The 142852-nt window shown below is 46.7% G+C and overlaps 6 protein-coding genes across 9 annotated transcripts in view; 5 read left to right on the forward strand and 1 right to left on the reverse strand.

Moving 5' to 3' along the window:
- Positions 1–3227, forward strand: part of LOC135885472 (homeobox protein NANOG-like) — a 3667-nt gene extending 440 nt beyond the window's left edge. The window contains exons 2-3 of the mRNA XM_065413230.1: positions 2003–2092; positions 2865–3227. Of these exons, the coding sequence (XP_065269302.1) occupies positions 2003–2092; positions 2865–3227 (453 nt within the window). The remainder of the gene's footprint in view (positions 1–2002; positions 2093–2864) is intronic.
- Positions 3228–8657: 5430 nt separating this feature from the next.
- LOC135873117 (homeobox protein NANOG-like) lies at positions 8658–12788 on the reverse strand. Its single transcript, XM_065397599.1, has 4 exons — positions 12608–12788; positions 10507–10775; positions 9591–9680; positions 8658–9062 (listed from the first exon to the last, which is right to left on the reverse strand). The coding sequence occupies exons 1-4, from the start codon at positions 12786–12788 to the stop codon at positions 8658–8660; spliced, it is 945 nt and encodes a 314-aa protein (XP_065253671.1).
- A 32080-nt stretch (positions 12789–44868) lies between these two features.
- Positions 44869–66621, forward strand: LOC135885546 (uncharacterized). The gene is given in 13 exon segments (XM_065413367.1): positions 44869–44897; positions 46400–46540; positions 46542–46592; positions 46716–47116; positions 48830–48951; positions 50722–50831; positions 51997–52007; positions 59778–59869; positions 60685–60761; positions 62241–62444; positions 62571–62971; positions 63459–63580; positions 65632–66621. Coding segments are annotated over 12 exon segments (1812 nt in total). The 5' UTR covers positions 44869–44897; positions 46400–46433; the 3' UTR covers positions 65746–66621.
- A 17409-nt stretch (positions 66622–84030) lies between these two features.
- LOC135875734 (C->U-editing enzyme APOBEC-1-like) lies at positions 84031–100854 on the forward strand. Of its 3 annotated transcripts, none has more exons than XM_065400736.1 (5): positions 84031–84112; positions 95244–95271; positions 95568–95968; positions 97176–97297; positions 100229–100854. In XM_065400736.1, exons 1-5 carry the CDS (start codon positions 84091–84093, stop codon positions 100334–100336), a joined length of 681 nt encoding a protein of 226 aa, XP_065256808.1. In that variant the 5' UTR covers positions 84031–84090; the 3' UTR covers positions 100337–100854. The 3 variants fall into 3 exon arrangements, with proteins under 3 accessions (XP_065256808.1, XP_065256798.1, XP_065256789.1); XM_065400726.1 differs by lacking the exon at positions 84031–84112 and adding an exon at positions 92228–92257; XM_065400717.1 differs by lacking the exons at positions 84031–84112; positions 95244–95271 and adding an exon at positions 95278–95441.
- Positions 100855–113449: 12595 nt separating this feature from the next.
- On the forward strand, positions 113450–124094 carry LOC135875749 (C->U-editing enzyme APOBEC-1-like). Of its 2 annotated transcripts, none has more exons than XM_065400748.1 (5): positions 113450–113531; positions 119935–120051; positions 120266–120666; positions 121686–121807; positions 123510–124094. In XM_065400748.1, the coding sequence occupies exons 2-5, from the start codon at positions 119969–119971 to the stop codon at positions 123618–123620; spliced, it is 717 nt and encodes a 238-aa protein (XP_065256820.1). In that variant the 5' UTR covers positions 113450–113531; positions 119935–119968; the 3' UTR covers positions 123621–124094. The 2 variants fall into 2 exon arrangements, with proteins under 2 accessions (XP_065256820.1, XP_065256828.1); XM_065400756.1 differs by having other exon boundaries at positions 119935–119962.
- A 17555-nt stretch (positions 124095–141649) lies between these two features.
- LOC135885805 (C->U-editing enzyme APOBEC-1-like) overlaps positions 141650–142852 on the forward strand; it is a 5386-nt gene continuing 4183 nt past the window's right edge. Inside the window, exon 1 of the mRNA XM_065413709.1 lies at positions 141650–141691. Within this exon, the coding sequence (XP_065269781.1) occupies positions 141670–141691 (22 nt within the window). The 5' untranslated portion in view covers positions 141650–141669. The remainder of the gene's footprint in view (positions 141692–142852) is intronic.

Genomic DNA, 142852 nt, shown 5'->3' on the forward strand with positions numbered 1-142852 from the left:
CGATACTTGTATTTATGTCCTATAGTTATCCTCAGAGTAAGTATAGGACATTGCTGTGACAGAGCAAGCTCCGTACACACCCATATAACTGTCCCCCTCCACCTCCCAAATGTGCCTCAGTCCTTCCCCAGAAAAACCCTTCTTGGAGGGGAGGGGAAATTTCAGCAGGGAGACAGTGTTGCCTAGTGGATAAAACACTGGACTCGGCCTCAAAGAGGCCTGGGTTCTATTTTCAGCTATGCCATTGGCCTGCTGGGTGACCTTAAGCAAGTCACGTCTCCCCGTGCCTCAGTTTCCCCATCTGTAAAATGGGGATAATGACACATCCATGGATGGAATGTGCTAAACCCCAGCTAGTCCTTGGCACCTCTGTTGAGACTCACGATGAGGGAGCCAGCTAATGCTGGTGTTGCCAACTCCTGAGATTTTACTGTGAATCTGCCAATGTTTGCTGATTCTCCTAAAGACCTTGAGTCATATGAAAACATGAGAAGCTTCGCTTTCATTTAAAAAAAAAAAGTTTCTGGCCCTCCTGGTTTCAGAGAAAAGCTTGAAAATAGCTAACATGAGGAGGCAAAGCGAGCGAGTGAGCGAGCGAAACCTTTTGTTAAAATCTGGCTTAAAAAAATCACAACTCTCATGATTTTCAGGGCCCGATTCGTGATTTTTGAATGCCAGGAGTTGGCAGCGCCGTGACGCCATGGTCTGTGGTGTGGTTGTGCAGTAAGTGGGTTACCATAGTTACCTGCACTTTGTGCTCTTCAGCAGTTCCCAGTCCTCTGCTGGAAGCAGTTCCAGGCACTGGTGAATTGCACCATAAGGCTCTGAGTGGCCTGGTATGGATTAATTCACAAATCATTTCCTCCCTACCCCCTCCCCAATACTCCCATGCAGCATCTGCAATAAACTGGGACGCTGCTGTGAGCTCTCCCCAGGGCTGAACTCCTCCCTCCGACCTGTCTGCCCGCACCAGTGCAATGATCTGCTGCTTGGAATAGCTTGACACAAGGCATCATGCAGGTGCTGCAAGCGCCACACACAACTGCCATCCCTGCAGATTTATGAGCATCACTTGTGCCACCGCTACAATGCCTGAGATGAACTCGCTAGCCCAGGCCCAGCTGAACTGGTGCTGTCTATAATGGTCTCTCCCTAGTGTGGATGAGAAACCGCAAGCATTGTAGCTGCCGTGGTTCAGCCATTCTTCCTAACCCTATCCCACAATGCAGTGCATTTGGATATTTATTATCCAAAAGAAAAAGTTGGGCACTCTGGGCTTGGTGTCTCAGGTATCCCAGGATACACTGGGACAACAAACACAAACACATGCCCCACCTACCCACCCCCAAACCGGTTTTGTCAGAAACAGGACAGGTGAGACAACCAGCTATTTGCTGCAATCAACATCCTTGCAGGGCTCCCTATTAGTGCAGACACAGCCCTAGGGGACTTCGCTTTGGAATTTGCCCCCATCAGGGATCTTGATTTTGGGGACTGATAGAATGCAGGGCAGGCCTTCTGCCCTCCCTACACCCCCACAAACACACATTTCCTTAATTTTGGTCCGTAATCAGGAGGGATTTAATCCATTCTATGGGTGGGACCATAAAGACTGTTGGGTTTGATTTGTGCCAGTTGCTGGCCACACTCATTCATTTTTCACAACTGTAATGTGCCTACATGTCACAATGATGGGCACAATGTGGACAATGTAGATTGGGCACAATGTGGACAATGTAGGCGCTGGGGACAGAGATCCACCAACACAATTTGCATAGGCCACTAAACAGGCATCTGATGTTGAACTGGGGCCAGATTGTAACCAGCAACCACTCAGATGCTTTATAATCCACTCCCTGATTCCCTGAGCCCTCCAGTCACCCCACCCCGACCCAAGAGGCTTATTGTAATCGGTGAGTCAGAGGTGAAAAATGTCTTAGCCCATTCCCTATTCCCCCCTGACTATCCATTCCCCCGGGAACCTTCTGACCCCTCACTGCAGGTTAAGACCTGGTTCCAGAACCGAAGGATGAAGTTGAAGAGATGCCAGAAGTACAACCTGTGGTCGGAGCGGGCTCAGTGCCTCACGCAGGTAAGGGCATTCCACAGAAAGGGGACCAAGACCATTGGTCTAGAAAGCCCAGTGTCCTGCCTTCTCCCATAGCCCAGTGGTATAATCCCTCTCAGGGCCGGCACTTCCACTAGGGCGGCAGGATTTGGAGGGCAGCATTTTGCCGTCCATGGCGGAAATTCCGCTCCGGGTCTTTGGCGGAAATTTGGCGGCGGGTCCTTCACTCACTCCAGGACCCGCCACCGAAGTGCCCCGAAGACACGGAGTGGAAGGACCCTCGCTGCCGAAGACCCCAGGCCCCCTGAGTGCTCAGGCGCCAATCCTGTTCCCCCTGCTACCCCATTTCCTGCTGTACTGGATCAGTACCATGGTCCCGCTAGTTTGGTAACCTGCCTCTGCCATACCCAGTCATGCCGAAGATCCATCCTGCCTGCCTTCTGCTGTTCTGGTCTATTTAGCCCACTGCTGTGCCTCCTGCCCTAAGGCACAAATGGTAGCTAGTTTGGTGTCCCCCAGCCAACCAGGGCAATGGTCCAGCTAGTGTTAGTAGCTCTCCTCCTGTTCTACCGGATCAGGCTAATGGTGAGTCTGGCCTCATGCCCCAGAGAATGGCCTCACATCTCCCATATCACCTCATATCAGACCTATGAAGTACATTTCTTCTTGTCCCTCCCCACCTCCTCCTGCCTCATGGATACGCCTGGAAGCAAAAGGATTGATAGCCCTTATACATTTTAGCCCAGTGAGTGCCAGTAGAGATGCAATTGGTTTTGATTCCTGTTCTCTCTTTCAGACTGGGTTCCAGCCCAGCGGGTACCTGGAAGTGCACCCCAAATTCCACCAGAGCTATCCGATCAGCGCAGCTGGAAACATCCAAGCTGTGGGCAACCCCCGTCAAAACTACTCAGCAGGGCAGAACCCATATGCATTCATAGCCAATGAGGAGGGGGGGGTCTTCGGCAAAGGTGGGACCACCTGTAGCGTCCAACAGACAGTGGGATTCATTGCCCAGCACAAAGTAGACTTTTATCATGGCTTCCCTGGGACCATGGAATACACTGGCGCAAAGACAGGAGATGGTTATAGCTTCCACCATGCCTCAGCAACTGTGGCACCTTTTCCGAGCACTGCTGGCCACCATCTGTACCACCCCTAAGCAGGGTTAATGCAGAGGGCCCAAAGCAATTGTTACTGAATCTCTTCCTTTCCCTGCATCTCTCACACTCTCTCCTACTTGGTAATTACACAACTCTGTCCCTATCTTACATTCAGACACATGGGCTCACTCACACTCACCCAAACTCTCATGCAGTCACTAACAAAACACACACACACATGTTGGTGTACCCACACATTTACCCTACAGTGAAACTGAGTATCTTTCTAAAAAATATGATCTGGCTCAATCACAAGATATGTGCTTGCTACAAGAATCACTAGGTGAAATTCTCGGGCCTGTAGTATGCAGGAGGTCAGATTAGCTGATCATATTAGTCCCTTCTAGCCTTTAAATCTATGACCCTATTTAGGCTGTTTATACTAAACCTTGCTGTGTCTACTGTTGATGAAGTCTAGAAATCCAAGGTGCTTTTATTATTGCAAATAAAATAAAAGGTGATTTTTTTTCTCCCATAAAATCTCTATTTCTCTTTATTTAACACATTGGACAAACTGCAGGACACTGCAACATGTGAAAACCCAGAAACACCATGTAAGAAATAGAAAAGCATGTCTAACATTGGATTCAGAGTAGCAGCCGTGTTAGTCTGTATCCGCAAAAAGAACAGGAGTACTTGTGGCACCTTAGAGACTAACAACTTTATTAGAGCATAAGCTTTCGTGGGCTACAGCCCACTTCTTCGGATGCTTTTGTGGGCTACAGCCCACTTCTTCGGATGCTATATACATCCGAAGAAGTGGGCTGTAGCCCACGAAAGCTTATGCTCTAATAAATTTGTTAGTCTCTAAGGTAACATTGGATTATTATTGATTTGTATTACCATGGTACCGTAAGAAGCTTCCCACCAATGCTAACACCGGTTCAGAAGTTTGCAATACTAGAAACCATGGTACAGGTGGCTGGCACCATTTTCGGGGCAGGCCTGCTCTGAGCAATATTAGATGACACTGGGGCCAGTTTAAGGAGCATGGTCACATGCCTAGAGTACCAGCTCCTGGTCATGTGACTTACATCAGACTCTCATGGAGGGAGGGGTGGTTTTGGCCTCTTTATTTAAAAAACACAAAGCAATAGCTCTGAGAGGTGTGACCTGCCCTGTTCATCTCAGTGGGGTGTTAACTCCATTGGTCTGGGAGTTAGCACTACCCCAACAGAGGACTATTGAGGGACAAAAGGTGTGTTGCTTAACTGTATTAGTTTATCATGATTGAAAAGCTCCATTAAGATGCAGATTAACATGTTTGAAGCTGGGTTACAAATTAAACTAACTCAATTGAGCTAACACCTTTAAAAAACAAACAAAAAAACCCCAACACCCTCTGCCATCTCTACTCCAAGCTGGGGATGGGGCTGCAAGCAAGGGTTGCCACCTGACCAGGTTTTCCAGCAATTGTCCTTTAAGTGAGGTAGCTGCCTCAGAAAATCCATAAGGGTACTCAGTTCACACTGCTCTCTAGTTTTATGTGCTCAGGCTTTGTTGTGGGCTCTAGAACACAACTACTGTGCAACCTCGATTAAGGATCTGTCTACACTAGAAATGCTGCAGCTGTGCCACTGTAGCATAGACACTACAGCGATAGGTGTTCTTCCAGTGCAATAGCAAATCCACCTCTGTGAGAGGTTGTAGCTAGGTCAACAGGAAAATTCCTCCATCAACCTAGTGCCTACATTGGGGCTTGAGCTGGTTTAACTGCATCACACAGGGCATGAAATTTTTTCCACAGCCCTGAGTGAGGTAGTTAAGCCAACCTAACTTCAGGTTAGTGTAGATCAGGCCTTTGTCATTTTACCCCTCCCATGCCTTGGTTCCCCGTTTGGTGAAATGGAGAGAATGATGCTTATTTACCACACATATATTCTGAGGTGCAATTCATCCATATTTGCAAAGCGCTTTGAGATCTTTGGCGAGAAAGGCAAAGCATGTAACCCTGCTAAACTCTTAATGGCTAACCCACAAAAATCACCAAGGCACTAGTTATAATTAGCCCATTATTATTGTTTGGTATTTATAGCACTCATCCCAACGGTGAGTCATGTCAGGGGTGAGGGCATGGGGATAGGGGAAGCAGAGGATTTCAGTTTTCCTGGGTTGTCACCTATCTGGTACCTTTATGGCCCAGCATTCAATTTGCGTAGGGAAATGAAAACACAAATTGCAGTTCTCTTGAAGGTTGCCAAGCAACTGATTCTACATTCCACTTCTAGAGCCCACACTTTACAGTCTAGCTACAAGGCCTCTGCGTCTGCAGACATCCACATGGAGACAATGATGGTACAGAGCAAGCAGGACAATTCCTGTAATGCTGCATGGCTAGTGTTGAGCCAGAGAAGAGAAACCAGAGAGACTGAAAGCACAGAACCTCCCTCCCATACCACCACAGTGCATGTCTGAACTGGGGAGCAGAGCACAGGGGGAGTGGGAAAGCAGGGGAGCACATGTAATGCATCAGCACGTTCACCTTGAACTGAATAATGGGCACTATTCCCAGTTCTTTGTAGTATATTCAAAACTATAACTGTGATTTGTAAAAAGGGCTTCCTGGTCCTGCTTGCAGGCAAGGGGTTTCTGTAGGGAAGCAACTGGACTTTCAGCAGCACCCTGCAGACAGTCGACAGTAAGGTGGGGTGGGTGAATGATGCCTGTTTTGGGGAACAGCCTGCTTTGTCTGTTTTTTGGGTTGTGTGTGTTAAAAGTCTGGATTTTAAGAATTAAAGTAGTGTGACTTTCCAACCTTCCTGAAAGATGTTATGTTCTTAATGATTTTTTTTATATCCCATGAACATAACATTCTTGTATTGAGCTGCATGAATCAAGAGATTACCCAGTTTTGTTTTTATAAGTTTCTAGCCCTCATGGTTGCAGAGAAAAATCTGGAAAACAGGAAGTGAATTCAACCTAAAGGCTCAGAAGCCAGCAAAGAAAAAGCACCCAAACATTTACTGTTTTTTAAATTCTCATGATATTTAAACTCTTGGGGTTGGCAAGACTCAATGCTTTTTCCTCATCTCTGTAGGTGAAGTTGTCCCCATAAAGCACTTTTCATCCTTCAGGATGAAAGAAAGTGAAGTTATGACATCACTGAATTGACACCCCATTAAAATAAATCCAGTTTATTTTTCCATTCAAATGTAAAACACGAGTTTATAAAAACATTAGGTAGAAACAAAAAAAAGTGATAAAACAGACGCAGAGTAACAAAACACAAGTTAAATTGCATTGCAAGTAAAAAGTCTTTTTTTAAAAACAAATGGGAAAAATTATATACCCAGCAATCCATGATAGTAAACATTTATCTGCTTTGCATTAAAAATGTAAGTAGGACAAAGTCCTTGTGCAGATGTTAAGATAGCATTGAGATAAAAATCATACATTAACAACAAAAACTACTACATCAACTACCAACAATACCTGCTATTCAAACTAAACAAATCTTTAACATGTCATTCATTTTTCACTATTGATGCTGTTTGTTTACTTTTTTGCACTTGGCTTGGGACAGTGGAACTAGTCTGTTTCACTTCCTTTTTTGAGTCAGTTTTACAAGCTGCAAGTTGTGCATGACCTTAAGTTCCACAGCACTGCAGGGGACAATTTAGTTTTTTAAAACCTGTTTTTATTGAAATTTAAAAGACATTTATGAACACAATTGTATTTATATCAAGTTGGGGTTTGGTTTTTTAATTCCCACCTCTCACTTTCTCCCTGCCTCTCATGCTTAAACATTGAGTCCAGGAGAAGCTGACAGTGTCCCACTTTAAACAAAAAAATAGATAAGTAATCTAATTAGCCTGTGGCAATGTCTCCCCAAGGAAAGTGAGGGAAGCCCCATTAACAGAGTCACTTAAAACTAGAATTGGAGAAGAACAGTAGGGAAGCAATCCTGCACTGGCCCTGGGAGAATGGGATAGATAGGATCTAATGGGCTTATCCACCATCTCTAATTTCTAGGTTAAGTGATCTAAGCATCAGGTTTGAAATAACTAGAATATTTTTGCCTGGCTGCCACCCTCTACCCGAGTGGCCTCATTCCAGGGGTGCTGTGTTTGTAATTTGTGAAGTGCTATGGGATCCTTCATGTACAGATACATGAGCTATTATTATTACTACTATAAGAGAATCAGATGGATACCTGAGGACATCAGTTGCTCTCACAGCGCTGATGACTTGCGATGCCACAGCCAGGGTCATGTTGGGCTGGGAGCCTGCCGGCAGAGTAGAGCAGGGGAGATGTGGAGGGAGAGCAGTTAGAATGAAATGGACTGACACGCATAAAGAAGTTAGCCACTTTGTAAACACTACAGGTAATTTTCTCGGATTAGGATATTAACCTAACCCACCACATTTGCTTACTTTGTACTTTCTCCATCTTTCTCCCTCTTCCATCCCTCCCCTTTTCCTTCCTCTACTCCTCTTTCTCAATCTCCTTTCTCTCTTTTCCTTAATTAGACAATGAATTGAAATTAAAATCTGAATTCCATTCACCCCTGTGGTGGTCCAGATGCTTAGCTGGTGCAAATGGTGATGTCAATGAAGCTATGCTGATTTGCACCAGCTGAGGATTGGGCAGTCTCTTGTCACTGTTTGGTAGATATTCAGGTCCTAATTAAAAAGGGATTGCAGTTATTTACAGATCATAGTAAATCTGAGATTTTTTTAAGATTATAGACGATCAATTCTAGCCCCTGGTCAGGGCTGGAGAGAGTCCCCTGTTGAAGGATGTATTAGATGTTTAAATGTTAGGGAAGTTGGCTGGTGGAGGGAGGGAACACAGAAAGGGGGGGAATTTCATGTTGCATAATCAGGAACATTTTCTAACAGTGAGGGGTCTGAAGAATCTTATCCAGAGAAAACCCCATGCTTGGTTTTGTTTATTTTTTTTACAGTGCAAATATTTGTAATTAAAAATATTATAAATTAAGCACTGTACACTTTGTATTCTGTGTTGTAATTGAAATCAGTTAATTTCAAACAAGGACTGGACCAAGCCCTGGAAAGGATCTACAGAGGGGATACTGCTGTACTGGGGACACTAGGGTAGGGAAAGGACTCACTGGTGTAGACTCTGTCGTCTCCAATTCCAACATTCACACACTTCCTTGCATGAACATGGCTTTCCACACACATACAGAGCCTATTCCTGGAGCCAGCCAGGGTCAATATGAGGAAAGCCAACTTCAGAGCCATGCAGCACACCTCTTGAGCAAGACACAGACAGGTGCCTCGTAAAGAAGAGAAGGAGAGAGAGACCCCAACCATCCTGCAAGGTGCCAAGCCCCTCCACTGGAGTCAATGGGAGCTGGGGGACGCCACACATCTCCAGAGTCAGGATCAGGGCCCTAAAGAACTGAGAGGCTGGATAACAGAAACGGAAGAAAGAGTGGGAGAGGGAAAGAAAAAGGATAGGCCTAAGAGTTATAGTTGCTTTGCGTCCCTTGAGGGTGCCATGCTGGCTGGTACTGCTGGCACCCAGCCGTGCCCGGGAAGGACGTCGCATTGACAGAGGCATTCTGGAAGTGGTAGCCATCTTCTGTCTCCACGCTGGCATAATCCATGTTCGCCGGGAAGCCATGATAAAAGTTCATCTTTTGCTGGCTGAAGAAGCCCATTGCCTGCTGGGCGCTGCAGGCTCCCCCGGCCTTCCCAAAGAACCCCTCCTCCTCGATAGCCACGAAGGGATACAGGCTCTGGCTACTCCCATAGGTCTGGCTGCTACCATAGCTCTGATGCACATTGGTCACAGTCTGGATGTTCCTGCTGGCACTAACTGGACAACCCTGGTGATAACTGGGGTTCAAATCCAGGTAACCTGCCTGATGAAATCCATTGAGAGAGAAGGCGGTTCAATACAGGTACAAGCAAACAGGACCGAGGCTCCAATAGCACAAACCAGGAGATTATAAACTCTTTGGGGCAGGGACTGCCTTTTCTTTATATACATCTCCAGTGCACAATGGGGCCCTAGGATCTATGCACTACCACAATACAAGTAACAATATCCTAGAGGTGAAAGACTCCCTACCCCATCCCCTGCTCCTCCTGGGTTGACTGGATTGCAACTGGTGTCCATATGCCATTCTCTAATCCAACCAGTCCCCCGACCTGAGATCCTAGAAGTGGAAAGTTCTGCTCCCCTTCCCCCAGATCCATTCAATCCTCAACGTAGGCTTAAATTACATGATACAGTAAACAGAGAATGAATGAATGCTGTACTGGAAACACTGAGCAAGGGCTGGTTACTAAGCCCATGAGCATCCCATATTAACTGGATAGCAAACACGTACATTAGATAGATATTATAGGTCCCCTTGGTAACTGCCCATAATGAAACCTCTTCTTACTTGGGATAGGCATGTCCCTTTTTCCATCCACTGAGTTTCCTTCTGGCATCGTTTAAACTTCATCCGTTGGTTTTGAAACCATGTTTTTACCTAGAGATGATAGGGGTAGGAGATAGGGCATAAAAATCCCTTTTTAGACAGAGCTCACAAAATATTTTTTAGACAATACATAAAGGGATTGCTTCACCCAGCATTGAAATGCAGCTACCTCTGGGCTGGAACATGGCAGGCCATAGCAATTATATACAACAATTTAGGAAGTGAAGAGCACCACTATATCCAGCTGAAAATGGGAGAATTTAGGGAGGTAAAATATAATTACAGTCACTGGGACAGACACCCCTACTGCAAATTACCACAGGTTCTTTCATGATCACAAATAGTCAGAACCTCCATTTTTGTATGAAAGATGGGTCAGTCCTAAATTAGAGTCACCCACATCACTTTCTGCAGCACAGCACCCAGCAGGATGACACTATAACACTAGTGTCAGTACTGAGAGTAGAGAGTACACCTAAGTCGCCCATACTTTCTCTGCAGTACAGCACAGCACCCCCTGCCTTCATGCTGGGGCAATAGGGTCAGCAGTGGCTCCAAGAGCCTAGTGAATGCTACTTATAGAACAAGAAGGAACTGACTCTTCATTGCCTGCCCCTTGTTTAATCTTGAACACCTGTGCAAAGTGGATGGATAATCCTAGGTGAGCAAGAGGAGAATTCTGACACGGGTAGCATTTCACAGCCTCCTTGCACAGATGTAAATTACAACAGAAGAGAGGAGACAGTGGGGAATCTGACCTTGCCTTGGAGATCCTCCCATTGAAAAACTGACCATGTTTGTAAGAACACCTCAAATCAGGGATGCAGCCCAGCCACTAGGATGCCAACACTCTACAGAACCAGATCTCAGTGTTCACCTGCTTGTAAGTGAGCCCCAGGGCTGAGCCCAGCTCCCGGATCTGCTGGGGGCTGAGGTATTTCTGGCTCTGGAATCGCTGGTGCAGGGTTTGCAGCTGCTCCTGGGAGAAGGCCGTGCGGCTCTTGGCCTTCTTCACCCCTCCCCCGCTTTCCACCCCACCCACCCGGATCGCAGGGTGTGGGGATGGGGGCTCCGTGTTGGGGCTGGTGGCTGAGTCCGGGGTGTACCGCATGCGTGTTCCCGAGCTGGAGGAAGCTGGAGAGAGCTCTAGGGAGGAAGAAAGGAAAGTGGCACGTTAAGGGTGCCTGCAGTGTGACAGGAGAAGTCAGTCCCTAAGGGATACCGATTTGCTTTTGGACGGTGCCTGATCTCAGTGCTCTGGAAACATGCCTATTGCATTTAACGGCAAAGGGTCACGCGACTTAGTGGGGTGTCTCAACCTAGCTGTGTGCCCACACCGCACAAACAGCAGCGAACGGGGAGCGAATGAACCAGGAAAACTGAAGCGCTCTCTGCCGACGCCTGGGGGGCTCCCGGCACTGCGGGCTCTAGGGTTAAACAAGCCACCACGGCGCCAGCTGCTAAAATTCATATTAGAAATAAATACTGGGGCTGGAGCCAGAGCACGACAGGGGAAAAACGTGCCCTAAGTAGTAACGCCACGGATCAGCCAGGAAAGCAAGATGCAGGGCAGCCGTGGGGAAGGCACCGTACAGAGCAATTCCCCATTGGCCCCGGGTGGTAAATTGTCTCCTGAGGACTGGGAACACCATGAATTCGCTCCTTTCTCCCCGGTGTTGTCCGTGGGACAGGCACGGGGGGGGGGGGGAGCGGTGTGATCCGAAGGAGCCCCGGGAGTCTGCATGCGCCTTGGGAATCCACAAGAGCCAGACACCAGCAGCATGAAAGACCCATCAGCACCTTCGCAGCCTGGCTCGGCGCAGGGAGCTCTGTGCCATCCCCGCTAGAGACACCACCAAGGAGCTACCTGTCCCCCACCCAGCCTTGGGAGCCGATCCCTGTGCAGAGATCGCACCCCTCATACTCCCTACGCGGGCCCTTTTGCCTCCTCCCAGGAAGGGAGCAAGGGCTGATTTGGTCCAGAAGTGGAGCCAGGACAATGGCTAGAGCCTTCCTCCCTTCCGGGTCGGGGTCACCGCGGTGCCCTGGCGCCTTGCCCGCGTCCCGAGACCTCGACCCCTGCCCCACCACCTGGAGGGGGGGTTATTGCTACTTCTCACTGTGCCCCCCCCCCACAGGGCTCTCCCGCCCGGTTAGTCACAGGCGGGGTCAGGGCGCCCCCGCTTCGCATGGCTGGGAGCTTGCAACGGGCACGCTGCGGCCTGGAATTGGTCCAAGCAGGACCGCCCGGTGCCCGTGCTGCAAATGGCCGGGACCAGGTGAGAGGGGCCGGGGGCGAGGAGAAGCGGAATGGCCGGGGCTGGTTTCCCTTCCCGGGCCAGACATGCACCAATCCCCATCGGAAAGCGGGTCCCTCCCAAGCCCCCGCAAACCCTCGCCCGGCTTCTCTGTGAACAGCCCCCCGCAACCCCACACAACTCGGATTTAAACATGTCTCGCTTCCCCCCCCACTGAAGGCAGCGGCAGCGTTGGCATTTAGCGTCCAGGAAGTAGGATCAGACCCTTAGCAAGAGCCTCCCAACCACGTGTCCAAACGGCCCTGGACACCGACCTCTTTCTAGTTCTGCTCTGGTTCTGTTCCGAGGGGCGTCCGTCCTCCCGCACCAACTTGCTGCCAGGCAGGACTGGTTATTGCACCTAGGAGTGGGTGCTTAAACCCCCCATGAAATATCCTCTAAGCTAGTTAGTCTTAAAGGTGCCACAGGACCTTCTGTTGCCTCTAAGCTAGTTTGGGTCGATCTTCCCCCAGATCAGACAGCGTTTAGGACTCCCTCTTACTCCCTAAAAATCAAGGTAGCAGCGTCTTTTGGGGAGAAGGGGAGGTCACTTGGCTATGGAGGAAAGCTACTGAGATGAGCTCTCCCACACCCACCCCTTGTTGAGTCATTTCAGACAGCAAGATTGATAATAATAATAATAATAATCACTTTTCTTCAGTCATCCCAAAGTTGGCCTACCTGGGTTATGGAGGGTCTTCTCCTCTGGCTCTGGGACCGGGACATCAGTATCTGCTGCCTCTTTGTGGGGGACATTGTCCATCTCCCCTGGGCAGTTCCAATAGTAGTCTCCATACCTTATTCCAGTTCCTACCCCGGCTGGGTAAGGCTGGTAGGGGGGCATTGCCAGGTGGGCACTCATGGATGTTTGTGTTTGGGGAATGTTACCCCAAAATAAAACCCTAATCTCAGAGAAGACAAGGTGGAGATGGAGAAGGGCAGACTCTATCAGACAAACACACAAACAGATGCCCATAGAGTGGGGGTAGATTTATGCCCTTCCTAACTTTGCCTTGATTAGAGAGAATTTTCAAGGCCATTGTCATGTTAAAAGTAAGTTGATTGGAGGGGAGTGGCTATGGATCGGGAGGAGGAAGAGTACAGAAGGGCGCCAAGGGGTTGGGGGGGGGGGGGAGTGAAAAAAATGAGAGCTCAATTTGGATAGTTTACAAACACCGTTTGCAAAACTTAATTGTAAAAACGGATACCCCAAAGTCTGTTCAGCCCTGCTGTGTCTGAGCTGTAATGTGTACAGTTGCTATGATTCAGAGATCTATGATCTATTGCATGGGCATGCTAGAGATACCTAGGTATGTTAATGATTATATCAACAGCAGATGAGTTACATGGATGGATAATTAAGACAGATAATCAATAAGAGATAGACAATTATTGATTCCCTTTCCTCTGATGTGTAATGTATTATTAAATAAAGGTGAGGTAGACAGGCCATTACATGGCCAGCACTCTGCAACAGACTTGCTCAGATTGGCAGAAAGCCAAATTTTAGGCACCTATCCTTTATGCAGAGTGGAACTATTTTAATATTCAAGGAAGGGTAACTACATAATTTTCTTCTCATTTTAGCAATGGGTACTAGGTCTGGCATTATTTCCACTAATAAGTCAATGATAACCCTCCCCCCACCCTTGACTTCAGTGTCAGGATCAGGTCCTTTTTGAGTATATGTTTTGGAAGCATAAGGAGGCACCCCCTGCTAGTGCATACAGCCTCCTCTTTTCCCAATGCAGAGTTAACGCAGACCCAGAGTTTCCCCCTGGGGCATGAGGAAAGCATGTTTGTCTGCACTGCAGATTTAAAAACAGGTCTATAATTGCAAACAGTTAAGCACTCAGCCTCCTTGCAAATTAATGCAATAATATTTTAGAGTTTTTTCCCTCTCTGCCAGTTTACCTAATATATGAATTGTGCGGAGGTGAGTTCAAAGCAGAGCAGATTTGCTCATTTGATGTACTTTTTGGTATTATCCAAATTCCCAGGATTGGATTTAGAGGGAGGCAATATGTGTAGATCCACCTTGCACTTCTTACTCCTTTTCATGCCTTTTGGTGGACTGTTTCAACTCATTTTTCAAACCTGTTTCCTAATTTTTGCTCTTTAAAAGAAACAAAACCTTGTTTATCATGTTCTCTCCTCTCTCCCTTTTTCTCCCCCCAACCCTAGTGCAAAAAAAAAAATCCCCTTAAAAATACATTTCCAAACACCTTCAAAGTGCAAACAAAATTGCATTAACGTATAAAAGTGTTAAATAAAGCTTAATTTGGGGGCCTTAGCTTTGAAGGTTAAGAATACTTATTTTATTTTGGAGTGGAGAGAAGGCAAAGTTGCTATTACATTTTCCTTAAAAAAAAAAAAATTAAAAATAAATACTGGGGAGATTATTCCTCTTCTGCAATCAGTGGATTCAAATATCTACAAATCTGATGGGGGAGGAGCATTGAGGAGTTTCTCTGCAGCACATTCACTGGGGGGAGGGGAGAGGAAGCCTGCAGGATGGATCTGAAAAATATCTAGTTTGAAAAGCACACCTGAAGAACATGTGCAGGAAAAAATAAAGTTGTTGCAGAACCCCAGGCTTGAGCTGCCTGATCCTGAATCACTGAAGTCAACAAACTTTGCCAAATTGCCTTTGATTTAAGTGGGGGCACGATGCCTTTGTTTGGTGGAATTTTTTCCATGCCCCTTCTCCCTGCAAAATAATCCAGAGAAAGAGGCAATAGCTTCCCCCACACGCAGACCAGACACCCCCCTCCCGCCAATGAAATCAGTCAAAGGAAGGGGGAATGAGGCACAGCAGGCACCAGACACCCCCTCCTAAAAGAATTCAAAGGTATCAGGAAGGGAATCCCTTCTGGCACCAGACATAAATACATACACATAAACCTCCAGCGAAAATACCAGTGCAAACCTATTGTGGAGTTGAGCCAGCATAGATCTGCAGCCCATTCACTTGCAAACAAAGGCACCTGGGAAGTGTGTTCGAATCCCCTACCCCAAAGGGCACTCGCTGAGGCTGCCTCCCAGAACTAGGTGCTAAGTGTATTAGATATGTCGCCATGGCTGGGAGAGAGTTCACAAGTCTTAAATGAGCTCTAGCAGGCTGGAGCCTTTGGTGTGCTGGCCGCAGCAACAGCCCACTTTGATGAACTCTTAATTAATTGGGATTTTGTTCCTAAATTAGATTGTTAAAGGAAAAACATGGGCAGTCGGGCAGTGAACTAGGAACCCAGGGAAAACCTAATCAGGCTAAAAGGATGCATGAAATAAAGAAACAGCACAAACCGTGACTGTCTCGTTCCCCTCCCCCATGCCGGGTCAGTAGCGTCAATTCCCCATCAGGCATTCTTCACATTCCTAATTTAAATAAATAAAACTATTAGTGGGGGTTGATCTTACTTTCTTTAATGACAGTGGCAAAACTCCTGTTGACTCCCACAACTCCAGCATAAGCACTGTGTATTGCAACATAGTCATGTCATCCTTAGTATATTTATTTTCACATATTTGCCATGGCCTTAAATAATAAATATTGCTATTGTGCTCTATTATCATTTTAAAGTATAATAAAATGGTAATGACAATTAATAATGCCAGCATTGCTTAAGTTACATTGCCACTCTGTGCCTCAGTTTCCCCAGCTGTCAAATGGGGATAATGGCCCAGATCCACAAAGGTATTGAAATCAATAGATCTGGGCCAATGATACTGACCTGCTTTGAGATTTACTGATGAGACGCCCTATAGTAGAGCTGGGTATTATTTATTATAAGTGTATCTCCTGAATCAAAAAATAAGGCCCTGCAAAGAAGTATACACAGCCTTAACTTTATGTATATGGGTAGTGCCATGAAATTATGATGTCAAATTGAAGCATGTGCCTTTTGGATTGGGACCTAAGAGTTTAATTAATAAACAAAGACAAATATTATTTATTGTCATTGTTACTTTAATTGGCAAAACTGATCTATTATGTCAATAAAAATTAGACATATATGGGTCCATATTGTTCATTCACCTGCACATTTGGCTTTGCAAAGTGCACCACTCAAAATGTTAATGTTAATACTATAATAATATTAATACCGAGCTCCGCAAATTGCTTTTCATGAGCAGACCTCCAAGTGTGGCCGAGACAAAGGGGAAAGAGATGTTTTCTAAAGAGATTGTAGAAAAGAGACAGAGGGCTAAATTCAGCCTGGGGGCAAACATTGTTTTCAGTGAGGGTAGTTCCTGCCTCTGCCAGGAGCAGAAACAGAGCCAGGTTTTGAGCAGTGGTAGAGCCAGGGGGTGATGGGTCATTGGCATGCCACCTTCAGTTATACCCATTGGCTTGAAAAGACACCACACATGCACCTAAAAGCCAGGGGGTGTGGGGTCGCCTCTCAGGGAGATGGATTTAAAAATGTTATTAAGATGATGTTTAAAAAAAGTAAATGGTACAGAGTTTAAGCGTAGAAGTTTCTGGTTATCAGGGAATAACGTACAGATTATCAAGGGGTGCAAAGTTCAGTTTAAGATTGGATGGCGTAAGGAATACATAATCTGCAATATCCCCGATTGGGGGTGAAAGATTAACAGGTCAAAGTACAGATATTGAGATATGAGGGCATGTTGTTCATATAATGGCTATGTTCCGGTGTGGAGTATAATGAGTGGATACAATGATGAGGATGGATTGACCCTCATTTGGTGAGATTTAACGTTCTATGAGTTTATGGTTCTAGTTCATATGGTCCAATGGAAAAAGTCTCTCGGTCCCTTTCTCATAGTTGATGCACAATGTCGCTCCAGCTCATGCCTCCTGGTACTGTCAGTGGCCGGTGATGTGTTCGATGTAGATGTCCCTGGACCATCGGATGGTGTCTGAGACCATGAGGCGCCGCATGAGCTGTGCGTAGCGTCAACTACAGCGATGGGAGAACCCCTCATGTCTACATCGATAGTGTCTACACAGAAGCGCTACAGCGGCAGAGTGGCAACTGTAATATTTCAAGTGCAGACAACCCTAAGCCATCACACACTGTTTGAGGTTCCCCAGTAAGGAATTGCATCTTGGCTATGGTAGGCCCTGGCATGTGAAAATTAGCACTGGGTGAATAATTGCATTTTTGGTTTGGTGACTGAATTGAAAAATTTGGGAAAAAAAATGTTTCAGATCAAACTGAAATAATGCTTTTTTAATTGCTCAGTGAAATGAAAGTTGAAAATTTCATTTAGGGTTGACTGAAATGTTTTTGTTGACGTGAAATGAAAGGGGTTTGTTTTGTCTTGTTTTTCATTTTCAGGGTTTTTTAAAAATGTTGTTACTGGTTTTTAAATAAAATGCAGGGAAACACCGAAACAAAAGGTATTTCTGAAATGAAAAGTCAAACCATTTCATTTTGGAAATGCTGAAATGAGCAGTTTAGACATTTAAAAAAAAATTCTTTGTCTGTTTTTTTTAAACCAAAACTATTTACTGACATCTACCCGAATCCACAAATAGTTTCAGTTGCCCTGAATCTGCATTTTTCTGTGAAAAAACTATTTGCATGACAAAATCATCCAGCTCTAGTGGAAATCCCTCCCTCCAGCCCTGGAAATCCATTTCAGTCCATCTGGCCTCCCTTTCAAAAAGCATCTTCAATATGTTTTTATTTCTCGAGCATGGTGTTTTCGGACAACCATTGTTTGGGCCCCAGGTCCATTACTAGAGATTGGCTCAAGCTGCAAAATATCACATCTGGACCTGGACCCTCTCCTACTCATGCACACAATTAATTAGCTCTGATAGAAAGGCTTGTCTACGTTACAAATATGTCCGAGTCAGGGGCTTGTGTACATTACAAATATACCCGAGCCATGAGTTAGGAGCTGTGTAAATAGGATCTAACCCTGCTTCAAAATCCACACACCTTGAGTGTCCAAGGCTTTAACTCAGTGAGCTTGTCTACATGAGGAAGTCCTCCTCCCCTATCTGAATGTGACTGGGAGCGTTCAAGTTAGCTGACATGATGCTGATCATGACTTTGCAGTCAGTGTAGGCCAGGGCAAATCATGTTCAACACTGTGTCAGTCCAGGTTTTACCCATGACGGGCTGATATGCTATTGACCATGTCAGCAAACTCAGGTGCTCCGAATGGTGTTCAAATACCACAAGCTTTTGTAATGGAGACAGTCCCCTGTGGGGACCTGGTTAGGTCTTAGCTACAATAGAACTTTTAACCAAGCGTAACGTGTTTCTCCTGGCTAAGTTGTAGTGTGCCCATGAACAAAGACTGAACTTTCAGAGTAGCAGCCGTGTTAGTCTGTATCCGCAAAAATAACAGGAGTACTTGTGGCACCTTAGAGACTAACAAATTTATTAGAGCATAAGAAGTGGGTTGTAGCCCACGAAAGCTTATGCTCTAATAAATTTGTTAGTCTCTAAGGTGCCACAAGTACTCCTGTTATTTTTGCAAAGACTGAACTGTGTTTTCTCGGGCAGGGGATACCATCTTGCAATAGGGGCTTTGCAGCATAGTGGGACCATACACAGCTCAGCAAGCAGTTGTCTGTAGCACAGGGTTTTATTTTTCTAACATGCATCTCGGACAAAAAATGGCCCTTTTCTACACTACTGTTGAACAACTGTTGTTGCTCCCAGGACTTCACCTGGAGTGTGAAGTGGACCCTATCAGTCAGAACAGAAGTTGTTTCTTTGATTTTGTTTTGATTTTTTCAAAGGTAGGAAGGAATTACCCCCCACACACACACACACCTTGCTGAGCGAGGATTGCCAACCCTCCAGGATTGCCCTGGAGTCTCCAGGAACGAAAGATTAATCTTTAATTAAAGATTATGTCATGTGAAGAAAGCTCCAGGAACACCTCCAACCAAAATTTGCAACCCTATGCTGAGCCCCCCGGGACAAAGAATGTTACAGCTTGGGTGTCGGGGAATGCGAACCAGTCCTAGCCTGGCCTGCCTGCCGAGTCTTAAAATGGGAGTTTGGCCTGAGTAAGGAGTGGGCTCCTCACAACATGTCACCTATTGTGCTTCTGTGGGAGCATAAAATCATGCTGCAAGGTGGGGGCATAAAATGATCTAAAATCAAATCAAATACATCTGGAAAGACAAACCATGCATCTCATAAGCTGTGGAGAGCCAACCAAACAGTAAAGGTTGAACCCTCTTAATTTAAATTTAGAAAAACATCTTAATCCTACTCTGCAGCATGACCCCCCATTATTCCAGTCCTGGTTTCTCCCCACACAGCTCTGCCAATGCCCCTCAGTCCTGTCCTGCAGCCCCCTGCTATTCCAGTGCTGGGCTCCCCACACATAACTGTACCCAGTGCTAACCCAATACTCCCCAGCATTCCAGTGCTTGATCCACCTCCCACTGTCTGGCTAGAACATCACAACCTGAGCAGCAGTGATTGTGGATGGAAGGCAGTCTTGAAAGAATAACAAAAATTAGCCTGTCATTCGTATTATAATCTCATTTTCCTTTCTCTGGATTCCTTGGGGAAGCAGGTCAGAGAAAGGACAAAGCTCTCCCCTCCCATTAACATCTCAGGCTCCTGATCACCTGAGAATTGCAGGATAATTGTAGCCCTTTGTTAACAGTGGAGATGCAGACTTAGGCCAAAGCAGTCACTGGCATGTACTGCTTCCCTGGGCAGAAAAGTAGAGTGTGAAAATATGCAGGCAGGAAGGCTAATGAACAAACCACAAGGTCAAGAGTTTGAGGGGTCTGTTCTTTCATTACCACCGGTTCCTGAGACACACACTGACATAGTGTTTTAATTCCACATATTCATATCAGGAACCATTTCCTAATGACAGGATTGATTAGGCTGTGGAATAGCCATCCCAAGGGAAGGCGTGGAAACAGCATTATTTGGAGCTAGGACTGGACAAAGCCCTGCAGAATAAAGTGTAGGCAACAATCCTCCACCAGCTGTGAGCAGAGGGGCAAGAAGTGACCTCGAGGGCCGTGGCTACACTGAGGATGTCCTGAATTCCCCCCACCTTCTCTCTAGCACCAGTACAGCTCCATCAGAGTTGCAAATGCTACAGCTTCCACCACTGGCAGCATGAGTGGAGCTGCACCAGTGGGCAATTATAGGTCCAAAATTTCCTAGCGTAGACAAAGCTCTGGAGGGGCTCCCTTTAAACCCAGGACACGATCCATTTCCCAAACCGCTTCCATGATGTTAGGCGTGCTGAGCTGCTGGAAGTACTTGGCCAATATACCCCAGACATGCTCCACTGAGTCCCTTTAAATATAGTCCTGCTAGGCATGCAGAATTAAACAGGAGTGTATTCTCTTGGAGGTACATTGCCCTCCATTGCCCAGTCTGAGTATTGCCCACAGTTTCTTAGCGCTCTCCCAGTGGGAATATCATCTGCACAACTAACAGCTGTAGCAAACCTTCAGCCAAAAAAAGTTATATTTAAGTTACCGCTGGATTGCTGCGTGTGCAAGGAAGGTATCCCCTGGCACCCACAACCTCCAATGTCTCTCCCCAGAAGCTTGGAAAAGAAGAGGTCTAATTAGGTGAGCAAAGTAGCTGATTTGTTACACAGATAACCGTTATATGGCACATTTCTCCTGTGATTTACAGCCTGAAGGATCCCAAGGTGCTGTACACACTGGGTCAAGATCATTCTCTCACCACTGCCCTCTCTGTGGTAGTTTAACAGCGCACAGAAGCACTAGACAAACAATTACGGGCAGACGATAAAGAATAGTTTATATATATCCTGTTGAAATACCAGGACATTCCTACTCTTGTGAAAAGTACCAGGAGGTTTCTCAAAACCTTGAGTCGCCAGAGCCTCAATTTCATATCTCATTCAAAAGATGGTACAATGAACCCTATGTCCACACTGGGGCATTCAGGCTAGTGGTTGTTCAGGGGAAAGAGCGCCCCCTACTGAGTAACCCTTGTACTCCCTGAAGCAAGGCATTTGTCTCAGTAGTGATTCAGAGGGAACCTGCTCCCTAAGGAGTCATCCACACTGTATTCTGCAGCACCCACATTTTCCCTACATCTCTACATCCAAGCACTGACCCAGGTTGATCTTATTTACCCTGTAGTGACTGATGCAGATCAGAAAAGAACTAATGAAGAGCATGTGCTAAGTGAATGGTTTTGGCTCCTGCTGTAGTGGGCATAAATGGACACGGAGTCTGCAGGTGATGTTGTGCCCATGTATGCTCAGCACAGCACAGAAGTCAAACCCATGTACTTAGCACGTGCTTTTTGGGTGAGTCAGTCTGTCCCTCCTGTGCCACTCTGGTGTTGGAAACCCCAACAGACACATATATTCCCCTTCCTGTTCTTTCTGAGCTCATCCTTGCTGAGGCTGTTGTCTGATTTTGTGGGGCTCTTCTTTCAAACCCAGCACCTCTGGGCTGAAGCAGGGTTCCCCATATTGCCCAGCCCTCACCCTCATTGTCCCTTCCCCTGGGGCTGGCTCCCACCTCGGCATTTATGGGTGATTAGCAAGTGCTAGAGCCTGGGGCTTCCTTGGTTCTCACCTGCTCTCCATCTGAATGGAGGCAGGGAGGATGGTAAAGCCCAAGGGCAGTGGAATGGATTCAGCAGGTGGATGTTGTCTGGGACTGAAGGAAGAAGGAGATTTACCTGCTTTTGTTTACAATATTTAGATGGATGACTGGGGAGAGGCAGAAAGATAAGAGAGAAAAAAACAGAGAGAGAGAGAGAGAGAGAGAGAGAGAGAGAGAGACAGAGGATGTAGTTTGGTACTTGATGTAGCTAGTGAAGGTCCACTCCAGGTGGGGGTATAATGTTGGCCTTGACCAGCGACATCAAATTAACAACTACGCGGGCCTTGTCTCCACTAGGATTTTATAGTGAGAGCTAGCTTGAGTTGTTGTTGTTGTTATTGTTATTATTATTATTGTTATTTCCATATACCATGGCACCTATGAGTCCCAGTCATGGACTAAAGACCCCATTATGCTAGGCCCGGTGCAAACACAGAACAAAAGATGGTCCCTGCCCCAGGGATCTAGCTATCTCGACAAGGCCAGATTGAGAGAGCGATTAGACATGACCACAGCCAGCGAGATTAGAATGTTGTCAAACATGCCTTTTCCTTGGCTGTGTGGACAGAAAAAGCCATAAAATGGCATAGCTAAAGCACTAGACTCCCCAAGTGTGGATGCAGTTATACCAGTATAGAAGTGCTTACGCCAGTGTTGATTAGTGTGGGAAGAGGAATAAGCTATACTGACTTAACACACTTTATACCGGTATAACTGTCCACATGTGGGGCTGTACCAGTCTGGCTATTTCAATAAAAAACTACAGCCCTAACCAAAATAGTTTTTATCAGAACAAAATCTGTGCGTAGACCAGGCCCCAGGGAGTCATGTTTCCACTCCAGTCGCACCTAGTTGCTACCATGGTTCTTTAACATGGCTGCACCCTATCCACAGAGCCAAAATAACCCAACATGTTATAACATGTTTTGGGCACAAATGTGTATAACCAGGGTTATTTCTGTTGCGTAGACAGGATCAGAGGGAGAATGAGAAACAGACATGACAAGATTCTGCTGACAGCTTCACCAGTGTAAATCCAGAGTAACTCCACTGACTGTAATGGGGTTAATCCAGATTCACATCAATGTGTTTATATTTACACTAGCTAGGGTGACCAGACAGCAAATGTGAAAAATCGGGACGGGGGTGGGGGGTAATGGAAGCCTATATAAGAACAAGACCCCAAAATCGGGTCTGTCCCTATAAAATCGGGACATCTGGTCACCCTAACACTAGCATTCCTCTTCAAATTTCCCTCTCTTGCCCAGTCACCACTGCAGCTTCACCAGCAGTAGCAAAGGCCATTATTGTAGACCACTGGTATTTTGATCACTGTGTCATCTAAACCTAATCAGAGCAGATCTACATGACTCAGTGGTTAAAATGCCAAAGGCAGTTGGCGGCCTGTCTACGTTAGCGCCTCCATTATTGCTACTGCAGCAGTAATAATGCAAAGGTGGGAGAGTTGAAAAATGTTAGCGTAAGCAAGGCCTGTGAGAGGTGAATCTGCCAAATTGTTTATAAAATACCATTCCTATTTTGAAATCCTGTCCTAGATACAGAGGCCCAAATTAATCCCTATGGGAACGCCCATTGAAAATGAATGGAGTTACACCAAAGATGAATCTGTCCTGTTGGGCCAGATTCTAATCTCCATTACTTGGGTGTAAATTGGAAGCAACTCCTCAGTGGAGATAGGGCCAAATCATAGACAAAGAGAGTTTTCCATTGACTTTGTGAGATCAGGATTTGGGTTTTACTTTGGGCTCACAGTGAGTGCAGCATCTGCCCTCAGATATTTGATGTATTCATTTTGGCAATACTTGCACATCCAGGGCACACAGCCACTCGAAGCATAGAAACATGCAAAGAGAAACAAGGCCACAGAAAGGAAAATGGAGAAAGATAAAGAGAAAAGACAGCAAAACTATTCTACTCTATTCTATTCTATTCTATTCTATTCTATTCTATTCTATTCGAGTTCTTATACTGGCTTAATCATCATAGTAGTAGCTGAGTGCCTTCCAGTGATGCATTAAATGACATGGCTAATATTTGCCACACACGGTTCATTCTCTCACTCATCCTCTCTGCAGGGGGAGAATTGTGCGTAGAGTGGAGTGTTGAGTTTTGGTAGGGCTTTGGATTCAGGTTTTTTTAAGTTGCACATATATTTCTCTCTGAGAAGGCAGGTTGAAGAAGCGTTCCTTGTACTTGGAGCAGAAGGGACAGGCAGGGAGCAAAGCAGAGCTAGATGAGCTTCTGCATTAGAAGGAGGAGCAAATCCCACTCCCACCCCTATTCATAGAGCATGCACGGAGAGGGTACAAAATGTATATCTGTGGATGTGGATATCCATGGATATAAAACGGATATACACGGAGCTGCAGGGCTTCACCAGGAACCGCAGCGGTGAAAGCAGCAGCATGTCAGGCCACTGGGGCTGGCACCAGGCTCACCGGCAGCTGTCCCTGGTCGCACTAGTGTGTGCAAGCAGCTCACACGCTCCTGGACAGGAAACGCACAGTAAGCAGAGAGAGCACCAGTGTCCTAGCCCACACCACTCTCTCTCTCTAGCTAAAAAACAGTCTCTATAGAACTATCTCCCAATGAAACCAGGCACTGAGCTGTATCCACCTTGTATTTAGTTGTGACAGTCTGAGTACAGCTCCCAGGTCTGAAGAGCTCTGTGTACCATGGGTGGTGGGTGAACCCCCCCTTTGGAGTGGCTAGCCCACCAGCCCCACCCCTTCCACTCAAGGCCCCACCCACCTGCATACTGGAGCCTTGACACACACACACACACACACACACACACACACACACCCCGGTAAAAGGAAAAGCTCTGAGGGCCCCCCTCCCGACCGGAGGAGCCACCCCCCGCCCACCCCAGCCACATTGGGCTAAGCCACTGCCGCTGGCCCCCCTGACCCATGCTCCCCCACCCCCAGCACCAGACTGAGCCGCTGTCCCACCCGAGTGCCGGGCTGAGCCACCGCCACCCCCTCCCCGAGCTCCGGGCCAACCCCACCCCTGATTGCCCCCCCCCAGCAGAGTCGGGCCGGGCCAAGCCACCGGCAGCCTCCCCGAGCGCCAGGTCCTCCCACCCCTGAAGGCCCCCCCCGGCTGAGCCACTGGCCCCATCAGCGGGGACCTTCGGGGCCGAGGGGTGGAGTGGAGGAGGTGGTGCAGGTCTCCGGAAAGGTGGGGGGACTGTGGCCCAATGTGGTGGGGGGACTGTGGCCTATTATACCTGCCGTCCATGCAGTGTACCTAAAAAGCTTCTCTCTTTCACCAACAAAATTTGGTCCAATAAAAGATGTTACCTCACCCACCTTGTCTCTCTAATAAGAGTGTCCACACAGCCTTCTGCACGAGCTGAACAAAATCAACTTCACATCACACCTTACATTTAAACCAATGCATCTCTGCATGTAGACAAGCCCCAAATCTTGGTGGGTATCTTGAACTCAGCACCTGTGGCCCTGAGATGAGAGAGGCCTGTCCATCTGAGGGCTTGTCTTCACTACCCGCCCGGATCGGCGGGTAGAAATCGATCTCTCGGGGATCGATTATCGCGTCCCAACGAGACGCGATAAATCGATCCCCGAATCGACGTGCGTACTCCACCAGCCCAGGTAGGAGTAAGCGCCATCGACGGGGGAGCCGCGGCGGTCGATTTGCCGCCGTCCTCACAGCGGGGTAAGTCGGATCAGATACGTCGAATTCAGCTACGCTATTCCCGTAGCTGAATTTGCATATTTGAAATCGATTCCCCCCCCCCCCCCCCGCCCTGTAGTGTAGACATAGCCTGAGAGTACAACTCCAGATGGGATTACTATGGGGTAGAGATCACTGACCCCAAGTTCTTTGTCTACTGGACACTTCTGCGAAGCCAGGGCACCTCCTGGGTAGCAACGAAAGATTTTTAAGTCCATTTAAAGAGAACTTTTCAGACAAACAAATGTGTGTGTGTGCACAAACACTTGCACAGACCACAGAGACACAATTTCTGAAGTAGCAGAGTTTGGAATCACATTCCTTAAAATGGCCACTAAGGGGCAGCAGACAGTCTTTAACGTGAGAGAGTAGGAAGAGGGTGGGAAGAGAGGGAAGAAGGCATAGAGAGAAAGAGGTAAAATACTTTGCCTCACCTCCTACTTCCATCCTTCCCCCTTTTCTCCCTCACTCTTCCCCTTTCTCCTTCACCTCTTCCTCTCTTGCTTCCCATCCTCCTCGTCTCCCTGTCTCTCTTTACCCCCTCCAGCTACCACACTGGGAGATTGGGAGGCTTTGCTAATTCATGATAGTAAATCACTTGAGATCCCCAGCCGAAGGAGCTGTGCTAATGCAAAGTGTTCCCATAAGATTTCCTTTAGTGCCCACATCAGCTGGGAATGAGACAGATGAAACAGAATGTTCCTTCTGCCCTGCTCACTCCCTGAGCCATATAACCCCTCTCTGCTGTCACCAGTCCCTGAACCTCTCCACCCAAAGCACCCTGGTTAACTCACTAGCTGTATGTGTCCTGGAAAGAGCTGAGGTGTATGTAGACATTCCCTAGTGCAGAGGGGTTAAACAGCTGGCCGGCAGGCCGACTCCAGCCCACAGGATGCGTGCATGTAGCCCAGGGGTCGGCAACCTTTCAGAAGTGGTGTGCTGAGGCTTCATTTATTCACTCTAATTTAAGGTTTTGCATGCCAGTAATATATTTTAACATTTTTAGAAGGTCTCTTTCTATAAGTCTGTAATATATAACTAAACTATTATTGTATGTAAAGTAAATAAGGTTTTTAAAATGTTTAAGAAGCTTCATTTAAAATTAAATTAAAATGCAGAGCCCCCCGGACTGGTGGCCAGGACCCGGGGAGTGTGAGTGCCACTGAAAATCAGCTCGCGTGCCGCCTTTGGCATGTGTGCCATAGGTTGCCTACCCCTGATGTAGCCCATGGGGTGTGGCCTGATTGTGTTAAAACTGGTTCCAAACACGGTTACCCCCATGGGGTGAGTTGCACAGGACCCTTTTTACACTGGTACAATGGCTTCCATACTGGGTGGTGGGTGGTGGTTGTACCCGCCTCAGATGCATCTGTGTAGGTACAGCCTTTAAATCCCCCCTCCCCCCAGTGTAATTGTGCCCTCAGGCTGCAGACAGGCTGAAGCAAGGATTCAGAGACGTGTGGGCTCCCTGAGTCCCACTCATCTCCCCAGGGCATTAATGCTAAAGCATGATGGGAACACTTTAAATGTGAGTATTAACTATTTCATTGCTGATCATTTGAGATGGACAGGGTTATGTGGTATTGTTTCAAGACATGGTAAACTGCACCAGTGCAAATTATGGTGCAGACATGGCCCCCGAGAGAATAAAAGGAGGCTGCCTCGCTCTCCTGACTTGCATGATATGCCACCCAGGAGAGAGAGACCCTTTCCCCTCACCTCCCTCTTGGCTATGGGACTTGTCCCCCAAGCCTTGCAGCATGAGCATCACATTTCTCAGCCCCAGAGAGCTCACCTCTATAACCTTTTTCCACTCATCACCTTCCCAACAGCAGCTGGTGTAGCAGGTGACTCACTGACCAGGAGACACAATCTTTCCACTGAACCTGGGATTCTTATCTGTAGGGGGGGTTGTCTCCAGAACGGGAGGTGGGAGGGCATCCATGAACAAGTAGAGGGAGTTAACAGGGATATGTTAAGGGTCAAGGGTGGGGGGAAAGGTATGTGCAGGAGGGCGCTCTGCACTCTACATTCGACATTTTGTATGTACAAACTAGTGAAGGGCCTGAATCCAAACCCTGGTTCTGAAACACCTCAATCTCTGAGAAAGTTCAGGGACACCCCGTCCCCATACCCTCCAACCCAGAAACCTCAGGGGCACAGAGACACCACCCCCATACACTCGATCACAGAAACACCTGGGCCAGTGAGAATAGACCCATGGACTACTGCCCTTTATCCATCCTATAAGCCCCTGGGGTGGGGACAACTCCCCCCCCCCCGATACTGCCCCTCCATCTCAGAAGCCCCTGAGGCAATGAAATGAGACCCTCCTCTTCCCTGGATACTGCCCCCAATCCTTCCCATAAGCCCCTGGGGTAGCAAGAGTAGACCCCTGGGATATTGCTCCATCTCATAAGTCCCAGGGGGAGGGATATGGGCCTTCAAGATACTAGCCCCCTCCTTCCCAGAAACCCCTGGATTCCAACTCTAAATCAAGACAGAGTTTGTCTTTAGTCCTCATCCCCCAGGCTCCAGTGGAAAATCCTCCATTTAAGAAATACTTTCCCTAAAATAGCCTGCATCTAAACTAAACTGGGGTGTTACCTCTGAAACAATCATGCCTGAAGGTGCTCTTCTCTTCCTTCCTTTTTAAATGGTCTCCCTCAGAGGGTGTGACTGGTATATAACTGGTATAACTGGTAGCATCAGAGGTACAAGAGAAATAGCACAAAAGTGGGAGATTTGGGGTCTGCTTCTGGAGTAGGAGAAGGAAATGTACTCAGGATATAAGTGATCTGAGGAGATTTCATCATTTTGATAGAGTCAAATCTCCCCCACCATGCGATATTTACAGGAGACCATTATAAAATACATTTAGCTCATCTAATAGTGCAGAGCTCATATCACCTGCTGATCTCATAGTGCTTTATAAAAGTTGTGGCATTAGCCCCAGCTTATAGATGGGGAAACTGAGTTACAGAGTCATGAGTGACCCACGATCTCACTGAGTGACAGTGTCAGAACCAGAATTCCTGATTCCCACACTCTTGCCTTAACCATAGTGCATCCTTCTCTTTAATTTCTTATGGGATTCCCATCAACTTTTTAAGTGTCATGCTCAGTCTACTCATTGGTTGCTTAATTCCACTGTATAGCGTGCAGACGAGCGCCCTCTGCTGGTGAATAGCACCATCTGAGCAGCTCCCATTGTACATTGCACACATTAGGCTCTTTCTTGAAGAAGAGGCCAAGGGAATGTAGGGTACTTGTCTCATTGGAGTAAAGCAAGCAACTCAGTTTCATGTGCCATTTAGGGGCATGCTGCCCCGTACTGGAGTTCCCTGGAAGCTACCGTCTGAGAAGTTTGATAAATCAAATTCCTAGGGATGAAATGTGCTCTTGGTGACCAAAACCAAGTGTCATACAGAGCCTTTTCCTCAGGGTTGAGATCAGGTGTATCCTTATTAAATGCGCCTAACTGCTGAGCAAATTCCAAAGCAAGTTATGATGTCACAAGCATAACTTTTCTCATTTATCTATTTTAATTGAAAAAGGGGTTACTCAAATCTATCCCTTAGCACATGTACAGTGATTAAACAGCAATAGGCAAGCTAGCTCAGGCACAGGAGGGAGGGAAGAATGACACAGGAATTAGTAAGAAATGAGATAAAGTCAGTAGGATCTATGGGGTTAGAAGTGAGGTGGTCTCTTAGACAGGGGGACTGGTGCAGACAAAGAGACAGTTGGGCTGGGAGGTGTCAGCATGTCATACATGGCTTTTACACCTGAAACCTGTTAACTGGCCACCCAGTCAGAGAGATGGTCTCTGAGCCAGAACCCAAATCTTGTAGAGCTTTATGGGTCAAAATTGCCAGCTGGAATTATACCCAGAAATGAATCAGAAGCCAGGGCAGATCACACAGAGCATGGGAATCATGTGTCCCCCCTGCAGGAAACCTCACTAAGCCAGCTGCATGCTGTACCAGCTGAAGTTTCCATGTGGTCTTCAGGCAGAGCTCATTGTAGTATTTCAAAGGAGAGGTGACAAAGGGCTGCACCTCTGTGAGGAAATTAACATGTGTGAGATGTGGGAAAAAAAAAAAAAAACAGCTGCTTATAGGTCTCCGGCTTCAGGGCTGTTTAATTGCAATGTAGACATTCATTCAGACTTTGCCGGCTGCTCAAAGCATTTGGCCACAGTTGCAATAGCTCCTGTGCTTGCTTATTCCCAGCCTTGCCCCTACCTTGTTCCAGTCCTGCTCCTGTTTTGGACTTAGCCCTGCTCCTGCCTTGCTTAGCTCCAGGGAACATGGCTCTGATCCTTGGCTCTGATTCCTGATTTCTGCCTTTAGCTCTGACCCTTGGCTATGGCATCTGGCTTCTGATTCCCATTCTGACCCTGGGCTCCTATTTCTGCCTACTAGCTCCTGCTCTAGCCACTAGGCCTGCCTCCTGCTCCAGCCGCTTCTTAAAGTTTCTCTTGGGTGCCCTCATTTTCTCACACTAGTTGGTTTCCACTTGACAGCTTCATGGGAGAGTCTGTATGTTGGCATCCAGAGTACATGCCCCATGTACATCGAACACTCCCTTCTTATTCTAGTGGAAACAAGCTGCTGTTCGGTGACTCTCAGATCTTTCTAACCGATGCCCAAAATCTTTCATAGACACTTGTTTTTGAAGGCAGCTAGTTTTCTGTCTAACATTTTGGTAGATCCCCAAGTCTCACAGCCGTATGTTAGTGCTGATATCATAGGCGCTGTCTTTATGAGTTGCCGGGGGTGCTTGACCCCCCGCTCTGCCTCAGGCGCCCCCCCCCACTCCTCCCCTTCCTCCATGTTCCCACCCTGCTCTGCCTCTTCCCACCCTGCCCTGTTCACCCCTTTCCCCGAGTGCTCCCTGCCCTCGCTCCTCCCCTCCTCCCCCAGTGCCTCCTGAATGCCACTGAACAGCTGATCGTGGTGGGCGGGAGGCGCTGGGAGGGAGGGGGAAGAGCTGATTGGTAGAGCCTGCCGGCGGTTGGGAAGTTGATGTGGGGGGGGGGGGGACTGCTGGTGAGTGCTGAGCACCCACTATTTTTTTTCTTGACGCCTATGGCTGATATTATGTTTGAATTAAAAATCCTGTTTTGTTGTAGTGCTGTATGTCTTTGATTTCCACGTGTTGCTGAGTTTAGTAAATGTGGTGGATGCTTTTCCTATCCTCGATGTCACTTCCTGCTCAAGGTCTCCAGCTGCCCAGGTAGTTGAACTGTTCTACTCTCTTCCTATTTTTGCTTTCTCATGTGATGTTACTGCTTGATGTCTGGGCATCAAGCATGTTTGTTTTAGCAGAACTAGTTCTGACACCTGATTCGCCAGCTATTTTTGCTAGGTTGTTTGTCTTTGCCTGTAACTTTTTTGGGGGCATCACACAGTAGCACAATATGATCAGCAAAGTGTAAGTCATCTAGGCATTTGGTATCTACCCATGCTATACCATTGTTTGTGTTGCTAATACACAGCTTCATTATCCAGTCTATGGAAATGCCAAACAACAGCAGAGATAAAATGTAGCCCTGTTTCCCACCTGTGTCCACATTGAACCACTCTGTTCAGATAAGTATAGGGAAGAATAAGAATGAGAATAAGAAAGTAGACAAAGCCGAGAAAAGCAACACAAGGAAAGATAAACAGAGATATATTGAAGACCTAACAGCTGAAGCTGAAGCTGCCGCGAAGACAGAAAATCACAGAACCATTTACCAAATGAAATTTGTGGACATTTCAAAACAGGAAATGGATCAATAAAAAGCAAAGATGGAAAATATTTACAATGGAGGTAGACCAGAAAAACAGATGGGCAGAGCATTTCAAAGACGTTGTCAACAGACTCAGACCCACTTCAGCACCAGATTTTGATGGAACATGAACTTGATCAACTTGACGTGAACATTGGTCCAATAGAGATGTCAGAAGTACAGGCTGTAGTAGGGAGACAGAGCCTACCTAGAACAGTGGGCCTGGTGCAAGACCTGAGGCCTGAACCACAGTCAGCAAAGCCAGGCCATGCTATGAGTCAAAGTCAGGCCCTGTCATAAAGCAGACACTTACTTACAAGTTCACATGAACTTGGCAAAGGTATGGCAAGCATTGCTAAAACAGAGATAGTCCTAAGTACTAGGTACTGGATATTCACGTAAACACATTCTTGGGAAATGGTACAGAAACACACTGACCTGGAGTAAGACAAGGATGGGAGGACAGGATAATGAATAGAGATGTTTTGTTCAAACCAACAGGTACGAGGTGTAGGGTTGGTAACTAACCACATCAGAAGTGTAATATGTAACTTGTTTGTATCAATGTGTAAAAGAGAAGTCAAAGGAGGGGCATCTTTGTCCAGCCTAGGGGGCAGCAGAAAGTCCCACTGCTGATTGAGCTGGTCCATTGTGGCGGGCATACATGTGTTAGTGTACCAGTAGCTTCTATGGGGCACTGGGATCTTGCTTCGTCAACAATAAACCTGGCCGGGCACCTTCGCCACTGAACTGAGCCTGTGGTCTTTCTGGCTAGTACTAGTGAGGTCTGCTGAATCAGCTATCTGCACAGGGCTGAGACAGCATACAGACAGGACACACACACGCCAACTGACAACACTGGTGACCCCAACTGCTGATTTGGTAAGTGGTGAGCTCTCCGCTGTAGGGGTCGCGAGCTAACATGGCAGAAAACTCTGAAGTAGGGAACACCCCTAATCCCCTCCCTAGATACCCTCATAGAGTTTGATAAGGTTTGGACATACTGTGTAATGAAAAAAGCAGTCCATATGAGTTTTAAAAACAAAGTGGGGAAGAAACAAGGACTGGAATCTGTAAGGCTAGGGCAGAGACTGTAGCCCTGAAAAATAATAATAAGAGTAAGACATGTACAATATTGCAAACTATGACCAGGGCTGTTAAATGGTTAAGACAACACACCACAAAATTGGTGGGACAAGTAACAGAAACAAAAAGTTAAAAGAAACAAGAAAAGCAATAGAGCCCTGGAAAGTTCCCGCTCTCCTAGCAGGGCAGCAAGCAGTCCAGGGACATGATACATTACAGCAAGCACAGGAACAGAATAGAAAATTGGAAACAGCTGTAGAGAATCTGCAAAAAAGAGAAGTGCCATTCCCTCTTATAAATCTTGTTGGGCAACAATGGGCTTCAGGTACTTATATAGTGCCTGAAGGCTGGGGACAGAAATGGAAAAAGGTAGCCCTAGCAAAATTAAAAAATGGAACACATAGGATGACTGGAATGGATGGTGCAATGGGAACATGTGGTATGACCCAGACCAAAAGCCACCAAGCAGTCCATGGGCAGGGCCACCACACTGCAATCATCACCATATGATGATAGCCAGGTTCCAGTAAAACCTAACCCAAGACCTAGATTGGTGCCTGTCAGAACAGGAGAAGTAAGTGCACAGGAAGGAGAAGTAGCACACAATACTTTCACTGGATTGGTGAATCAGATGAAGGAAACAATGGAACAGTTCACAGAGCACATTAGGAGACAGGAGCTGCGCCCTGCCCTGGCTGGGGAGTGGATAAAAAGAATTTCAAAGTGGAAAACCGAGAGTGAGCAGGTTAAGACCCAAAATTGATGCATTAATGCACGGAGTTGCCCAGAAACAGTTAACTGCAGCAGAAAAGGGCAATCCTGCAATCTATTTGGCAAGCAGACAAAAGCAACAGACACTGGTGGAAAAATTCAGATTTTGCAAGAGCAGGTAACAACCCCCACGCTCCTCTCAGAGCCAGGATAAAAAACAGGGATATGGGTTCCCAACTGTTTTAATCCATGGAGTCCCACTCGTCACTCAGATCTAATAATATAACCTTTATTCTCAAATATTTTTATATACCTGTTAAGTTTTCCTTATACATATAAAATGATGGGGTCTAAATTAGCTGTTACCACTCAAGGAAGAGATCTTGGAGTCATTGTGAATAGTTTTCTGAAAACATCCACTCAATGTGCAGCGGCAGTCAAAAAAACTAACAGAATGTTGGGAATCATTAAGAAAGGAATAGATAATAAGACGGAAAATATCATATTGCCTCTATATATATCCGTGGTACGCCTACATCTTGAATACTGTGTGCAGATCTGGTCACCCCATCTCAAAAAAGATATATTGGAATTGGAAAAGGTTCAGAGAATGGCAACAAAAATGATTAGGGGTATGGAACAGCTTCCATATGAGGAGAGATTAATAAGACTTGGATTTTTCAGCTTGGAAAAGAGATGACTAAGGGGGCATAAGATAGAGGTCTATAAAATCATGACTGGTGTGGAGAAAGTAAATAAGGAAGTGTTATTTACTCCTTCTCATAACATAAGAACTGGGGTCACCCAATGAAATTAATAGGCAGCAGGTTTAAAACAAACAAAAGGAAGTATTTCTTCAAACAAAACACAGTCAACCTGTGGAACTCCTTGCCAGAGGATGTTGTGAAGGCCAAGACTATAACAGGATTTTTAAAAAATCCACTAAAACTAGATAAGTTCACAGAGGATAGGTCCATCAGTGGCTATTAGCCAGGATGGGCAGGGATGGTGTCCCTAGCCTCGATTTGCCAGAAGCTGGAATGGGAGACAGGGGATTAATCACTTGATGATTACCAGTTCTGTTCATTCCCTCTGAAGCACGTGGCATTGGCCACTGTTAGAAGACAGGATACTGGGCTAGATGGACCTTTGGACTGACCCAGTATGACCATTCTTATGTTCTTATATCCTCTCTCAGTTTAAATTTGCCACTGCTGCCAGTACTTTAAGATAACTTGATAGAGATAATTAAGCTCTCTTTGCTCAGGTCTCCCTTCCTTCCTAGCTTGCTTTTTCCCTCCCCACCTCACTGCCTCTCCTTAAAAAATTAATCGCAATTAATTGCACAATTAATCACGCTGTTAAACAATAACAGAATACCCTTTATTTAAATATTTGGATGTTTTCTACATTTTCAAATATATTGATTTCAATTACAACACAGAATACAAAGTGTACAGTGCTCACTTTATATGTATTTATTATTACAAACATTTGCACTATGAAAAAGAAACTTCAATTCACCTCATACAAGTACTATAGTGCAACCTCTTTATCATGAAAGCTGAACTTACAAATGTAGAGTTATGTAAAAAAGAATAACTGCACTTAACAATAAAACAATGTAAAAGTTTAGAGCCTAAAAGTCCACTCAGTCCTACTTCTTGTTCAGCCAATCGCTCAGACAAACAAGCTTTCAGTGTTGGGGGAGGACAAGGGAGGGAGGAAGTAAGCAATGTCTTGTGCAGAAGGAGGGCCTGGGAGGACAGGGGGTGACAATGGGGAGGAGCAAGCAATAACTTGTGCAGGAGGCAGGTGAGGAAGGTGTCTTGCTGCTGCTTCCGGAAGGGTGGTTTCTGGTACTGGGCTCGCTAGGCTCGCCTCCTTTTACTGAGCTAGGTGGGACCCCCTCAGCTGAGTGAGCCCTTGTTTGCAAGGGAAGGTGGATTTTACCTCAGGGACTCATCATACTGCAGCAGAGGAGAGGCTGGTGCAGGGAGGCTGAGCTCAACAGGCCCATGTTCTCTATGGGGTACCCCCGGAGCGAGCGGCTGGCTAGGGTCAAGGGGACACAACGCAGAGGGGTTGGTCCCGGGAGTGAGGGGCTGGCCGGGAACAATAGGGCCCAGGCTGGCTAGGATGCCGATACGTCTGATTTTGGCCAGGGCAGTCCCCTTTTTCAGTCCTGTCCTGGCCGTCCCTACTTCTTTGCCAAAACTGGGCATTTGTCCTGGCTGCAAGGCAGAGCAGAGAGAGGCAGCTGAACCCCGGGGATCAGCTGAAGACAGCACTGCCCGCCAGCAGGAAAGTGGAGAAATTTGCTGCTAGCGGGCAATGCTGGCTTCACAGCTGACCCCGGGGTGGCACAGAGCTGGCCCGGGGGGTGGGGATCAGCCGCAGCCGGGGGAGGCACAAAGGTTGGGGGGAAAGGGGTGAGCCCCAGCCCTAGGCAGCATGGGGAAGAGGGTAGGGGTCAGCCCCAGCCTCGGGCAGCACAGGGCTCAGAGGGGGAGACACCACTGTGGGCATTGCGGAGCTTGGCGGGGGGCAGCCCCAGCTGCGGGCACCACGGGGTGGGGGTCAGCCCCAGGAGCCATGGGGAGGGCGGCTCGGGCGAGCCCTGCAAAGAGGGGAGGGAGAGGGCGGCTCCAGCTAGCCCCTGGCCATCCTGTTTTTACTTTTAAAACGCCGGGATGAGAACCAGGTTATTTTCTCTATCCTCGTCTCTTCCCGCCCTCTGGTGGTGGCTTGCGTTACTGCGCCTCTCCGGAGCAGCTCATGCTGCCCTCCCGCCCAGAGAGTCTGTGATTAACGTGTGTTAAAAAAATTAACGCCTTAATTGTGCTGTGTGTTAATCGCAGGGGTTAACCGCAGATAATTGACAGCCCTAATGCAGTGGTGATATTAACAAAATGTCAATTTCTTGTTTGGGTTTTTATAGACTTGTCTGCACCTTTAAATATAGTTATTAGAATGTTATAGCAAAAATGTCAAAAACTATAACTATATAACTATGCCTGGTTATGCTGCAAAATACAATTTATTAAACAGAAATTGTCAAATAATAAGGAAAAATGGGAAAGGTGAAAGGAAAACACGTCACCCCGCTCTGTGGTACGGGGACATCACAACCAGCGTGTCTGGGAGACAAGGAAAGTTCAGTTTGTTCCTCACACCTCCCAGACTTCCTTCCCAGGCCCTGGCTGCCCTGCGGTGATACCACGGGTCAGACACCTGCTCTGGCGGTGGCCACATGCCCTCAAGCTATAGGAAAGAGGACCCTTCTCAGTGTCAGCCCCCCCCGTCGGGGTCACAATCTCCCTCCAAGTCTGGCCTGCAAGGCCTCCTGTCTGGCAATGGCTCCCTGCGCTGGGCTCTCTGCCCAGGGTCCCCCTCACTCTCCCCAGCTGCTCACCGCACCCGGCTCCGGTGTCACTTGGGGCACAGCAGGCATCCGCTCCCCAGCTCTGGGCCTGCAGCTCCCCCCCGCTGTAACCACTCAGCTCGGGCTCAGGCCGGCCTGGCTGAGCAGGTCTTGGCTGCTCCAGCGCTTGCTCCCCAGCTGGTTCTGGCTGCTGCTGCCCGGTTCCAGCCCAGCTCTGCCTTCGGGCTCCTGCTTCTCCCGCCCCCGGTTCTGGCTGCTGCTCCCAGTGTAAGGGGACTGTTGCCCCCTTACTAACATTCAGTGGGGGTGTTTTGATTGGCTTGCTCCCAGCACTAAAAGGGGAAGGGTTGATGGCAAATCAGGAGCCTGAGACTGACAGTCCCCAGGAACAATGGGGAGAGGCCAATGCTCCAGATCAGCCTGATTGACAGGGCGGGCAGGCTAATCAGGGAGTCAAGAGGTCAGGGAGGGTCCCGTCCTCTGTGTGAACTGGAATGGCCTGAGTCAGACAGAGTGGGGCCGAGCTAAGGAGAGAGCCGGGGCCTGAACTAAGCTGCTGGGAGCAGAGCACAGCCCAGAGAGAGCAGACCTGCCCTGGGAGCAGAGCTGCAGTAACCAGAGGGGCCAGACAAGCAGCCAGGAAGCAGGTCAGAGCTGGGAGCAAAGTCACAGAAGCAGCCTGCAGAGCAGACCTGTCCTGGGGGCAGAGCTGTAGCAACCAAAGCCAGAGAGGCAGCCCAGGGAGCTGAAGGCAGAGCAGCAGCAGCAGCCGTGCTGAGGCAGAGTGGAGCTGGAGCTGGGGCTGGAGCCGTCCGGAGCTGGGTGCGGTGAGCAGCTGGGGAGAGTGAGGGGGGCCCTGGGCAGCAGGCCCAGCGCAGGGAGACGCCTCAGCCAAGAGGCTCTGCAGGCCAGACTTGGAGGGGGATCATAACCCCGACCGGGCAGGGGCGACGCTGGGAAAAAGGGTCCTGCCACCTAGAGCCTGAGAGCGTGTGGCCACCGCCAGAGCAAGTGTCCAACCCGCAGCGTCTCTGCAGCACAGCCAGGGCCTGAGAAGGAGGCCCGGGACCTACAAGGAGCAGACTGTGAACTGCCCTGACATTCCAGAGACACTGTTTGTAATGTTCCCTGCCACAGAGCAGGGTGATGGGTTTTCCTTTAACCTTTCCCATTTTTCCTTATTCTTTTTTAAAATTAATTGTTAATTAAACAACTTGTATTTGCTTTAAATTGTATGAAATGATCAGTGGGTCAGGGAGGTGCCCAGTGCAAAGAGAGTACCCCGGAATCCTGGGCCCAGCCTTGTCAGGGTTTACGAGGACTCTGCCAGACAGGAGAGTGGAAGGGGAGACCTCAAGGGCAGGGAGGCCTCTAGGTAAAGGAAGTGGGAGCGAGGACTCAGATCCTTTCGGTAGCTCACTTCACCGGGGTAGTGCAGAAGCCAGGAAAGTTCCCCACAATAGCGGGACCATTCCCCCGCTTACACCAGCTCACACCGAGGATAGGGCCCTGGGCTCCTGATCCCCTCATTGGCCTACCTGCCCTGTCAATCCGGCTGCTCTGGAGCGCTGGCCTCTCTCCATTGGCCCTGGGGACTGTCAGTCTCAGGAACATGATTTCTCATTGGCCCTTCCCCTTTGTTTTGGGACTGGGAGACGGCCAATCAAAAAACCCCACTGAGTTTCAGTAAGGGGCCAACAGTCCCCTTACATTCCCACTTGCTAAAATTCTGCCAGAGCCACAATGTTCACACCAGCACATCCAAGTCCCATATTAGGCTGTCAAGCGACTAAAAAAATTAGTTGCGATTAATCGCACAGTTAAACAATAACAGAATATCCAAAATATTTAAATAAATGGTGTTTTCTACATTTTCAAATATATTGATTTCAATTACAACACAATACAAAGTGTACAGTTCTCACTTGATATTTATTTTTGATTACAAGTATTTTGAGTGTAAAAAAACAAAAATAGTATTTTTCAATTCACCTAATACAAGTACTGTAGTGCAATCTCTTTATCATGAAAGTTGAACTTACAAATGTAGAATTATGTAAAAAAAACCCCTGCATTCAAAAATAAAACAATGTAAAATTTTAGAGCCTGCAAGTCCACTCAGTTCTACTTCTTGTTCAGCCAATCACTCAGACAAACAAGTTTGTTTACATTTGCAGGAGATAATGCTGCCTGCTTCTTATTTATAATGTCACCTGAAAATGGGAACAGGCGTTCACATGGCACTGTTGTAGCTGGCCTTGCAAGATATTTACGTGCCAGACGCGCTAAAGATTCATACGTCCCTTCATGCTTCAACCACCATTCTAAAGGATATGCGTCCATGCTGATGACGGTTTCTGCTCGATAACAGTCCAAAGCAGTGCGGACCGACGCATGTTCATTTTCATTATCTGAGTCAGATACCACCAGCAGAGGGTTGATTTTCTTTTTTGATGGTTCGGGTTCTGTAGTTTCTGCATCGGAGAGTTGCTCTTTTAAGACTTCTGAAAGCATGCTCCACACCTCATTCCTCTCAGATTTTGGAAGGCACTTGAGATTCTTAAACCTTGGGTCGAGTGCTGTAGCTATCTTTAGAAATTTCACATTGGTACTGTGGAAGAAAATTAGGCTGGCCCTGATGGTCTAGGCTTTTGCTTGCTTGGTTTAGGCCCGCCTTGCAGCTAACAGGCCCAAAGCCTGAGCAAAGCTAAAAATCGTGCTCCCTGGCAGCGGCAGTCAAAGGAGAAAGGAGGCTAAGACACCGGGGGGGGGGGGGGGGGGGGGAAAGAGGAGGAGTCAGAGGAAAGGCGGTGGAAAGCCCCTGAAACAAGAATAATTTGCAATATGTGCCTACTGCTTTTAAAATATTGCTTCACACAAGCAGTTATTGTAGAGTAACCTATAAGTGTGAAGCAATTATCTAAAATAAATGTAGATCGTGCCTTCCCCTACACCACTTGTGTAATTACCCCCCCCCCATTGTAATTGTTCCCCACGGAAGGCAGTTGTGTAACTGCACCCTGTAAAAGGCAGGTTGCGACAGAGTGCTAAAAAGCACCAAGAAGACTTTAACTCAATTACTCCCATACAAGGCAAGGTTGCAAAAGAGTGCTGGAAAGTACCAAAAAGACCCTAACTCTTGACCTGTGTTGAAGCCTAATATGGTCACTATTGCTTAAGTATGTGTAATTTGTTTGTGGTTTCAAGGTTTAAAAGTTACTGTATGCTTTGCTTCGGGGGAGCAGTTCCGATAAATTTTTCCACAACAGTACCTTCTTTACGTTTTGTCAGATCTGCAGTGAAAGTGTTCTTAAAATGAACAACATGTGCTCGGTCATTATCAGAGACTGCTATAACATGAAATATATGGCAGAGCAGGGGACATACAATTTCCCCCCAAGGAATTCAGTCACAAATATAATTCATGCATTATTTTTTTAACGAGTGTTATCAGCATGAAAGCATGTCCTCCGGAATGGTGGCCAAAGCATGAAGGGGCATACAAATGTTTAGCATATCTGGCACATAAATACCTTGCAATGCCAGCTACAAAAGTGCCATGCAAATGCCTGTTCTCACTTTCTGGTGACATTGTAAATAAGAAGAGGGCAGCATTATGTCCTGTAAAAGTAAACAAACTTGTTTGTCTTAGCGACTGGCTGAACAAGAAGTAGGACTGAGTGGACTTGCAGGCTCTGAAGTTTTACATTGTTTTGTTTTTGAGTGCAGTTATATAACAACAAAAAAATCTACATTTGTAAGTTGCACTTTAACGACAAAGAGATTGCACTATAGTACTTGTATGAGGTGAATTGAAAAATACTATTTCTTTTGTTTATCCTTTATACAGTGCAAATATTTGTAATAAAAAATAATATACACTTTGATTTCAATTACAATACAGAATACAATGTATATGAAAATGTAGAAAAACATCCAAAATATTTAATAAATTTCAATATTATTTAACAGTGCGATTAAAACTGCGATTAATGTTTTTGAGTTAATCACATGAGTTAACTGCAATTAATCAACAGCCTTAATATATATATTATATATTATTTAATATATATAGTTTCTATTCCCCTATCCCCAAGTAACACCAGGCCAATTTGAGGGATCTGGCCACTTTTATCAGGGTTTGGGTTTGCCCCTTGGTACTCAGTTTCTGGGACTAGAACCATACCCCACTTGGTTTCAGTCTCCTCAGGGCATGTCGGTCTATGCCTTCTACGGGCCCTGATCGGACTAAAAGTCCAACGTTTTATCTGGTCCCTATGTACTACTCAGGACCTCCTCATTCAGGCTGGATAGTGTAAACTGGCAGTTCGGGATTGTTGTGAATGACCACAATGTGAGGATTTGACTCCCACTTGTCCTGTATTTTATTACGTCCTTGGTGTCTTTGGTTATGAACGAGTACACAGTCATCAGGTCTGATGAGAGCCCCACTGGACTTGCGATCATAAGTCCTTTTCCTACTTTGGGCTGTGTATTTAGTTGTACTGAGAGCAACTTCACAGGCTGTCTTCAGCCTGTCATGGTGACCTTTGACCCAGTCATCCAAATTGAAAAGACGTTCTGATGCTTCTCTTGCAACGCCCTTAAGTTAGCTACCTGTGCAGGAATCAGCCCTTGGAGCACCGCTTGAACTGGAACTGGCAATTTCCCATCACATCTTTCTCAAGAAGAGATAACTTGTTCTCCCTTCTCCCTCCTTGTCACCTGCAGCTCATCTCCACTCTCTTCAAATGTCACCTTCACCTGAGGAACCACCTGCTCAGGCCGTTTTATCTCTGCAACTCTGTGTTGAGGATGCAACGCCACAGCCTTTGCACTTGAATTTAGAAGACACTCCCCGGATGGCCTTAGTCAATACTTTGGCTGGCTGGAGCCCATTAGGTAGGCTTGCCCCAGATGTAGGCTCTACAAGCACTCGATATCCATATTTCCTGGTACTCAGCAGCATTCATCAAGGATCTTCCTGCTCCAGGGAGGAATAACTGCCTTCTGTCTTCCAACCATTTTGACATTTTGGGATTATGGATTGAAGAATATTCCACAGTGTGTGTCCATGCAGGCTGTCAAATGCCTTTTGGAAATCAATGAACCTGATGAGGAGGGTGTTACCATGCCTAAGTGGGTCACAGCTGAGAATGCCAGAATCAGGACAGACTGTATGATATGGGTATCAGAGGAGTAGCCGTGTTAGTCTGTATCCACAAAAACAACGAGGAGTCCAGTGGCACCTTAAAGACCTACAGACTTACTTGGGCATAAGCTTTTGTGGGTAAAAAAACCCACTTCTTCAGATGCATGATGTATGATATGGGGCAGATACACCCCAAATTGGTGGTTTATTCTATCATTTGGCACTGACCTGGTGAAATCGAGGCCATTTATCTATGCCAAAGGTCACAAGCCTACAACTATACTTGACTGTACTTATACTAGCTTGCTTAAAGTACTGTCTTTCAGGATACAGGCCTGTAGGTTCCTTGCATTACAGCTGAAAATAATGAAGGCAAGCCAGCCGTATAAGCTACATGTTGAAATTGTTTTGCTTAGCTTTAACATTTTGCAACATAATCAGGCATAGTTATATAGTTATAGTTTTTGACATTTTTGCTATAACATTCTAATAACTGTATTTAAAGGTGCGGACAAGTCTATACAAACCCAAACAAGAAATTGACATTTTGTTAATATCACCATTGCATTAGGGCTGTCAATTAACTGCGGTTAACGCGTGCGATTAACACACAGCACAATTAACGCGTTAATTTTTTTAAACACATGTTAATCACAGACCCTCTGGGCGGGAGGGCAGCATGAGCTGCTCCGGAGAGGCGCCGCCCATGGCTCAAAGCAAATGGGGCCAGGCTGTCACTCAGGAAGGCTGGCGGCTTGGCCTGGTGCTTGGCGGGGGGAGGAGGACGGTGTGTTGCGGGGAGCTGGTGGTGGTGGCTCGGCCCAATGTGGCTGGGGCAGGTGGGCTGGGGCTCCTCTGGTCATGGGGGCCCCTCAGGGCTTCTCCTTTTATGGCTGTGTGTGTTTTTTCGGGGCTCTGGTGTGCGGGGGTGGACGCGCCTTGGGCGGAAGGGGTGGGGCTAGTCGGCTAGCCTCCCCAAAGCCCATGCTTTGAACTATATGTAATGATCAGTGGGTCAGGGAAGTGTCTGGTGTGAAGAGATTACTCTGGAGTGGGGACACCCTCGACCCTGTCGTAAGTGACCATTACAAGACAGGGGGTCAAGCCCCCCCAGGAATACTGGGCCCAGCCTCGTTGGGGTTACGAGGACTCTGCCACACAGGAGAGTGGAAGGGGAGTCCTTGAAGTCAGGCAGGCCTCTGGGTAAGGGGAGGTGGAGCAAGGACTCAGATCCTTTCGCTAGTCCATTTCAGCGGGGTAGTGTATAAGCCAGGAAAGTTTCTCACTGCGGGAGTATTCCCCCGCTTACACATGTACATCAGTCTCTCTCTCTCTCTCTCTGAGGCCTCTGAACTTAATTGGAAGTGTTCCATTTGGGAAGATCTTGAGCGCTGCAATGCAGCCTAGCAGATGACACCTCCCATGATGCCTGGGGGGGGAGAGAGAGAGAGCGCCTTCCACTTTCAGGGAATGCAAAGAGAGCATGCGATGGGCTCCATTTTGGAGAGGAGCTGAGATTGCTTGATGGAGCTCTGTCCAAACCAGACGCTTCCATTAGAAAGCCAGAAGCTGCTGCTGAGAGCCTGCTGGGGCTTCTATGAAGCAAGGAGCCTCAGAGGCTGTTGTGGGCTTCCTTGGAGCCCAGGCAGAGACTCACTGTTGTGGTGCCCAGAGCTGGCTTAGGTGGGGCCTGTAGCGAAGGCAGTGTGAGTAACCACCACCCTCATTTGGGAATAGGGTGACCAGCTGTCCCAATTTTATAGAGACAGTCCCAATATTTGGGGCTTTGTTTTATATAGGCTCCTATTACCCCCTACCCCCGTCCCAATTTTTCATACTTGCTGTCTGGTCACTCTATTTGGGAAGGTGCTTGCAAGGGGTGGGGATAGCAAAGAGACTTCAAGGGGTGGTCCTGAGAAGAGGTGGAGTGGTGTTGTCATCTAACAGAACCCAGAGTTGCTGACGTCTGGTTAAAACAACTCGTCTTCAGAGGAGTTGTGCAGCTTGGAATGATGCCAGATTAGAATGACTCTGCCTCTTGTTGCCTTGGCTGGTCAGATTTAGTGGAGCAACAGAGTGCTGTCCTCAGCTTCATGACCTTCAAGTGCACCCATGCCACCATTTACAACTCTGAAATCCAGAGGTCCGGAGTGGGGTAAATGGTGGCAGTGTAAATGCAGGTTAGATACCTTTCATTTACTGCTGTAAAGTATTTGTTAATTGATTTATCGAACTGCCCCCTGCTGATTTAAATTAGTTGTGACATTTACGCAGTCTGTTATAGCATGTTTCCTTAAATTGTTAAGTAAAGCTGTGTTAACTCTAATCTAAGTGCATATTGGGTGTATATTGTTTATAATTGGTATTTTTGAGTTAGACCCAATGCACAGATTAGCTCAGGTTTATTCCTGGAGGCTCCCAAGGCACGTCATTGTGTGTACAGGGCCCAGCCAGGTGGAGGCACAGCCAATTTTAGTCTCCTTTACAAGTAAACAGGGCCGGCTCCAGGCACCAGCCCACCAAGCTTGTGCTTGGGGCGGCACCTGGAGGGGGGTGGCGCAGCGCTCCGGCTCTGGCCGCCGGGGAGAGCGGAGCCCTGGCCGGTCACTCGGCCCTCCTCCCAGGGCTCCGGCCGCCCTCCCCCCCGGCGCCCTCCCCCCGGCTGCCGGGGAGAGCGGAGCCCCGGCCGGGGCTCGCCGCCGTCCCCCCGGCGCTCTGGCCGCCAGGGAGAGCGGAGCCTCGGCCGGGCACTCCGCCCTCCCCCAGGCGCTCGGGCCGCCGGGGAGAGCGGAGCCCCGGCCAGGCACTCCGCCCTCCTCCCAGGGCTCCGGCCGCCCTCCCCCCCGGCGCCCTCCCCCCGGCCGCCGGGGAGAGCGGAGCCCCGGCTGGGGCTTGCCGCCCTCCCCCCAGGGCTCCAGCTGCCCTCCCCCCCCCCCCCCCCGCGCCCTCCCCTGCCGCGCTGGGTGGGGGGGCGGCCGGAGGCTTTTTTGCCTGGGGCGGCAAAAAAGCCAGAGCCGGCCCTGCAAGTAAAAGTACTGCAGCAGAGGGGTAGGTAGAGGATTTCCTCCTATCCAACATCACCATTGGGATACTGCTTTACTGTCAACAGCATCAGGTGCCCGGGCATACAGGCAAGTGTTGCCAGCTGCCGACTAACCCAGGGAGGAAAGTGGGGGGAGGGAGGAAGAAGGAGTGAAGGAGGTCTACACAAGGAATGCAGTTTACATCTGCTCTACTTTTGCTTCTACTTCTGCCAATGGGAGTGCAGTTGGGGTGGGGTCAGCTGGCCCCAGTGGCCAATGGCAGGACAGGGATTAGATTTGAAGTGCTGCAGGGTTGGGTGGAGGCACAGAGCCCAGGCAGTGTTTGGTGAAGGCAGGTATAGGGCAGGGGAGGAATAGAACTGGGGCAGGATGCTCTCTAAAATTAACTAGAAACTGTTGGTCAGCATGCGGGGTTTTCTAATCTAATGTTTCTGTTATCAGGAATAGAAACGAAAGGGAGAAACACACACCAGTAAAACAGGACACAGCTGGGAGGCTGTAGTGAAAGCCATGGCCACTGGCTGGAACAGAGGTAAAGATGCAGAGAGAATGAACGTGTGTGTGTGTGTGTGTGTGTATATATATATATCCATACAGTACAAGTGTGCATTTATACGTGTTAAAGTCTATGACTATCGGCATATGTATGTGCATCTGTATGGCTGTTATGAATCTATGTATGTAATATATAGTAGATACCTCCAGTCTGTTTATCTCTGAGAGTTTATTTATACCCCAACTATATTTTTAGTTACTAACTTTTTAATAAAGATCAAGTAAGTGACAATAAAATGATTTTCTTGCTTAAATCCCAAAAGAGTGCTTCTTACAAAAACAAAAGGTGAGAGAATACAGCAGAGCTGAGGCAGTCTAGGTTACAAATTACAAGAGATACATGTACAATGTTATAGAAAAGATGTATATATTTTTAAATTAGTACATCCCATTGGACCCATCTTCCCTCAAACAGCCCAGATTTTTGTGTGTGTGTCTATATCTGTGTGTGTCTGTCTGTATGGGCTTATCTGTATTAGAAAACTTGCACCAGTGTAACTAACTAGTTACACTGGTGCAAGTTTCTCTATAGGTATGTGCATGTGTTCTTTCTGGGCCTGATCCAAAGTCCATTGAGGTCAAGGGGAGTCTTTTCACTGATTTCAATGGGTTTTGGATCAGGCCGTAGGTGAGTATGTGTCTGTGCATGTCTGGACATGTTTTGACTATGCCTATGTGTGGGCTCCCAGATTGAGTTGAAAATGGTAGAATCATGAAAATGGCAGACAAGAAAGTACTGATGAAGGAATTTTAAAGATACAGATTCTTTGTTACAACTATCTCCTGGTGCTGAGGAGGAAATGAGAAGTTTAAAAGTGTCCAGTGCAGTTTGCTCTCAGTGTTCACATGGCATGTCAATCCTGTTTTGTCTCATTGAGATTCTCAATACAAATAACAAGGGATGGTTATTCTGTTCCAAAACAGAACCAACCTGAGCATGTCACCTGGGAAATCTCCAATTTTAAAACACTATTAATTTTACTTTCAAACTTATTACTGGCAGCATTCACATTTTAAAATAAAATAAAAGTTTAAAAAAAGAAGAAAGGAAAACAGATATTTTGGGCATCGGTGGGATCTTACAGTTATAAAGGACATTTTGAGGGCCTGAGTCCCGTTGATTTCAATGAACTTTGGACCATGTCCTAGATATTATTATTAATGTTATTTTATTATTTATTAATAATGATGATTTTTCACTATTCCATAGTAAGTAATGGGCAGTCTCCCTCCCTCACTCATGATTAAATTAGTGGCCATATTGAGGGCCAGAATGATCCCTTATCCACCTCCACTATCCTCAGGATACTGCACATGAGCAGGGAGTTGCTTTCCTCAGGAGTTCTGATTAGAAATTGTCCATTGAGAACAATTGAGGGCCACATGGTCCCAGGGAGGATGCACTGGGAGGCCTCCCTTTTCCTGTCTTCCCCTGTGTTTTTCTCTGTGCACCAGGTGACTCTATTCTCTTTCCCACAGATCATGTATCCAGAGGCATCACACAGGGGTGAGAATGAAAGCTCCATACCCACATCGTCCACATGATTTACAGAGAAAGTGGGAGCTGAGAAGATTCAGATCTCACTCCCCTCTCATCAGTGTGATATTGGATTTAACTCTCCATCTCTTTCTTTTCTCCCATCACGATCTCTGAATCTCCCTCTATCCTTCTGTGAGTTCCCTTTCCATTTATCTGTGCCTCCTTCCCATCCCTCTCATTTTTAACTTTCTGTGACTGGCAAGCTCTTAGCGATAAAGCTGCAGTCAGTGACTCATGGGATCTCTCATGTTTCAGGGGGAAGATACTCCAGGAGACATTTATAGACAGTTATGACCCAAGTGTCCTTCGAAGGGTGCAATACATGCTCTATGAAATCAAGTGGAGCAATAGCAAAAGGTCCTGGCAGAGCTGTTGCCATAGCACTTACATGGAGCATGCTGAAATCCACTTCATAGAAGATGTCTTTCAGGAGCAAAGATCTGATCCTTCTGCCCACTGCTCCATCACCTGGTACATGTCCTGGAGTCCCTGTGGGTATTGCTGCAAGCAAATCAAGGATTTCCTGAAGGACCAGCCTAATGTGAATCTGGTTATTTATGTAGCACGGATCTACTGGCACAAAAGGGAAATCAATCGTCAGGGTCTACGGAGCCTGATGAACATTGGAGTGTCCATCCGAGTCATGGACCTCCCAGGTAATGACTCAGGGAGTTATGGGGACTACATGGGATAGAGATGAGACATGGGGCATTTTTCTTCTAAGTCTCTGGTTCCAATTCAGCCCTGGTCAGTGGCCATGGATGGCTCCACAGAAGTTGTAGAATGGATTATGGAATCTTATCACTTCTAGGTCAGTGGTTCCAGTCTGGCCCCAAGTCTTGGGGGATAGTGTAGTGGGATTCAGAGCTTTTCCCCTTTAGGTCTCTGGTTTCAAACCTTTCCCTGAGTGTCGGTGACCAAAAGCTAGTAGCTGACAGCCATTTTTTGACCTATTTGAAATGTGCTGGTGTTTGCAGTCCAGTTCCTAGCAGTACAGATAAAAATCACTAAAATCTCCATCCCTGCTGGCAGTTGCTGATCCCCTTGTCTCAGCAGAGAGGCTGAGGCATGAATGAGCCATGAAGAGTCATACTTTTTTACTGCTAGAGGCGGGAACTCGGAGCTGAGGCACACTGCTGAGCCATGTGCGTGGGTGAAGCTGGTATGGCACTGTCTCTCTCTCTAGTGGTCTATTCAGGGAATAAACAGAGAACACCAGCCTCCTTCCTGGCACAGTCCATCTGCCATCTTTCAATTTCATTTGAGAACATAGTATTGTATTGGGATGTGTAACAGGGTGATGACTCACTGGTACGGTGCCTCCTGCTGGTCGTCCTGGAAATTAGCTCTCCAGCTCCGGAGCGCCCTCTGCTGGCTGATGTCCCGCTTGCCTCAGGCCCCCATGTCCCTCCTGGACCCCGGTGCCCCTTACCTCAGGGTTCTGCCCTCTACAGTACCCCCACAGTCTGGGTCTCCCCTCCCAGGGGACCCCCCAAACTTCTATCCCCACCTTGCCTCAGTGGCTACTGCCAGTCATCATCTAGCCCCCGCTCACTGGGGCAGACTGCAGTCTGTGAACCACTCATCATGGGCAAGGGGGGTTTGGACCTGCTGCCTTTGCCTACTCCTGGGCTGCCCCTCTGCAACCCCAGTACCTGCTTTAGGCCTTCAACAAGGCCTGCAGTCTGGGGAATTGCTAGGCTAGAGCAAGAGCTCCCCAGCTCCTCTGGCATTCCCCCAGCCCTGCTCTACCTCAGGTACCTTGCTCAACTCCCAGACAGCCAAGTCCTTCTCTTTTCACTGCTAGAGGAAGACTCTTTCTCAGCCTTTGGCTCACAGCCTTTTATAGGGCCAGCTGTGGCCTGATTGGGGCATAGCCCCAGCTGTGGCTGCTTCCCCAATCAGCCTCCCTTATTGGCTTCCCGGAGCAGCCCTTTCCCAGGGCTGTTTTAACCCCTTTGGGGCCGGAGCGGGGTAACCACCCCGCTACAGGATGTCTTTGCAGCTTTTTTCTAATCTACCCCCAGAGTAAAATCAGCTCACCGACTGATAGTGTGCTGCTGCTGCTAATCATGAACAAATAGATGATATTTTACTCTCCCCTCAATACATAAATGACTTGTCCCAGGTGAATAAGTGAGTGAAATTTTGCAAGGCTGGTTTAATTAGACCTTCCCTGGACAGAAAGATGGACAAGGCCAGGAGAACATGAGGCCCAAATGCTGTAGTGTCCTCAGCTGGTCCTGCCTAGCAGAAGCATTTTGCATGGCTCAAATTAGTCTTGCTCCCCTGAGATTGACTGGCCTTTGTATATACTGAGTCCACTGATATCTCCTTCAGCACATGACTGATTTGCTCCATTTTCCCAGCTTATAGCTACTGTTGGAGAACATTTGTCAATGATGAGGATAAGTATGAAGATGATTATTGGCCCAGGCACTTTGCTCCATGGATAATGCTATATTCTCTCGAACTCCAGTCCATCCTTCAGGTCAGTGGAACTTTAGGGAGGGGGAAAGTGCATCCAGAAATGATACACAGTCGCATGCAGAACCCATTTTCTGAACTGGACATTTCCTTGACCTCCTTTGAAATCTCCCTGGTTCTGTGAGAGTTTTTCCTGCAGCTGAGTTATAACACATGGTGATTCCCAGATGAGCTCATGGGGATGCTAAAAGGACAGGAAAAGATTCTTCACATCTTTTGTGGCATTTAAACACCTCTGTGGTTTGCTTTATTGCAAAGCAGTATAAATGTAAAAAGAGTCCTGTCCTTTTAAGGGACAAACACAACAGGGGTTTTCCTCAGCCAACGTATAAAGAAAAGGTCTAGAGCAGGGGTGGCCAACTTGAGCCTGAGAAGGAGCCAGAATTTACGAATGTACATTGGCAAAGAGCCACAGTAATATGTCAGCAGCCCCCCATCAGCTGTCCAGTGCCTCCCGCCTACCCCCACCAATCAGCGCCTACTCCCCCCTCCCACTGCAATCAGCTGTTTCATGTGTGCAGGATGCTATGAGGGGGAAGGGAGAGGAGCGACGGCCTGGCAGGCTCAGGGAAAGGGGCCTTGGGGGAAGAGGTGGAGTGGGGGCAGGGCTTGGGGCAGAGCTGGGGGTTGAGCACCCTCCGGCACATTGTAAAGTTAGCATCTATAGCTCCAGCCCCGGAATCAGTGCCTAGGTAAGGAGCCGCATATTAACCTCTGAAGAGCCGCATGCAGCTCCGGAGCCACAGGTTGGCCACCCCTGGTCTAGAGCATAGCTAGGCAAGTTCCAGAGAGGGAAATCCCCCAGTTCTTCTCTCAGATCCCATCCTCGACCTAGAAACCTTTCTTCCTGACCCTCCCTTGCAGACTCGACTTCCAACGCTACACAGCACATCCTTCTCTCAGGGCCCGTCTACAATAGCTGTCGTCAGGCCTCCCATCCCCCAACCAGAGCTGGTTAACCCCTTTCCTTGCCAACGTCTGGATGGGGTTTATATTCCCTCCCAGTAACGGGACCATAGAATGTTTCATTGAGCTCCCCTAAAATCTCCTCCATTTCCAAATCACCAGTGTCAGCGGTTGATCTGTAATCCACAATCAGAGCATGATGAGTAGAGCTGGTCAAAGAATGGAATTTCTGTTCTGTGGGAAATTCCAAGATTTCCTTTCATTCTACATTGGAACAAACCCGAGACCTTTTGAATTTTTTTATAACCACTCCTAGGAAGTGAAAGCAAGCAAGCACACCCACTGCAAAAAGACAACAGCCTGGTGACTAGAGCATACATGTGGAAGACCTAGGTTCAAGTCCCCACTCTGAATTAGACAGAGTAGGGACTTGGACCTTAGTCTGCTATATCCCAGGTGAATGCCCAAACCACCAGGCTACTGGCTATTCTGGGAAGGGTATCCTCCCTCTGTCTTTCTCTCTTTAAATGCCATTCTGGCCTTGAGAAACCTTCCTGGCCAAAGCTTCATCATAATAGATATATTTCTGAAAGACATTTTGGTTTCGATGAATCTGCATGTTCTGATGAAAAATTGTTTAGTTGGAAAACTCCCAACCAGTTCTAATGATGACTCCCTGTGACCATTAAGCATGCCATGGCACTCCTTTGAACTCACCCTGGTTCTGAATGAGATTTGAAGCATGGTGATTGCATTTACTGTGAGTTCCTGCCATGCCCATTAAATCCCAAAGTGAGTCTAAAGTGCAAATGTTAAACTGCCAACCTCCCGAAAAGAAATTAACTTCAGCTCCCATTTTTCTCATCAGGACATTCCCTCTTGCTTAAAGATTTCATCAGTTAAGAACCAGACTCCAGTTTTCAGCCTATGTGTAGATGAGAAACAGAAAAGAGCACTCACATCAGCCAATCCCTATTAGCCGCCAGTATCCTGGCCTGAGCAGCCAACCAGTCTCTGGAAGCCATGAGTGTCTTGAACCAGACCATCAGCTGCTAAGCAACAGAAACCAGTTGACAGGAAACATCACCCACATTAAAACTCCAGAACTGTGGGAGGGGAAGAGGATGCAGCCAGAATGGGTGCAACAGAGTGACTGCTTTGCTATCACAGCATGTTTTCTCAGTTGGTGGGTTACTCTTGCATGAGCTGAAAGAACTTTAGAATGTTTAACTATTTCAATTTGATTTAGTTACTCTTAGCCATTTCCTTGCCATTGCTTCAGCTTGTAGCCTTTTGAAAAGTGAATCATGTTTAATGCTGTACAGTGACTGGGTCATGTTAGCACCTTTGTACGGGTTTATTCCATCACAGTTAACACAAGAGTATCTTGCTTATTCTGCAGCCAATGCTGTTTCACTAAATGAACATAAAACTATATGATTTGCTTTGTGTAAGCAGTTTATAAGGAACTAACTCATTATGTATTTACATATCTAGAGACCTTAGAGAGGATTTATTTTCTGAGGTTATTTCTTTGAATTATGTTTCTTTTGTAGATTTCTAGATTTTACTTTGTGTCATTTGTCAACATAACATTTGAATAAAATATCTATAAGGAAGCACTGCCTTTGTTTGTTTGTTTGTTTTTACATGTTCAAAATGTAAATCATATGGTACTCCTTAATAATCTCTGGTCAGTGCTAACATAAGAATGGTCCAATGTATGACATCACAGATTGTTCTAAGAGTTGATTAAGTGGTGGGGGCAGTTCTTAAAATGAATTGACATTCCAGAAATTGGCTTTACCAGTGTTTCATTTTCCTCTAGGCTTTCCCATGGTCCTCAAACTCCATATATTGTGTTCCTTTGTGAGATCATGGAAGGCTGATCGCATCCTACGAATAAGAACTTCATATATATTCAGACATTAGCATGCATTTACATAAAGAAGATATGGCAGTGTACAAGGACAGCAAATTGTTGCAGAGAATCTGCCCAGCTATTGTGACCCTAGCATCTCCCAGTAGACTGATGCTGGGGTTAGGGAGCTCCCAGTTATTCCATTCCTGGCCTCTCCCAGCAGAAGGTGATGTGGAGAAAAGAGCAGGAGACTCAGAGCAACTCTATTTCCTGCTCTTGCAGCTACAGGTGCTGTAGGGCCCAGTGTTTTGAAGTGGATTTGCCATGGAAGCTATGGCTGAAAAAACATACTACAAGTTTCAAGTGAAATTTCCCCCGTCTATATGTCTGTGTCTCTCTCCCCTCTCTGTCTCCTTTATCCCTCCTCCCTCTCTTTTCAATCCCTACAATATCTCTGTCTCTCACTCAGTTACACACACCCATGAGAATTTTGGGAGATTCCCCCATCCCTAACTAGAGATAATCAAGGCTCCACAGTTTTTTTAGCTCATAACCAGTATCCTCTGTGTGTCTAAGTTACCTCCTCAGGAGTCCGTATATAGAACTCTGATATATTTCTCATTTCACCTCCCTTACATTCCAAATGACACACTGGGCAGAAATGAGGCAGTTCCCTTTGACCCCTGAAGTTTTAGTGACCAGGAATAGAAACAGAAAGAATAACATTTAATAAAATCATCCCACTGTACCAAAGACTGGCGAGATAGTGAGAGGAATTCATGACTTCTAGGGCAAAGACAGACAACAATGATGTTTTTGTGTGTGTGTGAGAGAGACAGAGAATCACTCCCTTGGGAGTCAACTAAATTAAAAAGCATTTGCAGTGGCTTTTACTGACCAAGTGATGTTCAATTTTTAAGAGTTAATTTTCCAGTGCTAAATTTATCAGTGAACATGAATTAATATTCAGTGTGCCCATAACTGAGAATTTCCATACTGTTTCACATTTAATTATAATGCTATTTTATAGCTGTTTCTGTAAGCGGGGAATAACATGTATTAAATAGTAATGATATCTGAATTTCTTTCTGGTCATAACTAGGGCTGTCGATTAATCGCAGTTAACTCACACAATTAACTCAAAAAAATTAATTGCAATTAAAAAAATTAATCGCAGTTTTAATTGCACTTTTAAACAATTGAATACCTATTGAAATTTATTAAATATTTTGGATGTTTTTCTACATTTTCATATACATTGTATTCTGTGTTGTAATTGAAATCAAAGTGTATATTATTCTTTATTACAAATATTTGCACTGTAAAAATGATAAACAATAGTATTTTTCAATTCACCTCATACAAGTACTGTAGTGCAATTTCTTTGTCATGAAAGTGCAACTTACAAATGTAGATTTTTTTGTTGTTATATAACTGCACTCAAAAACAAAACAATGTAAAACTTCAGAGCCTACAAGTCCACTCAGTCCTACTTCTTGTTCAGCCAATCGCTAAGACAAACAAGTTTGTTTACATTTACAGGACATAATGCTGCCTTCTTCTTATTTACAATGTCACCAGAAAGAGAGAACAGGCATTTGCATGGCACTTTTGTAACCGGCATTTCAAGGTATTTATGTGCCAGATATGCTAAACAATTGTATGGCCCTTCATGCTTCGGCCACCATTCCAGAGGACATGCTTCCATGCTGATGACGCTCATTAAAAAAATAATGCGTTAATTAAATTTGGGACTGCACTCTTTGGGGGAGAATTGTATGTCCCTGTAGCGGGGTGGTCACCCGCTCCTGCCCTGAAGGGCTTGAAATCAGCCCTTAAAGAGGGCTGCAGGGCTTGAAATCAGCCCTGGAGAGGGCTGCAGCTCTGAATGCTGGGCTGATTGGGGAAGCAGCCGCAGCTGGGCCACGCCCCAATCAGGGCCCAGCTGGCCCTGTAAAGGCTGGGAGCCAGGAGCAAGGACTCAGTCTCTCTCTGCATTCAGAGAGAGAAGGGCCTGGCTGCAGGGAACTAGAGACAGAGTACCTGAGTGGAGCAGGGCTGGGGACAGGCTGGGGAGCTCCAGCCTGGAAAGCCCAAGGCTGCAGCCTAGCAGAAGGCCAAGGGGTACTGGGGGTTGCAGAGGGCAGCCCAGGGGTAGGCCAAGGCAGCAGGTCCAAACCCAACCTTACCAGTGATGAGTAGGCTGATACTGCAGTCCGCCCCAGGGCATGGGGCTAGACGATGACTGGCAGTAGCCTTATACTGAGGCGAGGTGGGAATAGTGGGTGGGGGTTCCCTGGGGAGGGGAGACCCTAAGACTGAGGGGTTACTGCCAGGGGGCAGCAACCCAGGTAAAAGGGCACCGGGGTCAAGGGAGGGACACGGGGGGCCAAGTGGCAGTGGGACACCAGCCTGCAGAGGGCGCTCCGGGCTGGAAATCGAGATAATTCCCGGAAGTAACCTGCAGGAGGCGCCGCAGGGGTGAGTCCACTCCCTTACAGTCCCCTACTCTGTTTTACCTGCGTTTTGCCATATATTTCAGATTATCACAGTCTCGGATGACTAACAGATTTATTTGGGCATAAGCCTTCGTGGGTAAAAAACCCACTTTTTATGCATCTGAAGAAGTGGGTTTTTTACCCACGAAAGCTTATGCCCAAATAAATCTGTTAGTCTTTAAGGTGCCACCGGACTCCTTGCTGTTTTTGTGGATACAGACTAACACGGTTACCCCATGATACTTGAGTCTCAGATGATGACCCAGCACATGTTCACTTTAAGAACACTTTCACTGTAGATTTCAGAAAACGCAAAGAAGGTACCAATGTGAGATTTTTAACTGATCCCAGGTTTAAGAATCTGAAGTACCTTCCAAAATCTGAGAACTCTTAAAAGACCAACAACTCCGATGCAGAAATGACAGAATCCGAACCACCAAAAAAGAAAATCAACCTTCTGCTGGTGGGATCTAACTCAGATGATGAAAATGAACATGCATTGGTCTGCACTGCTTTGGACTGTTATTGAGCAGAACCCATCATCAGCATGGATGCATGTCCACTGAAATGGTGGTTGAAGCATGAAGGGACATATGAATCTTTAGTGCATCTAGCACATAAATATCTTGTAACGCCGGCTACAACAGGGCCAGGCGAACACCTGTTCTCACTTTCAGGTGACACTATAAACAAAAAACGGGCAGCATTATCTCCTGCAAATGTAAAGAAACTTGTTTGTCTTAGCGACTGGCTGAATAAGAAGTAGGACTGAGTAGACTAGCAGGCTCTAAAATTTTACATTGTTTTATTTTTGAATGCAGGGTTTTTTGCACATACTTCTACATTTTAGTTCAACTTTCATGATAGATTGCACTGCAGTACTTGTATTAGGTGAATTGAAAAATACTATTTATTTTGTTTTTTTACAGTCAAAATACTTGTAATCAAAAATAAATATCAAGTGAGAACTGTACACTTTGTATTCTGTGTTGTAATTGAAATCAATATATTTGAAAATGTAGAAAACATCCAAAATATTTAAATAAATGGTATTCTGTTATTGTTTAACTGTGCGATTAATCGCAACTAATTTTTTTAATCGCTTGACAGCCCTAATATGGGACTTGGATGTGCTGGTGTGAACATTGTGGCTCTGGCAGAATTTTAGCAAGTGGGAATGTAAGGGGACTGTTAGCCCCTCACTGAAACTCAGTGGGGTTCTTTGATTGGCCCTCTCCCAGTCCCAAAACAAAGGGGAAGGGCCAATGAGAAATCAAGTTCCTGAGACTGACAGTCCCCAGGGCCAATGGAGAGAGGCCAGCACTCCAGAGCAGCCGGATTGACAGGGCAGGTAGGCCAATGAGGGGATCAGGAGCCCAGGGCCCTATCCTCGGTGTGAGCTGGGAGCAGCAGCCAGAACCGGGGGCGGGAGAAGCAGGAGCCCGAAGGCAGAGCTGGGCTGGAACCGGGCAGCAGCAGCCAGAACCAGCTGGGGAGCAAGCGCTGGAGCAGCCAAGACCTGCTCAGCCAGGCCGGCCTGAGCCCGAGCTGAGTGGTTACAGCGGGGGGGAGCTGCAGGCCCAGAGCTGGGGAGCGGATGCCTGCTGTGCCCCAAGTGACACCGGAGCCGGGTGCGGTGAGCAGCTGGGGAGAGTGAGGGGGACCCTGGGCAGAGAGCCCAGCGCAGGGAGCCATCGCCAGACAGGAGGCCTTGCAGGCCGGACTTGGAGGGAGATTGTGACCCCGACGGGGGGGCTGACGCTGAGGAGAAGGGTCCTGTTCCCTACAGCTTGAGGGCGTGTGGCCACCGCCAGAGCAGGTGTCTGACCCGCGGTATCCCCGCAGGGCAGCCAGGGCCTGGGAAGGAAGTCTGGGAGGCGTGAGGAACAGACTGTGAACTTTCCAGAGACGCTGGTTGTGGTGTCCCCGTGCCACAGAGCGGGGTGATATGTTTTCCTTTAACCCTTCCCATTTTTTTCCTTATTATTTGACAATTGCTGTTTAATAAATTGTATTTGCTTTGAGCCGTGGGCGGTGCCTTCCCTGGAGCTGCCGCTGACCCACCGCTGGACACCTTCCCTGAGCTCCCCACCACCTCCTCCACTCCACCCCACCCCCACCCCCGAGGTCCCCGCTGCTCGCCATGTCCCTCCTCCTTGGGATGGGGGAGTGAGGAGGGACGTGGAGAGCCAGGAGCCGGTGGACTGAGGAGGCTTGGCCGGGCACTGGGACTGGCGGTTTGGCGGCGGGGGGCAGGGTCTTCAGGTGTGGGAGGAGCTGGCGCTCAGGGGGCCAGCGTCTCGGCCCGGCCCAACTCTGGTCGGGGGAGGGAAAGGGGGTTGGCAGCTTGGCCTGGTGCTGGGGCTGGCCTGGCACTTGGGGAGGCTGGCGGCTTGGCCTGGTGCTCGGGGGAGGGGGGAGCGGAGGGTTGTGGGGAGCTGGTGGTGGTGGCTCGGCCCAACGTGGCTGGGGCGGGTGGGCTGGGGCTCCTCCGGTCATGGGGGCCTCTCAGGGCTTCTTCTTTTATGGGTGTGTGTGTTTTTTCCGGGTTCTGGTGTGTGGGAGAGGGGGGCCTTGGGCGGAAGGGGTGGGGCCGGTGGACTAGCCTCCCCAAAGCGGAGGTTCACTCGCTGCCCATGCTTTGAACTATATGTAATGATCAGTGGATCAGGGAAGCGTCTAGTGTGAAGAGATTAACCTGGAGTGAGGACACCCTCGACCCTGTCCTAAGTGACCATGACAAGACAGGAGGTTAAGCCTCCCAGGAATACTGGGCACAGCTTCGTTGGGGTTACGAGGACTCTGCCACACAGGAGAGTGGAAGGGGAGTCCTTGAAGTCAGGCAGATCTCTGGGTAAGGGGGGTTGGAGCAAGGACTCAGATCCTTTTGCTAGTCCATTTCAGCGGGGTAGTGTATAAGCCAGGAAAGTTTCTCACTGCGGGAGTATTCCCCCGTTTACACATGTACATCAGTCTCTCTCTCTCTGAGGCCTCTGAACTTAATTGGAAGTTTTCCATTTGGGAAGATCTTGAGCGCTGCAGTCCAGCCTAGGAGACGACACCTCTCATGATGCCTTGGGGAAGGGGGGAGAGAGAGAGCAAGCGAGCCAGAGCCTTCCACTTTCAGGGAATGCAAAGAGAGCGTGCAATGGGCTCCATTTTGGAAAGGAGCTGAGATTGCTTGATGGCGCTCTGTCCAAACCACAGGCTGCCATTAGAAAGCCAGAAGCTGCTGCTGAGAGCCTGTTGGGGCTTTGATGAAGCATGGAGCCTCAGAGGCTGTTGTGGGCTTCCTTGGAGCCCAGGCAGAGACTCACTGTTGTTGTGCCCAGAGCTGGCTTACGTGGGGCCTGTAGTGAAGGTGTACCGATGCTGGTTCTGGCGGGACCCAACTGAGAGAGTCAATTCAGGACAAATTGCTTAAAGCAGGGCAGTTACAGCCCAAGGCTGGGGTTTCTATGCACACCAAGGCAAACCAAACCAGCCAAACAGAGAAGACTTTGGTTTTACCCCACTGGCTAAGCACAAGTCACACAAACAATTCCTTAGACACTCCAGTTTCCCAGTATCGCCACCAGTGCCACTCATTATGGGGACAAATAGTTATGAAAACCAATGCCCCAGTAAAAGAAAAGAGGTTCTCTCGATCCCAAAGGATCAAGCCCCAGACCCAGGTCAATATACAAATCCGATCTTACCCATAAATCACGCTGTTGCCAATCCTTTAGAATCTAAAGTCTAAAGGTTTATTCATAAAAGGAAAAAGATAGAGATGAGAGCCAGAATTGGTTAAATGGAATCAATTACATACAGTAATGGCAAAGTTCTTGTTTCAGGCTTGTAGCAATGATGGAATAAGCTGCAGGTTCAAATCAAGTCTCTGGAGTACATCCCCAGCTGGGATGGGTCATCAGTCCTTTGTGTAGAGCAGGGGTCTCAAACACGCGACCTGCGGGGCTATTTCCTGCGGCCCGCCAAGCGGCCCGTGCCCGCCCCCCCCGGCCTACCTCCAGGCCAGGGGTGGGCAAACTACAGCCGCAGGATTGCCCCCCTCGAGTCCTGCGCCGCTCCATGAAGCGGCTGGCATCACGTCCCTGTGGCCAGGGGGGGAGGGAAGAAGCAGAGGACTCCCTCTGTGTGTTGCTCTGGCTTCCAGGCAGGCACCGCCCCCCCCATGCACCTCCCATTGGCCGGGAACGGGGAACTGCGGCCAATGGGAGCTTCAGGGGAGTACCTGGAGGAGCGGCAAGCAGCCCCTCCCCCAGGGGCTGCAGGGACATGGTTCCAGCTACTTCCCGGAGCGGGGTGGGGCTGGGCCGGGGCCGGCAGCCTGCCCTGGCCCCGTTGTGCGCCGCTGCCACCCCGGAGCCCGAAGCCCTCCTGCACCCTTCTCCCCAACTCCCTGCCCTGAGCCCCCTGCCTGCACCTCAATCCCCTGCCCTGAGCCCCCTTCTGCACCCCAACCCCCTGCCCTGAGCCCCCTGCTGCATCCCACACCCCTTCTGTACCGAGCCCCCGCCTGCACCTCAACTCCCTGCTGCACCGCAACTCCCTGCCCTGAGCCCCTGCCACACCCCTCATGCACCCTCTGGGGTCAGGGAGGGGGAGGAGTTGGGGTGGGGACTTCAGGGAAGGGGTTGGAATGGGGGCAGGGAAGGGGTGGGAAGAGGCGGGGCCTCATGGAAGGGCTGGAGTGTGGGCAGGGCCAGGGGCAGCGAGGGGTGTGTGTGTCAGTGATGTGGCCCTCGGGCCAATGAACTAGCCCTCATGTGGCCCTCGTGGTCATTTGAGTTTGAGACCCCTGGTGTAGAGCTTCCGTTTGTAGCAAAGACCCTCCAGAGATAAGAAGCAGGATTGAAGACAAGATGGAGGAGCTGCAGCAGCTTTTTATAGTCTCTTGCCATGTGGTCTCTGCTTTCTTTGTCCCAAAGACAAGCTATCCAGCACATGGCATGGAAAAACCTCAGAGTTCTGTCCATAGGCATCTCCCTGCATACTTTGTTGAGTCACAAGGTGTGTCTGCCTTCTCTCAGTGGGTCAATTGTATAGCTGATGGTCCTTAATGGGCCATCAAGCAGGCTAGGCAGAGCTGACACCAACTTGTCTGGGGTGTCACCCAGAAGCATAGCATAAATTTGAAATACAGACAGTATAGAGCCAATATTCATAACTTCAGTTACAAAATTGATACACACATATAGACAGCATAATCATAACCAGCAAACCATAACTTCTCCATAGAACCCTTACACAACAACCTTTATACAATATTTGCTGTAAATATATAACAGTGGTCGCAACAGTGATCTAAGTTACAGATTATGTCAATAACGTCACAGAAGGCAGTGTGAGTAACCATCACCCTCATTTGGGAAGGTGCAAGGGAAGGGGGATAGCAAAGAGACTTCAAGGGGTGGTCCTGAGAAGAGGTGGAGTGGTGTTGTCATCTAACAGAACCCAGAGTTGCTGACGTCTGGTTAAAACAACTCGTCTTCAGAGGAATTGTGCAGCTTGGAATGATGCCAGATTAGAATGACTCTGCCTCTTGTTGCCTTGGCTGGTCAGATTTAGTGGAGCAACAGAGTGCTGTCCTCAGCTTCATGACCTTCAAGTGCACCCATGCCACCATTTACAACTCTGAAATCCAGAGGTCCGGGGTGGGGTAAATGGTGGCAGTGTAAATGCAGGTTAGATACCTTTCATTTACTGCTGTAAAGTATTTGTTAATTGATTTATCGAACTGCCCCCTGCTGATTTAAATTAGTTGTGACATTTAATCGCAGTCTGTTATAGCATGTTTCCTTAAATTGTTAAGTAAAGCTGTGTTAACTCTAATCTCAGTGTATATTGGGTGTATATTTTTTATAATTGGTATTTTTGAGTTAGACCCAATGCACAGAGTAGCTCAGGGTTATTCCTGGAGGCTCCCAAGGCACGTCATTGTGTGTACAGGGCCCAGCCAGGTGGAGGCACAGCCAATTTTAGTTTCCTTTACAAGTAAAAGGACTGCAGCGGAGGGATGGGTAGAGGATTCCCTCCTATCCAACATCACCATTGGGATACTTCTTTACTGTCAACAGCATCAGGTGCCCGGGCATACAGGCAAGTGTTGCCAGCTGCCGACTAACCCAGGGAGGAAAGCGGGGGGGGGGGGGGGGGAGGAGGTTTACACAAGTAATGCAGTTTACATCTGCTCTACTTTTGTTTCTGCTTCTGCCAATGGGAGTGCAGGAGGGGTGGGGTCGGCTGGGCCTGGTAGCCAGTGGCAGGACAGGGAGTAGATTTGAAGTGCTGCAGGGTTGGGTGGTGGCACAGGCACAGAGCCCAGGCAGTGTTTGGTGAAGGCAGGTATAGGGCAGGGGAGGAATAGAACTGGGGCAGGATGCTCTCTAAAATTAACTAGAAACTGTTGGTCAGCATGCTGGGTTCTCTAATCTCTAATGTTTCTGTTATCAGGAATAGAAAGTGAAAGGGAGAAACACACACCAGTAAAACAGGACACAGCCTGGTAGGCTGTAGTGAAAGCCATGGCCACTGGCTGGAACAGAGGTAAAGATGCAGAGAGAGAGTGTGTGTGTGTGTGTAAATATATACATAGATGCTTGTGTGTCTATATCCATACAGTATAAGTGTGCATTTATATGTATTAAAGCCTATATGAATATATGGGCATATATATGTGTGTGCATCTGTATGGCTGTTGTGAATCTATGTATATAATATATAGTAGATACCTCCAGTCTGTTTATCTCTGTGAGTTTATTTATACCCCAACTGTATTTTAGTTACTTTATCTTAATTAAAAAGTTAGTAAGTTACAATAAAATGATTTTCTTGCTTAAATCCCAAAAGAGTGATTCTTACAAAAACAAAATATACATGTATATATAGAGAATACAGCAGAGCTGAGGCAGTCTAGGTTACAAATTACAAGAGGTACATGTACAAAGTTATAGAAAATATATATTTTTTAAAATTAGTACATCCCATTGGACCCATCTTCCCTCAAACAGCTCAGATTTGTGTGTGTGTCTATATCTGTGTGTCTGTCTGTATGGGCTTATCTGTATTAGAAAACTTGCACCCGTATTCTTTATAGGTATGTGCATGTGTTCTTTCTGGGCCTGATCCAAAGTCCATTGAAGTCAAGGGGAGTCTTTTCACTGATTTCTATGGGCTTTGGATCAGGCCATAGCTGAGTATGTGTCTGTGCATGTCTGGACATGTTTTGACTATCCCTGCATGCTTGTGTGTGGGCTCCCAGATTGAGTTGAAAATGGTAGAATCATGGAAATGGCAGACAAAGTGCTGATGAAGGAATTTTAAAGATACAGACTCTTTGTTACGACTATCTCCTGGTGCTGAGGAGAAAATGAGAAGTTTAAAAGTTTGCTCTCAGTGTTCCCATGGCATGTCAATCCTGTTTTGTCTCATTGAGAATCTCAATACAAATAACAAGGGATGGTTATTCTGTTTCAAAACAGAACCAACCTGAGCATGTCACCTGGGAAATCTCCATTTAAAAAACACAATTATTAATTTTATTTTCAAACGTATTACTTTGGCATCATCCACATTTTAAAATAAAATAGAGGTTTAAAAAAGAAGAAAGGAAAGAACAGATATTTGGGCATCGGTGGGATCTTACAGTTATAAATGACATTTTGAGGGCCTGAGTCCCGTTGATTTCAGTGTCCTAGATATTATTATTGTTATTTTATTATTTATTAATTATGATTTTTCACCGTTCCATAGCAAGTAATGGGCATTCTCCCTTCCCCACTCATGATTAAATTAATGGCCATATTGGGGGCCAGAATGATCCCTTATCCACCTCCACTATCCTCAGGATACTGCACATTAGCAGGGAGTTGCTTTCCTCAGGAGTACTGATTAGAAATTGTCCATTGAGAACGAACAATTGTAGGCCACATGGTCCCAGAGAGGATGCATTGGGAGGCCTCCCTTTTTCTGTCTTCCCCCATGATTCTCTCTGTACAGCAGGTGACTCTTTTGTCTTCCCCCCAGGTCATGTATCCAGAGACATCACGCAAGGGTGAGAATGAAAGCACCATACCCACGTCCTCCACAAGGTTTACAGAGAAAGTGGGAGCTGGGAAGATTCAGATCTCACTCCCCTCTCATCAGTGTGACACTAGATTTAACTCTCCTTCTTCCCTGCCTCTCTCTCTTTTCTTCCATCACTATCTCTGAGTCTCCCTCTATCCTTCTGTGAGTTCCCTTTTCATTTATCTGTGCCTCCTTCCCATCCCTCTCATTTTTAACTTGCTGTGACTGGCAAGGTCTCAGCGATAAAGCTGCAATCAGTGACTCCTTGGGATCTCTCTCATGTTTCAGGTGGAAGATATGCCAGGAGGATTTTGTGGAGAATTATGACCCAAGTGTCCTTCCAAGTGTGACTTACCTTCTCTATGAAATCACGTGGAACTCTCGCAGAAGGCCCTGGCAAAGATGGATCTGTAGTGCTGGCGGTGAGCATGCTGAAACGTACTTCCTGGAAGATGTCTATAGAAAGCTAAGATCTAATCCTTTTGTCCACTGCTCCATCACCTGTTACATATCCTGGAGTCCCTGTGGGTACTGCTGCCAGGAGATCATGGATTTTCTGGAGAAAATGCCTAATTTGAGTCTAGTCATTTATGTAGCACGGCTCTACTGGCACAAAGAGGAAAACAATCGTGAGGGTCTGTGGAACCTGGAGAATATCGGAGTGTCCATCCAAGTCATGGATCTCCCAGGTAATGACTAAACCTCCCAGGTAATAACTCATAGGGTTACAGGGTCTGGATGGTTCAGAGGGGATTAGGGATGGGACTGGGGGCATTTTGCCTTTAGGTCACTGGTTCCAATTCATCCCTGGTCAGTGACCAGCTGAAGTTGTATATTAATTATGGAACCTCTCACTGCTGAGTCAGCAATTCCAATCTGTCTCAAGTCTTGGGAGGATTGTGCAATGGGATGCAGAGCTTTGCCTCTTTAGGTCTGTGACTGAAAGACACTATCCGACAGCCATTTTGTGGCTTATGTGAAATGAGCTGGTGGTTGCAGGCAACCAAATGCTAGTGTATCCTTGGCTTCCGACAGCTGGTTCTTCCTAAGGGTGATGTGTCTCCATGTCAGAAGCCCAATGCATGACCTTGCTCCCTTGAGCCTGACTGATCTCTGAGTGGGCTGAGTCCACTGATATCTCCTTCAGCTCATAAGTGAATACTTCCATTTCCCCAGATTATAACTACTGTTGGAGAACATTTGTCTATGATGAGGACAAGGATGAAGATGATTATTGGCCCAGTCACTTTGCTCCATGGATAATGCTATATTCTCTCGAACTCCAGTCCATCCTTCAGGTCAGTGGAACTTTAGGGAGAGGGAAAGTGCATCCAGAAATGATCCACAGTCGCATGCAGAACCCATTTTCTGAACTGGACATTTCCTTGACCTCCTTTGAAATCTCCCTGGTTCTGTGAGAGTTTTTCCTGCAGCTGAGTTATAACACATGGTGATTTCCAGATGAGCTCATGGGGATGCTAAAAGGACAGGAAAAGGTTCTTCACATCTTTTGTGGTGTTTAAACACCTCTGCGGTTTGCTTTATTGCAAAACAGTATAAATGTAAAAAGGGTCCTGTCCTTTTTAAGGGACAAACACAACAGGGTTTTCCTCAGCCAAAGTATAAAGCAAAGGTTTAGAGCAGGGGGGCCAACCTGAACCTGAGAAGGAGCCAGAATTTACCAATGTACATTGCCAAAGAGCCACAGTAATACGTCAGCAGTCCCACATCCGCTCCCCAGCCCTCAGTGCCTCCTGCCTGCCCTCACCAATCAGTGCCTACTCCCCCTCCCAGCACAATTAGCTGTTTCACTGCGCAGGAGGCTATGGGGGGAGGGGAGAGGAGCGAGGGCATGGCAGGCTTTGGGATAGGGGTGGAATGGGGGCAGGGCTTGGGGCAGAGCAGGGGGTTGAGCAGTGAGCACCCCCCTGCACATTGTAAAGTTAGCATCTATAGCTCCAGCCCCGGAATCAGTGCCTAGGTAAGGAGCCACATATTAACCTCTGAAGAGCCGCGTGCGGCTCCGGAGCCACAGGTTGGCCACCCCTGGTCTAGAGCATGGCTAGGCAAGTTCCAGAGAGGGAACCCCCCCCCCGAGTCCTTCTCTCAGATCCCATCCTCGACCTAGAGACCTTTCTTCCTGACCCTCCCTTGCAGACTCGACTTCCAACTCTACACAGCACATCCTTCTCTCAGGGCCTGTCTATAATAGCAAAACTGTTGTCAGGCCTCCCATCCCCCAATCAGAGCAGGTTAACCCCTTTCCTTGCCAACGTCTGGATGGGGTTTATATTCCCTCCCAGTAATGGGGCCATAGAATGTTTCATTGAACTCCCCTAAAATCTCCTCCATTTCCAAATCACCAGTGTCAGCGGTTGATCTGTAATCCACAATCAGAGCATGATGAGTAGAGCTGGTCAAAGAATGGAATTTCTGTTCTGTGGGAAATTCCAAGATTTTCTTTCATTCTACATTGGAACAAACCCAAGATCTTTTGAATTTTTTTGTAACCACTATCTGGAGGTGAAAGCAAGCAAGCACACCCACTGCAAAAAGACAACAGCCTGCTGACAAGAGCAGTGCTTCTCAAAGTCGGGCTGCCGCTTGTTCAGGGAAAGCTCCTGGCGGTCAGGGCCGGTTTGTTTACCTGCCGCGTCCACAGGTTTGGCTGATCACGGCTCCCACTGCCCATGGTTCGCCGTCCCAGGCCAATGGGGGCTGCGAGAAGCGGTGCGGGCCGAGGGATGTGCTGGCCGCCCTTCCCGCAGCCCCCATTGGCCTGGAGTGGTGAACCGCGGCCGGGGGCTTTCCCTGAACAAGCGGTGGCCTGAATTTGAGAAGCACTGGACTAGAGCACACATGTGGAAGACCTAGGTTCAAGTCCCCACTCTGAATTAGACAGAGTAGGGACTTGGACCTCTGTCTGCTATTTCCCAGGTGAATGCCCAAACCAACAGGCTATTGGCTATTCTGGGAGGAGCATCCTCCCTCTGTCTTTCTCTCTTTAAATGCCATTCTGGCCTTGAGAAACCTTCCTGGCCAAAGCTTCATCATAATAGATATATTTCTGAAAGACATTTTGGTTTCGATGAATCTGCATGTTCTGATGAAAAACTGTTTAGTTGGAAAACTCCCAACCAGTTCTAATGATGACTCCCTGTGACCATTAAGCATGCCATGGCACTCCTTTGAACTCACCCTGGTTCTGAATGAGATTTGAAGCATGGTGATTGCATTTACTGTGAGTTCCTGCCATGCCCATTAAATCCCAAAGTGAGTCTAAAGTGCAAATGTTAAATTGCCAACCTCCAGAAAAGAAATTAACTTCAGCTCCCATTTTTCTCACCAGAACATTCCCTCTTGCTTAAAGATTTCATCAGATGAGAATTCTACTCCAGTTTTCAGCCTATGTGTAGAAGATGAGGAACAGAAAAGAGCACTCACATCATACAATACCTATTAGCGCCAGTATCCTGGCCTGGGCAGCCAACTAGTCTCTGGAAGCCATGAGTGTCTTGAACCAGGCCATCAGCTGCTAAGCAACAGAAACGAGTTGATAGGAAACATCACCCACATTAAAACTCCGCAATTTGGGGCGGGGAAGAGTATGCAGCCAAAATGGGTGCAACACAGTGACTGCTTTGCTAACACAGCATGTTTTCTCAGTTGGTGGGTTACTCTTGCATGAGCTGATAGAACAATGGTTCTCAAACTTTTATACGGGTGACCCCTTTCACATAGCAAGCCTCTGAGTGTGACCCCCCCTTATAAATTAAAAACACTTGTTTATATATTTAACACCATTATAAATGCTGGAGGCAAAGCGGGGTTTGGGGTGGAGGCTGACAGCTCACGATCCCCCCATGTAATAAACTCACGACCCCCTGAGGGGTCCCAACCCCCAGTTTGAGAACCCCTGTGATAGAACATTAGAATGTTTAATCATTTCAATTTGATTTAGTTACTCTTAGCCATTTCCTTGCCATTGCTTCAGCTTGTAGCCTTTTGAAAAGTGAATCATGTTTAATGCTGTACAGTGACTGGGTTGTGTTAGCACCTGTGACTCAGTTTACGGGTTTATTCCATCACAGTTAACACAAGAGTATCTTGCTTATTCTGCAGCCAATGCTGTTTCACCAAATGAACATAAAACTATATGATTTGCTTTGTGTAAGCAGTTTATAAGGAACTAACTCATTATGTATTTACATATCTAGAGACCTTAGAGAGGATTTATTTTCTGAGGTTATTTCTTTGAATTATGTTTCTCTTGTAGATTTCTAGATTTTACTTTGTGTCATTTGTCAACATAACATTTGAATAAAATATCTATAAGGAAGCACTGCCTTTGTTTGTTTGTTTTTTACATGTTCAAAATGTAAATCATATGGTACTCCTTAATAATCTCTGGTCAGTGCTAACATAAGAATGGTCCAATGTATGACATCACAGATTGTTCTAAGAGTTGATTAAGTGGTGGGGGCAGTTCTTAAAATGAATTGACATTCCAGAAATTGGCTTTACCAGTGTTTAATTTTCCTCTAGGCTTTCCCATGGTCCTCAAACTCCATATATTGTGTTCCTTTGTGAGATCATGGAAGGCTGATCGCATCCTACGAATAAGAACTTCATATATATTCAGACATTAGCATGCATTTACATAAAGAAGATATGGCAGTGTACAAGGACAGCAAATTGTTGCAGAGAATCTCCCCAGCTATTGTAACCCTAGCATCTCCCAGCAGACTGATGCTAGGGTTAGGGAGCTCCCAGTTATTCCATTCCTGGCCTCTCCCAGCTACTGGAAAAGTCTATTAACGTGTATGGGGATGGAGCGGAAATCCTCCACGGACATCAGTGAAGCTCTCCTGGATGTACTCCCAGTGTCACCTGGTTGAAATAGGGGAATTTTATTAAGGGGACATTCAGAGGTGGCTGTTCCTGCTGGGCTGTTTGTCTCACTTGGATCACAGCAGCCCCCACAGTGGATTTGCCCACTCCAAATTGATGCCCGACTGACCGGTAGCTGTCTGGCGTTGCAAGCTTCCAGAGGGCTATCGCCACTCACTTCTCAGCTGTGAGGGCTGCTCTCATCTTGGTATTCTTGCGCTTCAGGGCGGGGGAAAGCAAGTCACAAAGTTCCATGAAAGTGCCCTTACGTATGCGAACGTTTCGCAGCCACTGGGAATCATCCCAGACCTGCAACACTCTGCGGTCCCACCAGTCTGTGCTTGTATCCCGGGCCCAGAATCGGCGTTCCATGGCATGAACCTGCCCCATTAGCACCATGATGTCCAAATTGCCAGAGCCCATGCTTTTGAGAGAACTCTGTGTCCATGTCCTCATCACTCTCGTCACCGCGCTGCCGTCGCCTCCTTGCCTGCTTTTGAAGATTCTGGTGCTGTATATACTGCAGGATAATACACGTAGTGTTTACAGTGCTCATAACTGCTGCGGTGATCTGAGCGGGCTCCATGCTTGCCGTGGTATGTCGTCTGGAAAAAAGGCGCTAAACAATTGTTTGCCATTGCTCTCACGGCAGGAGGGGCGACTCACGACATGGCTTACAGGGAATTAAAATCAACAAAGGGGGTGGGTTTGCATCAAGGAGAAACACACACAACTGTCACACCGAAGCCTGGCTAGTCATGAAACTGGTTTTCAAAGCCTCTGTGAATGTGATGCACAGCACGCCTTGCTGTGCTCTTCTAATCTAATCGCAAACAGCCTAGTCAGCAAACAGCACCAGTGAGCTTTTAAACGTCCAGAGGCACGTTCTACCACCATTCTGCACTTGTTCAGCCTCTAGTTGAACTGCTCCTTACTACTGTCCAGGCTTCATGAGCCATGGGAGCAAGGGGTAGGTGCGACCACACGGTGCTGCCGGCTGGGAGAGCAGCCTGAGGCAGAAGCCTCCAGCTGGCATGATATTCCAGGCAGGACTCAATCTCCATTAGATGAAACTTAAAGAAGAGAATGACCTGGAGTCATTCCCATTTTTGTCCAGGCGCCCCCGACCAACATTACCGAGGTCAGCCAGGAGCAACCAGGAGACGGCAACAGACGGTGCAGTACGACTGCTAACCGTCTTTGCTAACTTGCAAAGGCAAGGAGCTGCTGCTGCTGCTGTGTGGCAATGCAGTACCGTGTCTGTCAGCAGCACCCAGGAGACATACGGTGATGGTGAGCTGAGCGGGCTCCATGCTTGCCGTGGTATGTCGTCTGCACGGGTAACCCAGGAAAAAAAGCGAGAAATGATTTTTTGCCGTTTCTTTCACGGAGGGAGGGAGGGAGGGGGCCTGACGACATGTACCCAGAACCACCTGCGACAATGTTTTTGCCCCATCAGGCATTGGGAGCTCAACCCAGAATTCCAATGGGCGGTGAAGACTGCGAGAACTGTTGGATAGCTACCCACAGTGCAATGCTCTGAAAGTCAACGCTAGCCTCGGTACTGTGGACGCACTCCGCCGACTTAATGTGCTTAGTGGGGACACACACAATCGACTGTATAAAATTGATTTCTAAAAAATCGACTTCTATAAAATCAACCTAATTTCGTAGTGTAGACATACCCTTAGGGAAAAGTGTATTTCCAACATAGGGCAGCTTGAGCTCCTTAAACAAGGTGAGAGTTTTGTACATTTAAGGAAATAAGACTGAATAAAAAGCCCTCTGCAATGCTTTGCTCTCCATTCCCTGCAATTAAATTACCAAGGGATTTATGAGTAGTAGGGAACAATCTAGCACTGGCTGCAGGAGATGAAGTGGATGAGTTAATAGAACTTTCCCCTCTCTCACTGCAGGGATCCTATGACATATTTTATTGTGATCATATTAAGAAGATGCTTTTATTCATGTTTCTATGCAAGGAGGTTAAAAAGTCAACTGCACAAACCCTATGATCAACTTTGTTGACACGTAAAGATAGGCCAAGAAAGGTTCTAAGGCTTGCCTGGGAGCTGCCTATAAGGCTTCCTAGGTAAACTTAAGCTGATTTTGAAGACTGGAATTTTACTGTGCAGTAATCTGTAGCAGATTTGGAAAGCTGTTGTAAAAGATATTTTAGTAATGTACCAAATGCAAAACGTGTGCAAGAAATATAATGAATACAAATGACCAAAACAAGGGTGTAAATAACAACTAACACTCCGGTGGTGAGACATTTGGAAAATTACAAGGCGTTTGGGAAATAACCTAAGATAATGGCTGGAATGATGAAGAAAGAAAGGTAACGAGTATAAGTATCCCCTGAAATTATGAGGAAAGGAGACCATCAGCAGACTGGACACAGGTTGTCAGAAATGATAGGGAGGGTCTTCCACAGCTGTTGGTAAAGGTATGCCACTCTGTGTATGTGCTGTTTTACTGACTGATTAATAAATCCAATCAAAGCTGATTTATCTGAGGGCTGTTCTTATTAAACAAATTTTAACTCGCGGAAACTGAATGTAGAATTGTAATTTAAAATTACTACCAATTATTAGCTATTGATTTGGTTATTGATGATTGACAAATCATTGATTATTATCAACAACTGTGGCAAAATTTCTAAAGGAAAAAAATAAAATAAAAATCAAGCAATCAAAAAGGAGAACATAGTGCAGTAACTTAAAACAATTCAAGTCATGTCTAACAGACAGAGTTCCAGGTGTGGGAGGTCCTCACTTCCCTCCATCAGATCGAGGGCACTAAACTGCCCCCTTTGTCAGTTGGGCTTCCTCAGTGTTAGAGGGATAGAGCCCTGGCAACCACCTGGATATGGATCACAGCTCATGGCTGTCAGAGCTAATAATTAATTACGTAATTAATTTTCAGGCGTCTCTGACAAAAGCCACTCGTCTGGGATTAAAGTAAAAATAACAACAGACAGTTCTTTGGACACCAAGGCCCAAATTCTCAAAGGTATCTAGGTACCTCACTTCCACAGATCTCCATGGGAGTGAAGTGCCTGAATACTTTGAGGATCTGGGCCTAACTGTATCTTGGGTAATAAAGAGGATGTTTTGATGCTATATGGAATCTCGGGGACACGTTAGGATAGTATGAATACCAATATTGTAAAATTGCAATGAGTTGTGTCAGATATGCCATGTAAGATATCAGCAAAAATGTTATGATTTGCCAAATATGATGATCTTGTGTATATATATTTTTTATCACCTTTGTACTATGAGTTATAGATATGTATGTATGTATATCTGTCTGTATTTCAAACTTGTGCTATGCTTCTGGGTGACACCCCCAGACAGTTTGGCATCAGCTCTGCCTAGCCCGCTTGATGGCCCATTAAGCACCATCAGCTATACAACTGACCCATTGAGAGAAGGCAGATACACCTTATGACTCAGCAATGCATGCAGGGGCACACCCATGGACAGAAAAGGCTTCCAAGCCATGTGCTGGGCAGCTTGTGTTTGAAAGAAAGGAAGCACAAGCTGCATGGCAAAAGACTATAAAGGCAGCTGCATCTTCTCCATTTTGTCTTCAATCCTGCTTCTTACCTCTGGAGGAACTTTGCTACAAACTGAACTCTGAAAAAAGACTGAATGGCTCATCCAAGCTGTGGATGGGTTCCAGAGGGACTTTCAAGCCAGCAAACTCATCAATACTGCTAGGAACCTGATATATGGACTTTATTATTATTTGTATGTATGTGACTGTTTTACCATTTAACATCTCACTTCTGTTCTTTCTTTTTTCTTTATAATAAACCTTTAGTTTTAGACAGTAAAGGATTGGCAGGTAGTGTGGTATTTTGGGTAAGATCCAAACCTATACTGACCTGGTAATGTGGCTGACCCTTTGGGGTCAGAAGAACATTCGGTATATGTGAGCAGAGTTTAAAATAACTTCCCTCTGTACTGGACCTAGGTGTTGATTGGGAGCCAGAGAACTGGAATGCAATAAGGAGGCTGTGTGATTTCTTTCTTCTTGATAACCTGTGTTGGGGATTAGAAGCACAGTTTGTGACTGGTTGGAGAGTTTAACTTCCTGGTTACCCACCAGTCTTGGGAGTATCTGCTCTCCTTTTTGCAGCCTGCTCTGACCTTGGCATTTCCAGTGAGGGCTTCCCTGGGCACCCTGGGTCACAAATGTGATGCTTCTTTAGTGGTTTAATATCCAGGGTTAAACTGATCACCGGAATTGGGGTTAAGGAGCATTTCCCCTTACCTAAGGAGTATATCAGATGGGATGTCAGAGGTGCAACCTATTTAGCAGCACTGAATGTGGGTCATCTGTTAGGACCAGGTGGTTATGAGACCCATGCAATTGATTTCTATGATCACAAAAAGGCAGAGTTGCCAGATCTTGCTTCTTCCTCTCTTCTTCTGTGTTTCTGCCACAAAATGATAACTGACTTTCTAATTATCTTTTCTAATAGGTCACTTGGCAGAAGGCACCATCCAGAGGTGAAAATGACAATTCTATATCCCCAAACCTGACCAATCCCATCAATGGTACCAGAAGGAGTGGGGAATGAAGGACACCAGATAATCTTCCTCATTCACTTTTATTCCAAATCTCTCTTTTCTCTGTCTCGGTCTCCCTCCATCTGTGTCTCTGTGGCTCTGCATTTCTCTCTTTGGCCCCTAGATTTAGCTATGTGGGAACATTACTCACTGGACTGTTTCTCATATTTCAGGTGGAAGATACAACCAAAGGTGTATCAAGGAGGTTTATGACCCAAGTGCACTTCCCAAGGTGACACATCTGCTCCATGAAATCAGGTGTGGCAGCAGCACCGAAATAGGGAGAAACACCAGCACCCAGCATGCTGGAATCAACTTCCTGGAAAATGCCTTCAAGGAAAAATCTCTCAATATGTTGACCCACTGCTCCATCACTTGGTTCCTCTCCTGGAGTCCTTGCTGGGAATGCTCCCAGTCTGGGATATTGTTCCTGAAGACATACCTGAAATGTATGTAACACAGTTCTTTAGGCATGAATTTGAATGCAACCATTAAGGCTTCCATGACCTGGTGATGAATGGAGTCAGCAGTAGAGTCATGGACCTCTTGGGTAACCATTTATTTTGTTTCAAAAGAGACTGGAAGAATCTCAAGGCTTGGGGGCCTGGGCTATGGAGCCTTTCACTTCTGAGACATTGTTTATAACAAGGACACAGGTTTGTAGTGAACAAAAGTCATTTTCATCGCAGAGACAAGCACTGGACATAAATTGTCCATGGGATGAGACCGGCGCCTTAGTCTGTGATCCACAAAACCCAGTACGCCAGGTAGGGGAGCCCCCTAAACTAGCCAATCTGAGGTGCTGATGAGAATAGCTGATGTGCTAAGCCCCGCCCTTCTCTCAGAGATAAGTGACTAAATCTAACCTGCAGATAGGTGCCTATTTCTGTTAGCGATCCGCAGCTTTTAACCCTCTCTTGGTGTTACGCACCTAAGACGTTTTTTGCAAGAAGCCAGAGGTGGAAATCAAGCAGGAGGAAGCTCCCTCATAACTTTTAGCCCCGTGGTAATGAATTACAACATCTCCTCTATGGTACCTAGATCTTGTCACCTGCAGATCTCATGGTGCTTTACAAAAGTAAGTGTCTTTACTCTCATTTTACAGCGAGGGAAACTGAGTGACGGAGGTGAAGTGACCCACAGTCTCACTGAATGATAGTGGCAGAACCAGGATTTCTGATTGTCAGGATCCTATTTTAACTACAGTATGTCCTTCTCTTATGGGATTCTCATCAGACTTCCAAGAGTAATGCTCAATACTTTCAGACTTAAGTGGTTGCTTATTTCCACTGTATACTATGGAGAGAAGTGCCCCTGCTGGCGAATAGTGCCAGCTGAGGGGTTCCGCTATGTACATTACACATTAGGGCCATCCAGATCCCAGTCTCAGCTAGACACTGAGAGAATCAAGCTACCTCACTGGTCAGATTAAAAAGAGATGTCATATTGAGTGCTATCCACATATCGATGGCATCACCATACAAACTATTTCACCGTCTCATCTCACGGCCTCATTGGACAAAAGGAGCAACAGGACAGAGCCTTGTGGCTGCCCACACAGAGCTTCCACAGGCCAGAGGCAACCAACACAACCCTGTCTCCACTTAAAAACAAAAGGATGAAGTCACCCCATCTGTTTCCACTAGGGGGACACAGACTTTGTGGTCTGTGGGAGCAAAGGCTTCTGAGGGTATGTCTACACTACGAGAGTAGTTCGATTTTAGTTAAATCCAATATGTGGAATCGATATTACAAAGTCGAACGTGTGTGTCCACACTAAGGACAGTAATTCGACTTTGTGAGACTTTGTGAGTCCACACTAACGGGGCAAGCGTCGACATTGGAAGCGGTGCACTGTGGGCAGCTATCCCACAGTTCCCGCAGTCCCCGCTGCCCATTGGAATTCTGGGTCGAGCCCCAAATGCCTTCTGGGTAAAAAAATGTGTCGAGGGTGCTTTTGGGTACCTGTCGTCATCCGTCCGTCACTCCCGCCCTCCCTCCCTCCCTGAAAGCGCCGGCGGGAAATCAGTTTGCGCACTTTTCTGATCAGTGACAGCGTGGACGCCACAGCAGTGCGAGCATGGATCCCGCTGCGACCATCGCTGCAGTTGTGGCAGTTCTCAACGCCTCGCAGCTTCTCATCCACCTTTACCAGAGGCAGCTGCAGAGAAATCAGGAGAGGAGGCTACGACACCACCGTGAGGGCATGAAGTCGGAGAGTAGCTCAGAGCTCTCAGAAAACACGAGACCCTGCGCCCAGGACATCACGGTGGCAATGGGTCTTGTGGATATTGTGGAACGGCGATTCTGGGCCCTGGAAACAAGCACGGACTGGTGGGACCGCATAGTGCTGCAGGTCTGGGATGAATCCCAGTGGCTGCGAAACTTTCGCATGCGGAAGGGGACTTTCCTCGAACTTTGTGAGTTGCTGTCCCCTGCCCTGAAGCGCAAGGACACCCGGATGCGAGCAGCCCTGACTGTCCAGAAGCGAGTGGCCATAGCCCTCTGGAAGCTTGCAACACCAGACAGCTACCGGTCAGTCGCGAACCACTTTGGTGTGGGCAAGTCTACCGTGGGGGTTGTTGTCATGCAAGTAGCCAAGGCAATCGTCAAGGTACTGCTATCAAAGGTAGTGACCCTGGGAAACGTGGAGCTCATCATAGATGGCTTTGCCGAGATGGGATTCCCAAACTGCGGTGGGGCTATAGATGGAACTCACATCCCTATCCTGGGACCGGACCACCAGGCCAGCCAGTACATTAACAGAAAGGGCTACTTTTCAATGGTGCTGCAAGCACTGGTGGACCACAGGGGACGTTTTACAAACATCAACGTCGGATGGCCGGGCAAGGTTCATGACGCTCGCGTGTTCAGGAACTCTGGTCTGTTTAGACGGCTGCAGGAAGGTCTTTACTTCCCGGAGCACAAAATAAGTCTTGGGGATGTGGAGATGCCTACAGTGATCCTCGGGGACCCTGCATACCCGCTAATGCCCTGGCTCATGAAGCCCTATACTGGCGCCCTGGACTCTGAAAAAGAACTGTTCAACTACCGTTTGAGCAAGTGCAGAATGGTGGTGGAGTGTGCCTTTGGCCGTCTCAAGGGGAGATGGAGAAGCTTACTCACTCGCTGTGATCTCAGCGAAACCAATATCCCCATTGTGATAGCTGCTTGCTGTGTGCTCCACAATCTGTGTGAGAGCAAGGGGGAGACCTTTATGGCGGGGTGGGAGGTTGAGGCAAATAGCCTGGCTGCTGATTACGCCCAGCCAGACAGCCGGGCGATTAGAAGATCCCAGCGGGACGCGCTGTGCATCAGGGAGGCTTTGAAAGCTAGGTTCCTGACTGAGCAGGGTCTCCAGTGACCGTTTAGTTTGTGGACACAGATGCTGAACCTGCCCCCGTTTCTTTACCCAGTTACTGTTGACTATCCTTCCAAGTTACATACCCCCTTCCCCACCTTCCCAACAAATAAAATCTGTTCCGTTTTGTTAATGAACAACGTTCTCTTTCTTACTGTTTTCGCGGGAATGTTTTAAACCGGGGACGCAGACTGTGGCGGGGGGCGGGTTTAGTGTTCTGATGCAAATGATGCTTCTAAACTCCGGGAATGACAGGCTCCGCAGTGGTGGATTGGTTGTTTCAACGGAGCCTGCCAGCAGTCCTGGGCGGGACTGCGTGTATGTGTCGGCCAAGTGACTTTGTGGCAGGGGGAGGACGGTTACAGATCCCCTGCTGCGTGGCTCTGTGATCCAGGATAAGGACCGCCGCATAAGATCTGTAACTGCCCTCCCCCGCCACAAAGTCACAGAGCACCCCACACCCACCACAGAACACTAAAACCACCTCCCAGACTGACCAGGGTAACTAGTGACGGCAATGTGTGTGTGCCCTGCTGCTGAACCTGCCCCCGCCTCTGTACCCTGCTAAAGGTGACTGTCCTGTCCAATTACCAACCCCCTTCCCCTCCTTCAGACAGACTCTCCTCTAAAGAACATGATGGAAACAGTAATTAACAGAAACATATTTTTTATTATCAACTACACATGAAACTGGGGGGTGAAACTGGGACGGGGGCTTGGGTGAGGCGGGAAGGAAAGGACTTGTCAAATTTTGGGGAATGAGAGCCTTCTAGTAGTAGAGCAGTCTGCAGGGGTGGAGTGAGAGTTTTCACGGACTCTGCCGCCCCTCCTTCTTTGGACTTTGGGTGAGGGGGGTATGGGACTTGGTGGCGGGGGAGGGCGGTTAGAGATAGACTGCAGCGGGGCTCTGTCCTCCTGCCTCCGGTCCTGCAGAACATCCACAAGGCGCCGGAGCGTGTCCGTTTGCTCCCTCATTAGTCCAAGCAGCGTTTGAGTCGCCTGCTGGTCTTCCTGCCGCCACCTCTCCTCCTGTTCCATGTGTGAACGGTGCATTTGGGACAAGTTCTCCCTCCACTGGGTCTGCTGTGCTGCCTGGGCTCGGGAGCAGCCCATAAGTTCCGAGAACATGTCCTCCCGTGTCCTCTTCTTCCTACGCCTAATCTGCGCTAGCCTCTGGGAGTGTGATGCCAGGCTGGGTTGGGAGACAGTCGCAGCTGTGGGAATGGGAAAAAGGGAGTGAATTCCTCAGAAAGATAAATTTAGTTGTGAACAAAGAACATAGTCTTTCTCTGTAAAGAAGACCATGCACTGCACCTATCACATGCGCACTCAGGACAAGGTCGAATTTTCGGCCTTCGCATTCAGTGCCTGGGGTCTTGCAGTGCAGATCAGAGAAGCGGGGCAGGACACCGGAATTTGTATAGCAGGCCGACATGGTAAGCCGTAGACTTATGGCTGCTTAAAACTTTAATAGTTGCACTGGCCTCCTTTCACATTGAAAGCAATGCCAGTCCCTGCTGCCAGCAATCCGGCAAGCATGAGCTCTGCCCCTGTCCCACCCCCTCGCGGCTGTCCCAGGGAAAGATCCCTGTATGCTGCCCCTCTCCCGCCTCCACCGCGTGGCTGTAAACCGCCGGTTACAGTTCTGTAAAGGAACGGGCAAGCAGTCCCAATACTAACATTCCCCTACCTAATTCAAAGCAGGTCACCATGAGCGACATCACCCTGATGAGGATCTCAGACACGGAAAAACAAAGAATGCTTCGGGAAAGCATGCAAAGACCAGGGCCGTATGCCGCCATGCTCTGCAGGGCAATGATCCCGGAGTACTTGCTTGTCTCCTGGCACGGAAATGTCTGCTATTACGGAGGACCCAATAAGGCCGCTCTCCCCAGGAACCTGATGCAAAGGCTTTCCAATTACCTCCAGGAGAGCTTCGTGGAGATGTCCATTGAGGATTTCAGCTCTATCCCCGGACATATAGACCGCATTTTACTGTAGCTGCACTGGCAGGGACTAAACAGTAGAGCGGCTTGGGCAGAAAAATCATGCAAAACCGGACATTGTTAGATTTTTTTTCAATAGTTGCACTGCCCAGGACTGAAACGTTAAGCACCTAGGGCACACTAATCATGAGAAACCCATTGTTGTTATTGTTAATATTCCTGTTCTGTTAAAAATAAATGTTTAGATGTTTAAAACACTTACTGGATGATCCTTCCCCTGATTCTGTGTCCGGGTTAACGGCTGGGGACGGTTGGTAGGGGATCTCTGTAAGGGTGATGAAGAGATCCTGGCTGTCGGGGAAATCAGCGTTGTAAGCGCTGTCGACTGCCTCGTCCTCCTCATCTCCTTCCTCATCTTCCCCGTCCGCTAACATGTCCGAGGAACCGGCCGTTGACAATATCCCATCCTCAGAGTCCACGGTCAGTGGTGGGGTAGTGGTGGCGGCCGCACCTAGGATGGAATGCAGTGCCTCGTAGAAACGGGATGTGTGGGGCTGGGATCCGGAGCGTCCGTTTGCCACTTTGGTCTTCTGGTAGCCTTGTCTCAGCTCCTTGATTTTCACGCGGCACTGTGTTGCATCCTGGCTGTATCCTCTCTCTGCCATGGCTTTAGAGATCTTCTCGTAGATCTTTGCATTCCGTCTTTTGGAGCGCAGCTCGGAAAGCACGGACTCATCGCCCCACACAGCGATGAGATCCAAGACTTCCCGATCAGTCCATGCTGGGGCCCTCTTTCTATTCTGAGATTGCGCGGCCATCTCTGCTGGAGAGCTCTGCATCGTTGCCAGTGCTGCTGAGCTCGCCACGATGTCCAAACAGGAAATGAGATTCAAACTGGCCAGACAGGAAAAGGAATTCAAATTTTCCCGGGGCTTTTCCTGTCTGGCTGGTCAGAGCATCCGAGCTCGGACTGCTGTCCAGAGCGTCAACAGAGTGGTGCACTGTGGGATAGCTCCCGGAGCTATTAGCGTCTATTTCCATCCACACCTAGCTTAATTCGACATGGCCATGTCGAATTTAGCGCTACTCCCCTCGTTGGGGAGGAGTACAGAAGTCGAATTTCAGAGACCTCTATGTCGACCTAAATAGCTTCGTGGTGTGGATGGGTGCAGGGTTAATTCGATGTAACGGCGCTAAATTCGACATAAACGCCTAGTGTAGACCAGGCCTAAGTTATAGTAGATATACATACTGGTTTTATCAGAGTTAAAGCAATGGTTTTTCTTTGTAATTAGTACATCCTATTGGGTCCATCTTTCCTCAAACAGTTCTGATTTTTTTGTCTGTCTATACGTATGTGTTTGTGTCTGTCTGTATGGGTTTACCTATATTCAAAAAACTTGCACCAGTGTCACTAAATAGTGATATTGTGCAAAACCCCCACTCCTGTCTCTGTTCATATGTGTACCTTATGGGCCTGATCCAAACCCACTGATGTCAAGGAGAGTCTTTTCACAGTTTCAGTGGGCTTTGGATCAGGCCCTAGCTGAGTATGTGTTTGTGTGTGGCTGAGCATGTTTTGAAATTCTCTGTGGGCCCCTGTGTGGGCTCTCAGATTTGAGTTGAAAATGTAAAGTGTCATGAAACCAGCGCACAAAGAAACTGCTGATCAAGGAATTTTAATGACATGAGGGTTTCTTTATTAAATGTTAGCTCCCAATGATTAGGAGGAAATTAACATTTTCAATGTCTCCTACATTTTTAAATGTTTGTTCTCAATGTTCCTGAGCCATGTTTATCTAGTTTTGCTTTCCAGGTTCTCAGTGCAAATAACAAGAGACTCTTATTTTCTTCCAGAATAGAAATAACCTAAATATAAATCTTGAAAAATCTCAATTTAAAAAAATTAAATTAATAATGATTATTAATTTTATATTCGAATACATATATGGGACAATCCACATTTAAAATAAAAAGAAAGGAAATAGCAGTTCATTAAATATTGGTAGGATCTTACACTTGTAAATGGGAACAGACGGCCTGAGTCTGATTGATTTTAATGAGCTATGCACATGTATTAGATATAATAATAATTAATAATAATTATAATTATTATTTCACTGTTCCATAGCAAGTAATGGGCATTCCACACACACGGTTACATTAATGGCCATATTTGGGGCCAGGATGAACCTTTCTCATCCCCATTCTCCTCGGGACACTGCACTTTACTTGGAAATACTGGGATAGGGATTGTGATAGTGTGTCCCACAGTGCTATGTATATGAGAAGAAAAACAGAAATTTGGAGTAGTGACACTACCACTGAGGCCTTTATATGTAAATATATTGTAATTAGTTACTACACCGTACTGTCCATTCATGTTATAGGTTACCCTTATGGCTGGTTGTCACCCTCTGGTAAGCTTCACTGCGCAGGAAATAGAAGTGGCTAGCTTCTCTGTTCCATTGGTTACACGGCTCTGCGATACACCAGTAGTTGACATAGATCCAGTTGTTTCTTATGGATGCTGTCTTCCAGATAACCTACCGAATGGACAGTAACCAATTTATCAAATAGTGCTGTGTCAGGATTTAGTATTGGTACCCAGACACTGAACAAGATTGTTTTGAATAACGTGTGCCTTAGTTAGGATGCAGTGTCACTGACCCAAATTATGACTGGTACTAACAGGCAATGTGTTTACCCAATTTGTAGTTACTATGTAACTTTTTGTTTGTTTACCACTTTTTTTTCCCTTGCCTTTACGTTGTTTGCTGCCATTTGTTTGTTAATTTTTACCTATGTGTTGGTTAAACAGTTTAGCAAGATTATGCACATTGTAAATGTTGTACAGCAATAAGACAACAGTACAACAATAATACAGTAGCACAGCAATAATACAGTTGTTTTTACATAGTAACCAAGTTGAAATTAATTGATGGCTTATCCTGGTCCAGCTAGTGTTTTTTAGCTGATTGTTAACTTAATTGTCCATATATGGTAAATAGAGGTGTATTTAACCAGTCTCTTATTTATAAAGCCCTTCATTTTTCTTTTCTTGATGCTTGGGGGTTTCTTCGCTATATACTGATATTTTCTGGTGTCTTCAGGGTGTGATATTTTCTGGTGTCTTTGGTCTGTGGGATGCAACTTAAACAGCTAGTTAGTTAACATAAGAAAGGGTTTTTGTTTGTTTGTTTTTTGTTTTTGTTTTCAGTAACCCAAACTTAATACACAGTTTAACTTTGTTTGTTTACAATGTAATAAGAACAATGTAATAGGGACCAAGCCTTTTATAACACAAGCTATACTTTTACAATTGTTGTATAGACATTAATTTTCATTTGAAGTGCATTACTAATATTTTTATATGAAACGTAATGCTTAACGGCTAAAATAAATGCTTACAATCTTCCATGAGAAGGTGTATTGCTTTCCCTTGCTGAACAATTTGTTTCAGCAAAGGAGTTAACAGAATTTTTACCAAGCTTTTTAGAGTTAATTTCCTTGTGATACCAATTTCACTCTTGTTAACTGTTTAGAAGCACAGCTTTAACAACCACTGCTTCCCATTAACATAACAAAAGAAAAGCATAAAAAATTAAACCAACTATAAAATTAAACCAAAATAAATTTTAAATACAGTACTTTGAGGGTATTTGAGGGTACACTTTCATGATGCTTTGCTATGTTTGGGAGCCAAAGGTGGAAACCTGTTCAAATTGTTTGGTTAGCTTTATGCATAAATTGTTATTTTAAAACATTTTGGTTATGATATTCTTATAACTATATTTAAAAGTGCAAACAAGTTTATAAAAAGCCCAAACAAGAAATTAACATTTTGTTAATATTACTTTTACCTTAATGTTGAGGTTTCCCCTTACATTTTTTTTTGAATAACAAATAATTTTTTTTTAAAAAAACAAAACAAAACTGTGATTGATAAGAGAATATTTTTTGTTTGCAATTGCATTATTTGTTGAGGCAGAAATATATGTACATATATTTGTAACTGAAACCTTTTTGAACTTTGCACAAAAAATTGGTGCTAATAATACTATGATTATACCCCAACCATGATTTTAAAATAGTGTGGTACCACATATACATAAATTTTTAAAAGGGTATAAAATTGACTTTTGTTGCAACAAAATAAAAATAATAAAAAATAGTTACGTGACACACACAACGTACAACACAAGACAACACACATGACAAACTTACAATTAACAACAAATGGCGCCAGAATTTTATTCATAACTATACAAAATAAGGCAAACAAAAATAAAAAATAAAAAGGGTTATATTTGAATAAACAAATTATTACCTTATTTAAAACTTGTAACATAAATTGTTAAAAATATATTAATATTTGCCAAATGTATTGTATTAATTTGGTAACAAGGAATTTTGCATTACTTTATATTTAACATTATTTTAAAACTCTGCTATATGGAAATAAGAAAAGCCCATGTTTCAAATATTAGGGAGTGGTTAGGATTAGAAGCAGAGTGTGCATTTCTCTTGCTTGGCAACCATATCTTCAAGAAAGTTAGGAATAATTTCAGCTGTTGCGTTCCTGAAGGGTTAAAATACTTAATTTACTGGATTTATTTAAAGTAAAGTTTTTACCTTGTTTTCTTTTTGTTTCTTGTTTTAGTCTGTTTTTAATTGCTTTATTTTTTGGAGGTTTCTGTAAAAACTATAACTTTTAACTTTTAAAACAAAGAGAGAGAGCAGAATTGAGGAGAGGCGGGGGAAAGGGGGGGGGGTGAAGAGCAACCTAGGAAGGGAGCGAGACCTGAGCTAAGAGAGCTTAAAAAGAAATATCATGATGAGTTCCAGACACATACTTATGCTGTCATCCAAACTATTTCACCGTCTCTTTTCACAGCCTCACGCTGGACAGAAGGAGTGACAGGATGGAGCCTTGTGGCAGACCACAGAGAGCTTCTAGAGAGCAGAGGCAACCAACACAAACCTGTGCTGTCTTAGGCTATGTCTACACTGGCACTTTCGTCGTTAAAACTAGGGGCAACTAAAGTGCTATGATGATGATATTAGTAATAATTAATAATGTAATAACAATTAATAATTAACGAATCATTATAATAATTTCTCATTAATCTTCCCCCAAAATAAGATGGTGAGAGAGATGGTGATAACCGATGCAATGATCAGCGTAAAGAGCAAGGGCCTAAATATTTCTTTTAAAGAGACCTACAGATACAATGGTGATGATAGATTAGATAGATAGATACTGTCATCTTGCCCTCCGCCAGAGGGGCATTGACAGTTTCTATCAGTAAAGAACACAGCATCTGTGTTTCATTTTCAGAAACTGCACATGAAAACTATAGTATAGTACAGTAGGTGTTGGTTACATATTTTTCAGCACTTAACCGCACTATTCAAGTATATCTCCAATGGACAATGCCTGTTTCTTCTAGCTCAGCCATGGACCTGAGTCACTCAGAACTCAGGGACAATTTAGGGGAGAGACTCCATGAAATGTTCAACCATGTCATGAACTCATCAGGCACAGACTGTATTATAGATCAGCTGCGGAAACAGATCACTCAGACCCAGGTGGGGCTGTTGGGAAACGTGTTTTTAATGTTTCCCTCTGGTAGCCCAGTGACCAGGAATCAGTGACCAGTGACTCTACTGGCATCAGGGACAAGGAACTGAGTTTTCTCCTATATATTGCTCCCATACCCATTGTCATCCTACATTATCCGCAGAGAAGAGTGTCAAAGGAAAGAAGGCTGTGCCTGAAAAAACAAACCACAGGTTTCAAGTAAATTCTTTCTATTCTCCCACCCATGAGTATCCTGTCACTCAAAGAAACCTCCCTAGAGGCTGCTGGAGGATCCCTGTCCCAATTATAGATGACAGAGTCTCTGCCCATTTGCCTGGGCCAACTGACAAGTGCCCTCTGCAGGGTGCTGTCTACACAAGTGCCCTCCATGATGCCTCCTCTCTGTGTGTTCTGGGGGGTGGGGGAGAATTTCAAGGGCAGTTCTGGGCCTACACTGCCTTACCACGCAGGGAGCAATGCCAGTATTGTGGCAAAGGATGTATTTCTTCCCCTGCACTAAATATTGCCCATCTCCCTTCCATTTCTGCCACACCTCTGGGTGTCTGTGGTAACTCCAATTTGTCACTACGAGCTGAAAGGGCTGTTTCAAGTTAGTGAGCAACAAGTACATGTATTTCCAAAATTACTACATTTTATAGTCTAGAGAAATGGAGGGGCCACATCTTAATAACTGTGTCTCTTGATGCCCATTCAGGAACGTGACTTCCACTGTTTTAGTCACATAGCTTCTTAATGACACGAAGACTTCAGAGTGTTTAACCATTAGGGTGACCAGATGTCCCAATTTTATAGGAACAGTCCCGATTTTTGGGTCTTTTTCTTATACAGGCTCCTATTATCCTCCACCCCATGTCCTGATTTTTCACATTTGCTGTCTGGTCACCCTATTAACCATGTAATCGGTTTTTGATAGGAATACTGCTGGAATTCCTTGTATGAGCTTAAAACTGACGTTTTGCTCTAGAAAGGGAGAAGGGTTAAAAGAAGATGCTCCTGGCTCAGCCCAGAAAAAGAATTTCTGCACATTCCTTTACGAGGGGAGACAACCCCTTCCAGCTTTTTGTGCCTGTGTCTTACTGGGAGAAAGCAAGAATTTCCTAGGAGTTTCTTGGATTATCCTGAACACTTCTTTTAATAGAACAACAGAGAAGCTATTATTCTCCAAGTCCCATGTACCATCCAAGTTTGTAACAACCTAACACAACAAGAATACATTAAAATAATTTCATTAAGCACAATTTTGCATCAGTGCTGAGGTCCATCCCCGACATGACTCAGAGCCGAACCTCCCAGAGCTGAATCACCAATCACTGGCTGGGTACAGCTGGTTTCTCTAATCTCTTAGGTTTCTGTTCTCAGGAATAGAAACTCAAAGTGCACCAGTAACACAAGATAGTCTCAGCGGCTATAGTGAGAGAAAGCCATGGCTGCTGGCTGGAATGGAGGTAAAGATGGTGCAGCAATGCATATGTCTGTGTACATGTTTGCAAGTATATACATATATCTGGGCATTCGTGTTTCTATGTCTATACAGTATATGTGTACATTTATGTGTGTTCATGCCTATATGAAATTAGGGGCATATATATGTACATGCATCTGTATGGCTGTTGTTGATCTATGTATATAAGATATGTATATTTAATAGATACTTCTGGTTTGTTTAGCTCTCTGAGTGTATTTATAAACATATTGTGTTTTTAGTTACTAACCTGTCAGTAAAGACAGCCAAAAATCACTGACAGTAAAATGGTTTTCTTACATCAGTACTAAACAGGTATTTCTTACAGAGACAAAAAGGTGAGAGAATACAGCAGAGCGGAGGCAGTCTAGATTCTAAGGGTATATCTACACTACGAGAGTAGTTTGATTTTACTTAAATCGAATATGTGGAATCGATATTGCAAAGTCGAACGTGTGTGTCCACACTAAGGACAGTAATTCGACTTTGTGAGTCCACACTAACGGGGCAAGCGTCGACATTGGAAGCGGTGCACTGTGGGCAGCTATCCCACAGTTCCCGCAGTCCCCGCTGCCCATTGGAATTCTGGGTCGAGCCCCCAATGCCTTCTGGGGGAAAAAATGTGTCGAGGGTGGTTTTGGGTAACTGTCGTCATCCAACCGTCACTCCCGCCCTCCCTCCCTGAAAGCGCCGGCGGGAAATCAGTTCGCGCACTTTTCTGGTCAGTGACAGCGCGGACGCCACAGCACTGCGAGCATGGATCCCGCTGCGACCATCGCTGCAGTTGTGGCCGTTGTCAACGCCTCGCAGCTTATCATCCACCTTTCCCAGAGGCAGATGCAGATAAATCAGGCGAGGAGGCTACGGCACCGCGGTGAGGGCCTGAAGTCTGAGAGTAGCACAGACCTGTCAGAAAGCACGGGACCCAGCGCCGAGGACATCATGGTGGCAATGGGTCATGTGGATGTTGTGGAACGGTGATTCTGGGCCCGGGAAACAAGCATGGACTGGTGGGACCGCATAGTGCTGCAGGTCTGGGATGAATCACAGTGGCTGCGAAACTTTCGCATGCGGAAGGGGACTTTCATGGAACTTTGTGAGTTGCTGTCCCCTGCCCTGAGGCGCAAGGACACCCGGATGCGAGCAGCCCTGACTGTCCAGAAGCGAGTGGCCATAGCCCTCTGGAAGCTTGCAACGCCAGACAGCTACCGGTCAGTCGCGAACCACTTTGGCGTGGGCAAATCTACCGTGGGGGTTGTTGTGATGCAAGTGGCCAACGCAATCGTTGAGGTACTGCTCTCAAAGGTAGTGACCCTGGGAAACGCGCAGGCCATCATAGATGGCTTCGCCGCGATGGGATTCCCAAACTGCGGTGGGGCTATAGATGGAACTCACATCCCTATCCTGGGACCGGACCACCAGGCCAGCCAGTACATCAACCGAAAGGGCTACTTTTCAATGGTGCTGCAAGCACTGGTGGACCATAGGGGACGTTTTACAAACATCAACGTCGGATGGCCGGGCAAGGTTCATGACGCTCGTGTTTTCAGGAACTCAGGTCTGTTTAGACGGCTGCAGGAAGGTATTTACTTCCCGGACCACAAAATAACTCTTGGGGATGTGGAGATGCCTACAGTCATCCTCGGGGACCCAGCCTACCCGCTAATGCCCTGGCTCATGAAGCCCTATACTGGTGCCCTGGACACTGAAAAAGAACTCTTCAACTACCGGCTGAGCAAGTGCAGAATGGTGGTGGAGTGTGCTTTTGGCCGTCTCAAGGGGAGATGGAGAAGCTTACTGACTCGCTGTGATCTCAGCGAAACCAATATCCCCGTTGTTATTGCAGCTTGCTGTGTGCTCCACAATCTCTGTGAGAGCAAGGGGGAGATCTTTATGGCGGGGTGGGAGGTTGAGGCAAGTAGCCTGGCTTCTGATTACGCCCAGCCAGACAGCCAGGCGATTAGAAGAGCCCAGCGGGACGCGCTGTGCATCCGGGAGGCTTTGAAAGCTAGGTTCCTGAGTGAGCAGGGTAACCAGTGACTTTTCAGTTTGTGTACAGAGAAGCTGAACCTGCCCCCGTTTCTTTACCCACTAAATGTTCAGTATCCTCTCCAGTTACATACCCCGTTCCCCCCCTTCCAACACACGTTTAAAAATAAAATCACTTGAATTTTGTTAATGAACACCGTTTTCTTTATTACTGTTTTCGTGGGAAAGTGTTGAACCTGGGACGCAGACTGTGGTGGGGAGCGGGTGTAGTGTAGTGATGCAAATGACGCTTCCAAACTCCAGGAATGATAGGCTCCGCGGTGGTGGACTGGTGGTTTCAACGGAGCCTGCCAGTGTGTGTGGGGGCTATGTGACTTTGTGGCAGGGGGAGGACGGTTACAGATCCCCTGCTGCGTGGCTCTGTGATCCAGGATAAGGACCGCCGCATAAGATCTGTAACTGCCCTCCCCCGCCACAAAGTCACAGATCAACCCCCCCGCCCCCCAGAACACTAAAACCACCTCCCAGACTGACCAGGGTAACTGGTGACTGCACTGTGTATGTGTCCTGATGCTGGACCTGCCCCCGCCTCTGTAGCCTGCTAAAGGTGACTGTCCTGTCCAATTACCAAACCCCTTCCCCCCCTTCAGACAGAATCTCCTCTAAAAGAAAATCTTGGAAACAGTACTTAACAGAAACAAATATTTTATTATGAACCGCACATGAAAAGGGGGGGGAGGAAACTTGGACGGGGGCTTGTGTGAGATGGGTAGGAAAGGACTTTTCAAACTTTGTGGAACGAGAGCCTTCTAGTGCTACAGCAGTCTGCAGGGGTTGACTGAAAGTTTTAACGGCCCTTGCCGCCCCTCCTTCTTTGGACTTTGGGTGAGGGGGGTGTGGGACTTTGTGGCGGGGGAGGGCGGTTAGAGATAGACTGCAGCGGGGCTCTGTCCTCCTGCCTCCGGTCTTGCAGAACATCCACAAGGTGCCGGAGCGTCTCCGTTTGCTCCCTCATTAGTCCAAGCAGGGTTTGAGTAGCCTGCTGGTCTTCCTGACGCCACCTCTCCTCCCGTTCCATGACTGCTCGGTGCATTTGTGACAAGTTCTCCCTCCACTGTGTCTGCTGGGCTGCCTGCGCTCGTGAGCAGTCCATTAGTTCATAGAACATGTCCTCACGCGTCTTCTTCTTCCTCCTCCTAATCTGCGCTAGCCTCTGGGAGTGTGATGCCAGGCTGGGTTGGGAGACAGTCGCAGATGTGTCTGTGGGAATGGGAAAAAGGGAGTGAATTCCTGAGACAGATAAATGAAGTTGCTAACAAAGAACATAGTCTTTCTCTGTGAACAACACCATGCACTGCACCTTTCACATGCGCACTCAGGACAAGGTCGAATTTTCGGCCCTCGCCTTCAGTGCCTGGGGTCTTGCAGTTGCGATCTGAGAAGCATGGCAGGACACCTCTACTTTTGTAGCAGGAAAACATGGTAAGCCGTAGACTTGTGGCAGCTTAAAACTTTAATAGTAGCACTGGGCTCCTTTCGCATTGAAAGCAATGCCACTCTCTGCTGGCAGCAATCAGGGAAGCATGAGCTCTGCCCCTGTCCCACCACCTCGCGGCTGTCCCAGGGAAAGATCCCTGTATGCTGCCCCTCTGCCGCCTCCACCGCGTGGTTGTAAAGCAGTCCCAATACTAACATTCCCCTCCCTAATTCAAAGCAGGGCGTCATGTGCGACATCACGCTGATGAGGATCTCGGAGAGCGACAGGGGACGGATGCTTCGGGAGAGCATGCAGAAACCAGGGCCGTATGCCGCCATGCTCTGCCGTGCTATGATCCCGGACTACTTGATAGAGTCATGGCGTGGGAACGTGTCCTACCACGGTGGACCTAACAAGATCGCCCTGCCAAGGAACCTGATGCACAGGCTTGAGCAGTACCTCCAGGAGAGCTATGCTGAGCTCTCCCATGAGGACTTTGTGTCAATTCCCGGACATATAGACCGTATTTTGGTGTAACTGTACTGGAAGGGACTACAGAGTGGAGCGTCCTGTGGTTGCCTAATCATGAAAATCCGGACATTATTTGATTTTTTTTACATAGTTGGGACTAAATAGTTGCCTAAGGCAAAGAAACCATGAACACCCAATTGCTGATATTATTAATATTCCTGTTGTCTTATAAATAAAAGTTTCTATGTTTAAATGAGTGAATGAAAACCCCATTGTTTACAATATAAATATTCCAGTTATGTTAAAAATAAATGTTTAGATGTTTAAAGCACTCACTGCTTGATCCTTCCCCTGATTCGGTGTCCGGGGTAACGGATGGGGACGGTTGGTAGGGGATCTCGGTAAGGGTGATGAAGAGCTCCTGGCTGTCGGGGAAATCAGCGGTGCAAGCGCTGTCGACTGCCTCGTCCTCCTCATCTCCTTCCTCATCTTCCCCGTCCGCTAACATTTCCGACGAGGAACCGGCCGTGGACAATATCCCATCCTCAGAGTCCATGGTCACTGGTGGGGTAGTGGTGGCGGCCGCACCTAGGATGGAATGCAGTGCCTCGTAGAAACGTGATGTGTGGGGCTGGGATCCGGAGCGTCGGTTTGCCTCTTTGGTTTTTTGGTAGCCTTGTCTCAGCTCCTTGATTTTCACGCGGCACTGCGTTGCATCCCGGCTGTATCCTCTCTCTGCCATGGCTTTAGAGATCTTCTCGTAGATCTTTGCATTCCTTCTTTTGGAGCGCAGCTCGGAAAGCACGGACTCATCGCCCCACACAGCGATGAGATCCAAGACTTCCCGATCAGTCCATGCTGGGGCCCTCTTTCTATTAGATTGCACGGCCATCTCTGCTGGAGAGCTCTGCATCGTTGCCAGTGCTGCTGAGCTCGCCACGATGTCCAAACAGGAAATGAGATTCAAACTGCCCAGACAGGAAAAGGAATTCAAATTTTCCCGGGGCTTTTCCTGTGTGGCTGGTCAGAGCATCCGAGCTCGAACTGCTGTCCAGAGCGTCAACAGAGTGGTGCACTGTTGGATAGCTCCCGGAGCTATTACCGTCGATTTCCATCCACACCTAGCCTAATTCGATATTGCCATTTCGAATTTAGCGCTACTCCTCTCGTTTTGGAGGAGTACAGAAGTCGAATTTAAGAGACCTCTATGTCGAACTAAATAGCTTCGTGGTGTGGACGGGTGCAGGGTTAATTTGATGTAACGGCGCTAAATTCGACATAAACTCCTAGTGTAGACCAGGCCTGAAAGAATAAAGAAAATCATCCTGGATGGACACTTTGGGTCCCTTTGAGTTCAATGAGACCAGGATGTCACCCTTGATCTTTGTCCTTTACCAGGAGCAGGTCATCATCCAAGGAGACCAGAGCTGTCTCTGTGCCAAGAGCCAGCCTGCCAGTGGTTCAGAAAAACAGAGGATTCCAGAAAATCCTACAGTTATTTCCCCACATATTAAAGTGCAGAACTGGGAGTCAGTAGATATGAGTTGCATCCTTGGCTTTGCTACAGACTCTCTGTGTGGCCTTGGGCAAGTCATTAAACCTTTTTATGCCTTATTTTCCATATCTGTAAAACAGGGATAATACTCCCCTACATTCTATTTTATACAGGTTCTCCTACTGCGCTCATCACTGCAATATCTGAGTGACTCCTAGTAGTGCATTAAGCAATTTAACTAACATCGGTCATGTGTTTGTTCTCTCATTCTCTCCCCAGCAGAAAATGGAGTGTCCAGAGGAGTGTCTTGTATGGAATTTTTTTTTAGCATATATATGTGTGTGTGTGTATGTGCCTATATATGTGTGTGTGTGTGCGCAACCATATTGTTATTTCTCTCTCTCTCACACACACACACGCACATTGCGATATGTTTATGTTCAGGTCAAAGAATAGAATTGCACCTTGCACTTAAAGTGGAAGGTGATGAGGTGTGAGACGGTCCTTAGTTCCTGGGATCCTTCATTTCAGTCACAAACCAGCCCCTGAGAAAGTTCTGTCTCCTGCAGCTCCTCCAGGGGTTTCTGAGGTTAGCTGTATTCTTGTAAGTGAGGTACTCAGGTACTATAGTGATGGGGGGCCATAGAAATTCCTATGAATACAGCACCCAGCACAATCAGGTCCTAGTCCATAACTGGAGCTCCTAGGCACTATGACTATTATAAATAAGAAAGAACAATCAAAATGAATTCTCATTAATCTCCCCAAAATGGGCTGTTAGAAAGAGGGTGATAACTGAGGTGAAGATCAGCTGTACAACCAAGGACCAACAATTGGTCTTTTAAGAGATACACAAAACTATGGTGATGAGGGTCAGAAAGGAAAGCTGGTGGCATCCTGCCTCCCCCTATAACTGACAGTTTCCACCAATAATCAAGCTTCCTCCTGTTAAATTTTCAGAACTATATGAAAACTGCAGGTAACAATTATTATGTAATCCAGTAAGTGTTATTTACACATTTTTACCAGTTATCCCTGCTATTCAAATATAACCCCAGTGGACACTGCCAGTTTGATATAGCTCAGCCATGGAACAGACTCACTCAGAATGAGGGGAGACCCATGAGAAGTTAAATGGCATCATGAACCCACCAGACCCAGAATGCATTATAGATCAGCTATGGAACCTCGGGGGTGGCGGGGTGGCTGTTGGGAAATGTGTTTCTCTGAGGATGGCTCTGAAATATTCTCTTTGGCAGCCAAGGATGGAATCAGTGACCAGTGACTGTGCTGCTGTCAGGGACAAGGAACTGGGTTCTGCTCCTGGCTACTGCTCCTACGCCCATTGCCATCCTCCGTGACCCACAGAGAGGAGTGACAAGGGAAACAAGGCTGTGACTGAAAAAACAAACCACAAGTTTCAAGTGAAATTCTCTCTCTTCTCCCACCCATAACGCAAATATCATAATAAGAAACCTCCCTAGAGGTTGCTGGAGGATCCCAGCCCCAGTTATAAATCATAGAGTCTCTACACAGTTGCTTTCTGAGGCCAGCTGACAAGTGCCCTATGCAGGTTGCTCTCTACACAAGTGCCCTCTATGATGCCTCCTCACTGTGTGTTCTGGGGAGTGGGGGAAATTTCAAGGGCAGTTTTGGGCTTAGGCTGCCTTACCACGCAGGGAGCAATGCCCAGTATTGTGGCAAAGGATGTATTTCTTCCCCTGCACTAAATATTGGTAATCTCCCCTCCATTCCCGCCACACATCTGGGTGCCCGTGATAAGTCCAATTTGTCACAGTGGGGTAAAAGGGCTGTTTCAAGTTGGTGAGCAACAAGTACATTTATTCCCAAAGTGACTAAATTTCATAATCTAAAGAAACAAGAAATGGAGGGGCCACATCTTAATAACTGTCTCTCTTGATGTCTCTTAATAACTCTCTTCCCCATTCAGGGACATGACTCCCACTTTTTAAATCATGGGTTTCCTTAAAATTATATGAAGACTTCAGAGAGTTTAACCACGGAATCAATTTTTGATAAGAATACTGCTGGAATTCTTTGTGTGAGCTTAAAACTGACGTTTTGCTCCAGAAGGCGAGAAGGGTTAAAAGAAGAGGCTCCTGGCTCAGCTTTTGTGGTCAGATGCTTTGTACACCACTTCTCTTTGAGTCTAGAGAAAGAATATCTTCCCATTCCTTAACAAGGGAGAGACGTCCCCTTCCAGCTTTTCATGCCTGTGTCTTACTGACAGAAAGCACAAATTTCCTAGGAGTTTCTTTAATTAACTGGAATACTTCATTTAATAAAACAAGCGGCTAAAATATCAATATAGAAGCTATTATTCTCCAAGCCCCATGTATATCAAAGTACTTATAAGTAGTTCTTTAAATTTAATAAAGGTACAGGCAAATCTGTAATGACCAAACATAAGAATACATTATAATTTATTTAGAACTATTTTGCATCAGTATTGAGGTCTAGCCCCTACAATACTGTAATCCTAACCTCACTGACTGCGTACACCTGGCTTCCACACTATCCATGTCTCCCAGCATGTCAGGGAGTCTCCCGTTTCCAAAATGCTCTTAGGTTTCTCATCAGAGGAATAGAAACTGAAAGGGAGAAAATGCACCAGTAAAACAAACAGCCTCGGAAGCTGTAGTGAGAGAAAGCCATGGCTGCTGGTTGGAACAGAGGTAAAGCTGCAGCATTAGTGCGTATGTGTTTGCAAGTAAATGTGTGTGTGTTTGTATACAGTATTTTAGTGCATTTATGTGTGCAAATGCCTATATCAATTTATGGGTGAATATATGTATATGCAGCTGTATGGGCGTATATATGTATGCCTAGCTGTATGGCTATTGTGGCTCTATGTATATAAGATGGAGCTGTCTATCTCTGTGTTTTACATCTAAAATGTGTTTTTAGTTTCTAACTTAGCAAAGATAAACAAAATCACTGACAGTAAAATGATTTTCCTACATGTAAGGGGACTGTTGCCCCCTTACTAACATTCAGTGGGGGTGTTTTGGTTGGCTAGCTCCCAGCACTAAAAGGGGAAGGGTTGATGGCAAATCAGGAGCCTGAGACTGACAGTCCCCAGGAACAATGGGGAGAGGCCAATGCTCCAGATCAGCCTGATTGACAGGGCGGGCAGGCTAATCAGGGAGTCAGGAGGCCAGGGGGGTCCTGTCCTCCGTGTGAACTGGAATGGCCTGAGTCAGACAGAGCGGGGCCGAGCTAAGGAGAGAGCAGGGGCCTGAGCTAAGCTGCTGGGAGCAGAGCACAGCCCAGAGAGAGCAGACCTGCCCTGGGAGCAGAGCTGCAGTAACCAGAGGGGCCAGACAAGCAGCCAGGAAGCAGGTCAGAGCTGGGAGCAGAGTCACAGAAGCAGCCTGCAGAGCAGACCTGCCCTGGGAGCAGAGCTGTAGCAACCAAAGCCAGATGGGCCAGAGAAGCAGCCCAAGGAGCTGAAGGCAGAGCAGCAGCAGCAGCAGCCGTGCTGAGGCAGAGTGGAGCTGGAGCTGGGGCTGGAGCAGTCCGGAGCTGGGTGCGGTGAGCAGCTGGGGAGAGTGAGGGGGACCCTGGGCAGCAGGCCCAGCGCAGGGAGACGCCTCAGCCAAGAGGCTCTGCAGGCCAGACTTGGAGGGGGATCGTAACCCCGACCGGGCAGGGGCGACGCTGGGAAAAAGGGTCCTGCCACCTAGAGCCTGAGAGCGTGTGGCCACCGCCAGAGCAAGTGTCCAACCCGCAGCGTCTCTGCAGCACAGCCAGGGCCTGAGAAGGAGCCTGGGACCTACAAGGAACAGACTGTGAACTGCCCTGACGTTCCAGAGACACTGTTTGTAATGTTCCCTGCCACAGAGCAGGGTGATGTGTTTCCTTTAACCTTTCCCATTTTTCCTTATTCTTTTTAAAATTAATTGTTAATTAAACAACTTGTATTTGCTTTAAATTGTATGAAATGATCAGTGGGTCAGGGAGTTGCCCAGTGCAGAGAGAGTACCCCAGAGTGGGGACACCCTAGCCCCTGTCCTGGGTGACCACAGCAGGGTTGGGGGTCGAGCCCCCCACGAATCCTGGGCCCAGCCTTGTCGGGGTTTACGAGGACTCTGCCAGACAGGAGAGTGGAAGGGGAGTCCTCAAGGGCAGGGAGGCCTCTGGGTAAAGGAAGTGGGAGCGAGGACTCAGATCCTTTCGCTAGCCCACTTCACCGGGGTAGTGCAGAAGTCAGGAAAGTTCCCCACAATAGCGGGACCATTCCCCCGCTTACATACATAAGTACTAAAAGAATACTTCTTACAAAGACAAACGGTGAGCTAAAGCTGTGGTAGATTGTACTACGTTGTCGTGGATATATATACTGGCTTTTTCAAAGTTATAACAATGATTTGTTTTTTACTAGTACATCCCATTGGCCCCCTCTTTCTATAAACAGTTCAGATTTTTCTGTGTATCTATGCATATGTTTGTATGTGTCTGTATAGGCTTGTCTATATTTGAAAACTTGCCTCAGTGTAACTAAGTAGTATAAATATGTGTATAATGTATATGTGTTCTTTATGGGACTGAACCAGTGCCTAATGTGTACTGGGGCTTAGCCCTGGCACCTCTAGGCATGGCAGTTCATAGCCCTGGCACCTCTGGACTCCTGGCCAGCAACCGCTGCTCTCTGGCCACCCAGCCAGGGCTTAATTTGTGCCGGGGCTTGTGGGGTTGAGCCCCAGCGCCTCATTCATTACAAATTAAGCCCTGGATTGAACCAAATTCCCTGGAAGTCAAGGGGAGTCTTTTCACTGATTTCAATAGACTTTGGTCCGGGCTCTAGTTGAGTACGTGTTTGTGCATGTCTCAGCATGTTTTTGAACTTCCCTGCGTGCCACTGTCTTGGCTTTCAGGTTTGAGTTGAAAGTGATTGGGGCATGAAAATGGTGGCAGAAAAAAGGGCTGATGGAGGAATTTCAAAGACACGGGGATTTTGTTATTAAATCCTGGCGCTTAGGTTGTAATGAAAATTTTAAATGTGTCCTACATTTGAAAAAGTTTGTTCTCAGTGTTCCTGAGCCATGTTTCCCTCGTTTTGTTTTCTAAGGTTCTTAAAGAAAATAAGAATGTTATTTTCTTCCAAAACAGAACTAACATAACTATAGCTCCTGGGACATATCAACTTAAAAAATTAAATTAATAATGATTATTAAGTTTATTTTAAAATATTAATGGGAAAATCCACATTTAAAGTAAAATAAAATAAAAATAAATGAAAGAACAGTTCTTTGGATATTGGTAGTATCTTACAGTTATACATAGAATTGAGAGCCTGAGACTGATTTTAATGAGCTTTGGATAATGTCCTAGATATTTATTATTAATTATTATTATTTTATTTATTTATTTCACTGTTACTTAACAAGTAATGGGCATTCTGCCGCATGTGCACATGGTAAAATTAATGGCCATATTTGGGACCAGGATGATCCCTTATCACCTTCACTATCCTCAGGACACTGCACATTAGCAAGGAACTTCTTCAATATTCAGCAGTACTGAATAGGAATTGTCCATTGAGAATGAACAATTATAGGTCACATGGTCCCAGGGAGGATGCGTTGGGAGGCCTCCCTTTTTCTGTTTTCCCCTATGTTGCTCTCTGTGCACAAGGTGACTCTATTCTTTTTCCCACAGATCATGTATCCAGAGGCATCACACAGGGGTGAGAATGAAAGCACCACATCCTCCACAAGATTTACAGGCAAAGTGGGAGCTGGGAAGATTCAGATCTCACTCCCCTCTCATCAGTGTGATACTAGATTTAACTCTCCTTCTTCCCCATCTCGCTTTCCTTTCTCCAGTCACTATCTCTGAGTCTCCCTCTATCCTTCTGTGAGTTCTGTTTCCATTTATCTGTGCCTCTTTCCCATCCCTCTCATTTTTAACTTTCTGTGTCTGGCAAGCTCTTAGCGATAAAGCTGCAGTCAGTGACTCTTTGGAATCTCTCTCATGTTTCAGGGGGAAGATACTCCAGGAGACATTTATAGACGGTTATGACCCAAGTGTCCTTCGAAGGGTGCAATACATGTTCTATGAAATCAAGTGGAGCAATAGCAAAAGGTCCTGGCAGAGCTGTTGCCATAGCACTCGAACAGAGCATGCTGAAATCCACTTCATAGAAGATGTCTTTCAGGAGCAAAGATCTGATCCTTCTGTCCACTGCTCCATCACCTGGTACATGTCCTGGAGTCCCTGTGGGGACTGCTGCAAGGAAATCAGGGATTTCCTGAAAGAACAGCCTAATGTGAACCTAGTTATCTATGTAGCACGGCTCTACTGGCACAAAGAGGAAACCAATCGTCAGGGTCTACGGAGCCTGGTGAACATTGGAGTGTCCATCCGAGTCATGGACCTCCCAGGTAATGAGTTATGGGGACTGGATGGAATAGAGATGGGACATGGGGCAGTTTGCCTCTAGATCACTAGTTCCAATTCAGCCATGGTCACGGATGGCTCCACTGATGTTGTAGAATGGACTCTGGAATCTTTTCACTTCTAGGTCCGTGGCTTCAGTCTGGCCCCAAAGTCTTGGGGGATAGTGCAGTGGGATTCAGAGCTTTTCCCCTTTAGGTCTTTGGTTTCAAACTTTCCCCTGAGTGTCAGTGACCAAAAGCCAGTAGCTGACAGCCATTTTTTGACCTATTTGAAATGTGCTGGTGTTTGCAGTCCAGTTCTTAGCAGTACAGATAAAAATCACTAAAATCTCCATCCCTGCTGGCACTTGCTGATCCCCTTGTCTCAGCAGAGAGGCTGGGGCATAAATGAGCCATGAAGAGCCAAGGCCCCTTTTACCACTAGAGGCGGGAACTGAGAGCTGAGGCACACTGCTGAGCCGTCTGCGTGGGTGAAGCTGGTATGACACTGCCGCTGTCTCTAGTGGTCTATTCAGGGAATAAACAGAACACCAGCCTCCTTCCTGGCGCAGTCTGTCTGCCATCTTTCAATTTCATATGAGAATATAGTATTGTATTTAAATGCAAGGGGATGGCTTTGCAGTTTTTTTCTAATCTACCCCCAGAGTAAAATCAGCTCACCCACTGATGGTGTGCTGCTGCTGGTAATCATGAAGAAATAGATGATATTTTATTCTCCCCTCAATACATAAATGACTTGTCCCAGGTGACAAGTATCAGGGGGTAGCCATGTTAGTCTGTTTCCACAAAAACAACAAGGAATCCGGTGGCACCTTAAAGACTAACAGATTTATTTGGGCATAAACTTGCGTGGGTAAAAAACTTCACTAGTGAGGTTTTTTACCCACGAAAGCTTATGCCCAAATAAATCTGTTAGTCTTTAAGGTGCCACCGGACTCCTTGTTGTCCCAGGTGAATAAGTGAGTGAAATTTTGCAAGGCTGGTTTAATGAGACCTTCCCTGGACAGAAAGATGGAAAAGGCCAGGAGAATATGAGGACCAAGTGCTGTAGTGTCCTCAGCTGGTCCTGCCTAGCTGAAGCATTCTGCATGGCTCAAATTAGTCTTGCTCCCTTGAGATTGACCGACCTTTGTGTATACTTAGTCCACTGATACCTCCTTCAGCCCATGACTGATTTGCTCCATTTTCCCAGCTTATAGCTACTGTTGGAGAACATTTGTTGATGAGGCGGACAAGGATGAAGATGATTATTGGCCCAGGCACTTTGCTCCATGGATAATGCTATATTCTCTCGAACTCCAGTCCATCCTTCAGGTCAGTAGAACTTTACGGAGGGGGATATTGCTTGCAGAAATGATCCACAGTCGCATGCAGAACCAGAGGCGGATTAAGATTTATTGGGGCCCTCCCCCTCACCATAGGGCCCCACCCCCTGCTCCTCCTCTTCCCTCAAGGCCCTGGCCTGGATAGAAGCTGGGCCCTGGTAAGAGCTGCCATGGGAGCCTGGACTGCTGTGGGGAGCCCCAGACCCTCCACCTGCTCTGGATGGTGCACCTTGTGGGGGCAGGGACATGGGATGGGGGCTGCTTTCAGGCACACCCCCGCCTGCTCCGGACAAGTGGAGGGCCCAGGGCTCCCCACAGCTGCCCAGGCTCCCTGGGAGGCTCTTGCCACAGCTTAGGGCAGTGGTCCCCTAAGGGGGACACGGAGGAACACTCGGAGATGTGGTGGGGCCTAGGTCAGCCCCCACAGGGGGTGGGCAGGGAGCGCCACCCAGCCCTGCTGTGCCCCCGGTCCACTCTAGCCCCCCACAGCCCTGCCCCCAGCCCCAGCTGTTGCTCTGCTCCCATCCATGGCTCTGCTCCTGGCTGCGGCCCCAGCTGTGCCTTTGGCCCCGCTCCCAACTATAGCCCCCGGTCGTACCGTGGTCCCCGGCTCCTGCTCCCTTCTCTGGCTCTGCTCCTGGCCCCGGCTCCCAGGGGGTCACAGACTGGGGAAAGAGGGGCTGACTGAAAAAGTTTGGGGACAGCTGGCCTAGGGTGACCGTACGTCGCCTTTTGGCCCCAGACATCCCGACTTTTTTGGCAAAACTGGACATTTGTCCCGTTTGCTCTTGTCAAGTGACCAACATGGCAAGAGAAAACAGGACAAATGACCAGTTTTGCCAAAGGTGGGGGGGCGGGCGTGAGTGGCAGGTCTCAGGCCAGCCCTGCACAGGGGAGGAGGGAGCTTAGGTGAGTGGCTTGGGTCAGCTCCGCGCAGGGTGAGGGAGAGGTTCGAGCCTGCTCCATGAGGGGCGGAGGACAGGGCTTGGGCCGGCTCTGCACAGGGAGGCGGCGGGGGGAAGGGAGAGGGGCTCAGGTGAGCAGCTTGCCTACCTCCGCACGGAGGACCGTGCGGGGAATACCCTCTCCCTACCCCAGGCTCAGTCTTCTGGCCTGGCCAAGGGCAGGGGCTCAGGGAGAAGAAGAGCGGGGAGGGAAGGAGCAGCAGGGAGTGGAACCAGAGTTCCAGTGCTCCTGCGGGGGCCCCCAAATTGGCCGGGGCTTCTGGGCACGGGCCCCGTTGGCTTGTGCGGTAATCCGCCAGTGTGCAGAACCCAGTGTCTGAGCGGGACAGTTCCTTGACCTCCTTGGAAATCTCAGTGATTCTGAGAGTCTCTCTCCTGCAGTTGAGCTGTAACACACGGTGACTTCCAAATGAGCTCACGGGGACACGAACACTGTATTGGAAATCTCTCAGTGCCTGAGGAGATCAAAGGGCTGGTTGGTTGGAGGAGAAAAAGGCTCTTCACATCTTGGTGGAGTTTAAACACCTCTGTGGTTTGCTTTATTGCAAAACAGCATAAATGTAAAAAGTCCTGTCCCTTTCAGGGACAAAAACAACAGGGTTTTTCCTCAGCCCAAGTACAAAGCAAGTTCTAGAGCATGGCTAGACAAATTCCAGACAGAGAAACCCCGCAGTTCTTCTCTTCCCTTACATCCCATCCTCAACCTAGAGACCCTTCTTCCTGACCCTCCCTTGCAGACACAGCTTCCAACGCTACACCGCACATCCTTCTCTCAGAGTCCATCTACACTAGCAAAACTGTTGTCAGGCCTCCCATCCCCCAACCAGAGCTGGTTAACCCCTTTCCTTGCCAACATCTGGATGGGTTTATATTCCCTCCTAGTAACGGGGCCATTGAATGTTTCATTGAACTCCCCTGAAGTCTCTCCCCTTTCCAAATCACCCCATGTCACAGGGTGATCTGTAATACACAGTCAGGGCGTGAAGGGAAGAGCCGGCCAATAAATGATATTTCCATCCCATGGGAAATTCCAAGCTGTGTTTTCACTCTGCATTAGAACAAACCTGAGACCTTTTCAGTTTTTGTGTGAAAACCACAAGGAGGTGGAAGAGAGTGAGCGAGAGCACCCTCCCGAGAGTAGCCACCAGCCTCGTGTGTAGGGCCCTCACACACTCCTCTGGGATACCCAGGCTGTGTCTACACTACAAGCAATGCAGCGGCACAGAGGCAGCTCTGCAGATACATCGCTGTAGCTCTGTAGCATAGACACTACAGTGACGGAAAGGGGGTTTCTGTTGCTGTGGTAAATCCACCTCCTCAAGAGGCAGCAGCTATGTCGACAGAATTGTTTAATTCACCGCGCTGCATCTACAGTGGGGGATAGGTTGACCTAAGTACGTCACGCATGTTATGACATTTTTCACAGTTTTAGGTGTAGTCTAGGTCCTAGGTTCAAATCTCTGCTCCTGATTGAGACGTAGCAGGGACTTGAACCTGAGTCTCTCATATCCCAGGGGAATGGCCAAAGCAACAGGCTATTGGCTATTTTGGGGTGGGGTTGCTCTCTCTCTCTCTCTCTCTATCTCCCTCTCCTTTTTCCACCCCCTCATGGTGGACATGAGAGATGTTCCCAGCAAAAGTTTCTTCACAACCGCTATATTTCCACAAGATATTTTGGATTTGACGAATCAGCATTTTCCGATGAATAACCGTTTAGTTGGAATACTCCCAACCAGATCTAATGATGAGTCCCTGTGACCATTAAACATGCCTGGGAACCCTTTGTAATTTGCTCTGGTTTTGAATGAGATTTGAAGCAATTAATATTTTAGGTGATTGCAGTTACAGTGAGTTCCTCCCATGTCCATTAAATCCCAGAGTGAGTCTAGAGTGCAAATGTTAAGCTGCCAACCTCCAGAAAAGAAATTAACTTCAGTTGTTGCTTTTTTCACCAGAACATTCCGTCGTGCTTAGAGATTTCAACAGATGAGAACCAGACTCCAGTTTTCAGCCTATGTGTAGATGATCAACAGAAAAGAGCACTCACATCCGCCAATCCCTGATAGCTGCCAGTATCCTGGCCTGGGCAGCCAACCAGTCTGGATGCCATGAGTGTATTGAACCAGGCCATCCTGGGGGAGGGATGTTGATAGGATACTAGAATGTTTAATCATTCCAATTTGATTTAGTTACTCTTAGCCATTTCCTTCCCATTGGTTCAGCTTGTAGCCTTTTGAAAAGTGAATCATGTTTAAATGTTTAATGTTGTACAGTGACTGGGTCATGTTAACACTGTGACTCAGTGTACGGGTTTATTCCATCACAGTTAACACAAGAGTATCTTGCTTATTCTGCAGCCAATGCTGTTTCACCAAATGAACGTAACACTATATGGTTTGCTTTGTGTAAGCAGTTTATAAGGAACTAATTCATTATTCAATAACATATATAAAGACCTTAGAGAGGATTTATTCTCCAGGATTATTTTTCTGAATGATTTTTCTCTTGATAGATTTCTAGGTTTTACTTTCTCTTTCTTTTGTCAACATAACATTTGAATAAAATATCTATAATCTAAGGAAGCACTGCCTTTGTTTGTTTGTCTGTTCATTTTCAAAATGTAATTCATGTGGTACTGCTTAATAAACCCTACTCGTTACTAACATAAGAATGGTCCAATGTATGACATCACAAACTGTTCTAGGAGTTCATTAAGTGGGAGGAGGAAGAGTCTGGTGATCACTCTTAAAATGAACTGACCTTCCAAAATTTAGCTTTTCAAGCCCATAATTTTCCTCTAGGCCCACACCTGGTCCTCATACTCCCTATATTGCCTTTCTTTGTGAGATCATAGAAGGCTGGTCTCATCCCACACACATCACATATATGCAGACTTTAACATGCATTTATACAGAGAAGACACAGCACTGGGCAAGGACTGCAAATCCTTGCAGAGAATCTTCCCTGCTATTGTAACCCTAGACTCTCTGAGCAGACAGATGCTGGGGTTAGGGAGCTCCCAGTTATTCCATTCCTGCCCCCGCTGAGCAGAACGTCATGTGGAGAAAAGAGCAGGAGGCTCAGAGCAACTTCATTTCCAGCTTTTGCAGCTACCGACACTATAGGGCAGGGGTGGCCAACCTGAGCCTGAGAAGGAGCCAGAATTTACCAATGTACATTGCCAAAGAGCCACAGTAATACATCAGCAGCCCCCCCATCAGCTCCTTCCCCCTCCCCCCCAGCTCCCAGCGCCTCCTGCCCACCAGCAGCGCAGCCGATCAGCACCTCCCCCCTCCCTCCCCGCACCTCCCAATCAGCTGGTCCCTCCCTCCCCGCACCTCCCAATCAGCTGGTTCCTGGCATGCAGGAGGCGGGGGAGGAGCGAGGGCACAGCAGGCTCAGGAAAGGGGGTGGGAAGGGGTGGAGTGGGGGCAAGGCCTGTGGCAGAGCCAGGGATTGAGCAGTGAGCACCCCCGGCCCATTGGAAAGTTGGCGCCTGTAGCTCCAGCCCCAGAGTTGGTGCCTATACAAGGAGCCGCATATTAACTTCTGAAGAGCCGCATGTGGCTCCCGAGCCACAGGTTGGCCACCCCTGCTATAGGGCCAAGTGTTTTGAAGTGGATTTACCAAGGAAGCTATGGCTGAAAAACAAACTACAAGATCCAAGTGAAACTTCCTTTCTCTATATGTCTGTGTGTTCCTCTTCCCCTGTCTCTCTTACCACCACCACACACACTTTTCTCTCTTCAGCTATCCCTCAATGTGAGGATAATGTCTGCCAAGGGGGTTCACTGGTGGGATTTTAAGTAGCTGAGAAGCCCAGTTTGTGCCTTGGAGATTTCCCCACAGAAGTGACAGATGTAATCTTGAAGAAGACATAGTTAGTTGTTGGCTGGAGTGTTGTGCCCTTTCTCTTTTCCTTTGTCACTTCTCTGTCTCATGAGCACATCTTTTCTCAAAGTGAGCTGTGGCTGGGTGTATGGTGTGGTGCAACTATGTTCTGTTCCTTTGCTAAGTCCTCCCAGTTTGTTGGGTTGATGCCTCCCTTTTTAAGATGTACTTTCAGTATGTCTTTGAATCTCTTCCGTTGCCCTCTGTGAGCCCTTCTTCCCTGACTTAACTGAGAGAAGAGTACTTGCTTCGGGAGGTGTGTCAGTGTGACAGTGCTGGGACTCACCACCTGGCGCCTCCTGCTGGTCGTCCTTGGGAATTAGCTCAGTCCAGTGGAGTGCCCTTTCCTGGTGGTGTCCCGCTCGCTGTCTCGCCCTTGGTTGGCGCCTAAGCCCGCGTCGCTCTCCAGCTCGTGGCGTCCTTTTCCGGACCACTGCCCTCCAGCAGTGCCCCTCAGTCCATCCACACCCCCTTCCGGGGGGGTTGATCACCAGTCTCTCTACGCCCCAGCCACCATGTCCAACCACACCCCCCCAAAGTCTAATCCCTCTTGTAAGGGATCTGGCGTAATCTATAATGGCCGCTCCCTACAGCCAATGGCTGGGTGTACTGCAAGGGGGGGACCCAGGCCTGCCCTCTACTCTGGGTCCTGGCCCAAGGACCCTCTGGCAGCAGCCTCATCTGTCCACTTCCCTGGGCCGCTTCCCCTACGGCCCCTCGCACCGGCTAGGCCCTTCCCCTCAGGGCCTGCAGTCTGGCAGACACTGGGCTAGAGCTCCCTTCTGCTCCCCGAGCCTGGCCAGCACTGCGCTGTCCCAGGTGCTAGTCTCCCACCTCTGGAGACAGACCTTCCCCCACAAAGGTCTGGGACAGACTGACTGCTCCCTTCCTGAGCAGCCATTTTATAGGGCTGAGCCTGGCCCTGATTGGCTACCTCCAATCTTGGCTCTGATTGGCTCCCAATAAGCCCTCCTCTTATTGGCTACCCGTCTGCGCAGGCTTTCTGGTCTACTACAGCCCACACTCTCAGGGAGTGGGGCAGGCAGCCCCACTACAGTCAGACATACATACACAATGGCCAGTCCAGCGGAGTTGGTGTTTCATGACCTGCACTTCTATACTACTGATGTTGGCTGTAGAGAGAATGCTGATGTTAGTGTGTTGGTCTTCCCAGCTGATCTGAGAATCCTCCTGAGGCAGCGCTGTTGGAACCACTCTAACCACTTGAGATGTCATCTGTAGGTTACCCAGGTCTCACACCCGTAGAGAAGGGTGGGGATGACAACTGCCTTGTAAACCAAGATCTTGGTGCCTGTTTGCAGATCCCTATAATTGAAGACTCGTTTGAGTAGTCTTCCAAAGGATGTGCTGGCATAGCGGATCCTGTATTCAATTTCTGTGTCAATGCTGGCTGTTTGGGAGAAGTGGCTGCCAAGGTATGGAGAATTTTCCAGGGGTTCTCTGCTGATGGTGATTTGTGGTGTATGAAGGGTAGTTTGTGCAGGTGAGGGCTGGTAGAATACCTTGGTTTTCCTGATGTTGAGAGAGAGACCCAGGCTGTTATAGGCATCTGCAAAAAGATTTAGGGTACTTTGCAGGTTGGCCTCTGTATGTGCTAGAATGACGCAGTCATCTGCATACTGAAGGTCAGAGTGATGCCAATTCTTGTGATCTTAGATTTTGTTTGGAGATGTCAGAGATTGAGGAGTTGACCATCCATACGATACTCAATCACGATTCCATCAGGAAGGTGGTCACAGATGAGAATCAGCATCAAGGTAAGGTAAATGGAGAAGAGTGTTGGAGCAATGTCACAGCCCTGCTTGACACCGGTGCGAATTGTGAATGGTTTGGTCTCTGAGCCGTTGCACAGAATAGTGGCAGTCATCCCATCATGGAGCAGTCTGATGATGGAAATGAATTTATGTGGACAGCCAAACATACACAGCACCTTCCATAGGGCATCATGATTGATAGAGTCAAAGGCCTTGGTTAGATCGATGAATGCCATGAGCAGTTCCTGGTGTTGCTCTCTGCACTTCTCCTGAATCTGTCGTGCCACAAAGATCATGTCAGTTGTGCCTTGGGATGGCCTGAAGACACACTGTGATTCGGGGAGGAGTTCCTTGGCAAGGGGGAGAAGGTGGTTTAGTAGGATCCAGGCAAGGATCTTCCCTGCGATGGAGAGGAGAGCAATACCTCTGTAGTTCCCGCACAAAGATTTGTCCCCTTTCTTGAATATTGTAACCATGTTGGTGTTGTTAAAGTCAGGTGGAATTTCTTCGCAGGTCCAGATTTTGTTGAGGAGTTGGCAAAGTTTGTGCTGGAGCATTGTTCCACCAGCTTTAAAAACCTTAGCTGGGATGCCATCTGGGCCTGGTGCCTTGTGATTTTTTTGTCTGGGTGATGGCATGCCGGACTGCCTCAGAAGATGGGGGATCAGCAAGGTGTTCCATTGCTGAGCGTTGTGGAATAGACTCAATGGTGTCTTCAGAGACCGTGGATTCACAATTTAGTAGAGTCTCAAAGTGCTCCTTCCAGCATTGTTTAATGGCCCCATTGTCTTTGAAGAGGGTGGCGCCACCCTGGCAACGTAAGGGGGTTGGGCCTTTGGAGCTTAGCCCATATATAGCTTTTGTTGCTTGAAAGAAGCTTCTCATGTCATCCTGATCTACGAAACCCTGGATCTCAGAGGCCTTCTCTTGCCACCACTTATTTCTGATGTCACATAGCCTCCTCTGGACTTCAGCTTTGAGCAGGTGATAAGCCTCATGTTTTCATTGGTTAGAGGAATCATTTTGCCAGTTACAGAATGCAGTTCTTTTCTGTTGAAGATTTCCTTGTTGTTTTTGTCAAACCAGTCTTGGTGCCAATGAGTGGAATATCCTATAGTTTCAGCACATACACTGTGAATGGTATTTTCGCTCTCTCTCTCTCTCTCTCTCTCTCTCTCTCTCTCTCACACACACACACACACACACACACACACACACACACACACACACACACACACACACACAAAACCTGCCTAAAGATTTCTGGGAGAGTCCCTCATCCCTAACTACAGATCATTAAAGCTCCATGCAGTTTGTAGAGCAGTTGACCAGTGCCCTTTGTGCATCCAAGGTGTCTCCTAAGGCTTCCCTGTATCGAAGTCTGATGTATTTCTCATTTCTCCTCCCTTACATCCCAGATAACACGCTGGGCAGAAAGGAGCCAGTGCCCTTTGAGCCCTGACATTTCAGTGACCAGGAATAGGAACTGAAAAAACAACATTTAATAAACAGTCCAAGATAGCCAAAGGAATTCATGGCTTCTGACACAAGGACAGATAACAATGCACTCGTGCGCGTGCATGTGCATGAGAGAGACAGAGGGAGAGAGAGATGTGTGATACTGTATTGGTGTGTTTCTGTGTGTGTCACTGGTCCTTGATGTGGTCTTTCAAGGGTTCCCTACTGCCCCCGACTGGCTTTTTTTGTTTGGCCCCTGGCCTTTCTTTAGGCCAGTTGGTCTGCTTCAGCCTCTTTGAGCTGTGTGTCTAGAGACACTGATAATCACTAGCAGAGAGAGGCACTTCCCTGCAGCCCAGACTTAGACACCTATCTCCGAGAGAGGGGCAGGGCATAGCACCGTGACCCCCCTCTTTGGCATCCCCCATTGGCTAGCTTAGACATCTCTCCCCGTAACATGCTGGTTTTGGGAATCACAGACTAAGGTGCCTGTCTCTCCTCTTCATTGTATGGGGAACCTAGGTGCCTAACTCAGGCTTGGTGAATCACAGTGTGTTCCTGTGATTTTCTAGGAACCTAAAAGTTAGGCGTTGTGACGCTCAGAGTATCTTTGTGAATCTAGGCTGACACAGGGGACCATTAATGCCAGTGCAGTGCTGGTTTCTGTGAGGAAAATTACGTTTGCTCATTACAAAGACATGTCCTTGTTATAACCAATGACATAGAAGTGAAAGGCTCCATAGTGCAGTCCCCCAAACCACTTCATTCTTCCTGACTCCTTGGAAACTAAATGAACAGTTACCTGTCTGCGAGAGCTGGGGGAGGTGGAAGCCCACTCAGAACTTTGAGCCCAGTGGTAATACATTATACAATACAGTAACTTTCTCCAGAGGGCCTAGCTCTGACCCAGGTATCTCGTGCTGCCAACTGGCAGAGGGCACAGGGGGGCATAAGGGTGCAAGGAATCCTCTGGGTCTGGTATTTACATATCAGTTCACCAAAGAATATCATGTAAGGGTCTCTACTGAGTCACACTGCTCATCATAATCCTTGTGAAATGTATGTGCGAATAATATGGAAGGAGCTATGTACAGATATAGGAAGTTATGTTCTTAAAGACTTGAAGTTAAAGGCAGGTCACCCAGAAGAAGGGAAGGCCTTTGGCTTGGCTGTACCTTACTAGACAAGAGGGTACCCTTGTTAAATAAGTTTAGGCTCTTGAATGTGTGTTATGATTTTATTTTATCTGTAACCCTTTGGTTCCAATATTTCTGCTTCCTCTCACTGCAATCTCTGTGCTTTGTTAAATACATGTATACTTGCTTTCTCTATAACCAAAGCAAAGTGTTGTGTCTAAGTGGAACTGTAGTGGCCTATGGGGTAGCTGGTAAGCTGTGTAGCACTGTTCCTTTGGGAATGGCAGATCTGGGAATTCTGTGAGTGTCCAGTGGATCAAGGGCGGGGCACTGCAGGGAGATGCTCGGAGGACTCAGTGGTTGGTGTGTACCAATTGCTGACCTGCAGAGGGACAGTGGAGCCCGGGTGAGCTGAGCTGGTAGCTGACCCCTGGCAGCCACAGACTGGGCTTCCTTATGGAAGGGATGGTGGTGGTGAGGTGCCTCACAAACCTGGGTACCTCCGGGCAGCATCACACTAGCTCATGTCACCTGCAGATCTCGTGGTGCTTTACAAAGGTAAGTGTCATTATTCTTATTTTACAGATGGGTAAACTGAGTCACAGAGTCGTGAGTGACCCACAGTCTCACTCAGTTATAGTGGCACAACAGGGATTTCTGATTCCCAGACTCATATCTTAACCACAACACTGACTTCACTTATAGGCTTTCTATCAACCTTGAAAGAGTTATGCTCAAGTGGTTGCTTAAATCCACTGTAACCTCTGCAGGTGTATAGAGCCTCTGAAGGGTTCCTAAATGTACATTACACAGGTTAGGATCTTTTTGGATGAAAGAGTTGAGAAATGTACAGTAGTTGTTGTTGTCAGATGCTACCGGTGTGGTGCTCTGCTTTCTCCTATGTTGATATCACTCGGCTGCGTGTGTGTGTTCCCTCTGTGTGCTGCCCCAGCTCTGCGCAGATAGCTGACACAGCAGACCCGAAGAGAACCCCCAATAACCACAGAGTCTAGTAAGATGCAAAGTCATGTCGACTAGGTTTATTGCGACCTTGGACACAATTGCAGTTCCCTGTAGGTTTCTTAGCCTAATTCAGGGCATACTACGAGAAAGTGCCTCTTGGCAATGGACCCAGCTCAGTGGCGGGACTTTCCACTGCCCCCTCGGTCGGACAAAGATATCCACTCAGGGTTGCATTCTTATACACAGATACAAACAAGTTACACATCACTCCTGACGTATTGAGGTGCAACCCCTCTACGCAGCAAGGTACAACCCCTCTACGTAGTAAGGTGCCGCCTCTCACCTTGTACATGTTGGTTCGAACAAAACAACACTATCCATCATATTCCCCTTTTGGCCCTGTCATTGGGATGGGTCAGCCTGTTCCTTGTTGTGTGTGGAATGTACAAGTATGCGAATGTTCTGATATCTGGTGTCCAGTACTTTTTAGGTATGTCTCTTTTTGCAGCATCAGCCCTTTCCTTGCCAGCTTCTGTGAGCAGGGCCTGCCTCTGGCTCACAGCTTAACTTTGCTTTATGTTAGCAAAGTCTTGACCATTACTTTAGTTCAGGCCTTAGGCCTCATACCAGGCCTCTGATACCAAGGTTTATATCTCAGGGGCTCCTCTTACTACATTCCCCCACTTTTTGTCTTTTTACGGGGAGGATGTTTACCCATCATCCCGGAAAAGCATAATGCATGGACTGAGGATAACCCAGTGGGCTAAACACTGTTATGTGGTTACCTTCTTTTACCATCCATACACTCAGGCCCCATCCGTCTGTTTAGTTTGCACATTCCCTTGTACGACTGGCAGACAGATTTTATTATCCAATTATTTTTTAGTCCCTTATGGTGGGCCTGGGAATGTTAGACCCGGGACCATGACTGAGGAATGTAGTATTATGATTGAGCCTTAGAGGCACTCCCACATAATTAATATATATGAATTATATGGATATGGCATATATATTTGTAGTGTGTATGGGCATATATGTATAGTATGTATGTGTACATATGACACCACCTTATATCCAAGCATAACCATGTTTTTCCAGTCTGGTGTTGTACTTTGGCCCTTTTACTTTGTTGACACAGATAGAAACACACTCCTATTAGGGCAATTTCAGTTATCACCTGTTTCATTATTAGTAGTAGGCTGAGTGTTTTGAAATACTGGGATAGGGATTGTGATAGTGTGTCCCACAGTGCTATGTATATGAGAAGAAAAACAGAAATTTGGAGTAGTGACACTACCACTGAGGCCTTTATATATAAATATATTGTAATTAGTTACTACACAGTACTGTCCATTCATGTTATAGGTTACCCTTATGGCTGGTTGTCACCCTCTGGTAAGCTTCACTGCGCAGGAAATAGAAGTGGCTAGCTTCTCTGTTCCATTGGTTACACGGCTCTGCGATACACCAGTAGTTGACATAGATCCAGTTGTTTCTTATGGATGCTGTATTCCAGATAACCTACCGAATGGACAGTAACCAATTTATCAAATAGTGCTGTGTCAGGATTTAGTATTGGTACCCAGACACTGAACAAGATTGTTTTGAATAACGTGTGCCTTAGTTAGGATGCAGTGTCACTGACCCAAATTATGACTGGTACTAACAGGCAATGTGTTTACCCAATTTGTAGTTACTATGTAACTTTTTGTTTGTTTACCACTTTTTTTTTTCTTGCCTTTACGTTGTTTGCTGCCATTTGTTTGTTAATTTTTACCTATGTGTTGGTTAAACAGTTTAGCAAGATTATGCACATTGTAAATGTTGTACAGCAATAAGACAACAGTACAACAATAATACAGTAGCACAGCAATAATACAGTTGTTTTTACATAGTAACCAAGTTGAAATTAAATGATGGCTTATCCTGGTCCAGCTAGTGTTTTTTAGCTGATTGTTAACTTAATTGTCCATATATGGTAAATAGAGGTGTATTTAACCAGTCTCTTATTTATAAAGCCCTTCATTTTTCTTTTCTTGATGCTTGGGGGTTTCTTCGCTATATCCTGATATTTTCTGGTGTCTTCAGGGTGTGATATTTTCTGGTGTCTTTGGTCTGTGGGATGCAACTTAAACAGCTAGTTAGTTAACATAATAAAGGGTTTTTGTTTGTTTGTTTTTTGTTTTTGTTTTCAGTAACCCAAACTTAATACACAGTTTAACTTTGTTTGTTTACAATGTAATAAGAACAATGTAATAGGGACCAAGCCTTTTATAACACAAGCTATACTTTTACAATTGTTGTATAGACATTCATTTTCATTTGAAGTGCATTACTAATATTTTTATACGAAATGTAATGCTTAACGGCTAAAATAAATGCTTACAATCTTCCATGAGAAGGTGTATTGCTTTCCCTTGCTGAACAATTTGTTTCAGCAAAGGAGTTAACAGAATTTTTACCAAGCTTTTTAGAGTTAATTTGCTTGTGATACCAATTTCACTCTTGTTAACTGTTTAGAAGCACAGCTTTAACAACCACTGCTTCCCATTAACATAACAAAAGAAAAGCATAAAAAATTAAACCAACTATAAAATTAAACCAAAATAAATTTTAAATACAGTACTTTGAGGGTATTTGAGGGTACACTTTCATGATGCTTTGCTATGTTTGGGAGCCAAAGGTGGAAACCTGTTCAAATTGTTTGGTTAGCTTTATGCATAAATTGTTATTTTAAAACATTTTGGTTATGATATTCTTATAACTATATTTAAAAGTGCAAACAAGTTTATAAAAAGCTCAAACAAGAAATTAACATTTTGTTAATATTACTTTTACCTTAATGTTGAGGTTTCCCCTTACATTTTTTTTTTGAATAACAAATAAATTTAAAAAAAAAAAAAAAACAAAACTGTGATTGATAAGAGAATATTTTTTGTTTGCAATTGCATTATTTGTTGAGGCAGAAATATATGTATATATATTTGTAACTGAAACCTTTTTGAACTTTGCACAAAAAATTGGTGCTAATAATACTATGATTATACCCCAACCATGATTTTAAAATAGTGTGGTACCACATATACATAAATTTTTAAAAGGGTATAAAATTGACTTTTGTTGCAACAAAATAAAAATAATAAAAAATAGTTACGTGACACACACAACATACAACACAAGACAACACACATGACATACAGGACAAACTTACAATTAACAACAAATGGCGCCAGAATTTTATTCATAACTATACAAAATAAGGCAAACAAAAATAAAAAATAAAAAGGGTTATATTTGAATAAACAAATTATTACCTTATTTAAAACTTGTAACATAAATTGTTAAAAATATATTAATATTTGCCAAATGTATTGTATTAATTTGGTAACAAGGAATTTTGCATTACTTTATATTTAACATTATTTTAAAACTCTGCTATATGGAAATAAGAAAAGCCCATGTTTCAAATATTAGGGAGTGGTTAGGATTAGAAGCAGAGTGTGCATTTCTCTTGCTTGGCAACCATATCTTCAAGAAAGTTAGGAATAATTTCAGCTGTTGCGTTCCTGAAGGGTTAAAATACTTAATTTACTGGATTTATTTAAAGTAAAGTTTTTACCTTGTTTTCTTTTTGTTTCTTGTTTTAGTCTGTTTTTAATTGCTTTATTTTTTGGAGGTTTCTGTAAAAACTATAACTTTTAACTTTTAAAACAAAGAGAGAGAGCAGAATTGAGGAGAGGCGGGGGAAAGGGGGGGGGGGTGAAGAGCAACCTAGGAAGGTAGCGAGACCTGAGCTAAGAGAGATTAAAAAGAAATATCATGATGAGTTCCAGACACATACTTATGCTGTCATCCAAACTATTTCACCGTCTCTTTTCATAGCCTCACGCTGGACAGAAGGAGTGACAGGATGGAGCCTTGTGGCAGACCACAGAGAGCTTCTAGAGAGCAGAGGCAACCAACACAAACCTGTGCTGTCTTAGGCTATGTCTACACTGGCACTTTCGTCATTAAAACTAGGGGCAACTAAAGTGCTATGATGATGATATTAGTAATAATTAATAATGTAAAAACAATTAATAATTAACGAATCATTATAATAATTTCTCATTAATCTTCCCCCAAAATAAGATGGTGAGAGAGATGGTGATAACCGATGCAATGATCAGCGTAAAGAGCAAGGGCCTAAATATTGCTTTTAAAGAGACCTACAGATACAATGGTGATGATAGATTAGATAGATAGATACTGTCATCTTGCCCTCCACCAGAGGGGCATTGACAGTTTCTATCAGTAAAGAACACAGCATCTGTGTTTCATTTTCAGAAACTGCACATGAAAACTATAGTACAGTACAGTAGGTGTTGGTTACATATTTTTCAGCACTTAACCGCACTATTCAAGTATATCTCCAATGGACAATGCCTGTTTCTTCTAGCTCAGCCATGGACCTGAGTCACTCAGAACTCAGGGACAATTTAGGGGAGAGACTCCATGAAATGTTCAACCATGTGATGAACTCATCAGGCACAGACTGTATTATAGATCAGCTGCGGAAACAGATCACTCAGACCCAGGTGGGGCTGTTGGGAAACGTGTTTTTAATGTTTCCCTCTGGTAGCCCAGTGACTAGGAATCAGTGACCAGTGACTCTCCTGGCATCAGGGACAAGGAACTGAGTTTTCTCCTATATATTGCTCCCATACCCATTGTCATCCTACATTATCTGCAGAGAAGAGTGTCAAAGGAAAGAAGGCTGTGCCTGAAAAAACAAACCACAGGTTTCAAGTAAATTCTTTCTATTCTCCCACCCATGAGTATTCTGTCACTCAAAGAAACCTCCCTAGAGGCTGCTGGAGGATCCCTGTCCCAATTATAGATGACAGAGTCTCTGCCCAGTTGCCTGGGCCAACTGACAAGTGCCCTCTGCAGGGTGCTGTCTACACAAGTGCCCTCCATGATGCCTCCTCTCTGTGTGTTCTGGGGGGTGGGGGAGAATTTCAAGGGCAGTTCTGGGCCTACACTGCCTTACCACGCAGGGAGCAATGCCAGTATTGTGGCAAAGGATGTATTTCTTCCCCTGCACTAAATATTGCCCATCTCCCTTCCATTTCTGCCACACCTCTGGGTGTCTGTGGTAACTCCAATTTGTCACTATGAGCTGAAAGGGCTGTTTCAAGTTAGTGAGCAACAAGTACATGTATTTCCAAAATTACTACATTTTATAGTCTAGAGAAATGGAGGGGCCACATCTTAATAACTGTGTCTCTTGATGCCCATTCAGGAACGTGACTTCCACTGTTTTAGTCACATAGCTTCTTAATGACACGAAGACTTCAGAGTGTTTAACCATTAGGGTGACCAGATGTCCCGATTTTATAGGAACAGTCCCGATTTTTGGGTCTTTTTCTTATATAGGCTCCTATTATCCTCCACCCCATGTCCTGATTTTTCACATTTGCTGTCTGGTCACCCTATTAACCATGTAATCGGTTTTTGATAGGAATACTGCTGGAATTCCTTGTATGAGCTTAAAACTGACGTTTTGCTCTAGAAAGGGAGAAGGGTTAAAAGAAGATGCTCCTGGCTCAGCCCAGAAAAAGAATTTCTGCACATTCCTTTACGAGGGGAGACAACCCCTTCCAGCTTTTTGTGCCTGTGTCTTACTGGGAGAAAGCAAGAATTTCCTAGGAGTTTCTTGGATTATCCTGAACACTTCTTTTAATAGAACAACAGAGAAGCTATTATTCTCCAAGTCCCATGTACCATCCAAGTTTGTAACAATCTAACACAACAAGAATACATTAAAATAATTTCATTAAGCACAATTTTGCATCAGTGCTGAGGTCCATCCCCGACATGACTCAGAGCCGAACCTCCCAGAGCTGAATCACCAATCACTGGCTGGGTACAGCTGGTTTCTCTAATCTCTTAGGTTTCTGTTCTCAGGAATAGAAACTCAAAGTGCACCAGTAACACAAGATAGTCTCAGCGGCTATAGTGAGAGAAAGCCATGGCTGCTGGCTGGAATGGAGGTAAAGATGGTGCAGCAATGCATATGTCTGTGTACATGTTTGCAAGTATATACATATATCTGGGCATTCGTGTTTCTATGTCTATACAGTATATGTGTACATTTATGTGTGTTCATGCCTATATGAAATTAGGGGCATATATATGTACATGCATCTGTATGGCTGTTGTTGATCTATGTATATAAGATATGTATATTTAATAGATACTTCTGGTTTGTTTAGCTCTCTGAGTGTATTTATAAACATATAGTGTTTTTAGTTACTAACCTGTCAGTAAAGACAGCCAAAAATCACTGACAGTAAAATGGTTTTCTTACATCAGTACTAAACAGGTATTTCTTACAGAGACAAAAAGGTGAGAGAATACAGCAGAGCGGAGGCAGTCTAGATTCTAAGGGTATGTCTACACTACGAGAGTAGTTCGATTTTACTTAAATCGAATATGTGGAATCGATATTGCAAAGTCGAACGTGTGTGTCCACACTAAGGACAGTAATTCGACTTTGTGAGTCCACACTAACGGGGCAAGCGTCGACATTGGAAGCGGTGCACTGTGGACAGCTATCCCACAGTTCCCGCAGTCCCCGCTGCCCATTGGAATTCTGGGTCGAGCCCCCAATGCCTTCTGGGGAAAAAAATGTGTCGAGGGTGGTTTTGGGTAACTGTCGTCATCCAACCGTCACTCCCGCCCTCCCTCCCTGAAAGCGCCGGTGGGAAATCAGTTCGCGCATTTTTCTGGTCAGTGACAGCGCGGACGCCACAGCACTGCGAGCATGGAGCCCGCTGCGACCATCGCTGCAGTTGTGGCCGTTGTCAACGCCTCGCAGCTTATCATCCACCTTTCCCAGAGGCAGATGCAGATAAATCAGGCGAGGAGGCTACGGCACCGCGGTGAGGGCCTGAAGTCTGAGAGTAGCACAGACCTGTCAGAAAGCACGGGACCCAGCGCCGAGGACATCACGGTGGCAATGGGTCATGTGGATGTTGTGGAACGGTGATTCTGGGCCCGGGAAACAAGCACGGACTGGTGGGACCGCATAGTGCTGCAGGTCTAGGATGAATCACAGTGGCTGCGAAACTTTCGCATGCGGAAGGGGACTTTCATGGAACTTTGTGAGTTGCTGTCCCCTGCCCTGAAGCGCAATGACACCCGGATGCGAGCAGCCCTGACTGTCCAGAAGCGAGTGGCCATAGCCCTCTGGAAGCTTGCAACGCCAGACAGCTACCGGTCAGTCGCGAACCACTTTGGCGTGGGCAAATCTACCGTGGGGGTTGTTGTGATGCAAGTGGCCAACGCAATCGTTGAGGTACTGCTCTCAAAGGTAGTGACCCTGGGAAACGCGCAGGCCATCATAGATGGCTTCGCCGCGATGGGATTCCCAAACTGCGGTGGGGCTATAGATGGAACTCACATCCCTATCCTGGGACCGGACCACCAGGCCAGCCAGTACATCAACTGAAAGGGCTACTTTTCAATGGTGCTGCAAGCACTGGTGGACCATAGGGGACGTTTTACAAACATCAACGTCGGATGGCCGGGCAAGGTTCATGACGCTCGTGTTTTCAGGAACTCAGGTCTGTTTAGACGGCTGCAGGAAGGTATTTACTTCCCGGACCACAAAATAACTCTTGGGGATGTGGAGATGCCTACAGTCATCCTCGGGGACCCAGCCTACCCGCTAATGCCCTGGCTCATGAAGCCCTATACTGGTGCCCTGGACACTGAAAAAGAACTCTTCAACTACCGGCTGAGCAAGTGCAGAATGGTGGTGGAGTGTGCTTTTGGCCGTCTCAAGGGGAGATGGAGAAGCTTACTGACTCGCTGTGATCTCAGCGAAACCAATATCCCCATTGTTATTGCAGCTTGCTGTGTGCTCCACAATCTCTGTGAGAGCAAGGGGGAGACCTTTATGGCGGGGTGGGAGGTTGAGGCAAGTAGCCTGGCTTCTGATTACGCCCAGCCAGACAGCCGGGCGATTAGAAGAGCCCAGCGGGACGCGCTGTGCATCCGGGAGGCTTTGAAAGCTAGGTTCCTGAGTGAGCAGGGTAACCAGTGACTTTTCAGTTTGTGTACAGAGAAGCTGAACCTGCCCCCGTTTCTTTACCCACTAAATGTTCAGTATCCTCTCCAGTTACATACCCCGTTCCCCCCCTTCCAACACACGTTTAAAAATAAAATCACTTGAATTTTGTTAATGAACACCGTTTTCTTTATTACTGTTTTCGTGGGAAAGTGTTGAACCTGGGACGCAGACTGTGGTGGGGAGCGGGTGTAGTGTAGTGATGCAAATAACGCTTCCAAACTCCAGGAATGACAGGCTCCGCGGTGGTGGACTGGTGGTTTCAACGGAGCCTGCCACCCCTCCTGTTCGGGACTCTGTGTGTGTGGGGGCTATGTGACTTTGTGGCAGGGGGAGGACGGTTACAGATCCCCTGCTGCGTGGCTCTGTGATCCAGGATAAGGACCGCCGCATAAGATCTGTAACTGCCCTCCCCCGCCACAAAGTCACAGAGCACCCCACACCCACCACAGAACACTAAAACCACCTCCCAGACTGACCAGGGTAACTAGTGACTGCAATGTGTGTGTGCCCTGCTGCTGAACCTGCCCCCGCGTCTGTACCCTGGTAAAGGTGACTGTCCTGTCCAATTACCAACCCCCTTCCCCCCCTTCAGACAGACTCTCCTCTAAAGAACATGATGGAAACAGTAATTAACATAAACTTATTTTTTATTATCAACTACACATGAAACTGGGGGGTGAAACTGGGACGGGGGCTTGGGTGAGGCGGGAAGGAAAGGACTTGTCAAATTTTGGGGAATGAGAGCCTTCTAGTAGTAGAGCAGTCTGCAGGGGTGGAGTGAGAGTTTTCACGGACTCTGCCGCCCCTCCTTCTTTGGACTTTGGGTGAGGGGGGTATGGGACTTGGTGGCGGGGGAGGGCGGTTAGAGATAGACTGCAGCGGGGCTCTGTCCTCCTGCCTCCGGTCCTGCAGAACATCCACAAGGCGCCGGAGCGTGTCCGTTTGCTCCCTCATTAGTCCAAGCAGCGTTTGCGTCGCCTGCTGGTCTTCCTGCCGCCACCTCTCCTCCTGTTCCATGTGTGAACGGTGCATTTGGGACAAGTTCTCCCTCCACTGGGTCTGCTGTGCTGCCTGGGCTCGGGAGCAGCCCATAAGTTCCGAGAACATGTCCTCCCGTGTCCTCTTCTTCCTCCGCCTAATCTGCGCTAGCCTCTGGGAGTGTGATGCCAGGCTGGGTTGGGAGACAGTCGCAGCTGTGGGAATGGGAAAAAGGGAGTGAATTCCTCAGAAAGATAAATTTAGTTGTGAACAAAGAACATAGTCTTTCTCTGTAAAGAAGACCATGCACAGCACCTATCACATGCGCACTCAGGACAAGGTCGAATTTTCGGCCTTCGCATTCAGTGCCTGGGGTCTTGCAGTGCAGATCAGAGAAGCGGGGCAGGACACCGGAATTTGTATAGCAGGCCGACATGGTAAGCCGTAGACTTGTGGCTGTTTAAAACTTTAATAGTTGCACTGGCCTCCTTTCACATTGAAAGCAATGCCAGTCCCTGCTGCCAGCAATCCGGCAAGCATGAGCTCTGCCCCTGTCCCACCCCCTCGCGGCTGTCCCAGGGAAAGATCCCTGTATGCTGCCCCTCTCCCGCCTCCACCGCGTGGCTGTAAACCGCCGGTTACAGTTCTGTAAAGGAACGGGCAAGCAGTCCCAATACTAACATTCCCCTACCTAATTCAAAGCAGGTCACCATGAGCGACATCACCCTGATGAGGATCTCAGACACGGAAAAACAAAGAATGCTTCGGGAAAGCATGCAAAGACTAGGGCCCTATGCCGCCATGCTCTGCAGGGCAATGATCCCGGAGTACTTGCTTGTCTCCTGGCGCGGAAATGTCTGCTATTACGGAGGACCCAATAAGGGTGCTCTCCCCAGGAACCTGATGCAAAGGCTTTCCAATTACCTCCAGGAGAGCTTCGTGGAGATGTCCATTGAGGATTTCAGCTCTATCCCCGGACATATAGACCGCATTTTACTGTAGCTGCACTGGCAGGGACTAAACAGTAGAGCGGCTTGGGCAGAACAATCATGCAAAACCGGACATTGTTAGATTTTTTTTCAATAGTTGCACTGCCCAGGACTGAAACGTTAAGCGCCTAGGGCACACTAATCATGAGAAACCCATTGTTGTTATTGTTAATATTCCTGTTCTGTTAAAAATAAATGTTTAGATGTTTAAAACACTTACTGGATGATCCTTCCCCTGATTCTGTGTCCGGGTTAACGGCTGGGGATGGTTGGTAGGGGATCTCTGTAAGGGTGATGAAGAGATCCTGGCTGTCGGGGAAATCAGCGTTGTAAGCGCTGTCGACTGCCTCGTCCTCCTCATCTCCTTCCTCATCTTCCCCGTCCGCTAACATGTCCGAGGAACCGGCCGTTGACAATATCCCATTCTCAGAGTCCATGGTCAGTGGTGGGGTAGTGGTGGCGGCCGCACCTAGGATGGAATGCAGTGCCTCGTAGAAACGGGATGTCTGTGGCTGGGATCCGGAGCATCCGTTTGCCACTTTGGTCTTCTGGTAGCCTTGTCTCAGCTCCTTGATTTTCACGTGGCACTGTGTTGCATCCTGGCTGTATCCTCTCTCTGCCATGGCTTTAGAGATCTTCTCGTAGATCTTTGCATTCCGTCTTTTGGAGCGCAGCTCGGAAAGCACGGACGCATCGCCCCACACAGCGATGAGATCCAAGACTTCCCGATCAGTCCATGCTGGGGCCCTCTTTCTATTCTGAGATTGCGCGGCCATCTCTGCTGGAGAGCTCTGCATCGTTGCCAGTGCTGCTGAGCTCGCCACGATGTCCAAACAGGAAATGAGATTCAAACTGGCCAGACAGGAAAAGGAATTCAAATTTTCCCGGGGCTTTTCCTGTCTGGCTGGTCAGAGCATCCGAGCTCGGACTGCTGTCCAGAGCGTCAACAGAGTGGTGCACTGTGGGATAGCTCCCGGAGCTATTAGCGTCGATTTCCATCCACACCTAGCCTAATTCGACATGGCCATGTCGAATTTAGCGCTACTCCCCTCGTTGGGGAGGAGTATAGAAGTCGAATTTAAGAGACCTCTATGTCGAACTAAATAGCTTCGTGGTGTGGACGGGTGCAGGGTTAATTCGATGTAACGGCGCTAAATTCGACATAAACGCCTAGTGTAGACCAGGCCTAAGTTATAGTAGATATACATACTGGTTTTATCAGAGTTAAAGCAATGGTTTTTCTTTGTAATTAGTACATCCTATTGGGTCCATCTTTCCTCAAACAGTTCTGATTTTTGTGTCTGTCTATACGTATGTGTTTGTGTCTGTCTGTATGGGTTTACCTATATTCAAAAAACTTGCACCAGTGTCACTAAATAGTGATATTGTGCAAAACCCCCACTCCTGTCTCTGTTCATATGTGTACCTTATGGGCCTGATCCAAACCCACTGATGTCAAGGAGAGTCTTTTCACAGTTTCAGTGGGCTTTGGATCAGGCCCTAGCTGAGTATGTGTTTGTGTGTGGCTGAGCATGTTTTGAAATTCTCTGTGGGCCCCTGTGTGGGCTCTCAGATTTGAGTTGAAAATGTAAAGTGTCATGAAACCAGCGCACAAAGAAACTGCTGATCAAGGAATTTTAATGACATGAGGGTTTCTTTATTAAATGTTAGCTCCCAATGATTAGGAGGAAATTAACATTTTCAATGTCTCCTACATTTTTAAATGTTTGTTCTCAATGTTCCTGAGCCATGTTTATCTAGTTTTGCTTTCCAGGTTCTCAGTGCAAATAACAAGAGACTCTTATTTTCTTCCAGAATAGAAATAACCTAAATATAAATCTTGAAAAATCTCAATTTAAAAAAATTAAATTAATAATGATTATTAATTTTATATTCGAATACATATATGGGACAATCCACATTTAAAATAAAAAGAAAGGAAATAGCAGTTCATTAAATATTGGTAGGATCTTACACTTGTAAATGGGAACAGACGGCCTGAGTCTGATTGATTTTAATGAGCTATGCACATGTATTAGATATAATAATAATTAATAATAATTATAATTATTATTTCACTGTTCCATAGCAAGTAATGGGCATTCCACACACACGGTTACATTAATGGCCATATTTGGGGCCAGGATGAACCTTTCTCATCCCCACTCTCCTCAGGACACTGCACTTTACCAGGGAGTTTCTTTCCTAAGCAATATTGAATAGGAATTGTCCATTGAGAATAACAAATGTAGGCCATGTGGTCTTGGGGAGGAGGCATTGGGGGATCTCAGTTTGTCTGCCTTCCCTATGTCTCTCTCTGTGCACCAGGTGACTCTATTCTCTTTCCCACAGATCATGTATCCAGAGGCATCAGGAAGGGGTGAGAATGAAAGCACCATACCCACATTCTCCCAAGATTACAGGCAAAGAGGGAGCTGGAAAGAGTCAAATCTCCCTCCCCTCTCATCAGTGTGATACCTTATTTAACTCTCCTTTTCCCCTGCCTCTCTCTCTTTCCCCCCATTGCTCTCTCTGTGTCTCCCTCTATCCTTCTTTGAGTTCCCCTTTCCATCTATCTCTCCCTCTACCCCATCGCTCTCATTTTTAACTTTTTTTTTTATTGGCAAGCTCTTAGCAATAAAGCTGCAGTCAGTGACTCCTTGGGATCTCTTTCATGTTTCAGGGGGAAGATCTCCCTGGAGGCATTTATGGAGAATTATGACCCAAGTGTCCTTCCCAATGAGACTTACCTGCTCTATGAAATAAAATGGAGCAGTAGCAAAAGGGCCTGGCAGAACTGTTGCCATAACACCCTCATAGAGCATGCTGAAATCTACTTCCTGGAAGATGTCTTTAAAAAGCAAAGATCTGATCCTTCTGACCACTGCTCCATCACCTGGTACATATCCTGGAGTCCCTGTGGGGACTGCTGCAGGGTAATCAGGCGTTTCCTGAAGGAACAGTCTAATGTGAACCTAGTTATCTATGTAGCACGGCTCTACTTGCACAAAGAGGAACACAATCGTCAGGGTCTACAGAGCCTGGTGAACATCGGAGTGTCCATCCGAGACATGGACCTCCCAGGTAATGACTCATGGAGTTACAGGGAATGGATGGGATAGAGATGGGACATGGGGCAGTTTGCCTTTAGATCACTAGTTCCAATTCAGCCCTGGTCATGGATGGCTCCACTGAGGTTGTAGAATGGACTCTGGAATCTTTCACTTCTAGGTCAGTGGCTCCAGTCTGGCCCCAAGTCTTGGGGGATAGTGCAATGGGATTCAGAGCTTTTTCCCTTCAGGTCTCTGGTTTCAAACTTTCCCCTGAGTGTCAGTGACCAAAAGCCAGTAGCTGACAGCCATTTTTTGACCTATTTGAAATGTGCTGGTGTTTGCAGTCCAGTTCCTGACAGTACAGATAAAAATCACTAAAATCTCCACCCCTGCTGGCACTTGCTGATCCCCTTGTCTCAGCAGAGACGCTGGGGCATAAATGAGCCATGAAGAGTCAAGGCCCCTTTTACTGCTAGAGGCAGGAACTCAGAGCTGAGGCACACTGCTGAGCCATCTGCGTGGGTGAAGCTGGTATGACACTGCCTGTCTCTAGTGGTCTATTCAGGGAATAAACAGAGAACATCAGCCTCCTTCCTGGCTCAGTCTGTCTGCCATCTTTCAATTTTCATTTGAGAACATAGTATTGTATTTAAATGTAAGGGGATGGCTTTGCAGCTTTTTTCTAATCTACCCCCAGAGTAAAATCAGCTCACCCACTGATAGTGTGATACTGCTGCTAATCATGAAGAAATACATGATATTTTACTCTCCCCTTAATACATAAATGACTTGTCCCAGGTGAATAAGTGAATGAAATTTTGCAAGACTGGTTTAATGAGACTTTCCCTGGACAGAAAGATGGAAAAGGCCAGGATAACATGAGGCCCAAATGCTGTAGTGTCCTCAGCTGGTCCTGCCTAAGGGTGACCTAGCAGAAGCATTCTGCATGGCTCAAATTAGTCTCGCTCCCTTGAGATTGACTGACCTTTGTGTATACTGAGTCCACTGATACCTCCTTCAGCACATGATTGATTTGCTCCATTTTCCCAGCTTATAGCTACTGTTGGAGAACATTTGTTGATGATGAGGACAAGGATGAAGATGATTATTGGCCCAGGCAATTTGCTCCATGGATAATGCTATATTCTCTTGAACTCCAGTCCATCCTTCAGGTCAGTAGAACTTTAGGGAGGGGAAAATTACATGCAAAAATGATCCAGAGTCATATGCAGAACCCAGTGTCTGAACAGGACAGTTCCTTGACCTCCTTGGAAATCTCAGTGATTCTGAGAGCCTCTCTCCTGCAGCTGAGCTGTAACACACCGTGACTTCCAAATGAGCTCATGAGGACACTAACACTGTATTTGAAATCTCTCAGTGCCTGAGGAGATCAAAGGGCTGGTTGGTTGGAGGAGAAAACGGCTCTTCACACCTTGGTGGAGTTTAAACACCTCTGTGGTTTGCTTTATTGCAAAACAGCATAAATGTAAAAAGTCCTGTCCCTTTCAGGGACAAAAACAACAGGGTTTTTCCTCAGCCCAAGTACAAAGCAAGTTCTAGAGCATGGCTAGACAAATTCCAGACAGAGAAACCTCGCAGTTCTTCTCTTCCCTTACATCCCATCCTCAACCTAGAGACCCTTCTTCCTGACCCTCCCTTGCAGACACAGCTTCCAACGCTACACCGCACATCCTTCTCTCAGAGTCCATCTACACTAGCAAAACTGTTGTCAGGCCTCCCATCCCCCCAGCAGAACTGATTAACCCCTTTCCTTGCCAACATCTGGATGGGTTTATATTCCCTCCTAGTAACGGGGCATTGAATGTTTCATTGAACTCCCCTGAAGTCTCCCCCCTTTCCAAATCACCCCATGTCACAGTGTGATCTGTAATACATTGTCAGGGCGTGAAGGGAAGAGACGGCCAATAAATGATATTTCCATCCCATGGGAAATTCCAAGATGTGTTTTCATTCTGCATTAGAACAAACCTGAGACCTTTTCAGTTTTTGTGTGAAAACCACAAGGAGGTGGAAGAGAACGAGCGAGAGCACCCTCCCGAGAGTAGCCATCAGCCCCATGTGTAAGGCCCTCACACACTCCTCTGGGATACCCAGGCTGTGTCTACACTACATGCGATGCAGCGGCACTGAGGCAGCACTGCAGATACGTCGCTGTAGCTCTGTAACATAGACACTACGGTGACGGAAAGGGGGTTTCTGTTGCCGTGGTAAATTTACCCCCACAAGAGGCAGTAGCTATGTCGACAGGAGAATTGTTTCATCAACCTCACTGCATCTATAGTGGGGGATAGTTTCATCTGAGTACGTCACGCACGGTATGAAATTTTTCACAGTTTTAAGTTAATCTAGGCCCTAGGTTTAAATCCCTGCTCCTGATTGAGACATAGCAGGGACTTGAACCTGAGTCTCTCATACCCCAGGGGAATGTTTAAACCACCAGGCCTTTCGCTATTCTGGGGTGGGGTGTCGGTCTCCCTCTCCTCCCCCCTTTTGTTTTTTCTTTTCCCTTGGTGGACCTGAGAGACATTCCCAACAAAATTTCTTCACAACCGATATGTTTCCACAAAATGTTTTGGATTTGACAAATCAGCATTTTCTGATGAATAACCGTGTAGTTGGAATACTCCCAACCAGATCTAATGATGAGTCCCTGTGACCATTAAACATGCCTGGGAACCCTTTGTAATTTGCCCTGGTTTTGAATGAGATTTGAAGCAATTAATATTTTAGGTGATTGCAGTTACAGTGAGTTCCTCCCATGTCCATTAAATCCCAGAGTGAGTCTAGAGTGCAAATGTTAAGCTGCCAACCTCCAGAAAAGAAATTAACTTCAGTTGTTGCTTTTCTCACTAGAACATTCCATCTTGCTTAGAGATTTCAACAGGTGAGAACCAGACTCCAGTTTTCAGCCTATGTGTAGAAGATGATCAACAGAAAAGAGCACTCACATCTGCCAATCCCTGATAGCCACCATTATCCTGTCCTGGGCAGCCAACCAGTCTCTGGAAGCCATGAGTGTCTTGAACCAGGCCATCATGGGGGAGGGATGTTAACACTAGAATGTTTAATCATTTCAATTTGATTTAGTTACTATTAGCCATTTCCTTGCCATTAGTTCAGCTTGTAGCCTTTTGAAAAGTGAATCATGTTTAAATGTTTAATGTTTTACAGTGACTGGGTCATGTTAACACCTGTGACTCAGTGTACGGGTTTATTCCATCACAGTTAAAACAAGAGTATCTTGCTTATTCTGCAGCCAGTGCTATTTCACCAAATGAAACATAACTCATTATTCATTTACATATATAGCGACCTTAGAGAGGATTTATTCTCCGGGGTTATTTGTTTGAATTATTTTTCTCTTGAGAGATTTCTAGGTTTTACTTTCTGTGTCATTTGTGAACATAACATTTGAATAAAATATCTATAATCTAAGGAAGCACTGCCTTTGTTTGTATGTTCATTTTCAAAATGTAATTCATGTGGTACTGCTTAATATACTGTTCTAGGAATTCATTAAGTGGGAGGAAGAAGAGTCTGGTGATCACTCTTAAAATGAACTGACCTTCCAAAATTTAGCTTTTCAAGCCCATAATTTTCCTCTAGGCCCACACCTGGTCCTCATACTCCCTATATTGCCTTTCTTTGTGAGATCATAGAAGGCTGGTCTCATCCCCCACACATCACATACACCTCTACTTCAATATAAAGCAACCCGATATAACACAAATTCGGATATAACGTGATAAAGCAGCGCTCCAGGGTGGCGGGGCTGCGCACTCTGGCGGATCAAAGCAAGTTCTATATAATGCGGTTTCACCTATAACGCGGTAAGATTTTTTGGCTCCCGAGGACAGCGTTATATCGAGGTAGCGGTGCATATGCAGACTTTAACATGCATTTATACAGAGAAGACACAGCACTGGGCAAGGACTGCAAATCCTTGCAAAGAATCTTCCCTGCTATTGTAACCCTAGACTCTCCCAGCAGACTGATGCTGGGGTTAGGGAGCTCCCAGTTATTCCATTCCTGGCCTCTCCCAGCAGAAAGTGATGTGGAGAAAAGAGCAGGAAGATCAGAGCAACTCTATTTCCAGCTGTTGCAGCTACAGGTGCTATAGGGCCCAGTGTTTTGAAGTGGATTTGCCAAGGAAGCTATGGCTGAAAAACAAACTACAAGATCCAAGTGAAACTTTTCCCTTCTCTATATGTCTGTGTGTGCCTCTCCTCATCTCTTCAATCCCCACAATGTCTCTCTCTCTATCACGCACACAAACACACACACAATGAAACCTCCCTAGAGGTTTGGGGGAGTTTCTCCTATCCCTTACTAGAGATCATCAAAGCTCCACACTCTCTTTAGTGCAGTTGACCAGTTCCAACTATGTGTCTGAGATGCCTCGTAAGGTGTCCCTATATTGAAGTCTGAGATATATTTCATTTCACCATTTCACCTCCCTTACATCCCAGGTAATACACGAGCAGAAAGGAGGAAGTGCCCTTTGAAGCTCTGAAGTTTCAGTGACCAGCAATAGGAACTGAAAGAACAAAATTTAATAAACAGTTCAAGAGGCTGGAGAGATAGCCAAAAGAACTCAGGGCTTCTGACACAGACAGATAACAATGTGTGTGTGTGTGTGTGTGTGTGTGTTTGTGAGAGCGAGAGAGATTATTCATGTGTTACTGGGTGAGTGTGCTTCTGTGCATGTGTGTGTCTATATACAATGGTGTTTACAGTTACATGTGTGTTTGTGTTTGCTGCATAGGGTTAAAGCAGTGAGTGTGTTTCTGGTTGTATAGTTGCATGCACCTCTCCATGTGCTTGTGTATGAAATATAAATATGCCTAGTGTGACCGGTTAGACCTCCCTCAAGTGCAGCTTTCCTCTGGAAATTACAACCAAAATAATATTGTCTTGTGCTGTAGAGAAATCTCTACAATGTAAACTCATAAATTCATCCCCACCCTCAGTGTGGAGGAAGATATGCACAACTTCTTGGCCCCCCCCTTGCCCAGTTAGAAATTGCACAACCTGGGTTTAATAATAAACAAAAACAAGTTTATTAACTATAAAAGGAAGATTTAAAGTGATTATAAGGGATAGCAAACAGAACAAAGCAGATTACCAAGCAAATAAAACAAAACACACATACTTAGCTTAAGATCTTAAAAAGACTGGTTTCAAGAAGTAATTTCTCACCCTAAATGTTGTTTTAGGCAAGTTGCAGAGTTTCTGTAGCTTAGAGTTCCAGTTATTTCTCTTTACAGACTAGACTCGTGTCTCAGTTTGGACTCAGCCCTCGCCTTTCCCACTGTTCTGTTCCTTTGTCTCTTCAGGTACTTTCAGCAGCCTTTCTTCTTGGGCAGGAAGGCAATGGAGAAGAATCCTGTTTGCCTTAATCCCCAGCCTTAAATAAGATTTATATAAGGCGGGAATCTTTTGTTTCCCAGTCTTGACCTCCCCCTCCTTTTAGTGGAAAATTACTAGAAGTCCAAGATGGGGTTTAGTACCATGTGACAGGACCACCTGACCTAGTAGTGTCCCAGCTATGCCCCAGGACACCTCTCAGGAAGGAGAGAGATTAGTATCTTCAAAGTCTTACTGTTTCTTCCTAATGGCCCATCAAGGCTGATGGCCTGTCGTCTGGTGGGTGTCTCCCAAATACACACACAGTTGTAATTGTTACATAGTCAATATTCCTAACTTTAGATACAGAAATGATACATGTGTAATGCCGACAAACCCCGGTCATCGGTGGGCAGGATTGAACATGGGGACTCTGGAGCTTAAAGCATGAGCCTCTACTGCCTGAGCTAAAAGCCACTGGCTGTAGGGTGACCAGACGTCCCGATAAAATCGGGACCTTCCTGATATTTAAGTGTTTGTCCCGCGTCCCGATCGATCTTCGGTCGGGACGCTGCACTCTGCTTTTTTTTTTTTTTTCTCCGCTGGCAGCACTCGGCTGTTCTCGACTTTCCCCCCCCCCCCCCTCCTCTGACTGCCTGCAGCACTCGGCTGTTCTCGGCTTCCCCCTTCCCCCCACTGCCGGCAGCACTGGGCCACAGTAGGGAATTGGGAGAGGGAGCTGTTTGTGTCGTTACACTGGCAGCTCTCGGTTTTTGGTTTTTTTGCTCCGCCAGTGACCCCCCCCTTGTGTCCCGATATTTTCTTCCTGTCATCTGGTCACCCTAACTGGCTGTTAGCTAAGGCTGTGGAGCAGACTCATTTAACTCTCGCTCTAAGTGGTCTCGATGCCATTAGATGGGACAGAACACCACACCCAGGAGCTGTGTGGGTTACATACTTCCCCTAGCTGAGGAAGTGTGTCCCGAGCTTCAGAGACTTCCCAGTTGAAATCCCAGACGAGTAACCATTTGTAACACTGACAGACTACGGTTGTCAGCGAGTGCGATCAATCCTGGGGCCTCTGGCGCTTAGTGCACGAGCCTCTACTGCATGAGCTAAAAGCCAACTGGCTGGTAGCTAAGGCTGTGGAGCAGACTCATTTAACTCCCGCTCTAAGTGGTCTCAGTGCCATTAGATGGGACAGAACACCACACCCAGGAGCTGTGTGGGTTACACATGCATACAATTGGATAATCACATTCAGTAAATTATAACATTTCCGACGATACCTTGTAAGACCCATCTTGCATAAAATATATCTCAGATATGCCATATCTATATCATAAGCATATTTCCATAAAGAATATGGGGTGTAACATCACACACAGTATGTACACATATGGTTGGGTGGGTTTGTAGTTGTATGTGTGTATGTTTGCAAATGCACTGGACATCATTGCTCTCATGCTTCTCTCACTTCCACCAATGTAAATCAGGAATAACTCCACTGCAGTCCATAGATATACACTGGTGTAAAACAGGGATAAGTAAAAGGAAAATATGGGTGGGGGATGCAGGTGTGAAACACTCCCTGAGGAGCTAACTAAGCCTTTTTTTGTGAATACATGGAAAAGTATTTGCAGTGGTTTTTACTGACGAAGTTTCCAGTGTGAAATTTATCAGTGAATATGAATTAATATTCAGAGGGCACTGTGAACAGGTCCGGGGTGCACCACCTAGTGGTGGCGGTCTCTGGTGGTCACTCCACCTAGAGGTCATAATGGGAGAGGTAGGGGATCCCAAGCCCTCCCACCTCTACCAGGTTCTGACCCAGGGCTCTGTGAGGCATAGGCGCTGACTCCGTGGGTGCTCCGGAGCACCCACGGGAAAAAATTAGTGGGTGCTGAGCACCCACCGGCAGCTCCCCGTGGCCCCGCCCCGCCCCCTGCTCCAACTCACCTCCGCCTCCATCTCCTCCGCGAGTGTGCCACTGCATCCTGCTTCTCCTCCCTCCCAGCCCTTGCCATGACACAGCTTATTCGCAGGGCAGGGAGGGAGGGGGGAGAAGGGAGAATGTCGCGCGCTGGGGGAAGAGGCGGGGCCAGGGCGGGAATTTGGGGAAGGGATCCAATAGGGGCAGGGAGGGGGCAGAGTTAGGGTGGGATTTTGGGGATGGGGTTGGAATGGGGGCGGGGCCAGGGGCGGGGATGGGGTGGAGTCAGGGTGGGGCCAGGGGTGGGGAGGCACGGGCACCCACCGGCGCAGGAGAAAGTTGGCGCCGCTGCTGTGAGGTCTGTCCAATGTCTTTCATTCTGGAGTGCCCCGAGTCAGCCTCCCTGGGTCACTTCCTACCTCCCTCTTTCCTACAGTAGGCTTCAGCTTATCTCAGTAAGCACTACCCAATAGGTTGCCTACCCATCTCCAGTCCAGTCTGGATCTGGCTGCATCCTGCTCCAGAGCTCCCAGAGTGGGTCCTTCTCCCTGCCCTGTCCTCCCCCAACTGAACTGGCTGGCTCCCTTTTTAACCCAGCCTCCAAGCAAAGCATGCTGGGCACAGGCATGGGGGTGGGGCCTCCTCAGCCCAGAGCTGCTCTTTGACCCTTTGCTGTCCAGTGAGGGTTTTATACACCCCGTCACAAGTGCCGAAAGCTGAGAATTTCCAAACTGTTTCATATTTAATTATAATATCATTTTATAGCTATTTCTGTAAGAGGGGAATAACTCGTTATTTATTAAATAGTAATAAAATCTTAATTTCTTTCTTGTCAGAACCACTGGAGCAAAGATAAGTGTAGCGAGGTAACCTGTCAAATGTAAAAATAACATACATAGATTCATTTCCAACTCATTGTAGCTATGCTAAAACACACACTATTGACATAAACAGGCCTTAAATTGGATATTCTTCAAGTAACAGAATCATATGATAAGTGCATGTATTGTTCACTGTAACAAATGTCACTGTGGCAGGGCTGGGGTAAAACCCCTGGAATGCCCTGCCAAAATGCTGGCCAAGCCCTGCTTTCTGGTAGGGAAGCCAGGTGCAGGGGCCCGGGCAGCCAGCAGAGAGCCCAGCTGCAGGCCCTAACGAGGGCCAGCCCACAGCAATGACTTGAGCTAAGTAGCGACAGCTGGACTGAGGACGGGCGGGGCTATAAAAGCCCTGAGGAAAGCTCAGGCAGGAGGCTAGCCTGGGAGGGGATAGGAGGTGTACATCTTTGTCTCCTCACCAAAGGCAAGGAGCCTCACAGGCCAGGAGACCCTGGGAAGGGTCTGACTGGGGATGGCTGTTGGGGGAATAAGGGGGACTACACAATTGCACTGTAAATAAAGACACAAGGGTGAAGCACCAAGAAGGCGTGGGGACTCTTTACTGAACCAGCCAACACAGGGCACAGGCTCGAGAGGGCGGAGACCTGTGCGGACCCTGTGACAGTCACTATAGCAAAGTTATGTTTCATGGATATTGTAGCTACAGTGTAATTAGTACAGAGGATTTGAGGGCAGGTGTATCTATACAAAAACATAGCTCCGTTGTAGCTATCGCGATCCTAGGAAGATCAATTTAATAAAGCTCCATCGAGGGAAGAGCAGAGAAGTTGGTCCTTACTTGGACAGTGCTGTACTGAGATATCCAGCGCATGTATTTTATATCTAGCTCCCATGGAGGGAGGCTCACTAGAAATACAGACATGGTTAAACAGGCCAACTTTTTCAAAACTGAGTAACACTGACTTCGGGGGGAGCTGCAGTAGCTCAGCACCTCTGAAAATCGGGCCATCTAGTGAAGTGTATGCATTTAGGAGACTAGCTTTAGGCACCTATGTCTAAAAATGTTAGCCATAGAGACAGAGAAGGAAGGAAGGATGGATGGATGGATAGATAGATAGATAGATAGACAGTAATTATATTGTAACTGCAGTGCATATAATATATCCATGTTAGCTTTGTGAGTGCAAACCCAGTAGCCAAATACCTTTACTTCATGAACATTGGAGTCTATGCTGAGCATGTAAACTGAGGGTATGTCTACACTATGGGATTAATCCGAATTTACAGAATTCGAATTTTGGAAACAGATTGTATAAAGTCGAATGTATGCGGCCACACTAAGCACATTAATTCAGCGGTGTGCGTCCATGTACCGGGGCTAGCGTCGATTTCTGAAGCGTTGCACTGTGGGTAGTTATCCCATAGCTATCCCATAGTTCCCGCAGTCTCCCCCGCCCATTGGAATTCTGGGTTGAGATCCCAGTGCCTGATGGGGCAAAAAACACTGTCGCAGGTGGTTCTGGGTACAGCTTCACCCCATGAAAGCAACGGCAGACAACCATTTCGCGCCTTTTTTCCTGGGTGAACACTGCAGACTTCATACCACAGCAAGCATGGAGCCTGCTCAGCTCAAGACAGCAGTCATGAACATTGTAAACACCTCGCGCATTCTCGTGCAGTTTATGCTGAACCAGGACCAGAAAAACGAGGCGAGGAGGAGGCGGCAACGGCAGCACAGCGACAAGAGTGATGAGGAGGACATGGACATGGACACAGAATTCTCTCAAACCGCGGGCCCCGGTGCTTTGGAGATCATGTTGTTAATGGGGCAGGTTCTATCCGTGGAACGCCGATTCTGGGCCCGGGAAACAAGCACAGACTGGTGGGACCGCATAGTGTTGCAGGTCTGGGATGATTCCCAGTGGCTGCGAAACATTCGCATGCGTAAGGGCACTTTCATGGAACTTTGTGACTTGCTGTCCCCTGCCCTGAAGCGCCAGAATACCAAGATGAGAGCAGCTTTCACTGTTGAGAAGCGAGTGGCGATAGCCCTGTGGAAGCTTGCAATGCCAGACAGCTACCGGTCGGTCGGGAATCAATTTGGAGTGGGCAAATCTACTATGGGGGCTGCTGTGATGCAAGTAGCTACGAAAGGTAGTGACTCTGGGAAATGTGCAGGTCATAGTGGATGGCTTTGCTGCAATGGGATTCCCTAACTGTGGTGGGGCGATAGATGGAACCCATATCCCTATCTTGGCACCGGAGCACCAGGGTACCCAGTACATAAACAGCAAGGGGTACTTTTCAATGGTGCTGCAAGCACTGGTGGATCACAAGGGACGTTTCACCAACATCAACGTGGGCTGGCCGGGAAGGGTTCATGATGCTCGCGTCTTCAGGAACACTACTCTGTTTAAACGGCTGCAGCAAGGGACTTACTTCCCGGACCAGAAAATAACCGTTGGGGATGTTGAAATGCCAATAGTTATCCTTGGGGACCCAGCCTACCCCTTAAAGCCATGGCTCATGAAGCCATACACAGGCAGCCTGGACAGGAGTCAGGAGCTGTTCAACTACAGGCTGAGCAAGTGCAGAATGGTGGTAGAATGTGCATTTGGACATTTAAAAGGTCGCTGGCGATTGTTACTGACTCGCTCAGATCTCAGCCAAACCAATATCCCCATTGTTATTGCTGCTTGCTGTGTGCTCCACAATCGCTGTGAAAGTAAGGGGGAGACCTTTATGGCGGGGTGGGAGGCTGAGGCAAATCGCCTGGCTGCTGATTACGCGCAGCCAGACACCAGGGCGATTAGAAGAGCACACCAGGAAGCGCTGCGCATCAGAGAAGCTTTGAAAACCAGTTTCATGACTGGCCAGGCTACAGTGTGAAATATCTGTTTGTTTCTCCTTCATGAAAATCCGCCCCCTTTATTGACTCATTCTCTGTAAGGAACCTCCCCCTTCGATCACAGTTTGCTTTCAAAGGAAATAAAGTCACTATCGTTTAAAAATAATGTATTCTTTATTAATTGATTATAAAAAGAGGGAGAGAACCCGGGTGGGGTTTGGGAGGAGGATCGGCGGGAAGGAAAAGGCCACTAAAAAAAGGTTTAAAAAATGACAGCCTTTCGCTTGGGCTGTCCACTGGGGTGGAATGGGAGGGTGCACGGAGCCTCCCCCCCCCACGTTCTTACACATCTGGGTGAGGAGGCTATGGAACATGGGGAGGGGGGAGGGGGTTATACAGGGGCTGTAGCGGCACTCTGTTATCCTGCTGCCGTTCCTGAAGCTCCACCAGACGCCGGAGCCTGTCTGTTTGCTCACGCAGCAGCCCCAGCGTTGCATCCTGCCTCCTCTGATCTTCCTGCCGCCACCTCTCATCTCGAGCGTCTCTCCTCTCCTCACGTTGGTCCCTCCTGTCCTTACGTTGGTCCCTCGTGTCCTCACGTTGGTCCCTCCTGTCCTCACGTTCACTGGCATCTTTCCTATACTTTGAAACCGTGTCCTTCCACTCATTCATATGAGCTCTTTCACTGCGGGTGCATTCCATGATTTCCGCAAACATCTCGTCTCGCATCCTCTTTTTCCAACGCCTTATCTGAGATAGCCTTTGGGACGAGGAGGGAGGCTTGAAAAATTTGCAGCTGCTGGAGGGAGGGAAAAAAGGAGAGAATTTTTTAAAACAATACATTTTACAGAACAATGCTTATACTCTTTCACGGTGACCACCACTATTCACATTACATAGCACATGTGATTTCTGTGCAAGGTCGCATTTTGCCTATTATTATTGAGTGCCTGTGGCTTTGCTGCTAGAGATCACAGACGCAGGTCCGGGCAACAGAATTCAGCTTGCATGCGGCCATGGTAAGCCATTGTCTTTCAGTTTCTGCGCCCTCCTTTCCCACATACCAAGCAAAGCCCGTTGCGTGCTGCGGTTTTCCTGTTAACCTTCAGCAGCAGAAAACAAACTAACCCCCACCCCATCCAATTCTCTGGATGATCGCTTTATCCCTCCCCCCACCGCGTGGTTGGTATGAGGGAAGATCCCTGCAGGAACCAAACTAACACCCCCCCCTGCCATGAATTCTCTGGGATGATCGCTTTACCCCGCCCCCCACCGCGTGGCTGGTATCAGGGAAGATCCCTGCTAGCCAAACGCGAAAAGCTCAGGGCCAATTCCCGCCCCCCCCCCCCGCGCTTGGCTAACTGCAGGGAAGGATTTCTTTTCAGCCACAGGCAAACAGCCCAGTAGGAACAGCCACCTCTGTCCCCTTAATTAAATTCCTGTATTTCAACCAGGTTACCATGAGCGATATCACTCTCCTGAGGATTACACAGCGAGATAAAGAACGGATGTTGCTTGAATGCCAGCAAACACCGGGACCATACGCTGCCAGGCTTTGTCATGCAATGATACCAGATTACTTGCTACTAGCATGGTGTGGTCAAGTGTCCTACCATGGAGGACGGAATAAGGCTGCACTGCCCAGAAACCTTGTGGCAAGGCTTTTGGAGTACCTCCAGGAGAGCTTCATGGAGATGTCCCTGGAGGATTTCCGCTCCATCCCCAGACATGTTAACAGACTTTTCCAGTAGCTGTACTGGCCGCGAATGCATCCCAAGTCCTCAGGGCAAAGTAATCATTAAAAAATGCTTGCTTTTAAAACAAGTTTTATATTTTAAAAGGTAAACTCACCTGAGGTCCCTTCCATTGGGTACTGGCTTGGGAGGGTACTTCAGTCAGGCTGAGAAAAAGATCCTGGCTGTTGGGGAGAACGGAGTGCTGTGTGCTCTCCGCAAGCTCGTCCTCCTCTTCCCCGTCCGCAGAATCCTCAGGTGTGGCTGATGAGATTACCCCCGCCTCGGAATCCATGGTCAGAGGTGGGGTAGTGGTGGCGGCCCCCCCTAGAATTGCATGCAGCTCGGCGTAGAAGCGGCATGTCTGCGGCTCTGACCCAGAGCGACCGTTTGCCTCCTTTGTTTTTTGATAGGCTTGTCTGAGCTCCTTGACTTTCATGCAGCACTGATCTGAGTCCCTATTGTGGCCTCTCTCCATCATGCCCTTGGAGATTTTTTCCAAATTTCTGGCATTTCGTCTTTTCGAACGAAGTTCTGCTAGCACTGAATCCTCTCCCCATATAGCAATCAGATCCAGTACCTCCCGTACGGTACATGCTGGTGCTCTTTTTCGATTATCGGCCTGCATGGTTACCTGTGCTGATGAGCTCTCTGTGGTCACCTGTGCTCTCCACGCTGGGCAAACAGGAAATAAAATTCAAATGTTCACGGGGCTTTTCCTGTCTACCTGGCCAGTGCATCCGAGTTCAGATTGCTGTCCAGAGCGGTCACAATGGTGCACTGTGGGATAGCTCCCGGAGGCCAATACTATCGAATTGCGGCCACACTAACCCTAATTCGAAATGACAATATCGGTTTTGGCGCTACTCCGCTCGTCGGGGTGGAGTACAGAAATCGATTTTAAGAGCCCTTTATTTCTAAATAAATGGCTTCGTTGTGTGGACGGGTGCAGGGTTAATTAAATTTAACGCTGCTAAATTCGAATTAAACTCATAGTGTAGACCAGGCCTGAGATGAGGGATTTGCACATTTAAGGAAATAAGACTGAGTGACAAGCTCTCTGCAATGCTTTGCTCTCTATTCCCTGCAAATCAAGTTACCAAGAAATTTATGAGTAGTGGGGAACAATCCTGCTCTGTCCCAAGGACATGAAGTGGATGATCTATCAGATGTGATTCTATAACACAGTTCATTATGACCGTGTTGAGGAGATGCTTTCACTAGCGTTTCTGTGTGATGAGGTTAAAACGTCAACTGCAAAAATCCTATCAACTGTGATATAATTTCTAAAGCAGAAAAATAAAAATCATAAGCAATTAAAAAGGAGAATGCAGTAACATCAAACAATGCAAGTCATGTCTGACAGAGTGCCCAGTCATGGGAGGTCCTCACTTTCCTCCATCAGATCGAGGGTACCAGAATTGCTCCCTCTTTCAATTGTGCTTCCTCAGTGTTAAGGTGGATAGAGCTCTGGCAATCACCTGGATGCAATCAAAGCCGATGGCAGTCAGAGCTAATCATTAATTACATGATGAGAAGTCAGGTGTATCTTTGACAGAATCCACTCTCTGGGGATTAAAGTAAAAATAACAACAGACAGTTCCTTGGACACCAGGGTGACTTATCTGCTCTATGAAATCAGCTGCGGCAGCAACACTGAGACATGGAGAAACTGGTGCCCGAACACCTGCACCTGGCATGCTGAAATCAAAGGAGACTGGAAAAGTGAAGAAGTTTGGGGGACTGCACTAAGGAGCCTTTCACTTCTATGTCACGGCTATAAGAAGGACATCGGTTTGTAGTGAACAAAAGTCATTTTCCTCACAGAAACCAGCACGGCACTGGGCATTAATGGTCCCCTTTGTCAGCTTCTGTGTCAAGTTAGCCAAAGACAGAGGGTGTGCTAAATCCTGCCCCTCTCTTAGAGATAGGTGCCTAAGTCTGGGCTGCAGGGAGGTGCCTGTTTCTGGCAGTGATTCTCAGCTGTGAACCCTCTCTTGGTGTGAGGCACCTGTGACACAACAAGGTACAATTCAGACCAATGGGGGGGGCAGCCTTGGTTACACTGCAGGGTAACCCCAACACACACCCCAGTCTTAGATTTCCCCCCAGTAATGTATGTCCTCTACTGCCCAGCCCTCTCCTGGATGGTTCAAATATTTTTAGTCCATTATTCCTTTAAGGGAATAATATACCATCTTATTATCTTAAATAGAGCTACCCACACACTTCAGTTTAAACACACTGGATTAGATTAAACAATAAAACAAGTTTATTAACTACAAAAAATGGATTTTAAGTGAGTACAAGTAAAGAGGCATAAAGGTCAGAAATGATTACAAGAAAAATAAGGATAAAAAGCTTGCTAGTGCTTCATTAACAAACTATAGTAGATTTAAGCAAAATTTCTCACCACATGCTTCCAGCAAGGTTACTGACCAAAGTCTTCAGGTCAAGATGCTCTTCCCCGAAAGTCCAATAGCTATTGTCCTTTGTCTTCTTAGGTGTGATGCCAGGGAGAGAGAGAGGCTGTCTTGGAGTGTTTGCCCTTGCTTTTTAGAGTTTCAGTCCTCCTCTTGAAAAACATTTCCAGTCCATGTGGAAGGATGTTCCTTGCTGTCTGTTTTCATTTGTTTGAGCTTCCTTTGTTTGAGCTTCCTGCTTAATGACTCTGTTTACTGCTTAATTGAAAATTAAAGCAAACATACACTCCTTGTGTATTCTAGGATGTATTTCATCAGGCCCTGGTGACTTGAAGACATCTAACTTGTCGACGTAGTTTTAACTTGTTCTTTCTCTATTTTAGCCTCTGATCCTACCTCATTGTCATTGGCATTCAGTAAGTTAGATGTCCAATTGCTACTAAACTTTTTGGTGAAAATTGAAAGAAAAAAGTCATTTAGCACTTCTGCCATTTCCACATTTTTTGTTATTGTTTTCCTTCCCTCATTGAGTAATGGGCCTACCCTGTCCTTGGTCTTCCTCTTGCTTCTAATGTATTTGTAGACTGTTTTCTTGTTACCCTTTATGTCTCTAGCTAGTTTAATCTCTTTTTGTGCCTTGGTTTTTCTAATTTTATCCCTACATGCTTGTGCATGCATGTCATCTGCATATGGAATGGTGATTTACAAAGGTAAGTGTCCTTACTCTCATTGTACAGATGGGGAAACCGAGTCACAGAGTGGTGAGTTACCCACACTCTCACTGAGTGACAGTGGCACAACAGGGATTTCTGATTCCCAGGCTCATAGAAATGCAGACTTATCTTGTGGGATTCCCATCAGCCTTCCAAGAGTGATGCTTAACCCATTAAGTGGTTGCTTACTTCCACTGTAAACTGTCCAGACAAACACCATCTGCTAGGGCCCTACCAAATTCATGGTCCATTTTGGTCAATTTCACAGTCATAGGATTTTAAAAATCATAAATTTCATGATTTCAGCTATTTAAATCTGAACTTTCACAGTGTTGTAATTGTAGGGGTCCTGACCCAAAAAGGAGTTTGGGGGGGGGGGAGTCACAAGGTTCTTGTAGGGGGTGTTGTGGTACTGCTACCATTATTTCTGCACTGCTGCTGGCGACGGCGCTGTCTTCAGAGCTGGGCAGCTGGAGAGCAGTGGCTGCTGACCGGGATCCCAGCTCTGAGGGCAGAGCCATCACCAGCAGCAGTGCAGAAGTAAGGATGACATAGTGTGATATTGCCACCCTTACTTCTGCGCTGCTGCCTGCAGAGCTGGGCCCTCAGTTAGCAGCCGCCACTCTCCGGCCGCCCAGCTCTGAAGGCAGCTCAGAAACTGGAGTGGCAATACCACAATCCCCCTGCCCTAAAATAACCTTGCGACCCCCCTGCATCTCCCTTTTGGGTCAGGACCCCCAATTTGAGAAACGCTGGTCTCCGCCGTGAAATCTGTATAGTATACGGTAAAAACACACAAAAGACCAGATTTCACAGGGGGAGGCCAGTTTTCACGGTCCGTGACGTGTTTTTCATGGCTGTGAATTTGGTAGGGCCCTATTTATAGCCCTATCTCAGGGGTTCCTGTATGTGCATTACACAAGTTAGGATCTTTTTGGATGAAAGAGTCAAGAGAAATGTACAGTACTTGTCTCATTTTACTACAGCAAGCAGCTCAGTTTCACGGGCCATTTATGGAGGTGCTGCCCAGCATTGGAGCTCCCGGAAAGTTACCCTCTGAGAAATGTGATAGGTTGAATTCCTGGGGATGAAATGTGCTCTTGATGACCAAAACCAAGTGTCATGCAGAGCTTTTTCCTCAGGGTTGAGATCAGGTGTATCCTTATTAAATGTCCCTAACTGATGAACAAATTCCAGAAATGTTATGGTGCCACAAGCACAACTTTTCTCATTTACCTATTTTAATTAATAAAAAGTGCTAATAAAATCCATCTCTTAGCACATGTTCAGTAACTAAACCACACCTTGCAAATCGCTCCAGCACATGAGGGAGGGAAGAAGGACATAGGGATTAGCCAGAAATTAGATAAAAGCAAGAAGAACTATGGGATTAGAGGTGAGGAGGCCTTGTAGACATGGGGGATTGGTGCAGGGAAAGAGACAGCTGGGCTGGGAGGTGTCCGCATGTCATACATTATTTACATGTGCAACTTATGAACTGGCCACTCTGCCATTCATGATCAGAGAGACAGTGGTGCTGGAACAATTTTTATAGTGGGGGTGCTGAAGGAGGAAACCATGTATTTAGGTTGTTATTAGTACTTCAAGCCAGGGGGTGTAGCAGCACCCCCAGCAACCTAGTTCCAGCATCTATGCAGAAGGATAGTCTTTGAGGCAGCCAGGACCCAAATCATGTAGAGTGCTATAGGTCAAAGTAGCCAGCTTCAGTTATACCCAGAAGTGAATCAGAAGCCAGTGCAGATCACAGAGCTTGGGAGTCATGTGTCCCCTGCAGGACACCACACGAAGCCAGCTGCATTCTGCACCAGGTGCCAGCTGAAGTTTCCATGTGGTCTTCAGACAGAGCTCATTGCAGTATTCCAGCTGGGAGGTGACAAAGGCCTGCACCTCTCTGGGGAAGACAACATGTGAGAGAAAAGGTCACGACCTTCTAACCAGATGTGAATGAAAAAAAGATTTTAGGCTACAGCTGCTACTTGATTTTCCAAAATGAGCTGAGTATTCAACAGAACCCCCAAAAAAACACCTTTCTTTCAGAAAACACAAGCAACTCTTCTCCACCAATGGGACAGATTCAACTGTTTTCTCTTAATATTTACCCCAGTCCCCAGCATCACTTCTGTCTTCTCTGGGCTGAGCCTTAGCCAGCTGGGCCTATCCAGACCCCAGTCTCAGCTAGGCACTGAGAGAAACAAGAGACCTACTGGTCTGATTAAAAAGAAATGTCATGATGAGTTCCAGACACATACTGATGGTGTCATCATCCAAACTATTTCACAGTCTCTTTTCATGGCCTCATGCTGGACAGAAGGAGTGACAGGATGGAGCCTGGTGGTGGCCCACAGAGAGCTTCTAGAGAGCAGAGGCAACCAACACAAACCTGTGCTGTCTTAGAGACGAAAGAATGGAGTCACTCCACTCGGGACCCATAGACCTTGGGATCCATGGTATCAAAGGCAGCTGAAAGAATGAAGAAAATCAGCCTGGATGGACACTTGCACTCCAGTTGAGTTCATTGGGGCCAGAATGTCACCTTTGATCTTTGTTCATTTCCAGGAACAGGTCATCAGCCAAGGAGATCAGAGTTGTCTGAAACAAGAGCCAGGTAGTTGTTCAGAAAAACGGAGAATTCCAGATAATGCCACAGTTATTTTCCCACATATTGAAATGCAGAACTGGGAGTCAGTAGATATGAGTTGTATCCCTGGCTTTGCCACTGATTCACTGTGTGGCCTTGGGCAAGTCCTTAAACCACCTTATACCTTATTTTCCACATCTGTAAAACAGGGATAATACTCCCCTACATTCTATTTTATATAGGTTCTGCTACCGCATTCATCACTGCAGTCTCTGAGCATCTTCCAGTAGTGCATGCAGTAACATGATAAACATCTGTCATATATATGCTGTTCCCTCATATATATGTCGCTATGTGTTTATGTTAGAGGAGGTAAGGTCAAACGCACCTTGAAGCAGAAGTTGGTGAGATTTGCTGTGATAGTTCCTAGGGCAGTTAATTCTGCAGTGTTGGGAAATCCCCCCCCCCCCCCCCCCCCGCCCCCACACCAAAATCTCTGCCTCTTGCATCACAGCAGGCTGTGTGGGAATAAACGCATTAACGCATGAGAGGTGCTCAGGTCCTGTGTTGATGGGGGCCAAACAAATGCCTATGAATTCACCACCTAGCACAATGGGGTCCGATAGCATATCTGAGACAATGGGGTGCTATGGTCACTAGCATAATAATAATGAATCCTCATTATGATTTCTCATTAATCTTCCCCAAAAATAGGATGGTGAGAGAGATGGTGATAACTGATGTAATGATCAGCTTCAAGAGCAGGGGCCTAACTATCCGTTTTTAAGAAACCTACAAATACTAGAGATGGAGTGAGAGAGAGAGAAAGAGAGAGAGAGAGAGAGAGTTACTGTCATCCTGCCCTTCCTCCGCCAGAGGGGCATTGACAGTTTCTATCAATAATGTACACAGCATCTCCCTGTTACATTTTCCTAACTACACAGAAACTGCACATGAAAACTATTCTACAGTACCGTAGGTGTTGGTTACATATTTTCAGCAGCTAACCGCACTATTCAAGTATATCTCCAAAGGACACTGTCTGTTTGTTCTAGCTCAGCCGCGGAACTGAGTCACTCAGAACTCGGGGACAATTTAGGGGATACCCCAGGAAATGTTCAACAGTGTCATGAACTCATCAGGCACAGACTGTATTATAGATCAGCCGTGGAAACAGATCCAGGTGGGGAGGTTGGGAAAGGTGTTTCTCTAAGCATGGTTCTAGAATATTTCCCTTTGGTAGCCCAGTGACCAGGAATCAGTGACCAGTGACTGTGCTGACGTCAGGGACAAGGAACTGGGTTTTCTCCTGGATATTGCTCCCATACCCATTGTCATCCTCCACAGAGAAGAGTGTCAAAGGAAACAAGGCTGTGCCTGAAAAAACAAACCACAGGTTTCAAGTAAATTCTTTCTATTCTCCCACCCATGAGTATCCTGTCACTCAAAGAAACCTCCCTAGAGGCTGCTGGAGGATCCCTGTCCCAATTATAGATGACAGAGTCTCTGCCCAGTTGCCTGGGCCAACTGACAAGTGCCCTCTGCAGGGTGCTGTCTACACAAGTGTCCTCCATGGTCCCTCCTCTCTGTGTATTCTGGGGGTGGGGGAGAATTTCAAGGGCAGTTCTGGGCCTACACTGCCTTACCACGCAGGGAGCAATGCCAGTATTGTGGCAAAGGATGTATTTCTTCCCCTGCACTAAATATTGCCCATCTCTCTTCCATTTCTGCCACACCTCTGGGTGTCTGTGGTAACTCCAATTTGTCACTGCGAGCTGAAAGGGCTGTTTCAAGTTAGTGAGCAACAAGTACATGTATTTCCAAAATTGCTACATTTTATAGTCTAGAGAAATGAGAAATGGAGGGGCCACATCTTAATAACTGTGTCTCTTGATGCCCATTCAGGAACGTGACTTCCACTGTTTTAGTCACATAGCTTCTTAATGACACAAAGACTTCAGAGTGTTTAACCATGGAATCAGTTTTTTATAGGAATACTGCTGGAATTCCTTGTATGAGCTTAAAACTGACGTTTTGCTCTAGAAAGGGAGAAGGGTTAAAAGAAGAGGCTCCTGGCTGAGCCCAGAAAAAGAATTTCTTCACATTCCTTGGGGGGGGGAGGGGGAGACAGATGTCCCCTTTCCGCTGTTCGTGCCTGTGTCTTACTGAGACAAAGCAGAAATAGACTAGGAGTTTCTTTAATTAGCCTGAACACTTCATTTAATAAAACAAAACTAAAATATCAATAGAGAAGCTATTATTCTCCAAGCCCCTGAATATCAAAGTACTTTTAAGTAGCTTTTCAAATATAGTAAAGGTGCAGCTAAGTTTGTAACAACCTAATGTTATAAGAATACATTAAAATAGTTTTATTAAGAACAATTGTGCATCAGCGTTGAGGTTTATGCCCCACATCACTCAGAGCCTAACGTCGAAGAGCTGAATAAACAGTTGCTGGCAACTGCGTGCTACTGGTTTCTGTAATCTCCTAAATTTCTGTCATCAGGAATAGAAACTGAAAGGGAGAACAGTACACTACTAAAACAAGACAGCATTGGATGCTGTAGTTAGGGAAAACCATGACTTCTGGCTGGAGCAGAGGTAAAGATTCAGCATTAGTGCATATGTGTGTACACATTTGAAATATATACATATAAGTGTGCATTTGTGGGACTATATCCATACAGTATAAATGTGCATTTGTGTGTCTTCATGGCTATATGAATGTATGAGTGTACACATGTATGTGCCTCTGTATGGCTGTTGTGGATCTATGTATATAAGATATGTATATTTGGTAGATAAATCCAGTCTGTTTATCGCTCTCTGTGTGTGTTTATACATCTACAGTGTTTTTAGTTACCATCTTTTCAGTAAAGACAAACAAAATCACTGACAGTAAATGATTTTCTTACGTAAGTACTAAACAAGTACACCTTACAAAGAAAAAGGTGAGAGAATACAGCAGAGCTGAGGCAGTCTAGATTACAAGTTATAGTAGATATACATACTTGTTTTATGAAAGTTAAAGCAACAATTTTTTTAATTAGTACATCCCATTGGGCCCATCTTTCCTCAGACAGTTCTGATTTTTGTGTGTGTCTGTGCATATGTGTTTGTGTCTGTCTGTATGGGCTTAAAAAACTTGCATCAGTGTAACTAAATATCTATATTGCTGCAAAAACCCCACTCCTGTGTCTGTTCATAGGGCCTGATCCAAAGTCCTTTGAAGTCAAGTGAAATATTTTCACTGGTTTCAATTGTAGCCCATAGGGCTAGCCTGCTGACTTGCTTTATCATTATTCTGCCTTTATTTGCTGGTATGCTTGTTTGATTTATTGTATTTTGTATTAGATTACTTTATTACGTTTGGCTGTAATGCAAGGAATCTACAGGCTTGTGTCCTGTATGATTAGCTTAAGCAAGTTAGCATAAGTATTGTTAAGTAGGCTATCTTTGGCATAAATAAATGGCCTAACAGTCACCCTTTTAGATTTTCGGGGAACTAGACATGTTTACCTAAGAAAGTTGGACCTTGACAGTGACTGTCTCACTTCCACTGATTTCCATTGGAGTGAGGTGCCTGAATACCTTTAAGGATCTGGGCCTAACTGTATCTTGGGTAATAAAGAGGATTTGATGCTTCACTAAAGGCTTAACATGCAGGGTTAAACAGATCACTGGAAATGGGGTTCAGAAAGATTTCCCCATCCCTAAGGAGTATAACAGGTGGCATGTCAGAATTACATCCCGTTCAGCAGC

The sequence above is a fragment of the Emys orbicularis genome, chromosome 1 (genome assembly GCF_028017835.1).
Source record: "Emys orbicularis isolate rEmyOrb1 chromosome 1, rEmyOrb1.hap1, whole genome shotgun sequence".
Classification (NCBI taxonomy): Eukaryota; Metazoa; Chordata; order Testudines; family Emydidae; genus Emys; species Emys orbicularis.

Coding starts and splice junctions, on each gene's coding strand:
- LOC135873117 (XM_065397599.1), bottom strand. CDS start 12,788: ATGAGTGCCCACCTGGCAATGCCCCCCTACCAGCCTTACCCAGCCGGG. Junction 10,776..12,607: donor GAAGACCCTCCATAACCCAG/GTAGGCCAACTT, acceptor CTTCCTCCCTAG/AGCTCTCTCCAGCTTCCTCC. Junction 9,681..10,506: donor TGGGGCTCACTTACAAGCAG/GTGAACACTGAG, acceptor TATCATCTCTAG/GTAAAAACATGGTTTCAAAA.
- LOC135875734 (XM_065400717.1), top strand. CDS start 95,278: ATGAAAGCACCACATCCTCCACAAGATTTACAGGCAAAGTGGGAGCTG. Junction 95,442..95,567: donor GAGTCTCCCTCTATCCTTCT/GTGAGTTCTGTT, acceptor CTCATGTTTCAG/GGGGAAGATACTCCAGGAGA. Junction 95,969..97,175: donor CCGAGTCATGGACCTCCCAG/GTAATGAGTTAT, acceptor CCATTTTCCCAG/CTTATAGCTACTGTTGGAGA.
- LOC135875749 (XM_065400748.1), top strand. CDS start 119,969: ATGAAAGCACCATACCCACATTCTCCCAAGATTACAGGCAAAGAGGGA. Junction 120,052..120,265: donor ATCTCCCTCCCCTCTCATCA/GTGTGATACCTT, acceptor TTCATGTTTCAG/GGGGAAGATCTCCCTGGAGG. Junction 121,808..123,509: donor AACTCCAGTCCATCCTTCAG/GTCAGTAGAACT, acceptor TTTTCTCACTAG/AACATTCCATCTTGCTTAGA.